Source organism: Vombatus ursinus, unplaced genomic scaffold (assembly GCF_900497805.2).
Source record: "Vombatus ursinus unplaced genomic scaffold, bare-nosed wombat genome assembly UNPS02000582.1, whole genome shotgun sequence".
In the NCBI taxonomy this organism is placed as follows: Eukaryota; Metazoa; Chordata; class Mammalia; order Diprotodontia; family Vombatidae; genus Vombatus; species Vombatus ursinus.
In genome coordinates, this window is record NW_020940360.1 from 9129520 (window position 1) to 9273698 (window position 144179).

The following is a 144179-nucleotide window of genomic DNA, read 5'->3' on the forward strand; positions in this document are numbered from 1 at the left end:
AGTTGGCAACTATGCTACATTATTTGATGAGGTATTTGAATCCTTGGAGGGTGCTTGTAATCTGTCTTCCCCACTTGCAGATGCTCTATTTTAGGGACAAATTGGTGGTTTGAGTACCAACTATCATCTATCACCAGATATACATTTCTTCCTATATATGTTGCTTTGCAATGAACATCACTGAAATGCTATTGGATGTATCAGCTGGGTGATCATGGGCAGGTAAATTCAGTTCTCTGGGTCTCTGCTTCTTCATCTGTAAAATGAAGGAGTTGGACAAGATGACTGTCAAAGTAATTTTTAATTTTAAAATCCTATGATACTTGTAACATTTACTAGTCCCACGTCCATTCTCCCGGGTAGATGATCCTTATAGCAGCTAATTTATCAGCTAATTTGATTATCAGTACTAAGTGTTTTTAATGTATTCCCCCTAGGTACATTCATAGGACCTCAGAATTAGAAAGGATATATTACCTAATTCACCGATTTTTTTCTCTATAATCTCTGGGAGAAAGCAAACCAACTTTAAGGCAATGTATTGTAGTAGATATGGTAATGTGTTTAAAACTAGAAGACCTGTGTTTGAACCTGAGCTCTATATCATTTACTACATGTATAACCTTGGAAAATTACTTAATCTCTAGTTTCTTCATCTAAAAAAAGGGGACTAAATTCTATCTATTCTATGGTTCCTTCCTGTTTTGAATCTTATGATTCGAACACTTCCAGTGATGGGAAACTCACTACTACATGAAGTAGTATTCTATTTCTGAATAGCTCTTAATTTTAGGAAGTATTTTCTAATTAGTATCAAAATCTGCACCTCCATAGCTCCCTCAACTTCCTTTCCTTCCTCTACCCCACAGTGCATTTCTCTTGCCCTCTCTTTTATTTCTTTTCTTAAGGCCATCAAGACATAACAGAACAACTTCCAGGCTTCTACTCCTTCTGTCTGACCCTTGAGGATGATAAGGTTCAGAGGGGGCTCATGTATCATTTCCCAATATTTGGATATTTTGAATATAGATTTATCCTTGTTCAGTTCCTTATCATTGTTCATTCATGTTTATCTTTTTATGTTTTTCTTCACTCCTGTTTTGAACTTCAAAGTCTCTACTCAGCTCTAGTCTTTTCATCATGAATGCTTAGAAATCCTGCATTTCATTAAAGGTCCATTTCCCCCTCTATTGCTTCATACTTATTTTTTCTGGGTTAGTTATTCTTGGCTGTAAGCTCATATCCATTACCTTTTAGAATATTGTATTCCAAGTTCTCTAGTCCTTTATGGTGGTGGCTGCCCAATCATGTGATCTGACTATAGCTCTTAAGAACTAGAATTATTTCTTTCTGGCTGATTGGAATATTTTTTTCTTTGACCTAGATATTCCTGGGAATTTCATTTTGGGGTTCCTTTCTGTAGATGACTGGTGAATTTTTTTTCTACTTTCCCTTCTGGTTCTTAGAGTTCTGGACAATTTTCTTTTAAAATTTCTTTAAATGGGATGTCAACACTCTTTTTTTCTGGTTGTGACATTCAGATAATCCAGTGATTTTTAATTATTTTCTCCCCATAGGGATTAACCTATACTGTTACTGCAAGCTTCTGAACTTCCTCCTTTCTCAATACACTACTCAGAGCCTCCCTCCCTGGGAAAATCACTTCCCACTCCCAACCTATATTCAGGTCTCCTTCTCATTTCACCCTAGATCTGTGATCTAGAACTGGGTAGTGGGTAACATTGCTACAAGTTTGCATATGTCCCTATCATGATGCTTTGGTGTAGGTCTAGTGGTCTCCTGGTATGGGTCTGAAACCTATTACCCTGGTGCATATCCTCTTCCTGGGCATGAGTGCTCCACATAGGGAGTATATTACTGGCCCAACCTTGCTGTCTCCCTCTTCAGAACTAGGCTGGACAAATGACTCATTGTGACTTTTTTTTTTCATTTCTCCATCAAGATTTGGTCTGGCATATTTTCCAAATATGTTTGGAGGAGTTTTGTGGAGGGGAGCTTGCTCTACTGCCTTCTACCACTCTGCCATCTTGACTCTGTTTCACAACATAGTATTTAATTTCATTCATATGTCAATATACCACAATTTCTACATCCATTCCCCAAATGACTGATATTCTCTTCATTTCCAATTTTGTTCCACCACAAAAAAGTGTTTATGTGAATATAACTTAACTTCTTTGGAAGATATATATCCAGTTGTTATAAGCAGATTTGAGAACCATAACCAAGAGAGGCAGCATAACATAGTGAATAGAGAGCCAGCAGGAAAACAAAAAAAAAATGGGTTCAAATTCTGCCTCTGACATATACTATCTATGAAACCCTGGGCAAGTTACTTAACCTGTCAGTTTTCTAGGCAACTTTCTAAGACTTTCAGTTGCAGAGAAGGTGCTGATCTTAGTTATTAAATGATGTTTCCTCACATGGTAGTTACATGTATTGTATCCCTTACCCCTTGGTCCCCTCCCTTCCTCTAGAGAGGGTGGAGGGTGGACATCAGAGAGCTCCTCCCAGATCCTCTATTTCAAGATGGGGTCCTGGGTGGAAGCCTCATCATTTCTCACCTGGTTGTGCTACTTCATCATGTTCTCATGCCAGGTACTTACCTCTTTCTCTATCCCATTCCACTTCTCAGCTTTTTAAAATGTGTTGTCAAGAAGAACAGTGACTGTCTTTTTCTTTTCATTGTATTCCCAGTGCTTAGTGCTCGGCACATAATATGAACTTAATAAATGTTTTTTGACTAACTGATATAACAATGAAATGAAAAGTCCAGTACCTATTAAAAATATTGGATAAAGGAAGTCTGGGTACAAGGTCCTGTAGTGTGCCACTAGAGGCTTTAATCCAGACTGACTTCAATGCTCAAAGGATCAATAATCTTGTGGATTCTCTGTCTACCAGTGCATAACATAACCTCTTTGTAAATTAGTAGATAGGTCTCTGAGAGTTGTAACCAAAAAAGAATTAATCACTCTATAGCCAGCCAGGTAATGAATATCGTTGAACTTAGCTGGCCTGTCCCTGTATAATAGACATTAAGTCCATCCTTGGGCCCATTCTCATTCAAAGAATAAGTATTTATTATGTTGCTCTAGGCACCATTGTAGGTTGGGGGTGTAAAGACAAAATCAAAACAGTGCATGACTTTAAGGAACTTATGAGTTTTCTAGTGAAAACAACATGTGTATTTGTAGGTCTGCACAAAATGGATTTAAGGCATTTTTTTTTCAGGGAGGGGCACTAGTAGTTGGATGATGAGGAAAGGATTCATTGTAGAGGGTGGTTCTTTAGCTCAACTTTGAAGGAAATTAGGGATTCCAAGATGCAGAGTTGAAGAGGGAACACATTATAAGGAGGCAAATAGTCAATACAGAGGAATAGAGATGAGAGATGAATATCATATATGAGGAACATTAAAAAAGGCCAGTTTGGGTACACTATAGTATCATGAAGGTGAATGTACAATAAGGTTGGAATGGTAGATTAGAGCTATGTTGAAAGACTTTAGATAACAAACATAGGAGTTTATATTTGATCCTTCAATGGTGAGCCAAGTTTATTGAGTAGAAGAGCAACATGGTCAGATGGCATTGGTATGGAAGATGGATTAGAGTAGGGAAAGACTTGAGGCAGGGAGACCAATTAGAAGGCTATTGAAATGGTCCAGATGATAAGGCTTTGAACTAGGGTTGTGATCATATGAATGGAAAGAAGGAAATAGAGGAAGAATTTCTGCAGATATAGAAATGATAAGAATTGGCATATGATTGGATATATGAATTAAGTGATACTGAGGAGTTGAGAATGACACCAATGTTAAAAACCCAGATGATTGGAAGAATGGTACTATCTTTTATAGGAAAATGAAACTTTGGAAGAAGAATGAGTGTTTGGAAAGAGACAGAGAATTTCAGTCTTAGGGACATTCAAAGAGAAGTCACAGAGACAGGAGATAGAGTGATGTGCAAAGAATAGTAAATGGGCCAATAGTAAATGGGCATTATAGAATATGTGGAAAGGAGTGAAGTGTAAGAAGAATAGAAAGGTAGGCAGGGGCCAGATTACAAAACACTTTAAAAGTCAAACAGAAGCTTGTATTTATTCTTGGAAGTAAAAGGGAGCCATTGGAAGTTATTGAAGAGAGGGTAACATAATCATTTAAGAATTTTTAAGGACACTTTTAGGAAAATCACTTTGGTAGCTAAATACCAGACTGATTGAAGAAGCGAGAGATCAGAAGCAAGGAGACAAATTAGAAGGCTATTGCAATACTCATGGTGAGAGGTGATGAGGACCTGAATTATAATGGTGGCTATCTGAGTACAGAGAAGACTATATATACAAAGATGTTTTCAAATAGAAATGACAAGATTTTGCAATGGATTGAGCATATGGAGTAAATTAGAGTGAGATGTTGAGGAATGGTTAGGTTGTTCACACTTTATGCCCTGAATTCTACTCTTGAAACTCTATCCTAAGGAGGTAATGTCTTCAAGAAAAGATCTGGATACACAAAAATATTAATAGTGACATAATTTGTGGTAATCCCAAACGCTAAATAATATAGGTGCTCAGTTATTGGGGAATGGCTAAGCCAATCCTGGTAGATAAGTATTACTGCACCACAAAGATTGATGAATACAAAGAATTCAGAGTCAAGAAAGTAGAGCCCAAAGAACAACATATATAATAACCAAAACAATGTAAATGAGGTAAACCCAAAAAGACAATAAAGCTCTTGTTAAATATAAAGTAGAATTTTAGTATCATATTATCAAATTTAAAAGACATATTTCTCCTTTCTGTTAGCAATTGATCATCTGTTTTCTCAAGGAACAGTATTTTGTAAATGAGTCTGGGAGTTTGCTGAGAAGCATATACTGTTTCAAAACAAGACATATCTAAAATTTTTTGAAAATAAACTTGTTATGTACTTTCTTACTATTTAATCTCCTATTCTGGATTTCAATTCCCTCATAAAAATTTTATTTTACCTTTCCCCACCTGGAGATTATTTTTGATGGAAAAAGGTAGAAACCATAAAAAGCTGAGCAATTGGGCTTTTTCTTAACCATCACCATTACACCATTTACCCCAAACAACAGGCCCATGCCTTTCTTTTTTTTTTTTCTTGCAAGGATAGTTGTAACCTTATTGTTCCAAGCATAATTAACAACCAAGGAAAATAAAAAAGTCCCACTCCACTTTTTTTCATCTGCATCAGACACTCTGGGTTTTTTGCCTTTTTGACACTATCATTAAAAGATTGTGTCATCTTTGTATTCATCCTAAATTATAATTTGCATGTGTCCTAAAATTCAAGTTTATTAGAGAATCCCTTGTGATGCCTGATTAGTCTTTGTCAAAGCCTTTCCATCTTCCACACTGGTATTTATTTGTATTTTTTAAAGCCTTCTAATTCTCTTGAGCCACTTTCCCTTTTACAGTTTTAGATAGTGGAATCTTTTCTCTGCATTTTTAAAACTCGTTTTTTTTTTTTAATCTGACTTGAATTCTCTTCATCAATGGTTAAAAATCCTAAGATAGTCTGGTCACTTTAAAGCAAAGGCACTAATATTTCTTTTTTGACGAGAATAGATCCTGAGTATCAGTACCTCTTGTTGCCGACTTAACCTTCAGGGAGATAAAATTGTCAGCAAGGCAATTGCAGGATTTATCATTTACCCCAATAAAACATATGTACATTTTAATGGTGTCCTTTGGGAGACAAAGAACTTCAAACCCAAATAGACACTTTAAAGGTGATCATGTCAGGTGTGAAGGACTTTGAATATTCCTGAAGTCACATACTGTAAATGACCACCTATTTTATTTGTGGATAAGGCTGGCTTTCATCCATAATGTGACTCATAGGCTACATGTGGCTACATATGATTGTTTTGTGTCTTATTTTAATATGAGGCAGGCCTTGCTAGGAGTATGTAAATTTACCATCACTTTGTGTGGATCATTCCTCCTCCCCACTTCAGTCCTCTATGCTCTACCTGGAATAGAAGGCAACTACTGGCTTTGTGAAAGTCTTCTAATTACTTTCTACACAAGTGGCTATAGTTTAAAAAAACCTATCCAGGCAACCATTGGTCTTTGTGTTAGATAATTTCATTATGTTGCGAGGAAATAATTTTTCTGTCATTCACCTAGGTTGCCTATTTTAAAAGACATGACAGAAGTACTTGTATACCCTGGTGGTTTCCTAGGATACAGCCAGACCGCTCTAATTAGAAGAGATGTGACTGGGAATTTTCCCTCATTTCCATCTTGGTTCTAGATCTACATTCCTTTAACTCATTAATACCTCATAGCTACTGCAACTTATAAAGAAAAGCAGAAGGTACATTGTTTGGGGACTCTGAGTGAAATAATGAAAGACTGCCAACCTAAAAATATCTTCTTCATTAGTCAATGACTAAAACTTCACTATTAGAGATTTACTACTTTAGATTTTGGAAACTTTTTGTCACTAAGCAACCCACATTAAAAAGCAAATATCCCTGGGAGGAGAATAACACAGATGGATAGAATCTTAGAGTTGGAAAAGATGTTTAAATTTACCTAGTCCAATTCCCTCATTGTGAAGATGAGGAAACCTAGGGTTAGAGAGGGCTAGGTGAATTGCTTAGTCAAGATCATTAAGAGAAGGAATAGAACCAGGACCCAGGGTCTCAACTCCCAGTCTAGTATTCTTTGAACTATACCTCACTGACTCAAGGCTTTATTTCAGCCAATCTCATAAAGTATTCAGATACGTTCCAAATCTGACCCTTAGCTAAGAGCTTGACCCTGAAGGGACCCTAAACAGATATCTAAGAGGTGCTTAGAGAGAAGTAGGAGGTGTTGAAAAGAAAGGTTGGGAGATAAAGTTCACTAACTTCACAGTTGTACTTGCTATCTGTTCTGGGTTTGTGCAGTGAATAAGCCTTTCAGGCCAAGGGCAAGTTTGTGAGGGGCTAAGGAATTATCTTCTAAGACTACATAGTCAGCCAGCCAGTCAATAAGCATTCATTAAATGCCCGCTGTGTACTAAGTGCTGGGGATACAAAGAAACGCAAAAGACAGTCCCTGCTCTGGAGGAGCTAACAATGTAATGGGGGAGATGACATGTAAATAACTATGTACAAGCAAGCTACATAAGGCACAAATGGGAAATAATTAACAAAAGGAAGGCATTAGAATTAAGAGGGAATGGACTTTTTGTAGAAGGTGAGATTTTAGTTAGGACTTGAAGGAAGTCAGGGAAACTAGGAGATAGAGATGAGAAGGGAGAGCATTCTAGGCATGGAGGACAGCCAAAGAAATGCCTAGAGCTGAGAGATGAAGTATTTTGTTTGGGAAATAACAAGGAGGTCAGTGTCACTTAAGATTATTTAGAGGTAGAGAATGTAAGGGGTAAAAAGACTGGAAAGGTGGGGAAGGATCTAGTTTATAAAGGACTTTGAATACCAAATAAAGAATTTTTATTTCATCATGGGAGTGATAGGGAACCACTGGAGTTTACTGAGTAAGGGGGTGACATAATTGGCTGGTGCTTTAGGAAAATCACTTTGGTGACTTAATGGAGAACGGATGGGAGTGGGGAAAGACTTATGGCAAACCGGCCAATCAGCAGACTGTTGTAATAGTCCAGGAATGAGGAGATGAAAGTCTGTACTAGGTTGTTGGTGGTATCAGAGGAAAAAAGGAGGTGTTGAATATCCCCTCAACCTAATTTCCTATTTCTTTAACTTACTCATTTCCCACCTACTATTCCCAATCTACTCTTCCACCTTCCCTCAGCTACACACAGAAGGCTATTCTCTTTGATCTTGCCATAAACTATATTTGTTCCACTTCCATGTTCATAAACGCTGAAATTTCTTTATCTTATCATACTCTTTTATCATTCCATTTCCCTTTGCCTTAGGGGGTTGTAACCCCCTAATCCTGTTCTTCATTCTCAGTGTTACTTCTAATTCCTTCACCTCGCAGTTCTTTCTCATGCCATTATCCATACACCGGTATGCTCTCTTCCCTTCTCTATTTTGACCCCTTAGCGAACCAATTCAACCTTATGTTATCTTTTTCTTTCAAATCTCTTGAACCCTTATTTTACCCTGTCAAGCCCCAACCATGTATTATTCCTACTATCTGTTGCCTTTGCTTTTTTTTTTCACAAGGTACTGAAAGAAGCTGGAGAAAATAATGAAATCATATCGACTAGGTCCACTATGAATTTATATTACATGATTACAAATGGACAATCCTTTTATTCTTCCCTAATTGATCCACTAACCCACTTACTATGTTAACTTTCCCAAATCTTTTCATTATCCCTTAAACTTGCTAAGGCTTCTCTCCTCTCTTCCCCACACTCTGCCATCATTTCATCTGAGAACCATGTCTCATTTCACTGAAAATATTGAGGCCATTTGTGAAAATGCCCTCTTCTCCCTTTCTCATCTTGTATCACTCAGATACCTTCCACCACTAACTCCTCCTTCACCCCTGTAATGCATGAAGAGGTGACTCTTTTCCTTGCCAAAGCAAATATTTCTACACGTACAAGTGTTCCTATCTCATCCTCTCTTCTCAAGCAGATTGTTCCTTCTATCATCCCCACTCTCTTGTTAACCTGTAATCTCTCTTGGTCTATTGGTTATTTTTCTGCTACCTACCAACACACTCATCTGTTTCCCTTTCTTTTCTTAAAAAAAAACAAACCCTCATTTGATCTATCACTGTTGTCCTACTATATCTCTCCTCCCTTTCGTGGTGAAACTTTAAGAAGGCCATTTACAACTGGTGCTTCCACTTCTTTTCTTTTCACCCTCTTCTTCTTAACTCTTTACAATCTGACTTCTGGCCTTTATTCAGTAGAGCGACTCTCTCCAAAGTTACCAATGATCTTGTTAGGATCCCTATGCCAAGACCACCCCTCTCTTTTCACTCCTCTCCTTTTGCTATTAGGAGACATCCTGTTTTCCAGAGCTAACGCCCAGCAAGCAAGATGTGCCCTGAGCTTGGCATAACAACAATCCTTTGTGCTCACCCTCTGGGTGAACTTTGCTGCAGCTAAATCACAAAATTGGCTCAAGACAGACCTAGGTGGTCCCTGAGCTTGGACAAGTACCTGCAGGAAACATGTTCTGGTCATGAACCCCTGCTATGAATAGACTTTTTTCCATTAGGCGAACTTGCCTATTGTTACTGTTACCCCTAACTGCCTGACTCTTTGTCTAGCCATGACTATATGTATCAAGGCTTAACCTCACTGCTTTGGATCTGCTTGGTCCTAGAGCAGACTCCAGCATGTGTGTATAGTTTTCCTTCTCCAGTAGAATGAAGAATGCTTTTTGCTTATAACCACTGTTAACTCTTTGGTTTTCTTTTATTTTCTTTTATTTCATTTTTCAGAGTTTAATAGTTGGTGTATAACCTCTGTGAACTCTTTGATATTTTCAGAGTTAACAGTTGTAGCATAACCTCTGTGGCTCTTTGCTTATTTATTTTCGAGGTTTGACAATTTCTTAAATGCCAAGTTGAATTCTCTCTTCAGCCTTTGACACTATCAATCACTCTCTTTTCTTTGATTCACTCTTTAGTCTAGGTTTTTATGACACTGTTCTCTTCTAGTCCCCTTTCTATCTGTCTGATTACTCCTTCTCAGACTCTTTGGATTGATTTTCATCTAGGCTCCATTTGATAAATAAGGGTATCTTCCAAGGCTCTATTCTGAGCTGCTTTTTCTTCTCTCTTTATACTATTTCATTTGATTATCTCATCAGCTTTCATGTATTCAGTTACCATCTCTAGGCAGATGATTCTCAGATCTATTTATCCAGCCCTAACCTGTCTCTTGACCTCAATCTCACACCTCCAGTTACCTAAGGATATATAGAATTGGATGCCTCATAGAAATCTTGAACTCAATATGTTCACAATTGAATATCTTTCCCCTCAAACCCTTCCTTCTTTCTAACTTCTTATTATTGCTGAGGGTGTTACCAATATCCCAGTCACCCCAGCTTACAACCTAGGTATCATCTTTGATTCTTCATTCTCATTCTACATACCCCATCAGTTGCCAAATACTTTTCTACTTTTGTGACATCTCTCATATATACCCTTTTCTTTCTTCTGACATTATCACCACCATGGTGCAGGCTCTCATCACTTCACTTCTAGATTATGGCAATAAACTTCTGGTTGTCCCCCTTGCTTCAAGTTTCTCTCCATTCTAGCTCATCTTCTACTCAGCTATCAAAGTGATTTTCCTAAAGTCTAAGTCGAAACATGTCACTGTCATATTCAATAAACTCTAAAGGCTCCCTGTCACCTTCAGGATCAAATATAAAATCTTCCATTTGAGATTCAAAACTTTTTATATTCTGCCCCTTCCTACTTGTCCAATCTTCTTGTGCCTTACTCCTATCCACACACTCTATGATTCAGTTACATAGGCTTTCTTCTTGTTCCTAGTACAAGAAACTCCATTTCTTAACTCTAGCATTTTCACTGACTCCTTTATTCATGGAATATTCTCTCTCTTCATCTATGCCTCCTGCTTTCTAACACCCTATTTTCTGCAGGAAACCTTTCCCTGTGCTTAATATTAGTGTCTTTCTTCTCATATTTTTTTCAGTTTATCCTATACACATCTTATTTGTAGAGAATTGTTGGTATGTTGTCCCCACCACCATTATATTGTTACTTCTTTGAGAGAGGGGACTAATTTTGCTTAGCACAGTGCTTGGCACATAGTAGATGTTTAATAAATGCTTTTTGATTTTAGTTGACCTAAATTTTTTTTGACTAGCAGAGGCTGGTTCATACCTAGAAATATGAAATTTACCACACTGCAAGTATGTTTAATATAAAGTACAAAAGTTCCTATGGTGTGTTTTTTTAAAAATTTATTTATTTTATTCTGATCTTAATAAATAAAGCAAGCATTTCCATAATAGTAGAACAGAAAAAAAGATGATTGTACATGAAACTGCAAATCTATTATGTTCAACTTGTTATTTCTTTTAAATATATAATAAAGTTGTCATGTAACTTTCTTTTTTTCCGCTTTTTTCTCACCCTGTCTTAGAAATGGCTACCATTAGACACAAATATGTGTATATATATATATATATATATATATATATACACATATATATATGTATACACACACATATAATATGTAAAGCCATTCTATCCATACTTCTATTTATCAATTCTTTTTCAGATGAATGTCTTTGACTAAGTTAAACAGTGATACAAATCTTGGGCAGGGCCTCTGTGTTCTAAAGTAGCATCTTAAAGCAGCTTACTGGCGTTGGGATAGCTTCTTCCCCTTGGTAGCAGCTGTGCTGGCTTCACAAATAAACAACATGGTATTAATTTTTTGGCAAAGGGATGGGGAGTCGGAAGTGAGTTGGTTTCATATTAGTGTTTTCAGATTCTAATCAGGTAGTATCCATGTTACCTGTTTTAGAAAGATCTAGAAAGGAAGGAGAAAGAAGGGATACATGGGAGTGAGAATCAGAAAAGTCTCAGAGGTAAAAGGAATAGAAGGCAATGGCTAATTCAGATGGTGTACCCACATAAAAATGATGGCATGCTTGTAAATGGAAGATAAATGCAGTTCTGGTCAATGAAACTCAATAAAGATATAGTCAAATGAGGAAAAAGTTCACAAGAGATCATTAAAGACATCAAATGGGTGAGAGTTACCTGCCCTATGAGAGTTACAATATAGTGGAAAGAATACTGGACATTGAGTCAGAAGACATGGGTTCAATCCCATTTTATGTCTTTTCATGGTCTTGGGAAAATCAATCCTTCCATTTCACCTCTGCATTTTAGGATATCTAATCTTCAAGATTCAGCTCAAGTGCCATCTTCCATATGAAGCATTTCCTGATTTCCCCACTCCTTTCATTATTCCAACTGCTAATTCTCTCTTCATGCCCCTAAACCACCTTGGATCTATTTCACACATGTTTGCAAAAACTTATCTATATATGTAGTTGTCTCCCCTGTTAGATTATACATTTCTTGAGGACAAAGACTGTTCACTTTTTTCTTTGCATCTCCATTGCATAGCCTAGGACTGGCACATAATTGTTGTAGTTTGTCCTTCATTTTTTTTAATATTATGGTAATTTTTATTTATTTTTTTGTTTTCAACATTTACTTCCACAAGATTTTGAGTTCCAAATTTTCACCCCATTTTGCCCCTCCCCCACCACAAGATGTCATGCATTCTGAATACCCCTTCCCCTAGTCTGCCTTCCCTTCTATCTCTCTCCCCCTTCTCTTATCCCCTTCCCCTTCAATTTTCCTGTAGGGCATGAGAGATTTCTGTACCCCATTTCTTGTATTTCTTATTTCGCAGTTGCATGTGAAAACATTTTTTTTAAATATGTGTTTTTAAAACTTTGGGTTCCAAATTTTCTCCCTTCCTCCCTCCCCACCCACCCTCATTGAAAAGGCAAGCAACTCAATATAAGCTATACTTGTGCAGTTATGCAAAACACTTCCATAGTAGACATGCTGTGAAAAACTAACTCTATTTCCCTTAATCCTATCCCCCCCATTTATTCTATTCTTTCTTTTGACCCTGACCCTACCCCTTTTCCCAATCTGCCCTCCTCTCTATCATCCCCCTACTCCTTCGTCCCCTCCCCCCCCATTTTCCTGTAGGGTAAGACAGGTTTCCGTACCCAATTGAGTGTGTATGTTATTTCGTCCTTAAGTCAAATTCTATGAGAATAAGATTCACTCATTCCCTCTCACCTTCCCCCGTTTCCCATCCACTGTAAGAGCCTTTTCTTTTTTGTTTTTTTTTGTGAGATAATTTACCCCGTTCTACCTCTCCCTTTCTCCTTCTCCTAGCATAATCCTCTCTCATCCCTTATTTTTATTCTCCAGATATGACCCCTTCATTTTCAACTCACCCTGTGCTCTCTATCTATCTGTCTATCTATCAATCTATCTATCTATCTATCTATCTATCTATCTATCTATCTATCTATCTACCTATCTATATCTATATATATGTACATATAATTTTTCCCCTCCACCTACCCTAATACTGACAAAGGTCTCATGAGTTACAAATATCATCTTTCCATGGAGGAATGTAAACAGTTCAACCATAATAAGTCTCTTATGATTTTCTTTCCTGTTTACCTCTTCATGTTCCACTTAAGTCTTGTATTTGAAAACCAAATTTTCTATTCAGCTCTGGTCTTTTCATCAAGAATGCTTGAAAGTCCTCTATTTCACTGAATGACCATTTTTTCCCCCACAGGATTATACTCAGTTTTGCTGGGTAGGTGATTCTTGGTTGTAATCCTATCTCCTTTGCCCTCTGGAATATTATATTCCATGCCCTGTGGTCCCTTAATGTAGAAGCAACTAAATCTTGTGTTATCCTGATTGTGTTTCCACAATACTTGAATTGTTTTTTTTTTTTGGCTGCTTGTAATATTTTCTCCTTGACCTGGGAACTCTGGAATTTGGCTACAATATTCCTAGGAGTTTTCCTTTGGGGATCTCTTTCAGGCGGTGATCGATGGATTCTTTCAATTTCTATTTTGCCCTCAAATATCAGGGCAGTTTTCCTGGATGATTTCTTGAAAGATGATGTCTAGGCTATTTTTTTTGATCATGGCTTTCAGATAGTCCAATAATTTTTAAGTTCTCTCTCCTGGATCTATTTTCCAGGTCAGTTGTTTTTCCAACGAGATATTTCACATTGTTTTCTAATTTTTCATTCTTTTGGATTTGTTTTATAGTGTCTTGATTTCTCATAAAGTCACTAGCTTCCAATTGCTCTACCCTAATTTTTAAGGAAGTATTTTCTTCAGTAATCTTTTGGACTTCCTTTTCCATTTGGCCAATTTTGCTTTTTAGGGCATTCTTCCCCTCATTGGCTTTTTGGACCTCTTTTGCCATTTGGGTTAGGCTATTTTTTAAGGTGTTATTTTCTTCAGTATTTTTTGGGGTCTCCTTTAGCAAGCTGTTGACTTGTTTTTCATGATTTTCTTGCATCACTCTCAGTTTTTCCTCTACTTATTTTACTTACTTCTCAAAATCCCTTTTGAGCTCTTTCAAGGCCTGGGACTGATTCATGTTCTGCTTGGAGGCTTTGGATGTAGGAGCTTTGGCTTTGTTGTCTTCTTCTGGTTGTATGTTTTGATCTTCTTTGTCACCAAAGTAAGATAATATAGTCTGACTCTTTGTGCTGCTTACTCATGATCCTTGCCAATTACTTGAGTTTTAAACTCTTTGTTAAGGTAAAAGTCTGCTTCCAATGTGGAGAATGTATTGTCCCAAGCTTTGGGGGTTTGTACAGCTGTTTTCAGAGATACTTCTAGGGACCTGAAAATTTTCAGTTCTTCCAAGGTGGTATGATAAGGGGTGAAGTGCTTCCTCTCCACCTCCACAACAAGCTTCATCACGCCAGCATTCCTCCTCACCCCAGGACCGTCCCTCAGAACTGTGACCCAGATCCAAGCACCAGTAAAGCAAGAGATTCCTGTCTCAGCACTGGCAAAGAGATCCATGCAATCCCCCTCTGATCAGCCACTTGATTCCCCCTCAGTCTGTGGGCCAGAAGCTCAGGAATCAGCTATGGCCCTGGGGGTGACTGAGACCTAGCTCCTTCTCTTACCACAGCGACAGATTTTCCCACTGACCTTCTAAGTTGTCTTTGGTGTTCGTGGGTTGAGAAGTCTGGAAACTACCACAGCTGCCTGCGATTCAGCCCTCTGAGGCCTGCTCCAGGGTTGCTGCGGCCTGCGTGCCCACAAACTGAACTCCTCTTCCCACCTGGTCAACCATCCAGGTTGACTCTTGGGCTGGAAATTTGTTTCACTCTGTCTTTTTGTGGGTTCTGTTGTTTTAGAATTTGTTTAGAGCCATTTTTATAGGTATTTGGAAGGGTTTGGGGGGAGAGCTCAAACAAGTTACTGCTTTCTCCTGTCCTTCATTTTTGAAGAGGACCAATGACATCACCAGTGATGACTTGTGGGTGAATTGGATTTAAATGACAAAGTTGTCAGCCTCACTCTCTCTTCCAGAGTCATCATTGAAATCCAGTGACAGGATAAAAGTCAAGATGACTGATGATGACCCAGGATGCAGTGGATCACTTTGGCATCTTTGATGTCTGACCAAGCTCCAAGAGTTCCATAGTGCCTGCTTCAGATACCTTCAAGGAAGTTGGGACAAATTGTTCTCATCTGCCCATTCCACTGGGGGATGCTTGGGGTAGACATCTCCCTAACTTTCAGATGGATTTGAGGCCTGTCAGTTACTTTCAACCTGGTGTAGTCCATCTGCCAAGACAGTTTACCATCGTGTGGCCACTGTGCATGCTACAACTTCTTAGAATCACAGGTGAGAGTTGGGTGAAAAGTAGACACCAAAGGTAGATAAGCAGCCTTGAAAAGGGCTTAGCAAACCCTCATACCAGAAGTACTAGTGCTCCTGGAGCACCCCATACACTTAGTAGGTGCTCAATAAATGTTTATTAATTGGATGATCTTTATGAGACTTATTTTCTTGCTCTGTCTACCTTCCAGGGCTGATGTGAGGATCAGTCAGTAAATAAACATTTATTAAGTACCTACTATGTGCCAGGCACTGTGCTAAGCACTAGGAGTACAAAAAAAAAGACAAAAGATGATCCTTGTAATCTAATGGGAGAAGATATCACATAAAAGGAAGCTAAAAACTTCTAGCTAAAGAGCTATTAGCCATTGAGCTAATAGCCAAAGAGCAATTTGCCATTTCTTTTTCTAGCTCATTTTACAGATAAGGAAACTGAGGCAAATAGGATTAAGTGATCTGCTCAGGGTCACACAGCTAGTAAGTGTCTGAGGCCATTTTGAACTTAGGAAGAGGAGCCTTCCTAACTCCAGGCTCAGTGTTCTATCCACTGTGCCACCTAGCTACCCTCTGTTAATGTGCACTTGTATTTTATATTAACATGTTTTTGTATATGTGGGGAAAAAAATCCCTCATTTGATCCATATTTGTACAGTGAGTACTTTTTTTAAAAAATCCCCCCTCCCTTTTAGGGAGGTCCAAGGTATGAAGCATAAGTAAAGTAAAAACTTCTGGTATATGGTGGAGGCGAGGAAGTGAATCAGTCAGAGTGTGAAAATAGGGGATTTAAATCTTCTCTTAGAGGCAGGTTCTCCCAGGACTGAACCTGTTTCAAACCTTATGCCTGAGTAAAGAAGATGAAATAGACACAATGCCCCTAGCCCCTGTGGTGACTCAGTAGTATCTCCTCAAGATTAGAAATGGACTCAGGAATTAGAGTTTATATGCTTTTATAAGCATGTACCCAGTCTTGGGATCAGCCCCTTAAAATAAATTCATGAACTCCATTTAATTCAATTTGAGAAACATTTATTGAGTGCCTCCTATGTGTCAGACACTCTGCTAAGTGCTGGGGATACAACTAGTAATAATCAAAAAAAGACAGTTCCTGCCCTCGAAGAGTTTACAATCTAATGGGGGAAGACAATACACAAAAGGAAGCTGTAAAGTTGGTGGGGGGGGGCAGAACTGGGGAGGGAGCAGACCCTAGGGGATATCTTGTTCCATGGAGTTCAGACTAAGCAGAGGTGAAGATGGAAAATAGAGTGAGCTGGAAAATTCAGGTGCTGCCCTCTATAAATGCAAGCTTTTGGTGGAATTTTGTGCTCCACCCTCTCCTTGCCATGGCTTAAAGCTCGCTGCACAGGTGGCTTCCTGGAGATGTCCATGGTTACACCTTTTTCCTACACTTTCCCACTCTTATTTTGGAAACTTCATTCCCAGGTTCACTGTGAAAGGTTTAATTAGTTGACCAATTACCCTTCCCTTGGTGTGCCTGCCTCCTGTTCCCTGGACTGTCTCTACTAAAACCCCCACCATTGTCTAATTCTTCTGCAAAGTCTTTTTAGAACTGAGCAACAAACCACTACACTTTCCTCTGAGTCTTCTGGAGAGCATCTAGCCAATGTTCTTGGGATCATTTTGACATCTTTTTGACAATCAGCAGGTAAATAAGATGTACAAAAATCCAAATGCTTCCTGGTATAATCTAAGTACTCACTAAATTTGATCCTAATTCTGACATTTCTTTTTTAGTTCTCACTTTCACTTGCCTCTCTTTTTAGATCATACATTTTTATTTGTTTTTACTCATTCATTCTTTTATGTCAATCACTAATCAGACTTCCTATTCCTGGTTTTAAAATACCTCAGCATCAAGGAAGTGTTTATTCACATCCTTACTGACTACTTTTAGGAGTACCAACATGTTATTTCTTATGGAAAAGGTAGACATAAACAAAGTCTGTTACACATAATTTGCATGTTGTAATTCATGGGATTTTAAAGTCAGGAGGGACCTGAAGTATCATATAGAATTCCTCCTTAAAAGTCATTATTTGTTCTTAATTTAAATATTTTCAGTAATTAAGAGGTTACTATCTACCAAGGTAGCCCATTCTGTGATGGTGAGCAAGTCATTTAACCTCTATTTGCTTCAGTTTCCTCAACTGTAAAATGGGAATAATAATAGTACCTACTTCTCTTGGTGGTTGTGAAGATCAAATAATGTATTTGTAAAGCACTTAACACAGTGGTTGGAATATAATAGGAACTTAATAAATCCTTCCTTCCTTCCTTCTGTTCCTTCCTTCTGTTCCTTCCTTCTTTTCCTTCCTTCTGTTCCCTTATTCTTTTCCCTCCTTCTGTTCCTTCCTTCCTTCATTCCTTCATCCTTTCTCCTTCCTTCCTCCCCCACTATATTTCATTTTTTCAACTGATTTTCATATAACATGATTTCTTGTTCTCATGCCATCTTTATTAAACATTTGAGTAAATAACCCTATAGCTTATCAATATTTCCCTTAAAATGTGGTTTCAAGAACTGTGAACAATACTCTAGATATGTTCTAGTTTATTCAGAGTGCCATGAAAATTTCCCCTCTCTTATTCTGACCATCTTTTGTAAATATTTTAGAGGAATTCCTGCATTAAATGGGAGCTTGGATTAGAAGACCTTGAGAGAAACAATTATTAATAACCAATGATTTAGGGAGATCCAGAGTTCCCTCCCCACCCTTTTTAAAGTCCTGATTTCAAAAGTTCAGTCTCTGGAAGGATGTTACTGATAATGAGATTGGATTCAGACCACACCCAGGTGGGAAGCCATTGTGCTCTATTCAGGTTTTCTTGGAGATAAATTCTTTGAATAGATTGCCCAAGGCTGAGGGGTAACTTAGAAGTAAATGACATAATTAAAGTTCATTTGAATAGGTTCAGCCCCTCACTGTAATATTCATTCTCTCATTAATTGTTAAGCAATTAGAGTTGATTGCCACCTACCCCAGACACTCCTCTTCTAATGGGCATATAAATTGTAAGCCCGCTGTCATGATTATCTTTGATCTAAGAGAGAGATGGCTAAATGACCATCCTTTTATTAATAAAAATGCTGGCATTATTACTAAAATGTTTAGCTTACCCAGAAATGATGTCTCTTGAATTTTTTAAATGTCACCTTCAAGGTCCCTTCTAGTCTTATGACTTAAATATCTTTTCTTTTTTAACTCTTTCACCACTTTCTGCATATATTCTAGCCATTGTCCTCAGCTCCCAAGTGTACAGGATACACAAGGCCAAGATACCTCCATTCTGTGAGAACTGATTATTAATAACTAATAACTTGGGGGGGAGATTCAGAGCTCTCCTTTTCTTCTAAAGTCTTTTAAAAGTTCCCTCTGAAGGACATTATTGATAATGAGATTTCATTGACTTTCCCTTGGGATCTTGGTCAGATCCCACCCAATCTTGCAAGGAAGCCCATTGTGTTCTATTCAAGCTTGGGTGGAGACAGATCCTTTTATCCTGAGTATAGAGATATTTTCAACTTGATGTCTCTCTTAGCTCCTGATTAAAGGCTTAAGCATATATAAACTGTGAGCCTCACCAAGATGATTGTCTTTGGTCTAAAAGAGATGAACAAATGACCATTCTTTTATTAATAACTTGCTGGCTTTATTAATAAAATGATTAAATTGCCCAGAAACTATATCTCTCAAACCTTTTGAAACATCACAATTCATGACTTTTCAAACACTTTCTGTTATTCTTACTGTTTGTAGCAAAACTCAACTTGTTCTAGACTTATGTCTCCCAGATAATATTCTTACAGGAACAAATTCCTTTTAATTGGTTCTCAGTCCTCGTCTTCATTTTCATCTCTTATACACTTCTCTTCAGCTAATGTCAGGTTGGAAGGCACAGAAAATCTGCCATGAAAGGATGAGATACAGGTTAGGTCAATGGCAGAGAGGAATATGCCAATAGAAAGGATTTTGGCAAATCCATGTTGCTGGTGATAGGGATGGTTTAGACCTACAGGGAGAACAAGGCCTGAATGAAGTAGAATGGGCACCTCAAATGGAGGTGTACTGAAATGGGAATGGGTGCTAAAATTGAGAGGGTCTCCAAAGATGAAATGGGTAACACCAGTAAACCATCTACTCTCCAACAGTGCTTATGGCCTGAGAATGAAGGTTTCCTTTAGCTGGCACTATCATCTTATAGTAGTTTGGTGGATACTGATGTTGTGAATGGGGAGTGTACATGTACCAGATGTTCTGTACTAAAAATTCTTGCAATTAGGCTTAAAAGGAGAAAATTAGCCTTTATTCATCTCTGAGTTAATCATTGCTGTTACATATTTGAAAAACTACCTGGTATTTGCAGTATAATTAATGATGTTATGACTCCTGTTTAGCACTTTAAAATAACATTCAGTGTGTGAACCTCAAATGTTTAAGTTAAGCAAGTGAGACAGTCCTATTTATTACCAGAAAGGACATTTTATTTGCATGCTTTCTGCAATCCAATGACAAACTGGGCTTATATATGAAAAGATTCCCTCTACCAAATGAACTTTGTTAATGTATTTCTGTTCTTTCCCCTTAATGCAATTGTCTTATCTAGCCCTAGCACAGTTCTGAGTACATAAATCTCTACAAATATTTGTTGAATTCTCAATTTTTATTTACTTGAAATAAAATACTATAAGTACAAATTCTTAAAATAATGGAAAATTATATTCCAGCAAAAGCCCATGTGAGTCAAAATAATGTAAATTAAATGTTTTCTTCATCAAAACAACATTAAAATAAAAGCTATGTACTGCATTGATACCTAAAATTTTATAAAAGAAATGACAACAAACACAATATTTTAACTACAAATGATATGCATGCATGCAATATTGAATGGCCTGGAGCTTTCTAATGTGCATGCAAATCAATTAAGGATGGCAATTTAATTACCATTGATGCTGATTTGTATTTTCTGCTGTCTCACATAATAATAAAATCTTAGAATAGGAAGGGGGTCACTTAGTTCACCTGAATAGAAATTTCTGTAACATTTTTAAAGAACTGAGCATTTAGCATTTCCTTGATGGATGCCCCATTATGGCTCCAGGCAGCCCATTCTAACTCTTCCACAGCTATAGTTATTGTGGATTTTCCTTACATTGAGCCTAAATTTTCTTCCCTGCAACTTCAGTCAATGAATCAATTAATATTAATTTATTAAACCTACTATGGTATCATGTGTTGTGCTAAGCAGTGAAGATAGAAAGATAAAAATGAAACAACCCCTACCTCAAGGAGCTTATATTCAAAACGAAGGAGCAATACATATAAAAGTGCATTTAGAATATATCCAGAATTAATATGAAACAGTTAGAGAAGGCAGGCACAAATATCTAAAAAGATCAAAAAGTCTTCCTAAAGAAGATGACACAAGTTTTGAAGGAAACCATGAATTTCAATAGATGAAGATTAGGAGGGCATAGAAGAAAGTCTACAAAGTTATGGAGATGAGAGATTAGGTGTCATGTGTGAGAGACAGCAAGGCTGGACTGGAGAGTATATGGAGGGGAATAATATAGAAGAAAACTGTAAATGTAAGAAGGGGACAGGTTTTCTTGTACTATTGGACTATTGTGATAGAATACTACTGTGCTATAAGAAATGGTGAGCTCAGTGATCTTGGAAAAACACGCGTAGACTTGCATGAAATAATGAAGAGCAAAAAGAGTAGAACCAAGAGAATATTGTATACAGTAATAGCAATATTGTTTTAAGAACTGAGTGAATAAATCATCTTGACTATTATAAATACCCAAATTCACTGTGAAGGAAGCATGAAGAGGCATCTGGATCAAGAAAAAAGAACTGATAATTAGAAGTAGGTATAGAATGATTTTACATATACATACATATTTGTTTCGAATGGTAGCCATTTTTAGCGGGGGTTAGGGAGAGAAGGAAAAGAAAGGAAGAAAAAATTTGCATGATGACTTCATTATATATTTAAAAAGGATAGTAAGTTGTACATAATAAATTTGCAGTTTCACGCGCAATCATCTTTTTTAAAAATTATACTCTGTTACGGAAATGTTTGTTTTATTCCACAAATTAAACTAAATAAAAATAAAAAAATTAAATGTTAGAAAACTAGTTTACCCTAGAGGTAGGAAGCTGTTGGAGTTTATTAAAGAAGGGGATGTGGGGAAAATAGGAACCGCAATCATCTCATGACATCTTGATGGACAAATAATGTAGAAATATCTGAACCACTGGTTGCATAATATTAGAAAGTCTCCAACCTTATGTAAGGACACAGCAAAACAGCTCCACTGTTGTAACAATTACTACTATCCTTGGATAAGAGATTTTGTAGTTTGGTCTAAAAGGATTGTTTTTACAATTGTTACAGTATTTGGTCTTTTCCCCTTTTCTTCTGCCCTTGAACAAGGAACACTTTCTTATTGTGATGATAAATTCTGCCACTCGAATTCCAGTTATTTCCCATTTCTCCCTTAACTGATCCCTCTCTTTCTCTACCTGTCCTCTTGTGAAATGCTTCATTTTTTTTCTTTTTAGCCTAAGTTGCCACAGAATGCTGCTGATTGATTGTGTACACTATGCAGACCCGAAAGGATATAAAACTATGTCTCTACCCCAGGAATCTGAATTTGTTATCTGAACAATCTGAAATTGTTATCAAGAGCAGATTCTTTGTCGTGCTCATAAATCATTTCACTTTCAGTTTGGCTTCCTGTCTTTGACCAGAGTCACTGAACCCCTCCAGATGGGTATGACTCTCCCAAGAGGCTGAGAGAATTCCCTTACAGAGGTGACATGGTCACATCTTGTTTTAAGAAATTCACTTTGGCGCCTGTATAGAGGACAGACTAGAGTAGGAAGAGACTCAAAATAGGGAGACCACATAGGAGGTTACTATAACAGGCCAGATGAGAGGTGATGAGACCCAATGAGTGGAGAAAGGGTATGCATGGGAGAGATAACATGGAGTTAAACAATATTTGGCAACCGATTATATTATGTGGGGTAAGAGTACTCGAGGATGGAAGAAATAGAAAGATGCTTAATAAATAGAAAAGTGCTCAATAAATACTTTTCCTTTGATTAAGGAACAGTTTAACAGGAATCAGTGGGCTCGTATCATAGTGGATACAGATCCATCAACCTCAAGTGATCAATTCTCTGTCTGAATTCAGGTAGGAAGAAGATAAAAGTCAATAAATCTTATTTCCCATATTATCGTTTCAATGGGAGGGTGAGTAGGTTATTAAGATCTCTGTGCCTATGGGCAGCTTGGTGGTGCAATGGATAGAGCATGGGCCCTGAAGTCAGGAGGCCCTGAGTTCAAATCCAGCCTCAGACCAAACACTTGACACTTACTAGCTGTGTGAGCCTGGGCAAGTCACTTAACCCCAATTGCCTTAAAAAAAAAAAGATCTCTATGTCTAATTTTTAGATCAGCTAGGTGGTGCAGTGGATAGAGTGAGGGGCGTAGAGTCAGAAAGATTCATCTTCCTGGGTTCAAATCTGGTCTCAGACACTTACTAGCTCTGTGATCCTGGGCAAGTCATTTAACCCTGTTTGCTTTAGTTACCTCATATATTAAAGCAAGCTGGAGAAGGAAAGGGCAAACTACTCCAGTATCTTTGCCAAGAAAATCCCAAATGGGGTCACAAAGAGTAGAGAACAACAACAACACCCAATTTTTAGAACATTCAAAGTCCCATCAATCTCTGCAGAATCAAAGGTAGGCATGACATACATCAATGCATTTGTTATAGAATTCTTTTATAATCTGTTAAAAATTTATGGGTTATAGGACTTCTTTACCTGATCAAGGTAATAAAGGTTCCTGCAGGAAGAGATTGTGTGCTAAAACCAAGTTACTAGCATTGAACCCATCACAATATATGAAATAATGCACATATAGGTGAAAAGTACTCAAATGATGGCTTCATGACAAGTTCAAGCAAGGGAACCCCAAACATGGAACCATTTGGGTATTCCCTAAGAGCAGGAGGGTAGAGGTGATGCTTCCAGGATTCAGTAATACTACACTCCCTCCCCATCAGAACCATGATCAAATTGACTTTGTCATTCTTTGCTCCTGTCAATCTACACCTCTTTGGCTCCATTAACCATCTCAGTTACTCTTCAAACCAAAATACCCCTCCCAGACACCATTCCTCTATATAAACGTTGCCTCCTCTTAGTAGAATGTAGGATATTTAAAGGGATTTAATTACTTTTGTATTTGTATTACCAATGCTTATTAACACAATGCTTGACATATAGTTAAGTACTTAACTAATGATTTCTAATTAATTAATTCAACTTCAAAGTGTATAGCTGTGAACAAGTGGCAAATCAGAACAGTAAATAGACTAGCTTATTGCCTAGAGATGCATTGGCTCTTTTTTTTTCTTTTTTCTTTTTTTAATTTGTTTTAATATCCCCCCCCATTTTATTTATTTGTTTTTAGTTTCCAACATTCACTTTCACAAGATTTTGAGTTCCAAATTTTCTCCCTATCCCTCCACTTCCTCCACCCCATGACAGCCTACATTCTGATTCCCTTTTCACCCAATCTGTTTTCACTTCTATTCCCCGCCCCGCCCCCCTTATCCCCTTTCTCTTCTGCTTTCCTATAGGGTAAGAGAGATTTCTATACCCCTTTGCCTGTGTATCTTATTTCCCAGTTGCATGCAGAAACAATTTCTAACATTCATTTCTAAAACTTTGAGTTCCAAATTCTCTCCCCTTTTCCCTCCCCACCCACCCTCATTGAGAAGGCAAGCAATTTGACATAGGCTATACATGTATAGCCATGCAAAACACTTTCATAATAGTCATGCTGTGAAAGACTAACTATATTTCCCTCCCTCCTGTCCCAGTCTCTCATTTATTCTATTCTCTCTGTTGACTCTGTCCCCCCTCAAAAGTGTTTACTTCTGATTACCCCTCCCCCAATCTGCCCTCTCTTCTATCACCCCTCCCTCTCTTATCCCCTTCCCCCCTACTTTCCTGTAAGGTAAGATAGATTTCCATACTCAATTGGGTGTGTATGCTATTCTCTCTTTAAGCCAAATCTGATGAGAGCACAGTTCACTCATTCCTTCTCACCTCCTCCTCTTCCCTTTCACTATAGTAGCTTTTTATTGCCTCTTTTATGTGAGATAATTTACTCCATTTTACCTCTTCCTTTCTCTTTCTCCCAGTACATTCCTCTCTCACCCCTAAATTTTCTTTTTTAGATATTACCCCTTCATATTCAACTCACTCTGTGCCCTCTTTCTATATATATTCCCTTCAACTACCCTAATACTGAGAACGGTCTCATGAGTTACAAGTATCATTTTTCCATATAGGAATGTAAACAGTTCAACTTTAATAAGTCCTTTATGATTTCTCTTTCCTGCTTACCTTTTCATGCTTCTCTTGAGTCTTGTATTTGAAAGTCAATTTTTCTATTTAGCTCTGGCTTCTCAAGAATTCATTAAATACCTCTACATCACTGAATGTTAATTTTTCCCCCTCATTGATTACATTCAGTTTTGCTGGGTAGATGATTCTTGGTTTTAATCCTAGCTCCTTTGAACTCTGGAATATCATATTCCAAGCCCTCTGATCCCTTAAAGTAGAAGCTGCTAAATCTTGTGTTATCCTGATTGTGCTTCCACAATACTTGAATTGTTTCTTTCTGGCTGCTTGCAATATTTTCTCCTTGACTTGGGAACCCTGGAATTTGGCTATAATATTCCTGGGAGTTTTCCTTTGGGGATCTCTTTCAGGAGGTGATTGGTGGATTCTTTCAATTTCTATTTTACCCTCTGGTTCTAGAATATCAGGGCAGTTTTCCTTGATAATTTCTTGAAAGATGATTTCTAGGCTCTTTTTTTGATCATGACTTTCAGGTAGTCCAATAATTTAAAAATTATATGTCCTGAATCTATTTTCCAGGTCAGTTGTTTTTCCAATGAGATATTTCATGTTGTCTTTTATTTTTTCATTCTTTTGGTTTTGTTTTATAATTTCTTGATTTCTCATAGAGTCATTAGCTTCCATTTGCTCCATTTTAATTTTTAAACAATTATTTTCCTCAGTGAGCTTTTGGACCTCCTTTTCCATTTGGCCAATTCTGCTTTTTAAGGCATTCTTCTCCTCCTTGGCTTTTTTGGCCTCTTTTGCCATTTGGTCTAGTCTATTTTTTAAGGCATTATTTTCTTCAGCATTTTTTTTTTTTTTGGATCTCCTTTAGCAAGCTGTTGACTGATTTTTCATGATTCTCCTGTATCACTCTCAATTATCCTCCCAATTTTTCCTCTACTTCTCTTATTTGCTTTTCAAAATCACTTTTGAGCTTTTCTATGGCCTGAGACCAATTCACATTTTTCTTGGGGGCTCTGGATGTAGGAGCTTTGACTTTGTTGTCTTCTTCTGGTTGTATGTTTTGATCTTCTTTGTCACCAAAGTTAGATTCTATAGTCTGACTTTTTTCCTCTGTTTGCTCATCTTCCCAGCCAGTTCCTTGACTTTTTAACTCTTTGTTAAGGTAGGCTCTGCTTCCAGTGTGGAGAGTGTACTGTCCCAAGCTTCAGGGGTTTTGTGCAGCTGTTTTCAGAGATACTTCCAGGGACCTGTAAGTTTTCAGTTCTTCCAAGGTGGTATGATATAACTATGGAGAAGTGTTTACTCCTTTCCTAGCCTGTGCCCTGGTCTGTGAGTGACCACAAGCACTCTTTTCTGCCCTGGATATGAAAGGAGTGTTCTCTCTCCACTGCTGCCACAAGCTCTGCCACACCAGCACTGCTCCTTGTCCCAGGACTTCCTCCTAGGACTGGACCCAGATCCAAGCACAGGCAAAGCAAGAGAATCCTTCCTCAGAGTCAGCAAACAGATCCCTTCAATCCCCCTCTGATCAGCCACTCGATCCCCCCACCATCTGTGGGCTGAAAGCTCTGGAAGCAACCGCAACTGTGGCCACTGCCCTGGGACTGCGCTAGGGCTATGACTGGACTGTGTTCCTCTTTCACCCAGGTCCAACAGACCTTTCCCACTGACCTTCTAAATTGTCTTTGGCATTTGTGGGTTGAGAAGTCTGGAAACTGCCACAACTCCGCTTGATTTAGTCCCCTGAGACCTGCTCCAGGTTCACTGAGGCCCAGTCTTTGCCTGTGTGTCCCACACTGAACTGTGCTCCTCTCCTAGCCTGGCCCAACAGACCTTTCCCATCAACCATCCAGATTATCTTGGGCTGGAAATTTGATTCTTTCTGTCTTTTTATGGGTTCTGCTGCACTAGAATTTGTTTAGAGTCATTTTTTACAAGTATTTGGAGGGGTTTGGGGGACAGCTGAAGTGAGTCCTTGCTTTTACTCCTCCATCTTGCCTCTGCCATATTGGCTCTTTTTTAAGATGTCTAAAATTAGTACCAACAGCTCCTATGTTTGGGGAGGGGGTGCTGTTCAATTTTTTAAAATAGTAAAGCAGGTTTTGTTCCTCAGCTCCTTCACACCTCATACCTACAAGCCTAGACAATTCTGTCTTCCTTAGAGCTGCCCAACTCTCATTTCCCACATATCTCTTACTAGTCCTTTCTTACCACTTTTAGTGGCATTAAGTCTTATAGACAAGCTCATGAGATTGCAACCTTTCTTTAGAAAGAAAGTCCTTTAGGAATTAGCTCTAGATATGCCTTTATTCTCTTGGATGAGTTTAAACCAGGGTTGGCAGAGGGTAAACAGATTCCATAAAAGACTTCTGAGAAACTAAATGAATTTTCTAGTAATCTAAAAGAAGTACACTTAAAAAACACACCTATTACCTTGACTCCATTTTCATTAGTGCTTTTTTATGTTGCTCAGGCAATGTCTTTTGTTCAGATCATTTTGATATCTTACATTATGTTCAATTGTAATCCATAGTCAGAAATGCTCTAGATGGAGCTTTTAGAACCAAATGGAACCTCAGCACTCTCTGGAACATTCAGTCCAAATCCACTTTCCAGGCTTTGTATTCACTGAGAAAATGGTACAGAAAAGTAAAGTTAATTCATCAGCCTATGTCTATTTGACTCTGGACAAGAGAAAGTCTTTGTTCAACTAAACTTAAAATGGTAGTGGCCAAGATTTAAATGAGAGAAATTGCTTGAGAATGAATGTTATTAAACACTGGCAGGGTTGGGGAAGGGTACAAAAGGACTCCTCCTCCCCTTCATAGATCTTTAAAATTATAAGAGGAATATTTCCTATATTTTATTAAAGTTGTGAACTGACAGCCTTGCTGGATAAGCAACCAGTTCTGGAAACTGGTGTGACTAGAAAGCAAAGAGACAGACCTTAGTTTGACTTTATAAAGTAACCTTACTATCTTTTAGTTGCAATGTGGACACCCCCTCATCAACTGAACAAATATAATGCCTATTATTTGCAGAATTCTGGAGAAAATATAGAGATAAAGAAATAAGACCCTTGCCTTCATGGAACTTCACAATCTAGCCAGAGGGGCACAAAGAAGACACAAATAGTTTTGGTGTAGGAAAACAGCAGTAAATTTGGAATCATCTTTAAGCATAGGCTGGGTAATCATTTGTTGAATACATTATAGAAATGATTCTTATTTGGTTATGGGTTGGACTAGATGGTCTCTGAGATCATTTCCAATTATGAGATTCACTAAGATAGTGAAAACCAGTTTGACTCTATAGTCCCAGCCCGGAAGGATGCATATATGCTAATACTCAATAAACCTGGAGATGATGCATCTCCCCTCCCCAACCCCTTCCCACTTACCTGCGTGGTGTAGTTAAGAGTTAAGCATCCTGGGTCCTCATTACCCTCATATCAGTGGTCCATGTTATCCCTGCTATTTCCCCGTATGGATGATGAGGTAGTCTCCTATTAGTGCCACGTTGGCTCTTAGTAAAAATTCTATGTAAGTTTGAACTCTGAGGGACTGGCCTAAATTCAGAGGTTGGATACCACTGCATGTCTGAAGCCACTCCACTGTGTGCTGTCTGAGGCTACATACCAGTGTTATTTCCTGTTGACATCCGTTTTTTTCCTACCCTTGTTAGTAGCAATAAAGTTTTGTTAGCTGCTATCCCTGTGTGGCACTGCTGCTCATCCAAACCACTCCCTCTCCTTTTGCACTGTGCTGCCTTTCGGATGTCTCCCACTGGAAGACTTATAAGCATTTCCAGCTCAACATATTCAAAAGAAGACTCAATATTCTTTTTCCAAAATCCAAGCCTCATCTAAAACTTACTTATTTCTGTTATGGGCATCACTATCCTCAGTCACAGGACTAACAACCTCAGTGGTATCCATGGCTCCTCACTCTCACTCACCCCACACACTTAATCCATTGTCAAATGGCATTGCTTCTACCTTCATAATACCTTTCATATTCATCCCTTTTCCCCTATTCACAGAGATACCATTCTATCACTCTCTCACTTCTCACCTGAACTATTGCACCAGCTTTCTATTTGGTCTCTCTGCCTCAAGGCTCTCCCTACTCCAATTCATTTTCCACTCAGCTGCCAAAATGATTTTCCTAAAGTATCACCTTCCTATTCAATGAATCTCAGTGACTTCCCATTTTCTCTAGAGTAAGATATAAAGTCCTCTGTTTGGCATTTATAGTTCTTTATGACTTAGCCCCTCCTTTCCATTGCCATGTTCTTATGAATTACTCCTCTCCACATGGTCTATGATTCAGCTATATTCATCTACTTTAAACTCCTTGTACGTGGCGTTCTACCTCCTATCTCTTTACCATTTCACTTACTGGAGTGCACTTTGTCTTGAATGCTTTTCCTTCCTGACATCTACATTGTAGTGTCTCTGCCTTTCTCAAAGATGCAGCTCTAATTCTATTTCTTATAGGAGAATTTCTCATTCCCTTCCCTACCTCAACTGCTTCTGCTAGTGCCTTCTCCTCCAAGATTATCTTCCAATGATTATTTACACATCATGTATGAGCCTAGTTATTTTCATGTTGTTTTTCCCATTATAATGAAGTATCCTTGAGGGTAGAGACTATTTTTGTCTCTCTTTATATCCCTAGTGCTTAGCAGAGTGCCTGAAACATAGTAAATTTTTAATAAATGTTTTTTGACTGAATAATTAATGCTTTCTAATAGTCACAGGCCAAGAAGAGGCAACTGATAAAATATCAATAATTACTAACCCCCATGAACTCATATTCAAAAGGGAGAGACAATATGTGTGAAAGGGTTTGTCTTGAGTTTGGAAAGACACCAAAGATCCCAAGAGTTGAAGAGTTAGCGCTCCAGCATAGGAAAAAGTCAGTGAAAAGGCATGAAGATGAGATATTGAGTGTCCTGTGTGAGGAACTTAAAAAAGGGCCAGTATGGTTTGAATGGAGAATGCTTAAGAGCATTTATGTGTAATGAGGTGAGTAAGATAGGAAGGGAACAGGCTGTGAAGAGCTTTAAATTCTAGACAGAGCAGTTTACATTTGATCGTAGAGGTAATAGGGGGCCATGGGGTTTATTGAGTATTAGTAAATAATATCCAAGCTTGAAAATATCAGTTCAAGGTGTAACCAGGTAGACAACCAATGAGATAATATTTGTAAATTATTAAAGCACTCAGCACAGTACCTAGCACTTAGTAGGAGCCATATAATTGCTTATTCCCTTCCTCTACCCTTCCTTTCCCTTCTAGGGAGTAATGGCAACACATGTTGGGTATCTGGCTCCCTGAAGACTTGGAACACAGACAGAAAACCCTGTCAATGGAGTTCTGTGGTACAAGGCAGGACACTTGTGAAGACTGGTGTTTCTTTCCTTTTCTATGGTTACTCCTAATGAACAACAGTGTTTCTGAGAGTGTTAGATCTCAGACAAGAACTTAAGGATAGACTAGCCTGAAAACCAATTTTCATTCCAGGTCAATGACCTCCATTAGAATGTAAGATCCATAAGGACAGGAAACATTTACTTTTTTTTTCTTTGTATTTTAGGCATTTACCCTAGAGCCTGAAACATAGGGGCACTTAGGAAATGCCTGTTTATTGTAGCTCCTTGTCCACTGATTTATCTGAGACTGTGCCAGCCCAGGATCAGGTCACAAAGTCCTCCATCCTAATAGCACACACAAATCAGAAAGGTCCTACAGGGTAACCTTATTCTTTAGATGAGACAACTGTAGTGATTATAGATAGTTGCTCCTGATTTGGGCCAGGACACACACAGCTCATAGTTCCAGGGAAAAAAGGTTTAGCCCATCAATCACTGCATTGGGAGGGGAAGTGTTCCTTGGTGGACTCGAGGCTGCAAATATAAGATCTTTGCCAATGTGTTAAGCACTCAACCTTCTAGAGAACCTTCCTCAGTCCATTCAGGGTGAGAGTGGTTACTGTAAATACATAAATTAAAAATAAAATATATATGAAGAAAGATGCTATCTGCATCTGGAGAAAACTGATAAATAGAAGTATGTATAGAATAATTTTACATGCACACATACACACTTATTTGTGTCTAATGGTAGCCATTTCTGGGTGGGGGGAGGGAAGAAAAAGAAGAAAAAAAATTACATGAAAACTTTGTATATTTGGAATGAATAGCAAGTTGTACATGGTAGATTTGCAATTTCAAGTGCAATCATCTTTTTTTTAAATTGTACTGTGTAATGGAAATGCTTGTTTTGCTCCATGTATTGGAAATAAAATAAAATTTTAAAACAGAAAAATAAATATGACCCTTACTGTTGGTCACCTTGTTCCACTGCCAGGGCAAGAGGGATCACTGCTCATATATAAACAATGCTTATTGGGCAAACTCCAGTTTGCCTTTTTATTATATCCAGATATCTGAATTCCTCATGAACTCTCTGAACCAGTATCCTGGCCTACAGTTGTGGTCAGAACCACAATGAATGCTGTGGTTGTTGGTAAAACCTAATAGGAAAGGGGTGGATTGGGGAGCTCATAAGGTAATAAAGATGCTAGGGACTATTTGTCATATTTCCCTGTTTAGGGCAAGAGTTGATCCTAGGGTATGGAGTAATCCTGTTCCTATAGATGGTGCTTAAGTAGCCTAAGCAACAAGGTTTGAGAAATATGTGGGCTTTTAAAAATTTCATTTAATTTTTAATTTATGGAATAAAACATTTTAATTTATGGAATAAAACAAGCTTCCATAACAAAGTATAGTCAGATAGACTGTGACACTATCCCAGCATCCTGCCTCATTCATTTACTACCCTGTAGGACCTTGGGCAAATCACTTAACCTCTCTAACCCTCAGTTTTCTCATCTCTAAAATGAGGGAGATGAACTTGATAGCTTCTAAGATCCTTTCCAGCCCTAAGTCTATGATCCTATTTTGGGAAGCTAATATCAGCTGATGCAATGCAATCAACTGTCCAAGGTTGTTCAGTGATAGGGCAGAGGTAACAGGCAGTACTATATGTCATTTAGCAATCAGAACAGTCACTTCTAGTGCAATGATTAGGTACTCTCATCCAGGGCTGCCAGAATCATGGGTTCCTTTCATTTCTCACAGTGACACAGTAGGTGTCATTGTTAGATGATAGACCAATGGTTTCTAGAAAACAAACACACATACCTTCACAACCATATTTTTTTTTCTTTTTCCTATTTGAGAAAAAGGAGATGAAACAAAATTTAAAATCCATTTCCCTAAGTTGGCTGTGATAGATGTACAAATGTGATCCCTGCTGTGAAACCTGATTTCACCAAATTCCAGGGTATAGAGAGCAAGGTTAAAGGAAGGAGAGAATATATAGCAAGAGCTCCTTGTTGGCTGTGTCTATGTGTTCAGTAGCAGAAGCAGCATATTTCTGACTGTAATTTTTGACCTATCAGAGGTTTCTTGACATCAGCCACTCTTATCATTGATCTAGAAAAACTAAGCACTGATCATCTTCTCCTGGTGACAGAAGAGGGCTGATGCAGTTGAAAGTCATTGTCAGAATGTACTGGAATATTCTGCCATTGGTGGTGCAAAGTTTTTCTTCTAAATTAATTCAGTTCCCATCTTTCTTGGCTCTCTCAAGCTCTGCTTTCCTGTGGTGTTATTTGGCTGCTTATAGAGAAAAAAAATGCTTTCTATTTTTTTTTTGACTTTTTTTTTTTTTTGGAGCAGGAAATGGGGTTAAGTGACCTGCCTAGAGTCATACAGCTAGTAAGTGTCAAGTGTCTGAGGCTGCATTTGAACTTAGATCCTCCTGACTCCAGGGCTGGCACTCTATCCACTGTGCCACCTAGCTGCCCCTCTATTTTTTTAAGGCTATTTTAAAAGGTAATTCTAAATTCACATATTATTCCATGATTTTTCCATGGCCTCTTTAAGTGAGAGGGAGCACAGTTCTTTCTGTGTAAGATAATGAGGTGTCGGTTTCACATCTCCAACTCTTCCTTCATTCATCTCAAACCGAGAAAGTCAGGGTGAAAATTTTATAGAAGGGAGGGGCAAAAGACCTGTGTAACCTTTGGAAATGCATTTAACCTTTCTTGATCTCAATTTCCTCTTCTCTAAAAAGTAAAAGTTGGATTTAATGGCTTTTAAGGTCCCTTCCAGCTCTAAAACTATGATCCTATATTTGTAAGCTAATATCAGCTCCCTGTTAGGAAGGATCAGTAGAAGGCCATGACTGCATAGCCTCAAACAAATAACCTTGCCTAAGTGTATTAACTAAAATTAACTAGAAGCCTTGAAGTAAGTTGCTTTCCTTAGGTTTTAAGGATCAGGCATATTCCTAGATTCTGAATGACCTGCTAAGTAGTATAGAGCTTGAGAATTCATAAATAGGTAAGGAATAAAAGAAAAGGCTGAAATCTTCAAGAGATATCAGAAATGGAAGAGATGTGTTAACAGGATTTTAAATATAATCTGGATAGGACCAGTCTCTAACCTGTGAATACCCACAAAGCAGGACATAGTTACCATATAACAGGGGAAAAAACTACAGTTTTGTTTTGATTCCAGACATGATACATATCTGACAGACAATTATGTAGTTACAGAGTGTTAAAAACAAGGCTCAGGGTTAACCAGGTGAAAATTTTGCTCTTCCAGAAAGGAAATAACACAATGGAGAAATAGAGTCAGGAAGATCTTACTTAGGCCATATCCTGGGTTGTCCTTACAACCTTTCCCAGGCACAGATATCCACCTTAGCTGTTGTCAGAATGCTGCGCATGCCATTTTCTATTATTGGCTTTGTGACAATTCAGACAACCATCCTGGTAACCAAAATTCAAAACAAAATACAGTCCCAGGAATTTTTATCTTAAATAGCAAAATTTCACTAATCACAATTTAGGGAGGTAAGTACAACGTAAAAGTGAAAGAGAAAAAATGCTACTTCCATGAACATTGAGATTGAGAGGACAGTAGCAAGAAGAAAGAAAAGGTTTAGTTTATAGGAGGAATTGCAAACCTCAGCCTATATCCCATTTCTTGGGTTGGTGGTCTACATCTGCTGTCATCTGCTTCTAAGCCTAGGGGCTTGGGGAACAGCTGTCCATCTCTGATGATGGCTGCTTCAGACTTCTTTTAATTTTTAGAGTGAGGTCACCAGTAGGTTACACAATCCAGGTGGGCAGTACTGCCCTTTTGAGATGTGACAGGTGGATCCAGGACTCCACTCCCTGGAGTGGAGGAGGGGTGACTGCAGTGGGGGTGGTAAGCAAGATTTTAAAGGGACCTTTCCACTGTGGCTGGTGGATGGTGTTTCCAGTAGACTTAGTCATGGGGCTGGATCAGGGGCTAAGTCTCAGTCAAATTTCTAAAGAATGGGACTGTGAGACAAGTTGGTAAGCCTATGATATTTTCTTTCTTTTTTTTTATAATTATTTCTTTTTAGTTTTCAACATTCACTTCCATAAGATTTTGAATTTTAAATTTTCTTCCCTTCCCTCTCCTTGCCTCTTCCCCAAACAGTGTGCAATTTGACATAGGCTCTACTTATACATTCATATTAAGCATATTTTCACATTAGCCATGATGTACAGAAGAATTAGAAGTATGGGAGGAACCATGAGAAAGAAGACATATAATAAATAAAACAAAACAACAAAAGAACAAGAGAGCAAAATAGTATGCTTTCATCTGCATTCAGACTCCATAGTTCTTTCTCTGGATGTGGATAGCATTTTCCATTATGAGTCTTTTGGAGTTGTCTTAGATCCTTACATTGTTGAGAAGAGCTAAGTCTATCAGTCAGTCATCACATAATGTGGTTGCTACTGTGTACAATGTTCTCCTGGTTCTGCTCATTTCACTCAGCATCAGTTCATATAAGTCTTTCCAGGTTTTTCTGAAGTCATCATGCTCATCGTTTCTTATAGCACAATAGTATTCCATTACATTCATCTACCACAACTTATTCAGTCATTCCCCAATTGATGGGCATCCCCTCAATTTCCAATTCTTTGCCCACTACAGAAAGAGCTGCTATAAATATTTTTGTACATGCGGGTCCTTTCCTAATTTTTATGATCTCTTTGGGGTATAGACCTAGAAGTGGTATTGCTAGGTCAAAGGGTATGCACAATTTTACAGCCCTTTGGGCATAGTTTCAAATTGCTCTCCAGAATGATTGGATCAGTTCATAACTCCACTAACAATACATTAGTGTTCCAATTTTCCCACATCTTCTCCAACATTTATCATTTTCCTGTTTTGTCATGTTAGCCAATCTGATAGGTGTGATGTGAAGTCTCTGATATTTTCTGAACTAAACTAATACAGTATCGTAGGAGGGAGCCTTTGGCTGCTATGTTTCCCACCCACAGTGGCATTGGGTGTTCTGTTACTATCTCATCGAGACTGAGCTTATGGGAACCAAATGATCTAGATCTAAGGCTAAATGAAGGGATTTGGGCCAGGGGATATCTAGTTCCTCAGAGAATCTAGCAAGGGAGCTTTTAAGTATCTCATTAACTCTTTCAACCATTCCTAATGACTTGGGGTGATAGGCACAATGGAGGTTCTGAGTAATTAGCCAGAATGAAAGCTGCTTAGTTAATGAAGCTCCTGTGACATGGGCACCTCTATCACTGTATTTTCTTAGGAACCCCCCATGGTGGAATGATTTTTTTTCTAATAGGATTTTTGCTATCCCAGAGGCTATGGCAGTATGACAGGGGAACACTTCCACCCACTTTGAAAGTTTTCACCATGTTTCTGTATTAGTACAGCAACTGCATTCCCTCTTTTCTCAGAGATGAATTGTGGTTTATCCTTCATTCTCAAAGAGGACCATGACATCAAGAAGATGATGTCATGACTTGCAAGTGAATCAGATTACAGTGAGGGAGGACTGTGTAGTCACCAGCCTCGCTTTCTTCTCCAGAGCCATATGGGTGTAGTGGCCAGATATAGATCAGGACAACTGGAGATTGCCCAGGATGCAGTGGGAGATGGAGAGACCTTGGCCTTTTTAAGCTAAGGTCTTTGGGAGTTCTCACTTTGACTGAGGCAATGCCCATTCAGTGATTAGGGCTGTTTAAGAAATGAGTCAAGGGATGGCCCCTTTAATAAAAAAAAAAATCAAACTGGAAGGGGGAGACCCTCAGGGTTGTTTTTGGCCAAACGAGAAACAATTACATTCACTTTGAGCTTTTAGGGCCCAAAAAAATAACCATTAAGTGTGATCGAGCAGGGACCTAGTTGGCCTATCAATGAGAGGTAGAGTGAATTGGGTTGGAGGCCTGGTCTTTAAAAAAAGAAATCTAGCCAGCAAACCCCACAATATCAAAGTAGATTTCAGCCATCAAAATTCCTTTGGGCGAAGTACCCTCAGGTAAGGGCATGACACCCCATGTAGGGAGAGGAGAGGAGAGGAAGAGCTGAGCTGCCCAACCGGACCTGGCCAGTTTGGTCTCCATTGGGTGGCTTGGACTACTCATGGGTTGTGGTTTGTCCTTTGTTCTCGAAGAGGACCACAGCATCAGGAAGATGATGCTATGATTTGCAAGTGAATTGGATATATCCCTCCCAGTTTGATTTTTTTTTTTTATTAAAGGGGCCATCCTTTGGCTCATTTCATAAATAGCCCTAATCACTGAATGGGCATTGCCTCAGTCAAAGTGAGAAATGAAAGACCTCAGCTTAAAAAGGCCAAGGTCTCCCACTGTATCCTGGGCCATCTCCAGTTGTCCTGATCTATATGTGGCCACTGGACCCAGATGGTTCTGGAGAAGAAAGTGAGGCTGGTGACTGCACAGCCCTCCCTCACTATAATCCAATTGACTTACAAGTTATGGCATCATCTTCCTGATGTCACGGTCCTCTTCAAGAACAAAGGACAAACCACAAACTTTTAGTAGTTTGAGCTGTTCAGAGATGAATAAATCAAATGGGAAAGAATAGTTGGGGAAGTCTAAAGTTATTGAGTGTTGGAGGGCTGACTTCAAAGAATCAAAAGACTTTTGAGCTTCTGGGGGAAAGAGTCAAAACTCAGGTACAGAATCCTTAAGGAGGTCATAAAGGGGTAGACAATCCCTGAAAAGTCAGGGATCCAGAGATAGCAATAGCTTGCTAGACCAAGGAAAGCATGGAGCTGATGCTTGGTGTGGGGTACAGGGAACTGAATGAAAGCTTAAAGATAGGATGAGTCTAGACAAAGACAGAATGCAGACAGATGGTATCTTAGGAACTTTGCATTCCTAGTTTACAAACTGGAGTTTATTCCTAGATATGTTATGGCCTCTTGCTGTGAAACTACTAACGAGGTATACAGAATCCTGAAGAGAAACATCTTTGGAAGGGGAACAAAGGAGGAGGTCATTAACATGAAGAGAAGGGCCAGCTCTTCTTTCAGTATTGGAACACCTGAGGAGAAAGTGGGGATGATGTTGAGATGATGTATAGTATGAAGTTGCCATACATGGCAACTGTTTGGTTAGGTTCATTGCTGAGAGCGATAGGGGAGGATGGTGTAACTGTCTTGGGGAAAGGTGTGGAACAAACAATGAGGGGAATGAGGCAGAAAATCAGTCAGTAAGAGGGATGGTGTGCTGTAGTGAGATAATATAACAGAGATATGTAATGGACTCAGTCTGCATGGTTTGACTTCATCTATGTTCAGCAGCATTTTTTAGGAGTGGAGAAGGCAGAAATGTTAGAGGTTTCAAAAAAATAAGCAAGACAAAAAGAAAAACAGAAAAAAGGGTAAGGGACTCAGGGGTAGAAGGCAGTACAAAGCTAAACTGATTAAACATCAGGGTGAGATTTCGGTAGGGCAGTAAGGAGGACAGAACAGGAGAGAAAGCAGGCCTGGGAAAGCAGGCAAGATTGGAAGGCCTGGATATTGCAGTGAAGATGAAAAATGGATTTCTGGTAAGTGATACAGGGAGAGATGGAAATATAGTAGATTATGATCATATAAAGGAAGGTCATACTTATAGCTAGTAGAGGGGAAACACTTATAGATGATGGTGAGATCAAGGGAATAATTATTCCTATATGTGACAGTGGACTGAAGGTGCTAAAGAACTGAGGAGGTTGATGAACTTGGAATCAAGGTAATTTGAGTGGACATAAGTATATCATCATTTGGTTGCTTTCCTATAGGTGGACCCTCATTTTACTAAGCTGAAAACTAAGATCAAAGAATATTAAATGACATCCAAAGTCATACAACTAAAAAGTAGAAAAACTGAGACTAAAACTCACACCTGCCACCTTTCTATTACAACAAAGTGAAAACAACTTTGGAGGTGCTCCTACTTTGGTACAGAGGAGCTGAAATACTCCAAAGAATAAAATATGTAAGGCTTCAAGTAAGAGACTGTTTTCCTATTGAGAAAACATTGAAAAAAGAAATTCATTAAACTACTGTTTAATTCTGAACTCTTACAGTTCAGAAAACAAAGATTTTTTTCTATTTCACTGATTTATAAGTGGTGTCATGTCATGATAATTTTTCCTCTGGCAGTCCAAGCAACCCCAAGCTATTATCATCACAAATCAGAAAACTGCAAATAGCTGCCATACCGTTGAATAGGGGCAATAGCAGTCATTAAGCTGCAGAATTAGTCACCTTCAAATGTAGTATGTATGAGAGCCATGCTACTCAGTTAATTTTTTTCATGTTAGTTACACATCTGTGTGGATGTATAAAGAAAGCACATCTAATTATGTAAAAAAATATCTGTGATGTGGCCTATGATGTAGGATAATATGAAACCAATTCATAAGAAAAAAGTTTCTTAAAGGTTTATATAAGTTTCTTCATAATAAATCTTTGAGAAAAATAGTACATTCTCCTCATTTTACAGATGAGAAAAGTAGGGTTTAGAGATTTTAGGTGACTAGTTTATATATAATAATATGTACTATGTTACTATATAATATAATCTCTATTATTAGAGATAATGCTGTGCTAGCATCATAGAATCATAAATTTAAAAGAGAAGGGGATCTTATAAGCCATATAATCCAACCCACTCATTTCACAATCGAAGTAGTGGAGATCCAGAGTGGTTAAGGGATTTTCCCAAGGTGACACAGAAATGTAGCAGAGATTTAAACCCAGGTATTCTGGCTACAAATCAAGTGCTCTTCCCATTGTATTTCATTGCAATCTCTTGATTCCATACTCCAGAATATCATCCACCCACCATTCTTCCTCTTGTATAGGTGCAGGTTTCTAAAAATCTTCAGCAATATCATTGTATATACCTTTGACTGTGGCCACTGGGTCAGGGCAACCCTCCTATTTAGTTTGGAAAGAAGACAACTGAATGGTAGCACAGACATATACAAGGAGTCAGTTACTGCAGTTAGGGAGAAATAGGAAACAACTATCAATGGGGAGAAAGACAAAAAAATGAGTTTGAAGGATTAATTGAGGAAGAATTCAAGAAACAGTTCACATACCTAGTAAGAGGATTGATATAATAGTGATAGTTGTCAATTATTCAGATGCTTGCTAGGACTCTATCTTTGCCAAAAGAAGAGCATCTAAAATTGTTATTGAATTATAATAATGATAATTTCATTCTTTGAAAAGTAGAGAAACCAGTGAAAGAGACTACTATTCTGGACCCAATTCTCATTAATAAGAGGAGACTGGTTAGTAAAGCAGATTTTAAGTACTTTAAAGAAAGTATAGGTGGGATTTCACTAAGATTCTACAGGTTAAATAATGCTGGGGTGTGTGGAAAATTCTCCAGAAGGAGATTCACAATAGGGAAAAAGAAATAATTCCAATGAGGAGGAAAATGTATGTATTTATATCTTAGTTTATTTTATATTTAACTGAGTGGATGTCATATTCTAATTCCTATGCTAAAGTCTCACTGTGGTGAAGATCCTGGATTTTAAAAGGTCATGCCAGCAAGACATGAATGCAGGAAGACCAAATAAAGTTAGAAAAGTGTGATGTTTGGCTCTAGAGACAGAATATATGTTTGTTCTTTGAGAATCAGCTTTGCTAAGTGTGGAGAACCACTGAAGTAGAAGGTTGGCCATCATACCTCATCAAACTGTTGAAACCTGCTCTGGCACATGCCCAGACCACCTATATGGAGGCACCCATGTAGAAGATGGCCAGCACCTGCTTATGGCAGACCATATGCATTCTCCTACCACATGGGTGCAAGTAGCCCCACTCAATTGACTACATGGCTAGAAAAGGCTGAGCCTTTTAAACTACCAGATTGAGACAGTCTTGTTCTCTCTTTTCTGATGGTATCTAGGGATGAAGATCTTCTTTACCTGCAGAGTGAGTTTCATGAACCAAGCTAGGTAGGAGGAAGGACCATCTTTCCTTTCCTCTTTAGGCCCCATGGTCCCAAGAAAAGGGACTGGAACTGAAGCCATATTTGAACTTGGGTCCTCCTGACTCCAAGGCTGGAGCTCTATCCACTGAGCCACCTAACTGCCCCAAGTGGAGGGATTCTTAACCTTTCTTTTGGCAGTCTGGTGAAGCCTATAAATCTCCAGAATAATGGTTTTAAATGTATAATATAAAATATTGATAAAATATTGATCACTAGGGAAACTAATTATTTTGAAATACCATTGCTATTTTTTAAGCCAAGGATTCTTGCTTTAGAACTCCTTGATACATTTTCCCCCTATATTTTTAGGGATCTTTACAGATTTAAAACCAGTTTGGAATAGAAAGCATCTAAGTGGGAGAGAGAACAGAAGAAATCAAGAAAACATGAAAAGGCAGACTGAAACAGAATCTTTAAGCAGAATCTTTAATCCACACAAAGAGCTGCGTGTTCCTGACAATGGCTGGAGATCAACTGGAGTCAAAATGCTCAGCGGTTTAATGAAACAATTCCATTAGTAAGAAAATTCAGTTGTAATAGAGGCCAAACTAACAGAGAAGTTTTCAGCAACCACAGCTGTTCCTGTCTCTTGTGGGAAACTGAAGTGGATCTGAAAACCAAGAGTCCACAAGTACCACCAACATATCAATGTCATAACTGAGCAAATTGTAATAAAAATGTAATGTAATCTAAAATTCACTCCACTAGAAATAGTTTTCAATATCTGAGAAAGAACTCATTGTTTTAATCCAACTAGTTGTATAAAATTGCACAAATAATATGATACATAATTTTTGACATGTACTTTCCACATTTCAAACTTACAGCCTATTATTAGTATGACTCTAATTATGTTGTCATTTAAATGACTCTATATCCATTTCAGAATGAATCATTTGTATGGCTGGTAAATGCTTTCTGTCATTGTTTTCTTTACTTCACTGTCCTTGTTCAGAAAAAAGAGACTAATTTCTCTTGGCAATAACAATTATAGGAAATATGATTTCATGAAGCAATAGAAATCTTCAGAAAAAATATTCTAGTGGGAAGAAAAAGACTTTTTCTGCCATCTTGTCTATGTGTGTGTGTGTGTGTGTGTGTGTGTGTGTGTGTGTGTGCAAGAGCGCTCAAAGTCAATCTTTCTTGGACAGTTTAATTATGGGTATAACTTTGTCCAACTTTTATTAAAGTTAGTACAGAGCAAAAATACTGAACACTTGCTGGTGTCCTTTTGATTCTGGCCCCAGTACATGGATGGAATATGTGTCTTTATAGCTGGTCAGAACTATTAGGCAGAAGATATCTGTAAATTCAAAGACAATATGCAGTTGAATATGGAAATTCTAGAAGGAATGTATTTGCCATATTGAACCACACTTCAAGTAATGTAAATTAGAAGCATTCTTACCATTAACAAGATTATCCACTTTCATATAGGGCATTAAGATGACTGTATCTATCAATAAACATGGCAAAATGGGAAATGCCCACGACTGGAAGTCAGAGAAGCTAGATTCAAGTCCAAATTCTACCTTTAACTAGTTGGGTCATTTGAGGCAAATCATTGACCTTTTCTGGATCTCACTTTCCCAAACTGTGATTGTCTTAACTGTCCTGAAATTAAGTACTTTTAATTACAATGCAAAGCTAATAATTCACAAGGTAGGAGTCATCACTGTTACGAAATAAAGATGTATTTTGGAGTATACTTCAATTTTACTCTGTAAGCACTTGAGAAATAGGAAGAAATCACCATAAGCAGTTGTAAGTAAAGGCATAGGTTGAAAAACACAGGAGTAGTATGTGAAAGGACACTTTTTAATATTACTTCGTACAAATGCATACGTTTAGTGGCTAAAAATGTTTGCCATAATGTAAAAAAATTAGTGTGGTAAATTTTCTCATTACAGTGAAAACTCAATGAGTGGATCTTTGGGTTTATCAAATATTTGGTTATTATGGTTATTTACTTCTATATATTATATACCTAATTTAGTCTGTTGATTAACCACTCTATTTCTTTTTCTTTTTTTTAAATAAATTTATTAATTTTTAGTTTTCAACATTTACTTCCACAAGATTTTGAGTTCCAAATTTTCATCCCATCTCACCCCTCCCCACACCCCAAGATGGCATGCATTCTGACTACCCCTTCCTCTAGTCTGCCTTCCCTTCTATCTCTCCCCCCTTCTCTTCTCCCCTTCCCCTTCTATTTTCCTGTGGGGCAGGATAGATTTCTGTATCCCATTTCCTGTATTTCTTATTTCCCAGTTGCATGTGAAAACATTGTTTTTAAACATGTGTTTTTAAAACTTTGGGTTCCAAATTTTCTCAATTCCTCTCTCCCCCCCTTCATTGAAAAGGCAAGTAACTCAATATAGGTTATACATGTGCAGTTATGCAAAACACTTCCATAGTAGACATGCTGTGAAAAACTAACACTATTTCCCTTAATCCTATCCTGCCCCTTCCCATTTATTCTATTCTTTCTTTTGATCCTGTCCCTCCTCATATTTGTTTCTGATTACCCACTTTCCCAGTCTTCTCTCCTCTCTATCATACCCCTACTCTCTTGTCCCCTTCCCCCGCTATTTTCCTTTAGGTTAAGACAGATTTCCATACCCAATTGAGTGTGTATGTTATTCCCTCCTTAAGTCAAATCTTATGAGAATAAGATTCACTCATTCCCTCTCACCTTCCCCTGTTTCCCCACTATTGTAAGAGCTTTTTCTTTTCTGTTTTTTTTTGTGAGATAATTTACCCCATTCTACCTCTCCCTTCCTCCTCCTAGTATAATCCTCTCTCACCCTTTAATTTTATTCTCCAGATCAACTCACCCTGTGCTCTCTCTCTCTCTCTCTCTCTCTCTCTCTCTCTCTCTATCTATACATATAATTTTTTCCCTCCAACTACCCTAACACTGACAAAGGTCTCATGAGTTACAAATATCATCTTTCCATGCAGGAATGTAAACAGTTCAACCTTAATAAGTCTCTTATGATTTCTCTTTCTTGTTTACTTCTTCATGTTCCACTTAAGTCTTGTATTTGAAAGTCAAATTTTCTATTTAGCTCTGGTCTTTTCATCAAGAATGTTTGAAAGTCATCTATTTCACTGAATGACCATTTTTTCCCCTGAAGGATTATACTCAGTTTTGTTGGGTAGATGATTTTTGGTTGTAATCCTATCTCCTTTGCCCTCCGGAATATTATAGTCCATGTCCTGCAGTCCCTTAATGTAGAAGCTTCTAAATCTTGTATTATCCTGATTGTGTTTCCACAATACTTGAATTGTTTCTTTCTGGCTGCTTGTAATACTTTCTCCTTGACCTGGGAACTCTGGAATTTGGCTACAATATTCCTAGGAGTTTTCCTTTGGGGATCTCTTTCAGGAGGAGATCAGTGGATTCTGTCAGTTTCTATTTTGCCCTTTGGTTCTAAAATATCAGGGCAGTTTTCCTGGATAATTTCTTGAAAGATGATGTCTAGGCTATTTTTTTGATCATGGCTTTCAGATAGTCCAATAATTTTTAAATTCTCTCTCCTGGATCTATTTTCCAGGTCAGTTGTTTTTCCAATGAGATATTTCACATTGTTTTCTAATTTTTCATTCTTTTGGATTTGTTTTATAGTGTCTTGATTTCTCATAAAGTCAATAGCTTTCAATTGCTCTATTCTAATTTTTAAGGAAGTATTTTCTTCAGTAATCTTTTGAACTTCCTTTTACATTTGTCCAATTTTGCTTTTTAGGGCATTCTTCTCCTCATTGGCTTTTTGGACTTCTTTTGCCATTTGGGTTAGGCTATTTTTTTAAGGTGTTATTTTCTTCAGTATTTTTTTTAGGTCTCCTTTAGCAACCTATTGACTTGTTTTTCATGATTTTCTTGCATCACTCTCAGTTTTTCCTCTACTTCTCTTACTTGCTTCTCAAAATCCGTTTTGAGCTCTTCTAATGCCTGGGACTGGTTCATATTTTTCTTGGAGGCTTTGGATGTAGGAGCTTTGACTTTGTTGTCTTCTTCTGGTTGTATGTTTTGACCTTCTTTGTCACCAAAGTAAGATAATATAGTCTGACTCTTTTTGCGCTGCTTGCTCATGATCCCAACCAATTACTTGAGTTTTAAACTCTTTGTTAAGGTAAGAGTCTGTTTCCAATGTGAAGAGTGTACTGTCCCAAGCTTCAGGGGTTTGTACAGCTGTTTTCAGAGGTACTTCTAGGGACCTGAAAATTTTCAGTTCTTCCAAGGTGGTATGATAAGGGGTGAGGTGTTTTCTCTCCACCATCACAACAAGCTCCACCACGCCAGCATTCCTTCTCACCCCAGGACTATCCCTCAGAACTGTGACTGAGATCCAAGCACCAGTAAAGCAAGAGATTCCTGCCTCAGCCCTGGCAATCCCCCTCTGATCAGCCACTCCATTCTCCCTCAGTCTGTGGGCCAGAAGCTCAGGAGGGCTACTGCTGCCCTGGGGGCAGCTGAGACCTACCTCCTTCTCTCACTGCAGTCACAGACTTTTCCCACTGACCTTCTAAGTTGTCTTTGGTATTCAGGGGTTGAGAAGTCTGGAAACTGCCACAGCTGCCCATGATTCAGCCCTCTGAGGCTTGCTCCAGGGTCTCTGTGGCCTGTGAACCGCAAACTGAACTTCTGTCCCCTCCTGGTCAACCATCCAGGCTGTGTTTGGCTGGAAATTTGTTTCACTCTGTCTTTTTGTGGGTTCTGCTGCTTTAGAATTTGTTTAGAGCCATTTTTTATAGGTATTTGGAGGGTTTTGGGGGAAGAGCTGAAACAAGTCACTGCTTCTTCCAAGGTGTTATGATAAGGGGCAAGGTGTTTCCTTTCCACCACCACAACAAGCTCCACCGTGCCAGCTCTCCTCCTTGCCCCAGGACCGCCCCTTAGAACTGTGACCCAGATCCACACACGGGCAGAGCAAGAGATTCTTGCCTCAGCACTGGCAAAGAGATCCCTGCAATCCCCCTCTGATCAGCCACTAGATTACCCCTCAGTCTGTGGTCCAGAAGCTCAGGAGACAGCCACTGCCCCGAGGGGCGGCTGAGATTTATCTTCTACCTCTCACCGCAGTCACAGACTTTTCCCACTGACCTTCTAAGTTGTCTTTGGCTTTCACTGGTTGAGAAGTCTGGCAACCAACACAGCTGCCTGCAATTCAGTCCTCTGAGGCCTGCTCCAGGGTCACTGCGGCCTGCCTGCCCATGCCACACTGCGCTCCTCTCCCCACCTGTCACAATATACCTTCCCGATTGACCATCCAGGTTGACTCTTGAAATTTGTTTCACTCTGTCTTTTTGTGGGTTCTGATGCTTTAGAATTTGTTTAGAGCCATATTTTTTTTTACAGGCATGTGGAGGGGTTTGGGGGAGAGCTCAAGCAAGTCACTGCTTTCACTCTGCCATCTTGGCTCTCAACCACTCTATTTCTTATCCTAGATTGTTTTGATAATTACCACTTTGTAGCATAATTGGAGATCTGGCACTGTTAGGCCAACTTCCTTTGCTTTCTTTTTTATTGATTCCTTTGATATTCTTTACCTTTTATTCCTCCTTATTATTTTGTAATCATTTTTTCTAACTCCACAAAATAATTCTTCAGCACTTTAATTGATATGTCACTGAATGAGTAAATTAATTTAGGTAGTATTGTTATTTTTATTATATTGACTTGGCCTACCCACAAACAATTGATATTTCTCCAATTGTTTAGATCCGTATTTATGCGAAAAGGTTTTTGTAATTGTGTTCATATAGTTTTTGTGTGTGACTTGGCAGGTAGACTTCCAAGTATTTTATACCATTTGCAGTTATTTTGAATGGAATTTCTCTTTCAGTCTCTTCCTGCTGAGTTTTGTGGGCAATATATAGAAATGCTAATGACTTATTTGGATTTTTTATATATCCTGAAACTTTGCTAAAGTTGTTAATTATTTTCACTAGTTTTTAGTTGACTCTTTAGGGTTCTCTAAGTATACCATCATGTCATTTGTAAAAAAAAGATGATAGTTTTGTTTCATTGTTGCCTATCCTTATTTCTTCAATTTCTTTTTCTTATCTCATTGGTCTAGTTAGCATTTCTAGTACAATACTAAATAGTATTGGTGATAATGGACATCTTTGATTCAACTCTGATCTTACTGGAAAAGTTTCTCATTTATCCCACTATAGATAATACTTGCTCTTGATTTTAGACAGACAATACTTATAATTGTAAGAAAAGATCCACTTTTTCCTATGCTTTCTAGTGTTATTAACAAGAATGGGTGTTTCCAAAAAACTTTTGTCAAAAAGTCTTTCCTGAATCTCTTGATATAATGATATGATTTTTACTATTTTTGTTATGGATATGGTCAAATATGCTCATGATATCCCTAATATTACCCAAATCCTGCATTCCTAGGAATAGATCCTACCTGGTGATAGTGTATGATCTTTGTGATATATTTCTGTAGTCTCCCTGCTAGTATTTATTTAAAGTTTTTTCATCAATATTCATTAGGGAAATTGGCTCATAGTGTTCTTTTTCTGTTTTTTTTTCACCCCCTAATTTAGGTCTTTTCATCGGGAATATTTGAAAGTCTTCAATTTCATTAAATGTTCACCCTTCCTTATATTCATTTTTGCTGGGTAGATTATTCTTGTATTACTCTAGTAATCCTAGCTCCTTTACCTTCTGAAATTTCATATTTCAAGCCTCTGTTCCTTCAATATGCTAGCTGCTAAATCTTGTGTTCATGGTATTTCAATTATTTCTTTCTGGCTGCTTGCCATGTTTCCTCTAAATCTCTTGAGAGCTCCAGAATTTGGCTATGATATTCCTGGGAATTTTGATTTTTGGATCTCTTACAGAGGGTGATCTGTAGATTCTTTCTATTTTGACTTTGCCTTATGTTTCTTTTATATCAGGTCAGTTTTCCTTTATAATTTCTTGAAATCTGATGTCTAAGGTAGGTCAACAATTCTTAACTCTATGCTCTGTTTTTCAGGTCTATCATTTTCCTGAAGAGATGTTTCACATGTCCTTCTATTTTTCAGTCTTTTGACTTTTCTTTATTGATTCTTGATGTTTCACAGAGTCATTAGCTTCTACCTGACCAATTCTAATTTTTAAAGAGTTTTTTTTCCAGTGAGGTTTTGTACCTCTTCTACCAAACTATTATTTCTCTTTTCATAGTTTTCTTGCATTACTTTTATTCCTTTCCCCATTTTAACTCTAGAACTCTTATTTGATTTTTATAATTTTTTTTTGCACTTTAAAAACCTCTTTGTTTAGCTTTTTTAGGAATTCTTAGTGGGCTTGTGTCTAATTTGCATTTTTCTTTAAGGCTCTGTTTGTAGAGATTTTCAAGTCATTATTTTTTTCTGAGTTTGTCATCTTCCTTGTCACCATTAAAGTTTTTTTGTGATTAGGTTCTTTTGTTGTTGCTGTTTGCTCATTTTGTCAGCCCATTTCTTGACTTTGGACTTTATGTTAGAGTTGGTCTTTGCTTGCCTTTGAGAGGATGGCTAGCCTGAGCTTCTGTGGCTGGATCTAGGGGCCTGTAGGTTTTCAGTTCTCCCAAGGTGGTATGATCCAGAGAGAGTTCTGGTTACTATCTTCTTGTTCTGTGCACTGATCCTTGCCCAGGTAGGGCTTCTGCTCCCTCATGGCTGCAAATCATAACCACTCCTCTCTACCCTGGAGTTATGACCTGTAACTGATTAATGTGTGGAGGAGCTACCAAATGATAGCCAGTCCTATAACCACAATGCTACTACAGGCATCTTTTGTAATATCTTTCTGACCAAGTATTTAGTTGTTTTACTGTTCCCAGGTGTAAGAGATTCTGATGCCACCACTGCTGCTGCTACTGCCACCACCTCTAGGCCTCACAGCCAGTGCTTCCAAGGCTCTCTCCTTACAACATTGTCACACATCAAGATGCTGTTAGTGAAGGAGTCAAACCAAGAAAAAGTAGCTGAAAAGAATGGTAGAGGATGATTAGATTTTTTTTTTTTGTAGATATTCCTCAGTTCCAGCTACACAGTCAATTGAAAAAGGCTTCTATCCATGTCTTTGGCATACCAGTTATGGAATGTCCATACATACTACACAGTCTTTCCTTTCTTTCTTTCTTTTTTTCTTTCTTTTTTTTTTTTGGCTAGGCAATGGGGCTAAGTGACTTGCCCAGGGTCACACAGCTAGTAAGTGTTACGTGTCTGAGGCTGGATTTAAACTCAGGTTCTCCTGACTCCAAGGCCAGAGCTCTATCCACTGCACCACCTAGCTGCCCCCTACACAGTCTTTCCAAAGCCCTTCCATTCACATCATTACTACTATCCTGGATGCGGGTTTCCTAGCCTTTTCACACTGGTATATACTGTCAGAGCCACTGTACTGTGTGCCAGTCCCTGTTGCATTCTACCATCATCTGAAAAATTGCTCTCCTCAGAAAACTGGCTGTAATGCATTTTGAACAAATTGTCCATTTCCTTAATAAAGAATAATCATCTGGGGTCCCTGGAAACATAAGCATTGTCCTTTTACTTGCTGCCTCTGGTGCTATATAAGAAAGAATGTCAAAGCACTGAATGTGATATAATAATATACAGTCCCACAAGCACCAGGAAAAATCATAATTGTCCATAAATACCAAATTATGCATATTTAGCAAAATATAAATTCTCAATGTTTACTGAGGATTACAGCTTAGTTAATAAATCAACAAATGCCAGTCTAGTGCTTCAAAATGTCTACTCACCCAAAAGGCAATAAAGAAATGAAAAAGACAAAAAAATTGACTTCCTGTCTCAGAAGGGAATCTTACTCTTGGAGAGTTTCATAGACCATCTGGAGCTTCCCCAAAGAAATTTAAGATTGGCAGTTATCATTTCATTCTCAGGAAAGAAACCAACCATCGTGGGTGAAAATTCTTCCATGATTCCTTCACCATATGAGGTCATCCAATAGCATGTGGACAAAATTTTCTAAGTGTCCTTTTCTACACAGAGCACACCAAAATTTCTCTCTGAGGATTCATGTGCAATAAATAATATTCTTAGAGATCCAGGCAAGTTTCCTTTGACTTCTTTCTTCAGAAGACATTATAAATTTTCTCCAATGTATCCCTGCCACTGCAAGGGTAGTCCTATTGGAATTCCAAACACATGTAATCACAGGACAAGTAGGTCCAGTCAGAGAAAAGAGCAAACAATAGTAAATAAAGTTCAAAGATATTCAAGGCTCCCCCAAAGGAGGATGAGGATTGATTACTTGGGGTTTCTAGGTGGCTAGGTAAACCTTAATATGTGAGCTTATGGGGCAGAAGTATCTCACAACAAAGCAAGCAGTCTATGTCTATTTAAATGCAAAAAGAAAATATAAATAGTTCTCAATTAGGCATGAGGACTTTGGTGATAAAAGTTCCAAACTTTTTATATTAGTCTCAATATCAATATTTGTATAGAATTCAGTGATGTAGGAGGTATAAATACTTAAATATTTAATGACGCAGCAAATGTAAAAGTGTATGGATGACACATCAAATGGTATTCTTTTCTAAGGGAAACAAGCACTATAAAAATTACTGTTCACTTATAGCCTAAAACAGAGAGAAAATTTGGAGGACAAATTTCTTTGAGATCTTACAAATTAAGGCATTCGAAAATAAGTGTTCAAGGTAGAGAATTTCTTCTGGCATCCCCACAAATATGGAGGGCCAAATTTTATCCAGGACAAGATCTTACATATAGCAATTATGTTTTGGTCTACTCTTTCAAAACCAGACCAATTAATCTGCTCCTTAGGCTTTTAGCGCTTAACTTCAGGGATGGGAGAATCTCTTCTCTAATGCCATTGACTCAAGCCTTACTGTTAGTCAGCAGTTAGTAGTGCCTCATTTCAATTTAACTACTTTAAAAAAAGGATAGTTGCTTTGTAAATGTAACAAACATTTCACCCCTTCATTTCAGGGCCACATTTTATTCTACTCTACCTCAGTCTCTGGGAAGAGTAGACTAATGCTTAGCATTCATTCCTCAGAACATTGGTCCCACCAAGTTCACATCCAATGTAATTTGGCCATGGGATAAGTCCTTGTCTGAGCTACTTACTTGGTTGGGCCCCAAAGGTCACCCCTTGCTCAATGGAGCATCAATGCTTGACTGGCTAAAAAACTCAGATACTAGGCTGCCTGGAGGCTCATTCTTCTGACCTTTTGAAACTTACATGGTTGGAGTCTTCAATTCCTTCAACTGAAATGGAAAAGTACAAATGTGGGGCAAAGGTTCAATACCCATTTCACTAGATTATATGTTGGCTTCAGAAGGTAGAAGATCCTAGGCCTCTCAGTTTAAAGCATTATCTCTCACAAGACCCTGTCAGTGAAGCAATCAGACTGAGTGAATATGCAAAGAAAGGGGTGTTCCTTCCTTATTCAAATGTCTTTTAAAAAAGCTTATGCTCTCAACTTTGCTTTATTGTTGTCCTTTGAATGTTCAGAAGATAAACCCTAAACTAAGGAATACACAGATTTTATAAACTACAGGGGGTCAATCCCCAAGAAAATATGCTGCATTTTATCAAGATGTTGTCTTAACAAACAAGAAATCAAGAAATCATATGAAGATGATGGAATGGGAGGTAACCTAGGGCAACATTCAACCCCCATCCCCCCAAGACAAGAAAAATGATCCATATCAAGTGAAAACAGACATGAAAGCAAGAGAAAAATCTACAGAAGATAGCATAAGGTAATTATCCCAGAAAATATTGACTGACAAATCAGTAGTCTATAGTTCCTGATGTTTACCTCCCTGGTATGTTCTATGTACAAGAGCCATGATGATGTATAGAGGTCTCCTGACCCTCAGGGTGACTGTAATTTAGGGTTCAATTTAGAGTTAATCTCTAGCAATATTTTAAGGAGTATCTTAGTTGGAAGGGAGAATTAAGGTTTACATATCAGATCTACCATTAGGCTTGAGATCAAGATAGTATCATAAGTATGAAGGAGTAAGAAGCCTGGATAAGACATAGAGGGAAAGAACCAGAAGTATGGTCCTGGTTACAAATATTAAATACTGCACAGGTGGAAACAGGTAGCCAGTAGAAGGAGTGAGAGGAAGGCATAGAATAGACTTAATTGCAATAGTTTTTTGGTGTATCTCTTTAAGCAGTGTTCTTGGGAACTTTCCTCTTTCATGATCAGCAGTTTGGGTCAAGTCAAGGGAGTGAAGAAAATCAGACACAGAGAGAAGAGTGGAGAGCAAAAAAAAAAGTAGAACTGCTAAAGGTGGAGGACTGGACCAAGAATAATAACCTCTCAGAGTATCCTTGCATTCTTTTCTCAGTTGGTCACCATTATCTCTCGAGAACCACAGGTCTGTCCATCTCAAAGAGGGCAGGCAGCAAGAACTATGACAAGAACAGAAGAAAAACCACTGGGCCTATTGAATGGGGAAAGTGGTAGTCTGAAACACTTTTTACAACCAGAACATGATAGAAAAATTATCAGATAAAGACAGACAAAGTTGATTGAGGAGAAAAAAAATGAACAAACATTCTAAGAAAAAGCTGTCTCAATGGACAAATACTTCTAATATAATAAAGAGAGAAATGGAAAATATTTAAACAACTCCTTCATGGTCCTCTGAAATGACAATAGAGTGACCATAAGACCATTCATAATCATTCAGAAGAGCTATCAAAGAGGAATAAAAAGAAAAAATAGAACTCTTTAAAAATTTTATTTATTTTTAATTTTCAACATCTACTTTTATAAGAGTAAGTTCTAAATTTTTCTTCCTCCCTCCCCTACTCCTCCCTAACATGGCACGTAATCTGATATAGGCTATACATATACAATCATAATTAACATATATCCACATTACTCATGTTGTAAAGAAGAATCAGAACCAAAGGGGAAAACCACAAGAAAGAAAAAAACAAACAGACAAAAAAGAGAAAATAATATGCTTCAATCTGCTTTCAGACTCCATAGTTCTTTCTCTGGATGGGGATAGCATTGCTCATCATGAGTTTTTTGGAGCTGTTTTAGATCATTGCATTGCTGAGAAGAGCATTGCTGAAAAGTTTATCAAAGTTGGTCATCGCATAATGTTGCTGTTACTGTGTAGAAATTTCTCCTGGTCTGCTCACTTCACTCCACATCATTTCATGTAAGTCTTTCCAGGTTTTTCTGAAATCTGTCTGATCATCATTTCTTATGGAATAATAATTTTTCATTACATTCATATACCACAACTTGTTCAGCCATACCCCAATTGAAGTGTATCCCCTCAATTTCAATTCTTTGCTACCACAAAAAGAGTTCCTACAAATATTTTTGTACATGTGGGTCTTTTTCTCATTTTTATGATCTTTTTGGGACCTAGAAGTGGTATTCCTGGATCAAATGGTATCCACAGTTTTATAGCCCCTTGGGCATAGTTTCAAATTGTTCACCAGAATGGTTGGGTCAGTTCACAACAGGACCAACAATACATTAGTGTTCCAATTTTGCCTCATCTTCTCCAACATTTATTATTTTCCTGCTTTGTCATGTTAGTCAATCTGATAGGTGTAATGTGGTACTTCATTTGTTTTAATTTGCATCTCTAATCAATAGTGATTTAGAGCATTTTTATATGACTATAGATAGATTTAATTTCATCACCTGAAAACTGCCTGTTCCTATCCTTTGACCATTTGTCAATTGGGGAATGACTTGTGTACTTATAAATTTGACTCAGTTCTCTACATATTTTAGAAATGAGGCCTTTATCAGAGACATTGGTTGTAAAAATTGTTTCCTAGCTTTCTGCTTCCCTTCTAATCTTGGTTGCATTGGTTTTGTTTGTGCAAAACCTTTTTAATTTACTGGAATCAAAATGATCCATTTTGCATTTCATAATATTCTCTATCTTTTGTTTGGTCATAAATTCTTCCATTCTCCACAGATCTGGCAGGTAAAATTTGTTCTCCCAATTTACTTATAGTACCACCCTTTATTCTAAATCGTATACTCATTTTGACCTTATCTCGATATATATGGTGTAAAATGTTGTCTATGTTTAGTTTCTGCTATACTATTTTCTAGTTTTCCCAGAAGATGGAGTCTTTGGGTTTATCAAACAGTAGATCACTGTAATCATTGACTACTGTGTCTTGTGTACCTAACCTATCCCACCACTCTCTTTCTTAGCCAGTACCAAGTAGTTTTGGTGATTGTTGCTTTATAATACAGTTTTAGATCTGGTAGGCCATCTTCCTTTGCATTTCTCTTCATTAATTCCCTTGATATTCTGGTTCTTTTGTTGTTTTTCCAGATAAATTTTGTTATTATTTGTCTAGCTCTATAAAATAATTTTTTTGGTAGTTTGATTGGTATGGCACTGAAAAAGTAAATTAATTTAGGCAGAATTGTCATATTCATTATATTAGCTCAGCCTACCCATGAGTGACTGATATTTTCCCAATTATTTAGATCTGACTTTATTTGTGTTAAAAATGTTTTGTAATTGTGTTTATATAATTCCTGGATTTGTCTTGGCAGGTAGGCTTTCAATATTTTATATTGTTTATAGTTACTTTAAATGGAATTTCTTTTTCTATCTTGTGCTATTGGGCTTTGTTAGTAATATATAGAAATACTGATGATTTATGTAGGTTTATTTTATATTTTGCAACTTTGCTAAAGTTGTTAATTATTTCAAGTAGTTTTTAGTTGATTCTCTAGGATTCTGTAAGTATACCATTATATCATATGCACAGAGTGATAGCTTTGTTTCTTCTTTGCCTATTCTAAAAATTAGAACTCAAGGAATAAATTGATAAGTCTAACATGAGTGGATAACTTAGAACAAAATAAAGAGATGTTTTTCAAAATGGTGGATTTTCTGAAAAAGAGAATAACAGAAATAAAACCCCAAAGTACAAAGGCAGAAAGGAAATTAATTGAACAAAATAAAAAGACAAGAGTATTTAAATGATACACAAGACCTCTACAAACAAGAATATAGAACTTGAAATTAAAATGTGAAGAGATAATCTAAGGGTTGTAGATAATCCAGAAAAACATCACAAAAAAGAAAATCTTAATCTCATAGTCATAGAGCACCAAAGGAAAAGAACCTTGACTTTAACTCATGAAGAATTATTGTCAAACTTAAGAATCATAGAATCAAACACATTTTGTGGACATTAAAAATTATTTTTAAAGGAAGATTAATCAAAATTGCATAAAATTCCTTCTTGTTTATGAGATATCAGGGGAAAATGTGGAATGTAATATTTTGAAAAGCATAGAAAATTGACTAGTATTAAAATAACATCCTGCAAAGTTGAACTTAAGTTACAAAGAAAATAATTGGATATTCTGTAAAAGGTATACATTAGAGCTTTTCTTTCAAAAGAACCCAAAGATGAACAAGGTGATTAACATGAAACTGACCAATTACAATAAAGCTAGAGACTATGAGATAGCAATGAAATACCAAGAAATGAAATGTTTATGCTCATAACCTTAGAGCAAAAACAGGCCAGGAATACATGCCCTTCTTTTGTTTGTTTGCTGTTTGATTTCCTTTACAAAAGAAAAAAAAACTCCCACATTTCCCAAGATATTGAGAAAAGAGGGAGTATCAATTCACTAGTTAATCAATGAGTCAAAAGATATAATTTTAAAAAACCAGGAGAGTAAAGGGAAGAAAAGAATCAATATTTTAAGAAAAATTCTTACTCAATGTTAAATGAATTTTAGATGTGTAATAACATATAGGAAATCCTCTTGGGTAGGGAGAAGTTACAGTGGGACAGGGGATCTAAGAACAATACTGGTCAAGATGTGAGATGAGAGGTGGATGAGAGACTTTCAATTTCTTCCCATCTTTAGGGTAGTGGAAGGATGGGAACATATTATAGATGGAAGAGTGAGAATTGGGTCTCCACAGAAATGAAATGCTCTAGAAGCATTATGAAGTAATCTTACAGAAATGGGCTGTCAGGAATCTTCCAAAAATGTTATTTGGTAACAGGATCATGTATCTTTTTCACTAACTCTCACAAGGGGTGGTAGGAAGTGGTTGGGACCTGTAGGAACACTGCTCACAGAGGGTTGAACATAGTCAAAGTATTAAAGGAAGAATGGTCAGTCATCAAAAGGGGCAAATAATGAAAGAAAAAGCAAAGAAGAGGTTTGGGCCCTCAAGATTTTGGTTATAGGCACTTCCTATAACACCCCATTGCCAATACTAAAAATGAATATTCAAAGGAATAGATTCTAGAATATCCTAGAAGGAGAAAGTAGAGAAATAAAAACAATATTTCTTAAAAAGTGTACTGCAAATTAAAGAAATAGAAGGGATGAAATGGGTGGGGGCAAGAAGAATTAGGGTTATTTTAAAGAAATGATTTAGTTTTTTTTAGTGAGACAATAGGGGTTAAGTGACTTGCCCAAGGTCACACAGCTAGTACATGTCAAGTGTTTGGTCTGAGGCTGGATTTGAACTCAGGTCCTCCTGACTTCAGGGCCGGTGCTCTACCCACTGTGCCACCTAGCTGCCCCAGGAAATGATTTTGTAAAACTTAAGGTAGCATGAATTTTTATGAGTTATTAGCTAATGTTACATTTTATATTTTTGAAGCTGTATTCATTAGGGAGATTAGTGTATAATTTTCTTTTCCAGTGTTATATTTGCCATTTTTTTAAACAATCATAAAAGGTATTGGGTAACATTCTGTCATTCACTATATTTACAGAATATTCTTTAAATTGCCATCAATTTAACTGCTACAGGAAATTATTATTTTCTGGGTCTATGTCTTTTCTTCATTTTCCACTTTCATTACCAATAACTTGTTTAGTAGGTCAGGATTAAGTTGTTCCAATCACATGCCACATGCTTTTTATCATTTTTTCCTTCTTCTAAGTTTCCAGTAATCATGATCTTTGCACTTATAAGTTGGATAGGTGATTCAGGAATGATTTAAAATCATTAATGAGTTGTTTCCTCTGTTAAGATGGAATTAATTTTATTTTTGTGAGTTATTCAGTTCTCATATCCAGTGTTATTAGTTGCTCAAAGGAAAAAAATCATGAAATATAGGTGAGTGTTGGCTTCTGTGTAGTCTGAAAAATCTTTGGCATCTCTCATTCCTTATTAGTGATCCATGTTTTCCGATGTATCTCTTCACATCCTATTCTAGTCCTGTATTTTCAGTGACATCATGAAATGTCAAAATACATGCTGATTAAAATTGTTTTTAATTTTTAAAACTATTCCAGTAACAAGCATTTTTTATTAACCTGTTCCTCACACTACCAGTGGGATATTGAACAAATTAAAATGAAATAAAAAAATACTTCAATATATATTTACATAATCCAGCAAAAATAAATTCTTACATTCGTCACATCAGAAAATGTATATCTCCTCTTCATTTTAAGTTTGTTACTTTTCTATTAGGAGGTGAGTTGTGTTTGTAGCTTCATTATTTTAGACTTATGGTTTATCATTGCATTGATCAGAATTCTATTTTGTATTTGTATTTGTTTTTGTGTTTGTTTTTCCTTTGTTAATATTATTTTCATTGATAAATTAGTCTCCTAGTTCTGCCCAATTTCATCTTCATCAGTTCATGAAGACTTTCCAGGTTCCTCTGAAATTGTCTGTCACCATTTCTTGGGAAATAATAATATTCACTTATACTCATAAATCACAATTTGTTTAACCCCAATAGAAGAAAACCCCCTTAGTTTTTAATTATTGTCTATCAAAAAAAATGAACTGCTATGAATATTTTTGTACATGTAAATCCTTTTATTTCTTTGGGAATGTAGCCCTAATAGTAGTATAGTTGGTTCAAAGTATATGTATGGTTTGGCAACTTTCTAGGCATAGTTCCAAATTTCCTTTTAGTATGGTTGGACCAACTCCACCAATTCCTTTATTTTCCTCTTCCAGAAGAACTTGTAACCATTCTTTCATTTTGTTTCAGTTTCCTTCTTTCTTTTGGTTTCATTTGTAGCATGGATGCCATAATTGAAACAATTCAGGTTTTCCAGTTGTTACTTAATGGTTATAGGACATATTTAGAGTGCAAACAATTGAGTTAAAGTTTACAAATAGTCTAAAAAAACATGATTCTTAGGTTTTTCTCCCCAACTTTTTTTTATTACTTGGCCAACTGCAGAAACAGAAAGAGGTTACATAGAACCAAGACCATTTTGTATCACTCTTTGTTTCATGGATTGTTATGGCTAAAGAATTCACCAGCAAGTGGCCAGTTTCCTGGCAATAAGATTCTCCCTAATTAAATCAGTTGTTTTTCCAAAGGCAGAGTTGATCTGTTGCCTTAACTGTAACTGAAATCTTTTCACCATGGTAGAACATGCTACCACTCGTGTTCTGTTGGCAATCTTTTTTTTTTTTTTGGTTAGGTAATGGGGTTAAGTGACTTACCCAGGGTCACACAGCTAGTAAGTGTTATATGTATTCTGTTGGCAATCTTATATGACTCCAGTGAGCTTAAGCTATAATGAGACATTTTGTATGTTTATCATATATACATTTAACTATCTATTAACCATAACACTAATTTTTAAACCCATTCCCTAATTTGATTGTTTTTGTTTCACTTAGAAATGCTTATTATATACCTTATTTTGGGATCTTAACTAGTAACTGTCTTAAAGTATACTTTTATTTTTGATAAGAATTTATAATGTTACTAATCAGGAGTAACCATACCCCCTTTAGTTGTCTTCTGCTTGTAGGATATTTTAAATGGGGTGAAGTTTTTTAAAATAGGTCATGCATATGTATACATATGTATATATATATATTATATATATATATAATATGGCTATATGTAAATAAAAAAGACAATTTTCAGGGGCAGCTAACTGGTGCAGTGGATAGAGCTCAGGTCTTGGAGTCAAATCTGGCCTCAGACACTTGAGACTCACTACATATGTGACCCTGGGCAAGTCACTTAACCCCCGATTGCCTCATCAAAAAGCTTAAAAAAAAAAGACAATTTTCTGATTTATCAGGGGGCAGAAAGGCCTTTACCCAGTAGGTAAGTGTCTTTTCCTTTCAGATGCGTTATAGAGAAGAGTATTAAGTGCTATTTTCATTTAGAACATGATGAACTAGCTTTTTTTTTTTTTGCTTTTTGGCTAGGCAATGGGGTTAAGTGACTTGCCCAGGGTCACACAGCTAGGAAGGGTCAAGTGTCTGAGGTCAGATTTGAACTCAGGTCCTCCTGACTCCAAGGCTGGAGCTCTATCCACTGTGCCATCTAGCTGCCCCTGAACTAGCTATTAAAAAAAAAAAGCAACAAAAATACTAAAGTACCTGAAGGGGATTTTATTGCCTCTTGTGTCATAATTCTCTCTCTCTCTCTCTCTCTCACACACACACACCCACACATGTATGAATATATACCTATAAATGTAAATATTTTACTAAGTGCCTACTATGTACTGTCCCAAGCTTCAGGCATTTTGTACAATTGTTTTCAGAGATACTTCTAGGGACCTGTAAATTTTCAGTTCTTCCAAGGTGGTACGATCAAGTGTGAGGTATTTACTCCTTTCTTGGCCTGTGCTCTGGCCTATGAGTGACCACAAGCACTCTTTTCTGTCTTGGAACTGTGAGGAGGATTCCCTCTCCACCACCACTACAAGCTCTACCACACCAGCACTCCTCCTCCCCCCAGGACTGCCACCCAGAACTGTGACCCAGATCCAAGCAAGGGCAAAGCAAGAGATTCTTGCCTTGGCACCAGCAAAGTGATCCCTGCAGTCCCCCTCTGACCCCTCCATCTGTGGGCCAAAAGCTCCAGAAGCAGCTGCCACCCAGAGCTACGCTGGGACTGGGGCTGGACTGTGCTCTCTCTCACTGAGGTCCAACAGACCTTTCCTACTGACCTTCTAAATTGTCTTTGACATTTGTGGGTTGAGAAGTCTGGAAACTGCCACAGCTGCCCATGTTTCAGTCCCCTGAGGACTGCTCCAGGTTCATGGAGGCCTGGCCTTTGCCTGTGCAGCCCATGCTGAACTGTGCTCCTCTTCCCAGCCCAGCATAATAGACCTTTCCAATCAACCAACAAAGTTGTCTTGGGCTGAAAATTTGTTTTACTCTGTCTTTTTGTGGGTTCTGCTGCTTTAGAATTTGTTTAGAGCCATTTTTACAGGTATTTGGAGGGGTTTGGGGGACAGCTCAAGCAAGTCACTGCTTTTACTTTGCTATCTTGGCTCCACCTCCCTCTAAGTGCCTACTACACGTCAGTCACTGTGCTAAGAGCTAGGGATAAAACAAGGGTAAAAAAAATAGTCCTTGCCCTAAAGGAGCTTACAATCTTATGGGAAAGACAACATTCAAACAAATATATGCCAAGCAAACTATATTACAGAATAAAAAAGGAAATAATTAACAGAGTAAAGGCACTAGAATTAAGACAGGCTGGCAAAGGTTTCCTGTAAAACATAGGATTTTAGATGGGACTTAAAGGAAGCCAGGGAAGTAAGTAGGTTGAATTCTGGAGGGAGAGCATTCCAAGCATGAGGGACATATATATACATATGTACTACTTTGTTATAAGCTTCAACTATTCTTATTCACAATAATCATTGATTATTAAATCCCTCTATTAGCTACTTTGCCTGAGATCTCTATAATGATATAAAAAGCAGAAACAAATTCAAGGCACCTTAATATGGTGAACACAAGCTTGGATTTGGAGTCAGAGGACATGGATTTGAATTCATGTCTCCTACAACCCGCATGATATTTGACAGGTAACTAAATTTCTCTGACTCTCATTTTCCTTATCTGTAAAACAAAAGCCTTGATTCCTTAGAGGGACCTTTAAAGTCCCTTGCAATTGCAAATATCTGATCCTTCAAAAGATGGAGGACATTTGTCACAATAACCTTTTATGCTCTCCTCCTCTTATTTCCAAGACTTGTTGAAACTGATTCTCCTAAACTTTTCATTGAATAAATTTTTGTTATTATTGTTCAAAGTGAGTTGTTAAATATGAAATTGAATCCCAGTGCTAAGTATTGATAAAAATGTCACTTATTTTTATATCTCTTTCTCATAGACTTCTCAAAATCTTCCTTCCAAAAAAAATCCAGATTTCTTTAAAGGTGTTGAGAAGAGCTTGGCTTGGTTTTGGAAAACAGCCATATGGCTAAAGAGGGAAAGGGTGGTATGACCTAAATGTCTGTAGTGACAGTGGAAACAGAACATGAGAACCAGTAGCTATGATTCTATTATATGCAAATTTTCTATAGCATGGTACCTAAGTTGTGATTTATTTGTCCCTCTTGCTTTACTCCCTCTGCATTTGACTATTCCACCATTAAACAAAACTCAAATTAGGAAATTGTTTGGAAAAAGTTCTGTTGAGAGTTTTGGCAGGGAAAGTTACTGGAATCCAAGGCAAAATTAAGGATTGTGTATAACCTTTAAATTCTTTATTACCCTGGCTGGTTCAGGTTGTATTAATAGTTCAAGTAAATCCCAGGGAACTCAAACCTATGGGCTTACTTGCTGTTAAATCACTCAAGAGGGATAATGGAAGCACTCCTTCCCCTTTTAATTTGTTTAATTTGTGCTTGACTGGTGAGGGAGTACTCTCTTCCTTAGACCCCATTGTGGGGTGCCTAGAAAGCCAGAGTTACCTAGAGGTACCCAGCAGAATCCTGTCCTCCCAAGACCTGACCTTAACTTTCCTGCCAATGTTCTCTTACATTTTCCCCTTCCTGGCAAGGTATTGATCTCCATCCCTACTTTTATCAGAGGGAATCCTAAGTCTCCTCTTCACTCTGACCCTGCACTTTGACTTTCATTACTAAAGGTAGTGCTCCTGTGGAGCAGACATGCCAGAGCATCCTAAGGATTTCTAGATCTTGCTTCCTTGTAGTTGAATCCTTAGGACCATTCACCCTCGGATGAAATCACTTACACATACTGTTTTTCTTAATTAGAGTGTGAGCTCCTACTAAGAAAAGATTGTCTTTTTTTAAAAATTGTGTCCTAGGCATTGAACAATGCTTTGCATATCTTAAATGCTCAATGAATGCTCTTTCCATTCCATCTTTTTTCATTTCACTATTGCACCAATCACCCACTTCCTACTTGGTTGATATAGATCTGGATGACCTTGTGTGTATTGGATCCAGTGTTAAACTGTGAAATAGCCTGGTACTGAGATCCAAAATCTTTTATCTACCATCTTCTGAGTGACTAGAAGTCATAGGAAAACTAAAAAGTACCTTAGATGACTTCATTTTGCTAAGTATTTGAAATTGTGCAAATTTTGGGGTAAGCAATGGATAGATGAATGACTTTGGAATCAAGAAGACTTGCGTTCAAGTTTTGCCTTTGACACACACTAGCTTTGTGACTGAGGACAAGTCACAATCTTTCAGTGTGTCAGACAACTCTCTGCACAGGTTGAAGGACACCAGGAATTCCCCTACACCAATGAAGTCACAGATCAATTGTTTAATAACTACCTCAACATAAAGTCTTTGTCAAGTAATATATAGCATGGCATAGTATGTAGAGAGTGACCCTGGGTAAGTTATTTAACTTCTCAGTGCCTCAGGCAATTCTCTAAATCTATAAATTGCAGAATGGTTGCTGTATAATCCAGCCTCTTCCTATCTTTCAAGTCTTCTTACATTTTGCTCATCCCCACTCATGCTACATTTTAATGACACTGGTCTATTTGCTATTCCTTGTACAAGACACTTCATCTCTCATCTCCATTTCTTTGCACAGACTATCCCTCATGCTTGAAATGCTATTCCTCTCTACCTGTGTAATGCTATTTGGACAGTCTATGAACATCATTTATTCTACTTATTATATTAAGAGAAAGACCCTCAGAACATTGGGTAGACTGTGGTGAAATTATGGGAAGAAATGCACAAGACCTGTACAGGATGGGCAGATGTGGATGGGTTGTGACCAGCACTGCTGGGGTGAACACTGATTAGATCATAGATCTATTTTAATATTCTCATTAAAAATAAGGTGGTTTGTTTAGATGAATGACATACTATAGTTCCTGGGAAAAGGAATAACGAATCTTTATACTCACAAGGCTTTTAGGAAAGAGGTGAATAAATGTAGGTTTAATATCTAGAAGAGTGCTAGTGTCTAGTCTGTTTAATTTGAAGATACAGAAAAGATGAAAAGGTGGGAGAAAGAGAACACAAGTTGATGGGCACTAGAAATTAGATATAAAGAATGCAAAAGAAGATAAGAGTATCAAGGAGAAGGAGGTGAATGGTAGTGAAAAAATACATGCAGAGGAAGAGGGAAGAGAGAGCACTGAAGTAGAAGAGAAATTTTAAAGGAGCAATACAACACCAGTCTGATTTTGGAAAATTGAAATGTAAACTCCTGAGACTTAGCTCCTTACCTGAGACATTGCTGTATTTAAATAAAGTATTTGTTTTGGAACAGTTTGCTGCCTCCCCAGGATAACTGAGACCGAGTTTCCTTGAAATTTCTATTAAAATGCAAAGCCTCTGCTCCTACAACCAAGACTATTGATCTATATTATGCAGCCAAAAGCCTTTTCATATCAGATTCTAATCCAGTCAGAATTTATTCAACTGCTTACCATGTCCCAAGGAAATTCTATTCAAGTAAATATGAATAGGAGTCACTCCTAAGTCTGAACTGAATACCAAATGTGTATCCAGACTGCGAATATAACATTATCTTAGTATTCTATGTAGAATTTAAGAAATGGGTATTATGATATTTAGATAAATAATAACCCAATTGCTTCACACTGTGGATCTTTTACATCTGGCAATCTCTATTTTGCAAATGGAGAAAGAGATAAAGAGATATCATTTAAGGCCACTAAAGTTAGTAGGGAAGTGGTCTAATGGTGGAATCTAGGAAACAGATATGCATCCTTTAGACACTAGGGAGCTCTTTCTGTTCCTTATATTCTAATATAATATGTAGCAAATGTGCATTGAATCTAACAGTGGAACAGGGCCTATTTAACAAAAATGAGACAGAAACCTTGAGTCTGAATCTTGTTTGTCATTCTGTGAGTATTTATGTATATATATATATATATGTATATAGTATAGTATGTAATCTGTGAGTCATTGAGATTTTCACTGTTTACCTCTATTTCTCTTTTCTTTGAAAGGGCCTAATACAGCTTGGTGCAGTAGAAGGAATGCTGCATTTGTAGTCAGTCAGGCACTGGGTTAAAATTCTGGCTCTACTACATGTTACCTTTGTGGTATTGGGACAATCATTTAACTTTTTGTGAGTTTCATTTTTATTATCTATAAAATGAGAGGGTTAACTAGAAGACTTCTAAAATCCATTCTACTCTAGATTCTATGAACCCTAGATTAATTATGTGAGGATGTTGGAGCTCCTTTCTTTGGAAGTACTTTTCTTATAAGATGATTGCTGAGTGCTAAATAATTTTATATATATATATATATAGAGAGAGAGAGAGAGAGAGAGAGAGATAGATAGATATAGATATAGATATAGATATAGTGCACCAAACTTAGAAGTACTTCTAGTCTCTCCTCTCTGGCTCCTACTGTCTGTGATATTTAACTAACTTTGTTCATGATGGTGAGAAACTGTCTCATTCTGACTGTGAAATAATTCAATAAATGTGCGTTAAATACATACGTATCCAACAGCATAAGAATGTTAGTCCTTCTTAGAATAGACATCATGTAAGTTTTTATATTCAAGGTATTTGTTCATCTACCATAGATCCTATAATTTCATTGTTACGAATAGCCTCTATAGATAGCCTCCCCTACCACCTGGCCTTTGTCATTTGTTCAACTGCTACCATGGACAGTTCCTCATAAATCCACTTAACTATTGCAGCTTTGACCTTTTCTGTTCCACATGATATGCTCTTCTGTGATTATTGGGACTAAGAATGAGATGGACAATCATACTGAGAAATGTTTATATAGAGGGCAAAAGAGCTGTACTTCTCCAGGCTCTCTTTGGTTTTACAGTGTATCCAATAAAGTGATGCAGTGGAATAAGACCTAGAATGGGAGCCAGTAGACCCAAATTCCAATTTTGAAAATATCTGTATGATTTTTTTTTTGGTGAATCAATGGGGTGAAGTGACTTGCCCAGGGTCACACAGCTAGTAAGTGCCAAGTGTCTGAGGCCAGATTTGAACCTCAGGGTTGGTGTTTTATGCACTGTACCATCTAGATGCCCCTATCTGTAGGATCTTTGGCAAATGACTTCACCTCTCTAGATGTCAGTTTCTCTGAGACGCTACACTAACTTAGATCTTCTAAACTTCATTCTTTCTTTTTTGTTATTTCATAGCTTTATTCCATGTAAGCTTTCTGGTGGTACAGAAAATTTCTCCTACAATCACTAAATATTTTTCTTCTCCAGGAAAAATGGCCATCTACCTCTATATCATCCTTCAGCTTTATCTTGACCTTAATTTTTTTAATATAGGAGCAATTTGGTGAATCAGTCATCTGGGTGTCCAATCTGTGTCCCTCACCTCTTTATTAAAACATAAAGAGAATATGTTATAATGAAAATGTTTGGTAATTTTCATTTCACCTATAATTGACTACAAAAGTATTATTCTGCAAGCATTTAGGTAAGAACAAAGGTAAACAATAAAACCCACAATTTTTCTTTAAAAAAATCCAAGCTTATAATAAGAGCATTCATCACTCAGTGAGCAGTAAGCAAACAAGGATTCACAATGGCCACTTGCTTTTTCTTCTAATCCACAACTGCTTTTTAAAACCAGTAGCACAGGTAAATATGGAGCAAGTGGGATAAAAAAAACCCTCAGGTTCTTACAGTGAGCTCTTTTGATGTTATAACTAATTACTGAAGTGTTATGACACACAAAATTCTAACCATTGAATGCACTTCACCTTAATAGGTTATTTTCTGTCTCTACTATTTGTGAAGAATTGAGATATTGTCACTATCCAAATCCTCTAGTGTATTAAAAAGTGGCAATAGTTACTGTCAATCAATTTTGTCTCCATTTAAGGGCTTTTTACAGTAGATTCTTAGGTAAAATTCTCAATAATGGAAACATAGCAATGACAGACATCTAAATACAAAATGCTTAAATTTTTTTGTCTGCTTTAAAAATATGGCCAACATACCATTTATTTGTTATTAGTACAACAGTAATTTTGTACTGAGAATTACAAACCATAGACTCTAGGTGTTTTACTTCACAAAGAGAGTCTAACGCTAGTTGAAAAAATTAATACATTTATTTTAAAAAAATCACAATTTATTATTAAGTTGAAACTGCTACAAAAGAAACAACAAATGATGACAAAAATGCACTAATTTTTTAAAAAAATTAACCAACAGTAGTAAGAATTTCAGTTTACTAATGTTTACACTTTTATGTCATATATTATGAAGCCACCATGTACAAGAAATCAAAAAATAAATCACCTTGAAACCTAACTAAACTGCATATTCCAGGAATATGAGCTTTATAATAAAAAAGTTTGTGCACAGTAGTTAGTTGAGAAAAGCTGTTCATTCATCTCTTGGCTTGTAAAATTTTTTTTCCCCCAGAATTAACTCTAAATGAATAACAAAACCTTTAACTATTGCATGTAGCAGGTACTTTGCTTTCCCCTTCTATTTCTTCCACCACTGTTTGGGTCACATGGTCAGCAATGTTTGCCTCCAGATCAACAACGTGACTGCTCATATCATCAATTCAGCCAATTATCTAGTCTGACATGGTCTGAAACTTATCTTGCATGTGCTGGAGAAGTGTCTGAACAGTTTTGGGGTCTGTCTCTGCCACAGCACCAGCTCCTAATTGCACTCAGCTTCCTAATTCATCTCTAAGGCTGGTATGTGCCTGCCCATTATTTGATGCTTGCCTTTTCAGTGAAGGTGGGTGGGGAGGGAGGAAGAGAGAAAATTTGTAACCCAAAGTTTTAAAAACACATGTTAAAAAAAACATAAAAACCATTTGTGGGTTCAGGGATCCCTAGGAATTTAATAGCTGCTCACATTTCTTTGGCACTTTAAGACATACAAAGTAAATTCCTTATAATGATCGTGGAAAAGAGATAAAACAAGTTTATTATATCCATTTTATGACTGATGAAACCAAGGTTCATAAAGATTAAATAACTTTTCTTTGGTATTACATTTAGGTATAGAGGTGAGATTTGAACTTGAGACTTCTCTTGGATCCAAGTCTAGAGTTCTTTCCATCACTCAGTCCTGAGGTGAAAGTTCATGATAGGAAGTTAGGAAGTCTGGTATTCCAGTTCCTTAAACTCAAAATTATACTCTATATGCACCTAACTCTCTTTGTTCCTTTTGTAATCTCCATCTACCAACCTTAAAATAACTGGAGATGAGATTGTATAAAATTATAGCAATCCACTGACTGCATTGATAATAACGATTTTGATTGTGCTTTGAACATTACAAAACACTTAACTATTATGATGTTATTCCATATTGATAAAAATTCTATATTATTTTTATTTTAGGTCTCAATCTGAGGCACAGAGAGGTTGAATAGCTTATATAGGATTGTAGGATTGTGATAGCAACAAGACTAGAACTCAGACCTCCTAATGATCAGTTGCAGGCACTTCCTATTATGCTGTGTTTTCACTCACTGCCAATATAATCACCTGGTGAAGGATTGCACCAGAGGCAAGCCTTTCTGCCAAATCAGGGACACTACAGGGAGGAGTATTAGCCATGCTCTTTCCTTTCAGCCTGATACTCACTATTAAAGTTAGTGGCAGAGATGCTAAAACCAGAGTGGTATCAGTTAGTCAAAACTCCCATATTTAGTATGTTATGTGATGGATGCTAAAGAAACAAAGACATAAATCAAATATCTTCCCCATCAAGAAACTTACATTCCATCAGGGAAAATTATGTACACAAATAAATACATGCAAAGCATGTAGAAAGTTAATACATGGGAATTGGGAAGCATTAACAACAACTGTGGAGGCAGGGATCAGGAAAGGCTCCCTGCAGTAAGTGCCACTTGAGCTAATTATTGAAGGTTTAGAGGTGGAGATTAGAAGAGATGGCATTCTTGGCATGGGGGATAGCTTGTTGTATAGTAATAGGAGATAAAATTTCATGTGTAAAGATCAATAAGTAATCCTGTTTGCCTGAAACACAGTGTGTAGCATTGGAATGGATTTCTACATTACCTAATTCAGCAATTCTTTACCTATTACAAATATTTTTTTAAAAAATTGTATCAAATACATGGGATTACAAAGGAAACTGTTTCCTTTGTAATCCCATGTATTTGATACATCTAAAAGCATTAATCTGAGTAGTGGTCCACAGGTTTCACCAGATTACCAAAGAGGTCCATGACATCAAAAAGGTTAAGAAACCTGCTCTAATCCAATCCTGTCATGTTACAGATGAATAAATTAAGGTCTATAGAGGTAAAATGAATTGTTCAAGATCATACAGATTACTAGAAAGTTGAAGTGCCTGGATTTGATACCAGGTCCTCTGGTTTCAAATCAAGTATGTTTTTTCAGTGATTCATGTTACATCTTAAAATGTTTACATTGACTACCACCCAAAAACCTTCCTTTGTAACAATGTTTATGCAAAAATTCAGTGCTTTAGCTATGTCTGCCAATGTATATCTTATTCCACACTTGTAGTCCATCACCTCTCTATTGCGACATGGGAGGTATGCTGCACCAAATGAGGCATAATGGACAGACTTGGAGTTAGGAATATCTGAGTTCACACCCTGCCTCAGATACTTACTAGCTTCCCTAGGCAAGTGGCTAAACATTTCATCAGTTTCTTCATTTGTAAAATGGAGTTAATAATAGCACCTATGTGAGAATTGTTGTGTGGATAAAATAAGGCAATATATGTAAAGTACTTTGTAAATTTGAAGGAGCCATATAAATATTAACTGTAACCATCAGTCCTCAGAAGTCATAATTAGTCAATTAGTCAGTCAGCATTTATTTGGCTACTACTATGTGTCAAGCACTGTGCTAAGCACTGGGGATACAAAAAAAAGGCAAAAAAAAAGTATCTGTTCTCCAGGACCTCAGTCTAATAGGGGAGACAATGTGCAAACAATGATGCACAAACAAGCCTTTCAATGTTGTATTCCTTTATATGTTGTAGTCATCATATAAATTGTTCTCTTGGTTCTGCTTACTTCTTTTGATATCCCTTCACGTAGGTGTTTTTCAAAATTTTCAGACTTCTTTGTATTTGCAATTCCTATGGCATGATAATGTTCTATGATATTTGTATGTCACAATTTAGCTGTTCTCTGATGATTATCTGCTTTCTTCCCAAGGTCTTTGCTACCACAAAAGTTAAGCTATAAATCTTATTGTATATAAGATCTTTTCCTCTGCCTGAAAATACCTCTTTGATGTATTTAATTTGATATTTAGATAGGATGCCGTTCTCCTCATTTTTCAGAAGAGGAAAATGAGAATCAGAGAGATCAAAAACTTCAGAATTATGTATGTGCCACATCTCTCTGACTAGGCTGCAAGTTCTTACTCATTTTTTAAAAATTTCCCCGGTTTCTAACTTGTCCTCTGTGCTTGTCACAGAGGAGGTGTTAAATAAGCATTTGCTGAATTGAATCAATTAATCAATCAATAAACATTTATTGATGGCCTTTTATGTGCCACTCACTATGCTAAGGTATTCAACTGAATTGAAATAAGTGATTTGCCCAAGGCTTAAAGGGGAAGCAGAAGCAGGACTCAAATGCAAATCTTCAGGTTTCAAATTCTATGTGAATTAAACAAAATAACAATAGATATTTTATTCTGCCTTTTATTTTTTTTTAACACATTCACTTCTGAACACATCCTCTCTGCTCCCCTACCTATTGAGCTATCTTGTAATTGTTTTTTTTTGCCAAAATCAGCAAAATGAATTCACCACATTGATCACATCTGATGGTATTTGTAGCATTCCGAAGCCATAGTCTATCATCTCTCCAGAGCCATCCTTGAACAGTATAATTATATAGCATGTAGTTTAATTTTATTTTTCTTTCTGTTTATGTTATTATAGTCATTGTTTAGTAGCTTTCCTGATTTTACTGCATTAATTCATCCTTCATTAACTCATATAAGTATTTTCATATTTTTTCCAAATTCCTCATGTTTGTCATTTTTTGGTGTAATATCTCATTATATTCAGATTATACAATTTATTCATCTGTATCCCAATTGATTTTGTTTATATCTCTTTGCGACCACAAAAAGTGTTCTTATGAGTATTTTGCCATATAAGAAATCTTTTCTCCCTATCTTTGAAATTCTTGTAGTCCACTCAGTTGTGGTCTAATATTCTTTCCACAAAATCACATTACCTCAAACTATATTAACTCATAGGTAGCAAGGGGCAGGGGACTCTTTATAGAAGAGAATTATGTCTCAAAGATTTTCTTTGAAACTAAAAAATTATGTAGACATTGGAGTTAGCCAGCCTGGTCATGATATCCAATATTAAAAGCAGACTAAGGAAGTTTCTCTGTACTCCAAGAAAAGTCACAGGAGTAATAAGCATAAGGAAAATGAATCTTATTGCTTCAGGCAAGGCTCACATATTTTTATTTATTTTTAAATTCAATTTTCTTTTATTTTTTATTCCAAATTCTCTTCCTCCTTACTCCCCTTCCCCCACCCATTGAGAATACAAGAAAAATAAAACCCATTTCAAATATGTATATACTTGCAAAGTAAATCTCTGTATTAGAAAAGTTTCAAGAAAAAAAGAAAGAAAAAGAAATTTAAAAATTGGCCCATACATTTTTAAACCAAAGTCATTTTTTGAAATGAACTCCCCCCCACCCAGTTCTCTCATTTAACCTGCTTTGTGACTATGGACTTCTCATGCGCTAGGGCTTATGGCCAGATTCAGGTTCTGTTTGTGTTCCAGGAACCTGTAAGCTCAGAGAAAAAAAAAAACTATTCCCTTTTCTCATCCTTCTTAGTAGCAGCGTAAGGTGTTTTTTACAGTACTGTATCAAGGTTGATCTGTTTATAACGTCTGAGTTCTGCTTCCAAAGATTCAAATAAGGTGTTTAAAAACATGTTATTCCTAGTGAGTTGAAGGGGGTTTTAAACTGAGGGAATGGAACATGAACATGTTGAAAGGCTTAGTTCATCAGAAATCTCCTGTGTCACCAACCTGACAACTCTGAAATATAGACAGCATCTTTGTGTCCTATGATACAGTATGCTCACCCTGGTGAAAGGAGCCAGTTTTGACTTCATCTTCACTAAAGGCATCTTAACTGACACTGGCATACAGCAGTTTCTGTTTGCCCGTTGTTCATTTCATCATGAACTCTTACTATAAACGGAGAGCAATGATAGCACTTATCAGTCTAATTCAGTGCCCTGCAGTGTTGGGACCATGGACCATTACCATTCTTACATACTGTCTGATCTGACATTCATTTGTTAGGATTAAAAAAAGGGGAACTGGCTCAGTCTTCCAAATGGTTTCAATTTCATATCAGTCCTTTAGTATTCCTGATTAGCACTGTAGAGTCCTAATTAGGGGAAGGACATAAGTTAATATGAAAATACCAACAAGAAAGCAAATGAGATGTCAAAATTAACAGCCAAATGTCATGTGGTTCTATGTGTTGTGCCCTCTGTAGCATACAGAGCTGGTACTAGGAAGTAGGCAAGGTAGGAATCTGTCTGGGTTGGAATATATAGGGAGGATGTAAAGAAAGGCACATTGAATCATCATTTTAAAAATTAAGTTACATTATTAATGCCAGCAAATTTTGTTTTTCATGGCACAGAGTATTTATTTCTGTGATAAGAATTCATATATGTTACAGTGAAGGCTCAAAACCTTTGGTGGAGACTAGCATATAGTGGGGACAGTTTTTGAAACCAGGAGTGCAACTCAAATCTTGTTGAGGGCGCATGAATGTCTCATTTCTTGTCTGCTATTATGCATATAAGGACCACATTGCAGTAATAGCACATCTTTTTTTCTATTAATGATATCATTGGTGTAGGGAGTTCTCTGTGAAGAACTTCATTTACCAGTGCATATTGGCCCTGCAAATTGCTTTCTTACAGATTTAACTTGGTCTTGGAGAAGTTAAGTGACTTGTCTAGAGTCACACAGCCAATATTGATTATTGGCAGAACTTCTTGACTCTGAGCCCTACTCTTTGCTCATTACATCATAATATTTCCTCGGCATTTTGTTATGGCATGCTATCATATTAATTTTAAAAACAGAATTTCATTTACGTAAAAGTTTTATCATCAGGAAATATCTTCCATGAATTATGTAGTCTGACCACAAAAGTCCTGTTCTGTAAGGGTATCATTCTTAGCTAACAGATGCAGAAACTGAAACTTAGATAAGTTGAACTACTTGTCCAAGGTTATGGACTTAGCAAGTGACAGGGCTGGGATGAATTCTTGATTTTCTCACTCAAAAGGCAGTGTTTTATTAAGTATAATATATTGATTACTAACAATGACATTTTGATGTTTAGCAGTTTAAAGATACGTAATATTATTAGGGTAGACTCTCCACTTCCCAAGCTATTCCATCTCCACACACACAGATGCAGACCTCAACTCCTCTTCCACTTAGTAGATGGACTTTGAGATATGTTGTGGCTGAAAAATAGTAGTTTGCTATCAACCTGGTGGTGTATCACTCTGTACTTGACTGAACTTGTCTTCGGCTGACTGACGTTCATTTGGTCATGGGGCCCATGAAGCCTTTCTAGAGTGGGAAGACTTGCCAGAGATGGGCATCCACTGGTATAGCTTTCAGTAACTCTGCTATGATGGGGTATCAGACAATGATTTTGGTGGATACTCTTTGTGATCACTAAGTGTCTTCAGATGGCATTCAAAGTTGATTGGAATTAGAAATAAATTTTGCTTATACACTAAAATATTTATGGCAGTAATTTTTGTGATAGAAAAGACCTGGAAATGCAGCAGATGTTCATTGATCAGGAAATGGCTAAACAAGTAGTGGTACCTGAATGTAATGGAATGTTACTTTCAATGTATTTGTTGTTTTGCCAGTCTTTTTTCCCTTTTTCTTTATTCTTATAAGGCCTTCCTTACTCTCTTGAAGTGAAAGGAGGAATACATTGGGAAATGTAGATTAAGCAAAACCAAAATATAGCAGTAAAATTTACTTTAAAAATGCATTTTGTTTTATAGCTACAATTTGATGCTCAAGAGTCCTAGACTGGGAATCAGGACACTTGGGTTTTGGTTCTACTTTTGCTTGTAGTTTGGTCCAGTCTCTCCCAATCTCCAAGTTTCATTTGTCTCATCTATAAAATTATGAACTTAAATTATATGATTTTAAAGGTCCATCTCACATTTCAGTCCTATGACCTCTAAAGTCCTTTCCAACTTTAATAGTCTCTGAAATCAATGAAATGTACCAAAGAGAACTTCCAAAGATATTCTGAAGGAACTAAGAAACATTTATTTTGAGGGATATATATATATATATATATATATTTATGTTATATATATCAGCTAATTTGGAAATGTCTGCTGTTATTATTCACTAACATAAAGATTGACTATATTCCTCTTGGTACCTGCTAGCAGTGTTGTCCATCAGGGCTATCTTCTTGCACTAGTGAAAAAGGAAAATTATAATCATATAAGCTTTCACATGACTTCATGTTGTGGTCAAAGCCTTACAGATGGACACTGTGTATCATCATATTTTTGCTTTGAAAAAGGACTAAAGGGGCCTTACAAGAAAGCAATAGAAAAATTTTGGAGGAAGTGGTTCAGTTGATAGAGCACTGGGCCTGGAATCAGGAATAACTGAGTTAAAAAATTACCTCAGACACTTACTAGCTATGTGACTGTGGGGAAATCGCTTAATTTTTGTTTGCCTCAGTTTCCCTAACTGTAAAATCTAGATAATAATAGCATCTATTTCATGGGGTTGTTGTGAAGATCACATGAGACAATATTTGTAAAGCACTTCGCACAGTGCTTAGCACATAGTATGTGTTTACATAAATCCCTTCCTTCCTTCCTTCCTTCCTTCCTTGCTTCCTTGCTTCCTTGCTTCCTTCCTTGCTTGCTTCCTTCCTTCCTTTTTTCTTTCTACCTTCCATTTCAGAATTTTAATTCCCTTGAGTATCTAATGCAAGTAACTATATCTTCCCTGTTACTGATTTGTTTCCTGTAACAAATTAGATCCTGGATTTAAAACTCTCTGTAAGCCTTAAAGCTGTATGACTCTGAGGAAGTCATCTCACTGCTCAGTGCCCCAGGCAATTCGAACAGAAGTTACAGAACAGTTGAAGATGTGCATTGGAAGAGGTAGTTTCTCAACAAATTCCTATTCCAATGAAATCACAGTTCTGGACAAAATAAAACCTTTAAAGCACCGCATGAGTTATTATTACTTTAGAAAGACAATGTGGTATAGGGGAAAGAATACTGAACTTGGCATAGAAAAATTTAGAGTTGAGCTCTGGATCCTCCAAGTAGTAGCTGTGTGACCTAGTTAGTAATTTTATTTGACCCAGTATCAGTTTTCTTATTTGTAAAATATAAAATAGAGATAATATTTGCACTACCTCATGAGTGCTTATATAGGTGATATAAGATAAATGAATATTAAAAGGTGCTTTATAAGCAGAGGTGTGCTGGTAAATATTCAGCAACTGGGCTCCTGGAAGAAAAATGTAATCTGCATTATTGGCACTTAAGTCTAGACAATGAACAAACAATAAATCAAGCCTTGATTTGTAGCATTAATTTCTGAGGTGTAAGCACTCACATTGAAAATGTCACAATCAGCTCTTGTAAGCCAGTTAGAGTTGACTCCAGCACACACTTGTAAATAAACCACAAAATTCTATACCAACATAGACTATCATCATTATTACTGAGTTCACCTTAGTAGGGGAAACTCCTTCAGAACACAGTAATGTATATGTGTATGTGTATGTGTATGTGTATATATAATTAAACCAACTGACTAAACTCTTTTGTGAATCGAGAGAATTCTTGATTCTTCTTTTTCCATCAGCAGCTCTGCTTGGTTTCCATACCATCATGCCTACACCAGAATACACTGATCACTAGTGTCTACTTCATACTTCAAAATTAAAGAAAATAATAATAATAATAACAACCATGGTGCAGATACTTCTATTAATGGGTCTATGATCTCACTGGTGTAGGTTCTCCCTCCACTGGTACTGATCTCATTCCATTCATACTTACTTATGACTTGTGATTCACATATATATCTTCTTCTTCTTTTTGGGAGGAGGCAAGGCAATCGAGATTAAGTGATTTGCCCAAGATCACACAGTTATTGTCAAGTGTCTCAGGTCAGAATTCAACTTGGGTCTTCCTGATTCCAGGGCCGGTGCTTTGTCTACTGTACTCACCTCTATAGCTTCTTATAATGCATTGTAGTCAACTGGAGATCTTCCTTTAGGGTTTTGTTTTGTTTCTAACATATTTTTGGTATGGGCCAACCTCTCAGATTCTCCATCTATTATCCCTTATGTTTACTGCATGATCAGCCCACACCTTTTTCAGATCATACATTTACTGGGTAAATTTACTCTTGCTCAATTTCCCACACATAAACCAATTTTTTTTAAATATGCTTCGGGTGATATTCACGCCCACTACACATTTTTCCTTTGCCCTTTGGCCTACCTATAATTTTGATTCTTCATTTTTTTTTTCATGTTGTTTAATTAAGAGGCATACAGAATCTCTGGGAGAAGACTGGTAGTTGATGGTTAAAAGATTGGTTTTTATGTCAGGGAATAGTTTTCATTCTGTTAAATCACTGCAAAATTTTCCAAATACTATCCAGCCCACTCTCTTCCTCCTATTTAGTTCTGGAGCCAATTCATTTAATTTCAACGAACACTTATTTTTTTTTCCTTTTTTTGTGAGGCAATTGGGGTTAAATGGCTTTCCCAGAGTAACACAGCTAGTAAGTGTTATATGTCTGAGGTCGGATTTGAACTCAGGTCCTCCTGACTCCAGGGCTAGTACTCTACCCACTGCGCTACCCAACTGTTCCTAACCCTTATTTTTTCTGATTTCAACTTCAAAAACCTGCTCATTGTCCATCTGCAGTATGTGTTCTGGATAAATGTACAGAGTAACTAGTTTAATGAATTACCTAGCCAACTACAGCATACTTAGTCTCCTGGGAAATGAGGACTTAAAAATCCATTTGGGTATTTTTGTGTGGATTGTTATGCTATTCCTTTTTGAATGTTCATGGATCTCACCATGGAAGTCCTTAAGTATTCTTAGGGTTGATAGAAGTAGCATAATGGCAAGAAAAAACAGGAAAAACTGGAGAACTTTCTACCAATAGATTCTCTCTTCTATTTAGACTCCATGCCAGACATCCTCCATTATAATGATAACCACTGGTAAGATCACATTTATTTTTACTTTATACTTCACTTGAAATAGACTCAAAGAATCAAGTTATCTCTGTGATTGAGTCTGTCAAAGAATCTAACATAATCCAACCTAATTTAACCCAATAAAAATGTATTAAGCACTACTTATGAGTCATATAAAGACAAATGAGAAACAGTTCTGGGCACAAGAACTTTACATTCTATATACGATTAAGATTTTGTATAATCTTAATATATGCATGACAGACACTTCATAAGAGGGGAGTATTTAAGACCAAACTTTCCTCTGTTGATTCTATTTTTTTTCCATGAGCAAAATATAAGCAGAGTAAAACATGGCATTTTCTGTTCGCTTAATCAAGTGTGTGGTTGTGAAGCTGTGACCTGCTATGGAAAACCATCTGCAACAGTCTAGCTGTTTCCTCACATTTTCATCGAGGATGCTCTCAATATGTCTGTATAATATCTTAATAGAGATTTTATAAAGATGAGAAAGTTACTGAAAGGGTCACTAGTTCTCAAAGTCTTTCTGTGACCTTTTTTGTACTAATATGTTTGATTTTAATAATGATTTTATATCTTCTTCAGTTTGAGATATCTTGTAAATAGTCCCTCAAAACTTTCAAAACTGCATTTTTCTCCAGTATAGATGTCTTCCTTGTATACTTAGTTTGGTCCAGATGTTATTCCCAACTTCATACTTTTTTAGTGCTGTTTATTTTTCCTCATGTTAGGTACAGAGTATTAAAATTAAAATATGGTGGTTCCACTGTTAGCAATCAGGACATTAGATTATTTTGGAAACAATTACCATCTGTTCCTTTTTCCATTTGTTAATCTCCTCTCAAGTTCATCCATCAATGCTGTTGGGACAATCATACTTATGTGGGTCACACATGGTTTCCCTCCGCTGCTTTTTATTGTTTTGTGGGTTAATGTAGCTTATTATTTCCACCATTTTGCCACATAATACTCTACAAAGGACTTTGTATTCTTGACTAGGCTTTCTCTTGGCTCCCATGTTTGTCATTTGATAAGCAGGCTGAGTATAAATGACTAAGAATCCCACTAAATCTTTTCTCATTGATTTTTTTTTTAGTTTTTGCCCACAAACTCCTGGCTAAACTGTGTCATATTTCCACTTAAGTTCACCTTCTTTATATCTTTTAGTGTCATTTTGATCCCCTAATGTTGCAGATTATAACTTTTCCGTGCCTTATTTTCCTGTTTAAGCATTATCCATATCCTCCAAAAAAATCTGCCATAATGATCCTTTTGACATTCTAAGGACCTTCATCTATCCATGTCTTTTAACTATGTGTGGCTACCCATGCAACATAAAGGCCATCCATCTAATATTCTTTGCTCTTGCTGTCTGAGTAGACTATGAAAAAAGAATGATAAAACTCTAATTTATATACAAGTTTATATTTTGCAAAGGACTTTGCAAATAGCAATTCAGTGAAGAAGATTACAGAAGTAATATTCTTACCATTTTCTTTTCTTTTCTTTTTTTTTTTTAGTGAGACAATTGGGGTTAAGTGACTTGCCCAAGGTCACACAGCTAGTACATGTCAAGTGTTTGGTCTGAGGTAGCATTTGAACTCAGGTCCTCCTGACTTCAGGGCCTGTGCTCTATCCACTGCGCCACCTAGCTGCCCCCTTACCATTTTCTAGATGAGAAAATCAAGGGTTAGGAAAATTAAAAGATTTGCCCATGGTCACATGGCATGTGAATAGTAGAAGCAGGGCTAAAATCTAAGCCTTCAGATTCCAATTCCAATGCTCTCTTCATGACATTAATGAGCAGATGCTTTTTAAAAAAAGGCTGGGCACATAAAAAGGCCTAAGTTTCATTGGTAGGACATAATTCACACCATTTTGTATTCTTCGGTTTTTAATTTTGGGGTTAGAAATTCTAAAATTTAAATTAAGCCACATAGTTTCCCTGAATTGTCCTTATGTGACCAGTTTTGTTGGCCTATAACTTTCTACAGGCAAAAAATCCTCTTTTGCCTTTTTATCTTTGGACAAAAGTTTTAGAACCTTATATGTATTCAATGAATTATACCTATTCAATCCTTTATTCAAGTTTTTGTGCTACCTCTTTTATGAACCTTTAAGTTTGCTCAAATATAGTAATAGCAGTTTAAATAAAACTGGCAAAAATTACTTCCCTGGCAAAGGATTGCAAACTTAATCTTTGTGACATTTGAGATCCATTTCTTTAACAAGATTCACAGTTCTGGGTTTCTCACCATGGGAATTAATCGGTGTTAAATATGATTCAAAAGGAATACCTGTGTGTTCCCTGCTGGAAACAGAAAGATATTAAGAACAACAAAACTAAACATAATTAAAATGTAATGCAGGGGCTGAGTAGGTGAGGTTCAGGTAGTTCTAGGCTGTTTCTGAGATCCCAGGGCAAAAAAAAAAAAGTCAATGAAAACTTAGGTTTTGTTTCTTAAGAGAAAATTTGGTTTTAATGACTACAAGTCACAAAATGCCACTGTTTCTGAAGAAATAAATGTGAAAGCCATGTAGAGAGAACAGAGAAGTAAATGGCATGCATAAATAGGGTGTACTATATTGTTGAGTTGTTTCAGTCGTGTCTGACTCTCGGTGACCCTTTGTGGGGTTTTCTTGGCAAAGATACTGGCGTGGCTTGCTGTTTCCTTCTCCAGCTCATTTTATAGATAAGGAAACTGAGGCAAAGAGGGTTAAGTGACTTGCTCAGGGTCACACAGCTAGTAAGTGTCTGAGGTCATATTTGAACTCAGGAAGATGAGTCTTCTTGATTTCAGGCCCAGTGCTTTATTCACTGTGCCACTTAGCTTCCAAATTACCAAATGGAAAATTACATAAAATATCTGCAAACGATGTCATCAATCAATTAATAAACATTTATTGAGTACCTGCTTCATGGCAGGTACTGAGCTAAAAGCAAGGGATACAAAAAGAGGAAAAAGATAGTTCCTGACCTCATGATACTCACAAGTGAATGGAAGAGACAATAAGCAAACACATACACACAAACAAGTTATGTACAGGATATAAAATAGAGGTAACTAAAAGAGAGAAGAATTAATAGGCGTTGGAAAAAGCTTCCTATTGCAGATGGGATTTTGGTTGGGACTTGAAGGAAACCAGATGAGGAAAATTAATGTTGAACTATATTATTTATTACCAATATGTCTATGTCAACCTCTGGAGGTTAGGAAGTTTCTGAAGAGTATAACTGAGTAAGAAAATTACTCCCAGTCCCCAAGGCCTCTGCTTGGTCAGGGACCCTTGCTGTACAGATCCACAGGTCACCCCAAACTTTGATCAGGAGAGGCAAGTACACAAGAGCCCTTCCCTGAGGAAGGTGTTAGCTCAAGTTGGTTTCTGTTTATGGAGTAAAGAAAAGCAAGGATCCCTTGACTGAAGAGGAAGTGGGAAGATTGTGAGGTGAAGGCAAAGGATAAGTGATATCTCACCAATTTGCTCCACTGGTATATAGCAAGGCCTTCATAGAGAAGGCATAAAGCCCAGATGAAGGATTGATAGAACCTATATCAGAAATACATAGAATGAGAGGGCATGGTTGGATTACAATTTGGCTCTAAATCCAACACTCTTTCCTCCATGCTCTGTTGACCATCCTATATATAGTAACATACACTTAGAGTCTAGAAGTCATTGAAGACATTCTTTTCATTTTACAGATGTGAAAACTGAAGCCCAAAGGAGTTAAATAACTCATCCAGGTGCATATAGGTAGTAAACAACTGAGGGGAGATTAGAATCCACATCTCCCTGAGCATACCAAACTGTGTCTATATTATGATATTAAACTAATAAAATTTAAACTTCTTGAAGGAAAGGAATTGTTTCACCTTTGTCTTTTCTCCCCAGCAGCTAGCATAATTCCTTATATATAGTAGCTAATTAATGAATATTTGTTGAATTAGAATTGAATTGCATATAGAAGACATGTTAGCTTGGAGGATAGATAATTGGTTTTGTTATTACAGCTTGTTATTACAGCTATTCTGTTCTTGTTGAAGTTAGATCAGATTTAGTTGATTTCAAAGGGAACCACAGAAGTTTATTGGGAAAGGCAGCAACATAGTCAGACTTCTAGTTTAGGCAACTGATAAACTTCGCAGCAATTTGGAGAATGGATTGGAGTGGAGAGAGACTTAAGGCAGGGAGACCAATTAGGAGGCCATTTCAATAATATAAATATAAAATGTCAAGAGCCTGAATAAAGGTGCTGGATGTGTGAGTGGTTGGAAGAGGACATATCTAGGAGATGCTGGGGAGATAGAATTGACAACATGTGGCAACTGATTGGATATATGGGGTGAGAGCTAGAGTGAGGAATTGAGAATAAAACCAAGACTGTAAATCTGTGTGGCATGCTCAGCAAAAAAAGGAGAGTTCAGAAGAACAGTGGATTTTATGGAAGTATATTATCATTTCAGACATGGCTTTCACTTTTAGTATTAAAATGAATTCATTGCTTGGCATATGTACAAGTCAGTCAAGTTGGAACTATGTTTCATTGCAGAGTCATTAGGTGTAAGCCCTCCCTTTATAAACAATTCAATTTGAGGAAACTCATAGCCAATATCTCTTTGTACAATATAGAATATTCTAGAAACAAAAAATACCTAAATGTTCTGTAGGGGAGGCTTGTTTCTATAGAGAAAGCACATAAAATATATTTCTTTTTATAGACTTTAAACTTCAGTGTTGGCATCTGGATATGGATGCTGCGATGAAATGTGGCCTGGGCAATGAAGTTTCTTCATTTTTGTTCAGCTGCACAATCACACATTGGGAGATGAGTTGTAGATATCCTAGCCTCTCATTGCCTAGTCACATGGATAGCCTCAACAAAAACTTATCAATGATGATGAGTGGTAGGTGACACTTTGAACTCCAAACTCTCTAACCTTGTCTCTTTTCCAGAACATAGGGAATTCTGAAGTTGTCAGTATTCTTTCTCAGAGAAAGCATATCCTTGTTGATGTTCACAGAGGTCACAGTTTGGGGTCTTTTTCCTTTTCTCAAAATTGCTGATGAGTCTAGCATTTGGCAGGTGATAATATTGTTTCATATTAGAACATGGATAGAAGTCTTATTTTCACAATTTAATCTCCAATTAACCCTGGAGTTATAGACTGAGAGAAAATGTGTGTGTATGTGTGTAAGTGTGTGTGTGTGTGTGTGTGTGAGAGAGAGAGAGTTTGTGTGTATAAATGTGAATATATGAGTTCATACACTGAGAATAAAACATCGGTTGTACAGAATGTTAGTAAACAGAGATTGCTACTGAACAATAGCAAAAAAAATTTAACTCATATGCATAGCATGCCAGTTCAGGCATTTCTCCTGTTTTTACTTCTCCTCTCCCCTTCTTTTTCTTTTCTTTTTTTTTTTTTAGGCAATTGGGGTTAAGTGACTTGCCCAGGGTTACATAGCTAGTGTCAAGTGTTTGGTCTGAGATCAGATTTGAACTCAGGTCCTCCAGACTTTAGGGCCAGTGCTCTATCCACTGTGCCACCTAGCTGCCCCTCCCCTTCTTTTTCAAAGAAAATATAGACCCCTCTGGCTAATCTTTTGTTTAAAGTACAATATTCTGCTTTGCTTAAAGTTGTTGGTACCCATGAGTAACTGAAAATGTGTTTGAATTACATGTTTAATTTTCCATCAGGTTGCCTGGATCAACCAAATCTTTTTTTTTTATATCAGCACTAGCAATCAACAAATCACTTACAAATACTTACCCTTCATAACAAAAAGTGTGACTACAATGAACTTGCTAATTACTTTTTTTTTTTAGCTGTGGATGTTATTCTATAGCCTGTGCATGTAACAGGTGTATTTATTACCTTTATGGTTTCCATTTGAAGAAGATAACTACTGAGTAAACAATATGAACTCTCCATATAACCTGTGACAGTTTTTAGTGAAGGAATGTTTATTTAAGCACGTAGAAGGGCATTTTGTGGAAGGGAAAGGTCACTTCTTGTTAATGACTGTTCAAAAATTTAAGGATGTTATCTGCTACCCACTTCAATATTCCTCACTTCTCTTAATTCATTCATTATAGGGCTACCATTGAGGAATTTAAAGTTTAATAAATACTTCTTGTTGAACTGACTTTATCATGAAGAAGCTAAAAATAGCCAGTCTTGAGGGTTTGTACAGAAGAAAGTAGGCAACAAAGTGGAAGGGAGGCAGTTTAAAAGAAAAGAGTGAATTGAGAGATAAATCAGTAGGAATTTAAGAAAAAGATGACATAAAAGCAAGTTTAAGAATAAAAGCCTGGAATATACCTACCAACTGGCAGACAAATAAACAGAAAGATATCCTGTTTTTCAAATCTAACTTTTTTACTGTCTTTTTCAATCTATATTTTCTTTTTGTTTATCTTTATGTTAAATTCATCCAGCTCTCAGAGAAACATTAGCAACCCTTGTAATTATAGCTGTTATCTATATTTCTTCAAAATTTAGTCACCTTTTCCTTTATAAATTTAGATAACATGCCATTTGGTACATAGACATTTAATAATAGTATTATGCCATTGATTATGATCACTTTAGGTGTAATGTCATTTTTCTAATTATACATCTTGATGTTAAATTTTATTTTTGCTTTGTTTCATAGTATATTTGCAATTCTCACTTTTTGGAACCACCTAAAACATAACCAATTTTGTCATTGCCTTTCATTTTCATTCTGTATATTTCTTTTTTTTTTAGGCATATGTCTTGTATGCAATAAATTGTCTGACAGATAAATAAAGCATTTATTAAGCACTTACTATTTACCAGGTACTGTGCTAAGCACTACCTTTAACATTCTCTTTCATTTTATTTGATTGGTTATTTCTTTTTTGCCCATTTTTATTCTTTTTCTTTTTCAAGTCAGTACTTTGTACTTGTAGCATTTTTGCTTGTACAAATTTAATGGTATTCTATACCTATAGTTCTCCCACCCATCCTCAACTCCACTCTTACTTACTTGCCCTATTCCATGGTCCTGAATTTTCTTTAAATTATTGATTCACCTTACCATTTGCTTGTTTATTTAACTATCCTCTACTTTTTGACCTGTTCTTTTCCCTGTCTAGGTAAGCATATGCTCAAAATCTATTCCCTACCAACCCCAACTTCTTAAGTCATAATATTTCCTGGCACCTTTTAGCAAGAAGTTTTTATTTGCTCTATTTTTAAAAAATTCTATCACATTATTCTAATCTCCTATTCATAAGTTCTACTTTTACATATTGCTACTTTAGTGTCTATGTCACTCACAAATGCTAAGGTTTCTGGAGTGCCAAATTTAAACTAGTTCCTTCATCTCACTTATATATTAGTACATTTGTAGATTTGTAATATCCTCCCTTCCCTATATGTGTTCATTTATTGATTTATTGGCGTATGCCTTCACTCCAACAAATCTTACTTCATTAAGGCAACATTGACATGTATTGAAATTCAAGGTGAATTCTGAGCCATGAAGACTGACTGTCCCATCCCTTTATGATAATTCCTCATCATTTCTATGGTTACTATGATCTATATCTAGATATATGTTCCCACCACCAGAACAACCACCAGGGATGTTTGCTGCTCATGGGAACTCATACATTAATTTCTTGGGAGGAGATTCAGTCTCAGGAAGCACCACCCTTGCTCAGAAAAGGTGAACTCCTGTCTTTTATTGTTGATCAGTCATTCAGTCATGCCTAACTCTTCAAAACCCCATTTGGTGCTTTCTTGGCAAAGATACTAGAGTTGTTTGTCATTTTATTCTTCAACTCATTTTAAAGACGAGGGAACTGAGGTAAATAAGGTTAAGTGCATTGTCCAGAGTCACAAAGCTAGTAAATGTCTGAGGCCAGATTTGAACAAATTGTTTTCTAGTATAGTTCCCCCAATCACAAAATGTGCTTGTCTTCCCACAGTTCCATCCAACATTTGTTATTTTCCTTTTTTTATCATCTATGCCAATCTTCTGGGTGTGGTGTTTTAATTTATATTTCTGTAATTATTAGTGATTTGAATTATTGTTTCATATGTTTGTTCTTAGTTCGATTTTCATAATTTGAGACCTAACTTTGACATATCCTTTGATCATTTATCAAATGGGGAATAGCTCTTGCTATAAATTTGAATCAGTTCTTTATATATCTTGGATATGATATCTTTACTAGAGAAACTTACTGCAAAGATTTTTCAGCTAACTATTTCCATTCTAACAATTACATTGGTTTTATTTGTATAAAATCTTTTTACTTTTTTGAAATAAAAATTTATCTTTTGTATTCCTTCCTATCTGTTTTCTGTTCATCAACATTTCTCCTTTTAATAGTTGTAAAAGGTAATTTCTTTCCTATTCCTCTAATTTGATTACATCACTTTTTGTATCTGTCATGTACACATTTGGATCTTCTGTTGGTACATAATATGAGCTGTCCACCTATAAGTAATTTCTACTATACTCTTTTCCAGTTTTCTCAACAGTTTTGTCAAATGGTGAGTCCTTACATTAGGGGGTGGAGTCTCTGAATTTATCAGTCACTGGACTGTTTACTTCAACATTCTACTGCACCATTAGCTGTGTAATACACCAAATATCTGACAGTATTAAGAATTTCTATTTTTAAAAGCACAGCAATTCTGATGATTACTGCTTTGCAAAATAATTTGAAAAGGCCTCTGTCTTTCTTACTTTTAAAAATTATTTCACTTGAAATTTTTGACCTTGTGTCTTCCAAGTAAATTTCATCATTATTATTTTTCTAGTTCTACAAAATAATCCTTTGGTAGTTCAATTGTTAGGGAATTGAATAAGTAGAGTAAGTTAGGCAGCATTGTCATTTTCATTATATTTTATTATGGCCTACCTATCCATGTGCAATTAATATTTCTCCAATTAGGTCAGTTTCTATTTCTATACAATATTTTGTAGTTGTATTCGGATAGTTTCTCTGTTTGCCTTTGCAGATCAATTTCCAAATATTTCATGTATTTTGTACTTTTTTGAATGGAATTTCTCTTTCTATCTTTTTCTGCTGGCTATTGTAGTACACCAAAATAATGATTTATGTGGATTTATTTTACATATGGCAACTTTGCTGATTCTAATTAGTTAATTAAATTGTTCCTATTATTTTTAATTGTTCCTATTATTTTTAATTGATTCTTTTGAGTTTGCTTGATAGAAATTATTATTTGTTTAAAAAGGGGGGATTTAGTTTTGTTTCTTCTTTTCCTATGCTTATTCCTTTGATTTCTTTTTCTTGTATTACTGTGCTAGCATCTCTAAAAGTATATCAAATAATAGTATGATAATGGACATTCTTGTATTATCTCCAATCTTATTAGAAAAGACCCTAGTCTTTATCAATTACATACAATGTTGGTTCTTGATTTTTAGATTTATAGTATACTATATACCATGTTAAGGATAGTTCCTTTTATTTATATGCCTTTTAGTGTTTTTTTAATAGATGTTTTTGCATTTTTCAGAATTTATTGATATAATCACAGGATTTTAAATACTGTTGCTATTAATATTATTATGTTTATAGGCTTAGTTACATTGACGCTAACATGCATTCTGGTATAAATTCAACCTGATAATGTATAAACTTCATAATACGCTGCTGTTGTAGTTAATGATATTTATAGTTTGTTTTTCTGCTTTATGTCACCAGGATTTAGGTAACAAGACCACATTTGCATCATAGAAATAGTTGGAGAGAATTCTTTTCCCATTTTTGTCAATAATTTATGGAGTGTTGAAATTCATTGTTCTTTGAATGTTTCGTAGGATACTTTTATAACTACATGTGGTGCTAGAATGAGTTTTTTATGGCTTGTTCAATTTATTTTTCCAGTGTTGAGTATTTAAATAATCCATTTTGTTAATATGGTATTTTGTATTTGTGTAAATGTTCATCTACTTTGTATATCACTAGTTTTATTATTATAGAGTTGACCAAAATAATTTCTAATACTAACCTCTATTTGTATTGTGAATTCTCCTTTTATTTTTTGATACAATTTGGTTTTCCACTCTCTTTTAATCAGAGCAGCAGTTTTTATATTTTATTAATTTTTTTCTGAAACACCAGCTTTTACTCTTATTTTTTGATTCTGCACTATGTTTCTTTCAATTTTGTTAATACTTTCTTCAATTTTCATGATTTTTATTTTGCTTCTGGTTGTGTTTTTTTGATGTGTTGCTTTTCTAGTTTTTTTAAAATTATATTCTCAATTCATCAATTTGTTCTTTTTCTCTTTTTTGTGGAATATATATCAACATATTTTAAAAAGGAGAAAAATGTAAGTGGCCTTAAGAATCATTTGATCTAATCTTTCACCCTAAGAAATAATCCAATCCATAACATTTCTGAGAGGTATTTATCCAATCTCCACTTGAACACATTTATTACTTCCCAGGAAAATTAATTCCACTATAAGAGATTTCTAATTGTTACTTCCTCTTCCCTTTATGTTGAGTCAAAATTTGCTTCTTTAGCACTTCTACCCACTTGTCCTACTTCTGTTCTCTATAGTCACCAGAAATAAATACAATAATTCTCTTTCAAATCAGAGCCCTTCAAATATTTGAAAAAATCACAATGGTGACATTGATTCTTCAGTTCTCTAGGGCTAAATATCCCTTCAAACATTTGACATGTAATATGGTTTATATAATATGGTTTATGTCCTCGTCACTTTCCTCAGAACGTTCTTGCCTAATAAATACTCCACTTAAATTATAGTACCAAAGTTGAACATGTTACTTTCAAAATATTCAGACTAGAATAGAATAGAGTGAAACAGTTACATTTCCTCCAGATGTCTACTATAATTTCATGAATGTAGTCTATAATTGAATCAGGTATTTTGGTAGCTATATCATATTGTTGAATCATATTGAGATTGCAGTCAAACCAAAGCCCAAAGGTATTTTACATAAGGCCTGTCATCAAACCACTTCTTTTCCATACCCCATTTGCTCAATTAATCTTTTACACCTAGATGCAGGACTTCAAATTTATCCTTATCAAATTCCATTGTTTTGTTTTAGTCCATCATTTCATATTATTAATATAATTTTAATTCTTCTATTTCCCAGATTAAATCCTGACTAGATTTATATCACTGACAAATTCGATAAGCATAATTGTTATTATGCTTTCATTCAAATTGGTGATAAAATTCTTGAAAAGGAAAGTGTCAAAGAAAGGACTTTGGAACATTACACCAAAGACTTACCTATGTATTGACATTCATCTATTACTTGTCCTGTTTTTCATATAGTTTTTCAACAAGCTACAAATCCACCTAATTATATTTTTATCTAGTCTCTTCCTCTGGTCCAAAGGATATCATAAAAGATTTTGTCAAATTCTTTGCTTAATCCCAGATATAACATGTACATGACATTTCTCTGATCCATCTGTCTAGCAACTCTATTGCAAAAGAAAATGAGGTTAATTGGGAAAGACTTGCTTTTATGCTCTTAACCTCCCTGGTCTTCACTTTCCTTATATACAAATTGTAAAAATGGACTAAAATCACCTCTAAGTTTCCTTCAGGTCTTTATATTCCTTGAGTTTATTCACAACAATAGGAACCAATTGTCATTTAGAAACAATGAAAAGTTTGGCTAGATTGTTTTCTACTTTAATCTGTTCATTTGGCATCATATATAGGTAGCTTGAGTATTGCCATCATATTTTTTTTCCCTAACTGCATATGTGAGACATTTGTAGATTTGCCTTCTATTCTTTCTGGTAACAGGAACTTCTTTTCAGATCAAGCCCTCACAGCTAAGGTGTAGCCCATCAGGGCTTTCATTATGCCAAGGTCACATTTAGATATTTGGTGAATCCAGCTAGTTAATGTAAAAACACAATGTTATATTTGTGTTCACTTGACTTGCATTTTAAAATGTTCTCTTCTTAAATACTACAAATGTGGTTAATGTGCATATCCCATATAATGTCACAATCAATGCAATTTCATAATAATGGTATCAATACATTATAATAAAGTTCTGCTAAATGTCATAAATGGTAGCTGACTTACCTACAGATTCCTTGAGAAACTTCATCTCTTTGAATGTGTCTGGCCAAATAGAAATTTTCCTTAAAGATAGTCCCAGAGAAGGTGCCTTCTTCTTCTATATAAAAGGAGAGAGGAGAATTCCCATTCTGGAATTCTCATTCTCATTCTCTTATATGTTTATCTCTCCCTTCTCTTTTCTCAATTCATAATCATCCCCTCTCATTTATTATCTATTATCTTTTCCTTTCTCTTCTACTCTTATTTAAAGATATTATATTCTGAACTTTGACTTTGGGAACCTATTTTCCCTCCTGCATCATTATTTAGATCAACTTTGTGTTTCTATGGAACCAATGAATAGCTTAGATGTGATATGTCTATATACTCATTAATGGATCCATGCCAGGCCATGATATCAATGATAAGTTCTGTTGCACCCCAAAGGGAAAGGAAGGACAAAGTTGATCTCAGAGAGGACACTCAGTATTAAGCCTCTCTTCTTGCTACTTCTGCTGACATATATTCTGTTTGGAATGCTTACTTTCAAACTAGGACCATTATAAGAACTTCCTTTTGTTTATTCTCCCTTCTTTTAAGATTGTGGAAACATTCCCTAAAAGCAATTTCCTCATCTACTGTTCCTGATCCATTATTACAATGACTGGTTCAAGAGAGTTCTTGTGTGTTAAGTGAATATGCTAGAGAGTGCAATAATAGAATCATGGACTTATCAGTTAATCATCAAGTTTTTATTAAGTGCATACTATGTGCAGACACTGGGATGGTTTCTATATCTGTATTTACATACATGCATATATATATATATATAAATATATAAAACATACATGTAAGGTAAATAAAAATATCTTCAAAGTAGTTCAATACAAGATAGTTGGTAGGGAGGACATTTTTTGTTGTGAGGGATAGAAAAAGCTTCATGCAAAAGGTGCTGCTTGAGCTGCATCTTAAAGAAGAGAGAGAATCAGTGAGGCAGAGATAAGGAAGTAGCAAAAGCCCAGATATAGAAGATGAATGTCATTGTGAGTGAGAAACAGAATAGAGTACTGATTGACTGATTGACTGTATCACAGAGTATATGAAAGGGACTAATATCCAAAGAAGTTAGAAAGATATGTTGGGGCCAGATTGGAAAGGGCCCTAAAAGCTTTGCAGAGGCATTTGTATTTTGTCCAAAAAGCTATAGGAAGCCACTGGTGTTGATTGATAGAGAAGTTGAATGGTCAGATCTGCATTAAGGGAAATTACTTTGACACTTGTGTGGAGCATGGACTAGAATGGGCAAGACATGAGGTGAGAAGACCAATTAGGAGACTGTTGCAATAATCTAGGTAAGAAGTACCACAGATGTCAGCTGCTTCAGCCCTTACCCAAAACTTGAAGTTTTTCTTCTTCTTCTTCTTCTTCTTCTTCTTCTTCTTCTTCTCCTTCTCCTTCTTCTTCTCCTTCTTCTTCTCTTTCTTTTTCTTCTACAATGTAAATTATCTTTATTTTGACTGCATAGTTATATTTCACTAAGTTTGTTTGCTTTATTTGTTTCCAATTAAAGTTTCATAGCTTGCCATGTAAACAGTGCATTCACTATTAAACTGCTGCACAAGAACATTATGGAATAAAGGATCAGAATAGAAAGAATCCACTTTACAATATTTCAGACAATTGCTAGTGGGTTCATTAGTGAAACACTCAGTCCCAATTCTAATGAAGGATGGTACAAAAATGGCACAAATGAGAAAGAGGAAAACCATTAAACAAGGGCAGAAGAGATAGAACCTTAAGGTCCTGTCTCAGGCTGACATTGACAGCAAATGCACTTGAGGCCAGGAGCAAGCAACCATAATTTCCTCCCTACCATGAGAGAACCAAGAGAAATCTATCAGAATCCCAAGCTACATGCTCAGAAGGAAGGAATAAAAGATTCAGAAGTTTTTTCTCTTTTTAACCTACTGAAGAGGCAGCTCTACTCAGTACCAAATCTTCCTTGATGAAGCTCATTTACCTCATAAGGTGGCAGGGGTGGGTTGGGATTCTGGTGGCTCATGAGGACTAACCAGTAGCTTCTGTTGGCATATACCCTTTATCAAGATGTTGAAGCACTTCTCTCTCCAGAAGTCGTCAAGGATTGGACTCAGAAAATTAGCTAGCCTGCTAGTTAATGATGGCAATTGTGATCCATGAACATAGTCACTCCACAGCCAGATATGAGAGAAGGCAAGTAAGAACTCACCAAAAAACTTGGGTTGCTGTTTTCAGTGTAGTCAGTCAAACAATGAGTTGAACTCTCTGGAATCCAAAAATTATCAGCTATAACATTTTCATAATTTTTTCTCCAAATGCACAGTAAACATTTACAAAGATTATGTACTTTTCGAAATAGAGAAGAACTAAATACAGCCTACATAATCACCACCACCCTTCACTGTAGAAGTATTTACCAGGCCTGCTATAACAAATGCTTAATAAATACACATCAGAATTATGAGACAAATTAAGAACATGTCTATGTATTGTTTTTATGGGTAAATACAGGTATCAGAAGAATGAATTATCCAAGAAAGAGTATGTTAGCATCTTATATCTTGAACTAAGCACCACAGAGATCTGTTAACCAATTTTTTATGTTGCTTGGCAATATTTTCTCCACTAGCCCCAACTGAAATAAAAATCTGATATTTTCCTTGAGCCAATAGAAAGTTAGGTACAAGTATGTACAGCAATAGAGATGTACACATAACACAAGAGTTTTTAATAACAAAAATTAACAGTCAACAACTTAAATATTGGGCTGATAGTAAATTTGAATATGGACAAAAATCCAGTAGCTGCTAAACTGAAGGATATGACAACAGCAGAAAAAATTTAGAAACATTTCTATATTAGAAAATATTGTTTTTAAAACAAAAGAAACTTCTCAAATAAAAATGACAAAGTATGGAAACCATCTTTTACTCAACAATTATGCAATGATAAAAACTACAATTAGAGGAATATTCATACATATATACATACATATATAATTTAGATGATATAATGCAACATTTCCCTCCTTTTAATTTTTTTTCCAAAGATCCCCAAATGATGACTCCAGGAATCACCAAATCAATAAAACAACAACAATAAAAATTATGATGCACAGAGTTTTTTGAGATTTGCACTGATAATCTGCAGCCCTTGATAGCTGCTGGTTTGCCTGCTGGATATGTACCTTAGTTTTTTCTACATTGGCTCCTATGCTATCTATCACATTTCCTTTTTCATGCATCTCATTCCTAAATCCTTAAATATTTCATTTATATCCATAATATCAGCTTCAAGTTGCCTAATGGAAAATTTTCTCCTTAAATAAGACAGAGATCATCTTCTGCAATATCTTCATTCTGCACCTGAGCTTGGGGTTGGGTTTGTCTTTTCCAAGAGACAAGATTCCCATCTTTAGAACTATCTTCAAGAAAACCACCTGAGACCCTGTAAGTGGCTCTTACTCTGGCAACAAAATCTTTCTCTTTTTCAGCAGTTTGTCTTTGGAACTTCTGGAAGTTTATTAGTAAAGCTGTGAATTCAGCAAATAGGTGATCTTTCTGTATTTTCCTTTGGTGCTGTTCACTTGGGGTTGTGGGCAGAGATCCAAACTCTTTTGTGTACTTATCTGTTTCTTTGTTACATCATTTTGCACACTTACTTCTGTTAGAGTTGTTGCCTCAATTCAGGTGAGTCTTGAGGTGTTCCAAATTAATCAAAGACCTTTGTATTTCCCTAGAATATTGTATGATCTTCTGGATATTAGAGAGATATGTTGAGACAATTGACCTGGGTTGCCCTCAATTCCTGGAGTATAAGACATAGCCGAATCTGTTCATTGACCAATCTCATCAGATGGGAGGGGAAAGATGTGAAGTTTTCTCTAAATGGTCTCTAAATGGAGGTCACCAAGACCTCCATCTTTTCTTCCTCCTCCTCCTCCTCCTCCTTCTCCTCCTCTACCTCATCCAGTGGTTACCTTTAAGTGTCCCAGAAAGCACCTGGATGAATTTCTCTGCTGATGGGTGGTACATCACAGCAACCACATCCCTGCTGTGCTTACCCTGCTGCAGAGCCCAGGATACTGGAAGACTTCTAATAAGGCATAATTGGCTAGCATCTAATTCTACTCATGTTCAGTTCTAACTATTAGGAAACTTCCGCTTAGATTAAGCCTAAATATACCTCTATTTAACTGGGTAGAGTTAGAGAAACAATTTTCCTTTTCTTTTCCTATTAAATAAAATAGTCCCTCAAATTTCTTTCCTATATTATCATAGCTAGAACATAGATTGACATCTCTAAAAGTCCTTAAAGGTCACCTAGTCAAACATCTCATTTTACAAATGGGGAAACTGAATCCCATAGAAAGAAAACAACTTTCTGAAGACTACACAGCTAGTGATATGGAATCAACTTCTGAGGTCTTGATATAAAGTATGGACTTCTAGAAGCTAGGCAGTCAGGAATGGGACCCCAAACCCCTCATATCTACCATCTTATCAAATGTAATGACTGACCTGATTCTTCATTTCCATATCCTTCCAGTTGGTCTGGTAGAAAGTTGCCCTGATTCAGGCCTGACTGAGATACATTGATGAAGATACATTTTTTGAATTGTAGTTATAGTTTCAACAAATCAAAATGGAGATGACACAAGGTCAAGATAATAAAAATGAATCATATTGATGGACTGATAGCATACCTACTAGAAAAAATCTAAGTCAACTAGAAGGGAACTTAGATATAATCTAATACAATGCTCAGTCCATCAATGCTCCCCAGGAAACTGAGGCTCAGAAAATTTAGGTGAATTGCCTCAGGTACATAGCTAGAGATAATAGCTGGAATTTGAGCTCCTGTTCTATTATTTTAAAACCAAATGGTTAAAAAACATTACACTGTTATCAATGCAAATTGGTTATGAGTATAGTTCACAAATAATTTAAATTCAACAAATATGAGTAAGTAATTACTATAATTTAGCCAGGGGTGGGGAACCTGCAGCCTTGAGATCACATGTGGCCCTCTAGGTCCTCAAGTGCTGCCCTTTGACTGAATCCAAATTTCACAGAACAAATCCTTTTATTAAAGGATTATAAAATTATACGTATACATATATATGTATATAAATTAGTCCCTTCCAGTTCTGAAATGTGAATTTGTATTGAAACATTCTACACAGCACTGATAGTTCCCAGTGGGAAATATGTGAAAGTCCTCTATTTCATCAAAGATCCATTTTAATGCTAATATGATGCTCAGTTTCACATGATAGGTTATCATTGGTTGTAAGTTTTCCCCCTCCCCAAAGGTGTTTGGAATATCATATTCTAAAATTCCTCTCATTTGAAGTAGTTGTAGCATAGTCTTGCATAATCTTGTCTGTGGTTCCTTGGTACCTAATTTTTTTTTCCTTCTGGCTGTTTGCTATATTATTTCTTTGACCTAGGAAATTTGGATTTGGTTATGCCATTTTTGAGTCATTTCATTTTAGGTTTCCTTTCGAAAAACAACTGATAAAGTCTTTTTAATAGAAATGGGGAGATTTTCTGTAATGATTTAATTGAAATATGATAGCTAAGTTTCTGTTTTGTCATGACTTTAAGAGAGTTTAATAACTCTTAAGTTATCTCTCCTTGACCTGTTTTCCTGTTTTTAAAATATTTGACTTTGTTCTAATTTTTTTTCTCTATTTCTATTGGATCATTGAGTTTATTTTGCTCCATTCTATTCTTCAGGTGGTAAACTGCTTGGATAAAGTTTTCTACCTTCTGTTCTAAGCTACTTGTTCTCTTTCCTTTTTCCCCCTCAAGTGCTCTAATTTCATTTTATCCTTAACTTTATTCCTTTTGTTCACTCTTAGAGTTCTAGTGTTTCAGCCATTCATTTTTTTTCCAGAGGTTCTACTTGTACTTATTGTGGTGTTATTATGGTCTATCTCTTAGATTTCTCTTAATCTATAGTATTTCTTCATTGTATTTGTAGAGGATGAGGGTCCATTGATTACCCTGCTCTAATTAAAAGCAATTACTAGTAAGGTAAGGACATTTCTTGATGTGTACCAATCAATTAGAATTAGTTGTGAACAAACTGAACATCTCTTTGAATCAATCAAGACAGTTCAACTAAATTTGATGCAAAATCTGCATTGATTAGGTGAAGGACTTTGTGATACCCTGTGGGTCTTATGTAAATCTAATGAGCTACCTCGAAACCTGAGAGACTGGTGTTAGAGTAAAGAAAGTCTCCCCTGAGAATTAAGTGCCCAAAAAGGAGAAAAATGCCTCAGTTTCAATCTAAACAGAGGATGATTTTGAAATCTTTAAAGGGTCCAGAGCACTTTGGATTTCCAATTTTTTTTGGCATGTCCTAGCAAGATCTTTGGAGTAGCTTGGAAGTCTTGCATCAGTAGCCAAGAATAGACTGGACACAGATTCAAGGCTCCACAAAGAGCCCAGCAGAAAAGCTATGCCATACTTAAAGGGAACTCCTTTAGGACTATAGCAAAAGGATTTCCAGCATGCCTTTCCCATCAGAGTGCTAAGGTTTGAAAACACTTTCCACTGGTCTTAGTATATACTAAGGAGAGAGTATTTCACAGATTTTTGGGAAAAATATTTTGTACCAACTGTTTTTATTACACCAACTTAGTAAATATCTGTTTGTAAAAACCAGTTAATTCTGGCTGACTGATATAATTGATAATCTAGTCATGGAGGGAAACATACCAGTGGAGGTTAATGAACTATTGCTCTATAGAGAGAAGACCCCTACTCCATATCCCCTTTGGGTTACTCCCAGAGTCCTGAGGGTATGCAGCCACCAGAGGTCTGGGTATCCAATTTATCAGTGTGAGTGGGGTTGGGATAGTGCAAAGCCTACATAAGCTACATGTTCACAGTTACATTTTGTTCATTCATATTTTCAGTCTTGGTTCTTGGATTGGAACATTACATCAGGACCAGGCTTTGTACTCTCCCTCACTCCTGGATAGGATGGGCAATCCCTGTCCTTTCCTCCCCTGTACCATCTGCAGTTTTGATGCTGTTGCTACTGCTCTGTTACAATTCTGGTGGGGTGACTGGGACCAGATGCCACATTCTGTCACAATTTCTGGCTTCTGACTATGTCCTGGTGGTGCAGCATGAGTTCTGGCTTTACCTCTACCTCTATTTCCATCTTCTTGTTTTATAAGCAATTGGATGTTGGCATGTTCTTGCTGCAGACCTGATGAGCTCCAACCTAATATAGGAGATCATATTGGTTTCATCCCTCTGGAGGACTCCCCGGTGCATATTTCCCAGGCACTGTGCAGACTCCCATTCTAAAAAGGCAGCCACTGTGAGCTGGCGGTCTCACATTGTGGCTCCAAAAGGAAAGCTGGCATCAGGCCTTCCAAGTCCTAAGATGTGACTGTACCACTTGGTTCCTTCTTCCTGGGTAGCAACCTGTTATTACTCCATCCTCTCTGTGTCTCTGGCAAGTGTAGGGCCAAGAACTTGGCTTCAGGACTGATTTATTAGAACTTATATTCCCTTTCGGCTCTTTTAGTGTGTCCTTATTCAGAGACCATACAAGCTTCTTGCTGTCTTCTTGTATAGTCTTAAACTGAATGGAGGTGCTTAGTTGTATTTGCCTACAGTTTTTTGATTGTTGGCTCCTCTCCTGCCCCTTGAAGTATTTTGTGGGATGTTTTTCATGATATTTTTAGAGATGAAGTCTTGCATATTGCTGTATTAAGTAGAAGCCCATAGTATAATGATAATGTAGCACCACTCTAATCTGTCTGTTCCTCCTTTTCTGTGTGAAGTTATGAAGCTCTTCCCTTCTGTGGGGAGAGACATTGGAAGAGTGTAAGAAAGTGACAAGATGCAGCAGATAGGAAAGAGGTCCCATAGTTAAGGTGAATGGATTTAAAGGAACAGAAGATATATGACTTTCCCTCAGCCACAGGAATGAGACATGCAGGGTTTACAGTTAGAGATATGATGAGGTTAGAATATTGGTAATAGAATTCTTCTTGCTAGGTCCTGCTTTTGAGTCCATAGCTCCTGGTCCATGATCAATGAGTTAGTCATAATGAGAAACAGGCAAAGGTCCATTCCAATATCTGGACACATAAAAGAAATGCAACAGATCCAATGTTCATGCTCTGTGCCATGGAAGAGTCAAGATCTTATGTCTTGAATTCTTGATCCTTTATCTAAAGACTGACTTTATTGTATTCATGAGTTTGAACATGAGTTACACACTGTAGTATGTTGTCTATATTCCTTTGCCTGCTTACAAGAAGGGGTGCTGTGGGAGATACCTGAATCAATTTGTGCATTTCTTAGAACTTCTAGGTTTAGGGTGACCTAATATCAATAAACAATCAATTAATCAACAAACATGTTTAAGTGCCAACTCTGTACCAAACATTACTAGGTCCTAAAGACATTCTGTTATGTAATTATTGGAAACTACTGAAGTTAGTGGCCTTAAACTTTTTTGATTGGACACCCCAGCAGCATTTTTCCCTATTAGATATGTTGGGAGGGGGTATACAGTCAGGAAGAGAGATTCTCCTGATGACATTTGGACCACTGTTGTTCTGGGGACCTATTTGTTAGGTTATAATACAAATCTCCTGATTGATTCATGTCCAGCTCAAAAGGGGGCAAGTTCAAGAACTTGTACAATGACTGGGGAGAGTACAGTAGGGCAGCTTTGAGTTATAATAAATTAGGTGAAGGTACGAATGTATTGGAGACAAGCCCTGTGATTGCTAACTCAGGGAAGGTGGAATGTGACTCATTTTCCCATGGTGTGACTGGTTGACCACACATGATTTGGAGTCATGCTATAACCCCATTTGACATGCCTTTAATTGTGGGGGTAAAGTCTAGGTGTAGGAGAGACTATGTGGGCAACCAAATAATAGATATTTTATTGGGCATTATTAATTTATTTCATTGATTCTATACCAAGAAAAAAGTACTGCAATATAGCTAATATTTTATCTGTTCCTGTGGGGAGGTGATTCCATTGTGCTAAGATCATGTTACTAGATATTATTGCAATGTAGCAAGTCAGGGTGAGTATAAGATTCCCATTCATAGTCTGACTTGAAATGGGTAAATGGGTACTTTCTTCACCTCCCTATCTCTGCACCCCCTCCAAGTAGAGACTATATACCCTACTAGTAAGGGAAGAAGGAGAAGTCTGAGCCAGGGCCATGGGCCAATACATGAAGTTACAAGTTGCATAATGACATAATGGCTAGAGTACTGGACTTGAAATGAGGAAGGCTTGTGTTCACATCTTTACTAAATACCTTTAATAGCTGTGTCACTCTGGCCAACTTGGATTATCTTTCTCACCCTTAGATTTTCCTTTTATAAGTCAGGTATAAATAAAACTTATACTGCCTACCCTTATAGAGCTATTGTAAGTGAAATTATGTAAATAAGTTACATTTTAACCTTAAAGTGCTGTACAAGTGCAGTTATTTTGATTAAATAAAGTATGTGTTTGGGGGTGGGTGGGTATGTGAGAAATCTTGAATGGTATTCTCTGAACTTTCAGTTGAGCAATTAGAAGGATAAGGGTTGAGTATTGGGAGAATGATGAAGGTACAGGAAAAAGAAGAAAGAGATTTCAGAAATATAATACTGCCATGAACTCCAGCCTTGGACCAAGCTGGCAGACCAATCTGGAGCAAACTTGTGCCCCCCAGCTATTCTTTGGCTCACATGGCTTGCTGCTGCTCTCCATTCTATCTCTCTCTTTATAGTGGCCTTGACAAAATATTACTGGAGGAGTCATTCTGGAACATAGACTAGAAATTGATGGTTGAAACCTAGGACAAGAGATCTAGATTCCAGCTAAGGAGATTTGTAAAATATACAATTAACTTTTTTTTTGCGTCACTGTCTTTTTACTAGATCCTCTCAGACACTATGACTAGGACTTGAATGGACTGATCTTTCCTGTTGAGTTTGCAGTGCACACCACATGCTCATGTATAGAAGGGCATCTAATAACCTCTCTTGCACTTAGTGATGTGGTTTCTATTAAAATTGCACTCCCAAAAGCCAAAGCAATAGCTTCTCAACCTCAATGAATTACAAAATGAGACACTGCATGCTGCTCTAATGGTCTCACTATAGCCAAGAGCTCTTAGAACAAGTAAGATCTGAGAATTTGAGTGTCCCTTCATTTAGCCTTGCCAGCACCAAAATGTGCTGCTTGGAAGCTCAGGTACGCTAAGAGGAGAGCAAAAAAGGTAGCAGTCTTAGATGACAGAAAGGGCTGTTTGCTTAGTAATGTGCACTTTCATAACCTGGGGAGTAGAATCCACTACCTTGTTAAGGTATTGACTAGCTCCAATCAATCAGCAAGAATTTATTATGTGCTTACTATGTGCTAGGAACTGTGCTAAACACTGGGGACACAAATAAATGTGAAACAGTCCCTTCCCTCAAGGAGATTATATTCTAGTAGATTCAGGACTCCCAGTTCTTAATGACTCAGGAACTGTCTGAGGTTCTCTAGTTCCATCCCATTGTTGGACTACCAAACTCAGAAATTTTGCATCATGTTAAGTTCCCAAACCTGCATTTCCTCTGCTCAGACTCAAACCATGATGAATGAGAAAGTATTTCTTAGGTTATGGTTATAGGTAGTGAGCTAACTGGGGAGAGTGATATGGTTTTAAGCAGTGAGATTTGGACACCTGGAGGGAAGGAAAGAGAAAGCCACTGAAGGAGAGTCTCAGAAATGATCATTAGGTGTTTAAATTTGATACTGGAATTTTAGGAGTTCAGGTGAGGAGTTTCGGTGGGAGAAAGGGAGAGATAAGTCTTCAATCACAAAATGGAAACCTTGGTGTCCTACTCTCTTATGTGCCTACATTATACCTTGACTCTGTAGATCATGACTACTTTGCTAGGCACATAAGTAAGTGTTAGGTTTATATACTCTTGCTGTTTCTCCAAATCCAGCAAACAGATTTTTAGCCTTTTATCTTATTGACCAGGAAAAAAAGTTTTTGCCCTAAAGGGAATAGGAAACTATGGATACTGTTGGATTTAGAACTAGATGGGATCATGAGAAATGTACAGTAGGAAGAGCACTTCCCTGCAGTCAGAGGACCTGGATTCAAATTCTACCTCCGATATTTCCACCTGTGTGACCTTAGGTAAGTCACTTAACATACTTGGGCCTCAGCTGCCCCATCTGTAAAATGAGGGGGTTGGATCAGATGACCTCTAAAACTCCCTGTAGCTCAAAATCAAAGACCCTGTGTTGTCTAACTTCTTTATGTTATGTGAGGAAACTCAGTCTCAGAAAGGTTAAATAAGCTGTACAAAGTCATCAAGTAGAAGAACTGAATTTGGAATCAGTTCTTATTCCAAATGCAATGCTCCATCCACAGTCTCTCATAATTAAGGTTGAATCTGAGTAAAAGCTAGAGAGAAAAGAGGACTTTTAATGATTAAGTCAGAATAACCAAAAGTTGAAGTGGAACGCAACCAAAAAGAGGATGGGCTCCCTAAGGTATAGAGATAAAAAATCAGTCTTCAAAATATATTTACAAGTCTCAGTCACTGTATCTCTGTAGGAATGCAAAGAGAATTGTATAAATGAAAGAATTCTCTTCTCAAATTCTTACTCCTTTGACAAAATAGATTTAGCCTGCAGAACTCAGCTTCCTTCGGTATTTGCTTTTTTTTTTTCCTTCTTCTGTCTCCTAGTTATCATAGCAGACAGCTCACTGTGGCAAGTTATACCTCTAATTGTTTACTTGAAATAGGAAGGTTTCCTTTTAATTCAACAATATCTATTAAGCACCTTTTTGACTGGTGAAAACTGGTTTAATTTTAACCCCTTTAACTGGTACAGCTCTAACCCATACATTGAAGCTGCTTGCAAGAATAAATTTCCCAATTCCCTGTTCTTCATTCCTACTTCCCTGCTACTCATTTCTCACCCCATATTAGGTAGTTTAGAAAATACCTTCATTTTAATGATCCTTCAGCTAACAGGGCAGTGTCCCATTGGTATCATACTGGCTCTTTATCTCAACTGATATATGGGGTTGAGCCCTGAGGGTGTCAAGGCCTTTGATTGAATTGTAGATACTCACCTCCTCTTCATTGTCCTGCCCACTGTTGGCATGAAGGCAGCAAGCACACTGGGGCTGTCTCTGCTAGCAATTATTTTACTCCTTCCCTCTTGAATTTGTTGTTGCCATTCAGTTGTTTTCAGTTGGTCATGTCTGACTCTTCTTGACCCCATTTGGGGTTTTCTTGGCTTTTGCCAATACTGGAGTGGTTTGCCATTTCTTCTTCAGCTCATTTTATAGATGAAAAAAAGGAAGCAAACAGGGTTAAGTGACTTGCCCAGAGTCACACAGCTAGTGTCTGAGGCCAGATTTGAACTCAGGAATTTGAGTCTTTCTGACTTCAGGGCCAGCACTCTCTCCACAGCACCAACTAGTTGCCCTCCCTCTTGAGTAGCAATAAAGTTTGTTAAAGCTATCTCTTTGTGGGATGAAGCTTTTTAGCTGTACTTAACTGTACTATAAACCTACTATTTGCCAGGCATTGTACTAATTCTCAAGGTTACAAATTCTCCTGCTCTCAGGGAATTTATAATCCAATAAGAGGAAAAAATATGTATACAAATAAATATACTATTAAGAAGAGTGTGTTCAATTGAGGAAAGCTTATTAGAGAACTGATATTGGAGAAAAAAACCTTTTGATATATTAAAGCAGGTTATATTAAAGTAGATGTCATTTGATTAGGGAATTGCTAAGCAAATTATAATACAGGGACATAATAGAATATTCCATGGTGCAAAAAATAATGCAGAGAATTAAAAGGAACATGGAAAGATGTGAAAAAGAAGAAATAAGAAAAAAATTTTCATAAAAGATACAGCAACACAAACAGAAACAACAACAAAAAAATACTAATTTCTGTGTAATTCTAATGACCAGTTTGACCCCAAGAGAATTAAAGAATGTACCTCCCTCCCCTAGCAGGGGAGAGGGACTACATTGCATGACTCTCTGGTCATCTTCATGCCATATTTCTCTGCTCCATCTTCACATTTTCTGTCCTAGGACCAGGAAATACAAGTCAATAGGTTGTTCTATGGCTCTACAATATCTATGACTTTTCAAAACAAATCACGCCTCCCTGGCCACCATTCTCCATATGTATTGTCTTCACATATTGGAATGAAAGCTCTTTGAGGACAGGTACAATCTTGCTTTTTGTGTTTTTACCACCAATGTTTAACACAGTGCCTGGCAAGTAATGAGTGTTTAGTAAATTATTTTACATTCATTCATTGCATATATTATAAAACTTGCTATATGTGGTGATGGACTAGAAGTACAGAGTGAGACATCCTTTTTCAGTAATAGCATTGTGTAATTTGTTTTGCTTAAAGTATACTTACTTGTTATAAGGAAGGTTTTTATTGACAGGGATAGGTGTAAGAGGGATTGGGTGAGTTTTGATGCAACAAAAAAAGAATAAAAGAACAAAATCAGAAAAGAGCAAAAGTGGACACAGATATGCATAGCAGTGGTAGTACTATCTACTTAAATTAAATGCATACTTTAAAAAAACTGTGCATGATAAAGATTCATGGTTTCATATATGATCTACTTTCTGTTTTTTGCATATTGAAATGTCAGTGTTTGTTGTTGATATTAAGTTCATGATAAAAAAATTAAATTCCTAAATGATTTTTTAAAAAGACAAAAAAAATAATGTGTTCAGTATAAAGGGTAGATCAAGGCAAAGTGAGTCAGAAATTAGAAACTCAATTTTGGGTTGGGGGTCAGGGAAGACATCAGTGAAGAGGTGAAACAAATTTGTCCTTCAAATAAGTGAAGATTGTAAAAGGCAGAGATAGGAGATTTGGGAAATCCATTCTGGTCATGAGATATGGCATGAGCAAAGGAATAGAAATTCAAAAGAAGTGGTCAAGAACAAAAAATTGAGCCTTGAAAAAATTTGTTTTTTTCTTGTTTTCCTCCCTATGTGACTAAATGAATGGAAGTACTATTTGTTACTGGAAAGATAGATGGGAGCCAATTTGGGGAAGCTTTGAATGCCAGAGCAGAGGTTTATACTTTATTTGCTAGGTATTAGGGAACAACAGAAAATACTTTGAGTAGAGTAGGGATGTAGTACAGAATGGGAGATTACTCAGGTGGCTGTGGGAAGGACATAGGCTGGAAGCAGGAAGACAAATTGGCAAATTATTCTGATAGTCTAGGCAATAAGGTAAGTGCTTGGATTATAGTAGGAGTATAAAGGAATAATAGGCATGAGATATTAGTGAGATGGATAGCATAGGACATGGCACATACTAGGATTTGGTGGGTGAGGACTGGAAAAAAATAAAAAAAAAACTATCTCAAATTATAGGGTTAAGTGAAAGAATGCCATTAACAGAAATATAGATGTTAGGGATCAAGTTCTGGGGTAAAGGTAATTTCACTTCTGAATATAATGAATTTCAGGTGCCAATGGAACATATAGGTTGGGAGATCCAGCAGACAGTTGGAAAAATAGAGAATTGGGAATCTAGGAAGAGACTGAGCATAGAGAATTAGATCTGAGACTCATTTTCACAGGCAATAAATGAAACTATAGAAACAAAGGAGAGCCTAATAGCTGAGAGCTTTGCCTCAAACTTTCACTGAAAAACTGAAAACATTCACTGAGAACTCCTGGTTCTCACATCACTCAGATACCACTGTCTCCTCCTTCACCTTGTCTTAGGTTTCCTCCTTTTTCTCCCTGTCTACTGGCTGCTTCTCTATTGCTTACTAACATCCATCTCCTCCACATCTCACATCATCCAGATGCCACTATCTCCTCCTTTACCTTGTCTTAGATGGAGAGATGGTCCTTCTTCCCCTCTAGATGTACAAATAATCCCATTCCATCTTCTCCAGTAGAGTGCTCCCTCTGTCATTGTAACTTTCTCACTTGTCTTTATTTTCTTCCTGTCTAAGTAGTGGTTTTGCTACTGTCTATAAACATGCTCATGTCTCCCCCATCCTCCTTCCATTCTTTTCCTAGTCTTCCTTAATGCTAGTCCTCCCCTCTTTTGATGATTTCAAATTTATCCTGTATTTATCTTGTTTGTACATAGTTGTTTCCATATCTTCCTTATTAGACTTATACTAGAGAGCAGAGACTGTCTTTTGGTCTTGTTTGTTTCTCCAAAACTCAACACAGTACCTGGCACACAGTAGGGGCTTAGTCAATACTAACTGACTGATCAACTGATAAACCATGGAGAGAGAATGAAAAGTGAATAAAAAGCTAATCAAAGATAAAACCTAATGGAGAAGATGAGAGTAGGATGAGGAAAAAGCAAAGGAGTTAGAGCAGTTAGCGTAAGAAGAAGCATGAGAATTCTATGTCCTGGAAGCCATGGGAATCTTAATATAAGGGAACTTTTCTAACAAATATATTTGGAAATGTAAACTGATTGCCTTTGGGTGTAGCACATTCTCTTTCATTTAGAGAGAACTTTAATGAGAAGTTGCATAGTCATTTGTCAGAGATTTTGTAGAAGGAAATAATTCTTCTGGTATAGGTTTGATAAGATGGTCTCTGAGGTCCTCTCCAACTCTGAGACTCTGATTCTAAATTTCTATGTTACTTTTGGGAAGACTATTAATCATCCCCCTCCCCAGTCACACACATATCTGAATGCTATTTGTTAGCAGAAAGGGGCAGTGGAGAAGGTTAATCTTCCATATCCAAACTAAAATGAAAAAAATTAGAGGTTTTGGAAATTTTAAACCTGACTCTGCCTTCATCTGAATCGGAGTTAAGAGCACATTCATTCTTATTGCTGCAAATTTGGTAATGTGACTTTTGCAGGATTTCACCTAAGTCACGCAAAACATGATATTGATCAATCCTATCAATCAATTATTAAAAAAAGTACCAGACCTGTGATTTTAATGGAGTAAGTATTCTGTAAGGAACCTCCCACTACCAAAAGATAATAGTGCCTCCTCTGAATTTTTGAGGAGGAACAAGAGAGTTATGTGCCCTGGACTCTATAATAATCTCATTATAAGGAAAACTATCTAACAAACCTGTTTGGAAAGGCAATTGATTGCCTTAGAGGGTAGTGAATTCTCTTTCATTTGGAGAGAACTTGAACCAAAGGTTGGATAGTCTCTTGTCAGGGTTTTTGTAGAAGGAATTTTTTTTTATATTAACTTCACTGTCTTTTTAAAAAAAATATTTTCAGTTCCAAATTTTCCCTCTAAAGCCCCTTACCACCCATTGAGAAGGCAAGCAATATGATAACCACTAAATGAAACATATATATGCAAAACATACACATGTGCAAAACATTATATGTGCATATAATAGGCAAAACATTTCCATATTAGCTATATTGCAAAAAAAAAGCAAGATAAATAAAGTGAAAAAATTGTGCTTCAGTCTGCACTCAGAGTTCATTAGTTCTCTCCATGGAGGCAGACAGTATTTTTTTTTTTTGAAAGTGTGCCCTTTGGAATTATTGTGGATCATTGTATTGATCAGCGTTACTAAGTCTTTCACAGTTGATTGTCATTACAACATTGCTGTCATTGTGTACAATGTTCTCTTGGTTCTGCTCACTTCCCTTTGCATCAGTTCATATAAGTCTTCTTAGCTTTTTCTGAAACCATCCCCTTTGTAATTTCTTATAACACAATTGTATTCCACCCCAATCATATATCATAATATGTTCAGTCATTCTCTAATTGATCCTATCAATTTCCAATTCTTTGCTCCTACACAAAGAGCTGCTATAAATATTTTTGTACACATGGGTCTTTTTCATTTTTCCTTGATCCCCACATAGTAGGAGTTTAATAAATACTTGTTGAATCTGACTCTTTATGACTTTTTGGCATTTTCTTGGAAAAGATACTGAAGTGGTTTGCCATTTCCTTCTACAGCTCATTTTCAGATGAGGAAACTGAGGCAAACAGGATTAAGTGACTTGCTCAGGGTCACACAGTTAATTTCTGAGGCCAGATTTGAACTCAAATCTTCATGATTCCAGGCCAGGCATGCTATCCACTGTACCACCTAGCTGTTTTTCTTAGCATCAATAAGTTCTGAACATTTACTAGCAGGATCATTAGCAAGCTTCATCATTAAGCAAATTGAGATTGAGACAGGAGCCTTATTTTTACTGTATCAGTTATGTAATGGGTATCTCTTAGGGGTGGGACCTATGTTACTATCTTCATGTGACTTGATTTCAAAAAAGATGATTCCACATGTTATCATCAGATTTTTTGTTGCCTGGAGTTAACTTGAAAATGTCTTGAATTCAGTTCCTGGTCTCTACAATGAAGTACGGCAATATTGGGTGAGGAAGTCCTGCCCCCATTCAGGAAAGTGTTGAGACTAGAGGGAGGATATCATGAAATATTAGGCAGCTCATAGTATGATAGACTTGAAAGGGAGGGATCTGAGAAATCATGTAGTCTAAATTCCTTCCTTGTATAGATCAGGAAACCGATGCCCAGAAGAACACAGAGAGCAAGTGATTGGCTTGAGATTATGCAATGAGTTAATCTGAACAAGTACTAAAACAAAGATGTCCTAACTCTCAGTCCCATTCTCCTTCCTTTACTCCAAATTGTCTCTAGAAAAACAAGAAAGCACACATTTGTTTGAGTAATGTCATGTGAATGAATTGATTTTTTAGGTTTAAGAGAAATTGCCCCTCCCCCTCATCTCACCTTACCTATCCTGATAGCTGAACCCTAGTCTCCCATCTATATCTCTGACTGCCAGTTCTAAATAGTAGCTCACTGAAGAGTAATTCAACTGCCAGCAGTGCAGGGGAGCTCTCCACAGTACTAAACTAACAGACAGGATTTTTGATGTATGTAAACAAAAGCTACCATTACTTCTCTAGAGGAACTTAATTTGGAAGCAACTTAGATTGACACTGATAATATATTGTAGCAGGAGTTCCCTACTTTTTTCTGGGTATAATTTGAATTAGACCCCTCCCTCCACAAGGCTTTAGAGAGGTTATGTTTTGTTTTAGAGTAGCAGCTCTAGTAATTTGGGGTCCAAATGTGCCTCTGTAGGAATTGGCTTAATGAGGAGTCCTGTTTTCACAATGGCTGATATTGTCTCCTGTGTCCCTGGTATTTTGAGTTTTTTTTGACTTGTTCTTGATTGGATTTGTTGGTATTCATGTGGAATAAATTAATCCTGCTGTCCATGTGCTCAGGATGAAGGGGCTTCCTTTGCATGGTTCTGCTGCTCCACATGTGTTACTGTGAGTTAAGAAGGAATTGGGGTATACTCCTATGGTCATTAAGATCTTGGAAGGCTGATGATCCATGATGTTGTTCTTATGTTAGTCTTTCCATAGATTCCTACCTGAGATTCTACCTTTATCCATTAGAAGACACAGCAAACCCCTAAAAGTATGTTCTATCTATGTGAAAGAGTGGTTAACACACAGCACATTATTTCAATGTTTATTCATTTTGGAACTCATTGTCCTTTTGTAAACAGAGCTGATTCCTACTGAAACCATTAGGCAATGAAAATTTTTCTTTTTAATTTTCTTATTTTTAGGCAATTGAGGTTAAGTGACTCACCCAGGGTTACACAGCTAGTAAGTGTCAAGTGTTTGATCTGAGGCCGGATTTGAACTCAGTTCTTCTTCACTTCAGGGCTGGTGCTCTATCCACTGTGCCACCTAGCTGCACCAATGAAAATCATTTTAAAGGAGCTATTTGTGACATTTTCATCATTAAATTCCTGAAAATGGTAGATTTAAAGCAATTGTATTGAGTTTCTAACTGATTTTTTAAATCAGACTACAATAGTACAACTGGTATCCCTATGCCAAGGCAAATAGCTGGAGACAGTTTGTTTTTGTCATTTCAGTAGACATGAAAACAATTTTGAAAGAACCTACCAAAGACTCTGAAATCTGTTCTAGTTTCAGCAAAGTTGTGTTGAGTGCTATTATATACCTGTACAGTATTGAGCTACAGTGATCTTGTTGTCACAATCCTTCAAATTCTAATGAGTTTACTAGAACTTTCATTCATCAGTATTGACTCATAGATCTATTTTAATTTTGAATAACTCCAAAGTTTATTCTTAACATTTATTTTCCTGTGGAATTCTGAACCCGTGTATTTAAAGCAATGAGCTTATACTTTTAGATTTTTAGAACCTGAAGAAGTCTTTGATTTTTATGGTCCAATATATACACATTATTCCCCTCATAGACATATCTTTATTCCTGCCAAACTGTTTTCCTTGCTGTTCCCCACCTACGACATTCCATAACTTTCCTCCATGCTTCTGTTGAGACATTATTTGCTAGACCTCGAGCATTTTCTTTCCTTGCCAACACTTCTTGGCATTCAGAGTAGCCTTCAGGCCCAGATCAGTACTATCTCTTACAAAAGCCTTTTCCTGATCTCCCCAGTTGGTTACTGATCTCTGAAATTACTCAGTATTTAATTTGAATATACCTAGTACTTACTTACCTGTGTATATGTTACATTCCCTCCAAACAACATAAGTTCCTTGAGGGCAGAGACTGTTTTATTTGTGTCTTTATTTCCTTGAAACAGCATAATGCCTGACACATAGTAGGGGTTTAATAAATACTTGCTGAATTGAATTCAATTAAATTTGAGAGGCCCTGCTAATATTAAAAACCTGTCAATTTGATTTAATTTTGTTCTTTAGGACAAAATACTGAGTAGAGCTGATTTAATTAATGTAGGTATATTTTAAAATACCTTACTATTGGGCAAAATAAACAAAAATGAGGTAAAATTTTCGAGTCATTTTAGTACAATACCCTGAACTTCCATAAACTCCTTTTGGGATTATGATTCATTTTATTGCTGGAAGCCCTTTTCCTCCCTAATAAAATTTTATACCTTAAGTTGAACCCATGGGCATTATTGAGTGAGCAGAGAACTGCTGCAGTTGCAGAATGGGGTGGGGCCAAAAGGCTATTTATTTCCAGTCTGTCCCCTGTGTCTTTTACTTAGTGACTTTTCATGGTGATTTATTCAGTCTACTTTCTGAAAGTAGTTTTCCAAATCCATAGTTTTTCTGTTTGAAGAAAATAAGTAATAATGAAGATGAGGAGCAGACATATTCATAGAAAGCTGTTTAATATATGATGTTCATAACAAACAACCTTCCAAGGTTGTTAATGCTTGCATCACTATTCACATTTTCTATATGAACAAGCCTAGCCTGAGAAATGAATGATTTGCTTAAGGTTTCACAGCTAGTGAGTGGCAGATCAGGTAGCAGAACCACTAGACTTATGATTATATGCAGATTTTAAGTATGATTATAAACTCCTTGACTTGGAAGTGTCACATTTATTTTTATACCTCAGCATCTAACCTAATATCTTGCAAATAAAGATGCATGACAAATGCTTTCTGAGTACCATTCATTTGTAGTTCAAAGTCCTAAAGGACTAAAATCCTGCTGTGATCTTTCAAAGATGCATGCATGCAACCACAAGATCTTGAAGGTTATGCCACTGGTTTGTAATATCGCTTGGCTTTTACCATGCTTGAAAGATTTTAAGTGTAGCTGTGGTGATTTACTGACATGCTCACCTACTAGGAAAATGAAGAGGAGTAAAGAAAAAAAAATGTGAAAAGTCTTTGAATGATGAGGAGATATTTGCATATATTAGACTTCAGTGATGTGTGTAACTGGTAGCTGCCAATTAATTTTAACCATAATTGCTGTTAAAAATGGAATGAGCATTCAAAGGGTGAAATGAGTTCTCCATAACTAGAAATTTTTGGGTGGGGACTGAATGAAAATTTGTCAGGGATGCCATTGAGAGAGTTCCTCCTCAGTTAAGAGTTAGATGAGTGGATCTCAGAATGTCCTTCCAGCTCTGAAGCTGTTTGACTTTTGCCTCTACATCAAATGGGATCACCATGCACACTGGGAAATGAGTATGTCTTTAACTTGATTTGTAGGTAAATTGAGTCATGCTAGGGTCTCCTTCAAGTGCATCACTTATTTCCTGAACTTTCTAATCTGCTGTGATTCTGGAGCTTCATGACCCCAAAGAAGCAGATATAAATTGAAAATTTCAGTGTAAGACCTAGATATTTCTAAGGCTTTAGATTTTTGTTGTAATGTAATAGAATAAGCATCTAGATGCAATTTTAAAGTATTATTTTGTTCTTAACTGTGTTCACAAAAGTTGTATGTATCTGCAGACATATTCTACTGGGAATTAGACATCAAGATAAATTTATAAATGTTAAGGCTCATATGCAGAAACAATTTAATGATTTTTGAATTCTCCAAAAATATGTGTGCTGAGCACACATCTGTCTTGATTTTTTTGATCACTTTTAAAGCCCTGGATAAGGTCTTTTTCTGAAGTTAGGAATGTCCCATCTGCAAATATACAGTTGTGCCAGGTTTTTGTCTGAACCTCTTTATAATTACCAGAAAAGTACACAGACTGATAGTGAGGAAAAGCTTATAAAATACTCTCTAAACTAAAACTCATTTCTACTTTGAACAATGGTTATAATCATGCACAGGTGCCCCTTTTTATGGAGTCAATTTCAAGACTCGGAGAAGTGTTCAGATTCCCGCCCCCATTCCCAAACATTAAGCAGCAATTGTTCTCTAAATGAATAGTTACATGATAAGAATTACCTCTCCACCACTAAAAGGTGAAAGCAAAACCCAACAAATAACTCAATTATATTCTAGTGGGATTTATTGAAGTGTTTTACTTATAGTGAGCCAACTCTCAGATGAAAAGTATGTGTAGGGAAGAAAAATGCTACTAATGACCTTTCATGTACTTCTAGATGAAAGGCATATTCCCTAGGCCTGTAGAGTTTTTTTACTTCTGGTCTTTTCTACACCAATGCCACTATCTGTGTAAGGGTAGTAGGACGAGTCTTTGACAGTAATGCAATTTGAGGATGTTTTGCTTTTACAATGTAAATAGAAAAATCTCCATTTCTGACATCACTCCTTATCGTGAGGTCCCAACCCTTCAAATATTCTTGAAGATGAAAGAACACTTATTGGTCAGGGTATACATGGCTGAGCTTGTGAACAGTCTTTTCTGAATACTGACTGTCCTGGATTCATGTGCTTACCTTCTGGGCCATCTTTTCCACATACATAATTGATTTTGGGGCCAACTCAGGCTTGACTAATGGCAAAGAGTCATGTCCTACTCTCTGTGACCCATTTGGGATTTTGTTGGCCCCCATTGATATTGGTCTTCCAAAATACTGGAGTGGTTTGCCATCTCCTTCTCATTTTACATACATGGAAACTGAGGAAAATAGGAATAAGTGACTTGCCCAAGGTCACACAGCTAGTGTCTGAGGTTGGATTTGAACTTAGATCTTTCTGACTTCAAGGCCAGTACTTCATCCATTGTGCTACCTTGCTGCCCTATGATTAACTAGTCCCTTATAAATTATTAGTACCTAAGAAGAGCTTACTCTCCACTCTTCTAGGCCTATTAACTGTTCATCACAATAAGTGAGTTATTTATGTGCAACTACTCCTTATACAATAGGCCCAAAAGATGGCGGTTATCTCATAGCAGAGAGTAAGCTCATCTTAGGTACTAATAATTATCCTGAGAAAATTTTTGCTGAAAACACTAGCTCTATGATATTGGGCAAGTCACTTAATCTCTGTTTGCCTCGATTTACTAATCTGTAAAATGGAGATAATAATAGCACCTGTCTCTTAGGGTTGTTATGAGAATTAAATGTGATAATAATTTTCAAACTGACACATAGTAAGTGCTATATAAATGCTAGTTATTATTACTGTTATCTTAGGGTTAGGATACTTAGGTTACAAATTTTCAAACTTATAAGGATGGATAATCAAAAAACCCCAAACATGTAGAACTTTTGGCATGTAAATTTATGAGGCAACAAGTGACTATGCTTCAAAGAAAATTATCAAATCTAACTCAAGCAGAAAGGATTACATTGAGTAGTACTTCATTTAAGTTTCTTACATTGAGGAAAGGAATCTCCTAACTTGCCTGTCACTCTTGAAGTTAGAATTAGTAATACTGTCTTTTTAACTAATCAAAGACAAGACCTCAAGGATTAAATATTCACAAGTAGTTTATTAATATATCAAATCAACAAATAGTCATTGTAGTGGTAGCAGTAGTAAGAAGGAAGGAAGGTAATAAACATTTATTAAACACCTATTGTGTGCCAGGTACTAGGTTAAGGGCTTTATGAAAATCTCCTTTCATCCTCACAACAACTTTGGGAGGATTGTGCTGTTATTATTCCTATTTTACAGATAAAGAAACTGAAGTAAAAAGGGCTGGTGACTTGCCTATAGCTAGTAAATGTCTGAAATCAAATTTGAACTCAGATCTTCTAGACTCCAGGTTCAGCTGTTTATACACTGGGCCACTTTGCTGCCTCTAGACAGCAATAATAACAACAGTTAAACAGTAATACTGCCTTAATCTATCACTCAGCCTTACTTCTACAGTTAGAAATTCAAACATCAGAAGCACTTTGAACAATGAGATTGATGACAGCAGTGAGAAAAAGGTACGGATTAGTGAAAGATAATGCCACCCAGGATAGCAGATAAAATAGACTTATTGTTGTTGAGTCATTTCTGACTCTTTGTGACCCCAGCTGGGGTTTTCTTGGAAAAGATACTGGAGTGATTCACCATTTCTTTCTCCAGCTCATTGTAGTGAGGAAACTGAGGCAAACAGGTTAAATGACTTGCCCGGGGTCACCTAGCTAGTTAAGTGTCTGAGCCCAGATTTAATTTAGGAAGATGAATCTTTCTGACTCCAGTCCTGGCACTTTATCCACTGCACCACTTAGCTACCCATAGATTAAGTCACTGCATTTTAATTCATAGTCTATGTTTCATATGCAAAATTTGCCCATTTATGGATGAGAGTGGGGGCATGGTTGATAGGCCCATTTGCAAGTAAATATTCAGAATTACTCACAAACATACAATGTCAGATTTGGATGGGACCTAAGAGATCATCTGCTCCAAACCATATCTAAACAAAAGCGTACTTTACATATAACAAGTGATGATCAAGTTTCTCATTTGAAGACTTCTAGTGACAGGGAACTTAGGACCTCCTAAGACAGCTGATTTCACTGTGGGACAAATCTAATTTTTAGGCTGTCTAAGCCAATTAGAAATGTAGATTCTTCTTTCAGATAAGCAAGATTAAAAAAATACCAGAAAGATGATGTCAGAAGTAGAATTTCTGTCTTTCTAACTCATCAGATCCTACGCTTCAAAGTCTAGATGTCCACAAATACCTTATTAAGTTTGAAAAAAGGATAATTAATGCAAGTGACATTTGTTATGTCTTGCAAGTAGAACTCTTTCAAAGTGTGCCTACTTATCAATGGCTTTTGAATAGTCACATTTGTACAGGGTTGAACCGTCTATTTGCTGAATGGATGTGGTTGACACAAACTTTGCTTCCTTAAAACTTAAAAAGTTTTCTTATTTAATGTGTATGGCTCCTCCCTTCACCAGTGCAGTTTAAACCTGCCCCACCTTGGACTTTAGTCTATCTTTATGAGTCTCCATAGCCAATAGTAAATATCACTTGGTGACCCCCCCCTTTTTTGAACTTGACTAGGCTAGTTCTTGGATAAAAGACACACATTCATTGCTGGGCCCATATGTGAGCCCTCTTAGCGAGGCTCACCAAGGCTTGTGTTTTGCTGACATAGCTTTTGATAAGCTAAGGGAGGTCACCTGGGCATCATGAAGAGGCCAAAAAAAGAGAGTTTAATGACTTAGAAATCTGTACTGTAATCAAATGATGAACAAACAGATACTTTTCAAGTACTTTGTGCAAAACGCTGAGAGGTACACAGTGGCATACAAAATACTGTCCCACTGCACCAGGAGCTCACAATCTAATAAATCTAACAACATTTTTTAATAACACACATCTAATCTTATTATATCCTAGGTCTAATTCAGGTTTTCTGCTTATATCCTTTGTGGATATTGTTTGTCGGTCTGTTGCTGTTTCATGGTTCAGGTTTTGTCAAGGTCACTGATGTTCATTTCTCTCCCACCTTTGAACTCCTGCCACAATGCTGTTTACAAAGCCAGGGCTCAATTCTCTAGGCAGACCACATCTATGTTGTCCCTGCAACTGGTGTTGCAAATTCACTGGCAGTCTATTCCTTTTTGCTGACATTGCTCCTTTTCTTTGGAATTGTTCTTACCATCAGCAAATTTTATAAACAGACAGACTCACATTTTTGCTATGGAGCTCATTTTGCTCAAAATTAAACACTAACTTGGCTAACGTAGCCCTAGAATAAATTCTCCAATATTGTCTCAATTGGAGTCATAACATCATGGTCCCAGAAAGGAACTGAAGAGGTTTTTGAAGGTGTGTTGAAGTTGTGCTGACTTCAAACGGGATTGTATTATCTTCACTAAAGCCACACTATTACAAGATAGTCTTCTGAAGGAACACAATTATTTCAAGAGCAAGTTGTCCCCTGCTTCTCTACTTCTCCTTCTGGAAAGAGTAAAAAATGCAGATTCCTCCTAAATCTCCAAGCAAATACATGATTACTTCTTGGTAGATCTAACTTCCCTGGGATATATGTTTTTGGACATCTTGGTACTAAGGCAGATTTCCAAGTTTAAAAAAAAATAAATCTCCTCAGACATCTCCTCATTTTCCACCCAGCTCCACTCATTTTGGCCTTCTTGTACTTCTCTATCATTTCCTTCCCCCCACTGTTCAGTTTTCTTTCATGTGCTGTCTTCCTCCATTAAATTGTAAGCTCCTTTAGAGAAGGGACTCTTTCTTTTTTTTTTTAAATGTATATCCACTGTGCTTAGCATGGTGTCTGGCACATAGTTGGTGCTTAATAAATATTATTATCACTACCTATATACTTTCAAAATAAGGGATAAATGTGCCAGGTGGTAAAGTAGATAGCATGCTAGGCCTGATTCCTCACTTATTAGGTCTATGCCCCTGGGCAGGTCACTTAACCTCTGTTTGTCTCAGTTTCCTCAATTGTAAAATGGGGAAAATAGCAGCTCCTACCTCTCAGACTCATTGTAAGAATAAAATGAGATAATATTTGTAAAGTGTTTATCCCAGTGTCTGGCATTTAGTAGGTACTACATAAATGCTTATTCCTTTCCCTTATATTGATAGATTATTGGTTATCATTACACATAGGAACTGAACCTGTGATTTCATTAGCACAGGAAACTCCCTCTATCAATTTAGATCTGTAGCTAGATTCTCTGAGATTCAGTTCCCTGCCCTCTCCCCCTGCCCACCATAAAATGAAGATAATAAATACCTGTGGTACCTGATGCATTTAAGTTGGCCTGTAAACCTTAAAGAGCTATGTAAATGTTAGCTGTTATTATCAGCAATATTACATCTGTGTTAATGCATTTCTGAGTCCCATGATGCTCTTGAATGCTGTTAAGCTTCCAGCTAGTTAAAAGCTTAAGGTCTTTTTTTTTTTTTACATGAACTGATTCTTTATTTTTTACTATCTACTATGGAAATTCTACCTCCAGAAGAATACAAGCTTCCTGAGGACAGGGACTGCTTTGTTTTTGTCTTTCTATTATCAGTGTATTTCCTGGCATAAGATAGTGCTAAATAATTGCTTCTTGAATTTTTAAAACTGAGTTGAAATGTTACTAAGAGTCTACTTATAGATTCAATCAATAAAAAAATGATTGAATTTGATATGAAATGTAAATTGATAGTGATTTACTGAGAACTGACTTCTAGTCTCCCTGACTTCACTGTATATTTTTTATTAGGTCACTTCATTTTGGTTCTATTTTCTGAAATCAGGAATTAATGAAAATAGCTTTTCCCTTCCTGAGAATAAATAAGCAATCTTTATGGGCAAGCTCTATGTTGATAAAAGTACTATGGCATAATAGACATATGAAGAGCTGGGATTAAGCCCCACCTCTGAAACGTGATAGCTATATGACCATCAATATGTCACTTAAATTCTTATTACTCTAAGTCAATGGTATCAAAATTAAATTGAGGCAGATCCCTGAGGGTGCATATTGACTTAGAAAACTACAAATTAATATTATTTATGTTGAATTGTATTTTCATTTATTTTGTTAAACATTTTCCAATATATTTTAATCTGGTTCCCCCACTTCCTCCCCACATACACATGGGGATTTAAGGGCTGCCTGCAAGTTAGGCAACTCTCTAAGACTAAAAGGCACAGAACTAGTAAATATGAAATATGAGACTTGAACCCAAATCTTTCTGAATCCACGTCCATCATCCCATCAAATTCAAAATAGAGTCCCACTGTACTTTGTCTAGGTCAAAGCATAAATAGATTATTGTCTTAAGTTTGGGGCATTACAGCTTAATAAAGATATTGACAAGCTAAGCTATAAATACGGAATGGTCAGGAAGAAGGAATTCAAAACCACATTGTATGTGAAACATAAAAATAACTGGTAATGTTTAGCTTACAGAAGAAGACTAAAGGGGCATGATTGTCAAATTCAAATATTTGAAAGGCTATCATCTAGAAGACAGATTTGTTCTGTGCGGCACCAGATTACATAATTAGGACCAATGAGTAGAAGTTACAAGAATGCAGATTTAAGTTTAATAAATAGAAGGATTTTTGGTAATGAGAACTCTTTAAAAATAGAATGGACTTTCTCTAGAAGTAGTGATTTTTCCTTTCACTGGAGATATTCCAGTAGAAGCTAGGGATGTAGTAGAAGGAATATTGTACTAGGTTGTCATCTAATTGGGCCAGATGTATTGAACGTCCTTTTTTCAATGAGATTTCTTGATTCTATGCTATACCTCACTGTATAGTGCAAGCTGGAGCTGAAATTTCCAAGTAAATGTGGTACATTTCCTGTCACCTACATTCACTTGCCAATGACTCATCTCTATCCTCTCTCTCGACCTTCCTGATTGTCTTTCTCCTATTCTTTTGGCATACCCTCCTGAGTGGTGCCTTAAGCTCCAGATCTTTCTGCCATGCAAAATCACCTTCTTGGTAATGTCCCCTCCATGCCGCCTTCAAGGTCTTGCTCTTAGATAGGCTTAATCTGATGATTCTTTTGAGTTCAGTGTTAATGGTTGAAAAATCATCTAACCACTCCTCAGTGAGAGCTCCAGTTCCAATGTGAATTTTTTACTTTTCTTCAATAGCAAAACAAGGCATGGTACAAGTCTGTTAAAGCAAAATTAGTCAATCAAAGAATTAACCAATCAATAAGAATTTGTTAGCCATCAACTGTATGTGTCAGTCACTGTTTTAGGTACTTGAGTTGGGTAACAAGGACAAAAGCAAAATAGTCCCTGTCCTGAAGAAGCTTACTTCTATAAGGAAAGATAACATGCATACACTGAGTACCTATAAAATAAATAAATAATGTAACTTATATGGAGGGAGAACTCAAGCAGGATTAATTTTGTCTGTCAAAACCAGCATTATAAAAAGTTTCCAATATAGCAGCTTGAAAAACAGACAACTGCAATTTCTCTCTCAAAGAAACCTAATAGATTATTCAAGAATTATTTCCTCTTATTAAGATTATGTGTCCCTTCCTCCTAGAAGGCCACCGAGGTGTCCTTGTAGGTAGAGTGTATGGCTGCCCATGTGGTATGATATTAGGGGAATTGGGTAGGGCCCCCAAATATTTCCCTTAATGTGCTTGAAATCCTATTTCTAGGATATGACTCCAAGCATGAAGGAAAGGGCTAAGCCTGCTGTCCTGAATTTGGAGTGGAGGAGGAAACAAAAGAACTAAGTTAACAAACTTGGCATATTCACACTGATTAGTAGACAGAGGGCTTAGGTCTCTCTAAGCTGTGAAATACCATCCTCACAGATATATTTTGAGCCTCAGCTCAAAGCTCTTTTTCCCACCCTGAAATGATCACTTCCTTCTTTGAACTATGCAGTTTCTCTAGGTCAACTTAGCACTTGGATACCCAAGACCAACAGCCAGCATTTATATGGCACTTTATAGCATCTCATTAAGATCATTGGATCTTAACAAGCACCTTGTGAGTCAAGTACTCTAGATATTTCTACACATGTACTAAGGATCAGAGTGATTGACCATGGTCACATAGCTAGTGAAGTTCACAAACAGGATTTGAACCCAGGTGTCTCCTGACTCTAGGTCTAATACTAATCATATTATCCCATGACACACTGTACTGTCTTGTTTTGTGCATTGTAAAGCTCCTTGGAGCCTCACAAACCACTGGAGTTGGAAAGGACCCCAGAGGTCCCACTCTCTCATTTTACAAATGAAGAAACTGAGGCACACTGATTTTATGGTCTTATTTCCCAGAGAAGCTTCCCTGAGGAAAGGAACTTCTTGTAGACTACTGTTATCATGTGACATCATGAAAAAAAACCCATAAAATTCATTTTTGAAACACAGAAGCAATCTCACAAAAGACATATTTGTATTAAAGAGGTAGATAGCTTTTCCTGGCTTGATTACCATGGAATTCACAAGGTGTGAAGATGGAAGAGGAAGAAGGGAAAGAGGCCAAAAAGGCTTTTCCCCTATGGAAGACCTTGCATGCTGATTCTGTTTCTTATCTTAAGCAACCTACTACCATCTGGGAGAAAGCTAGGAGAAAGGGTGGCTACAAGCACTTCTTTTGGGTGGATGTCAAAAGCAAGGGATTACCCAAGTAGAAAAGAATGGCCACATTGGTGACTTTTGTTAACATCTTCCCGGACATCATAGTCAATCCACTTTTCTGGATATGCTAAGGACAAGTGACAATGCTGCTTTTGGGACTATCAATAACCATGAGGGTTGTCTGGCTTATTGAAATAGAAACCATAGGGAGATCTCAAGTGACTATCAAGTATCTAAATGACTTGGGTTCTGAGATCAAACCAAATCACATACTGGAGATCTTGGCAAATAGAAACACCTTTGAAATAAAAAGTTGTTGTTGTTGTTGTTGTTGTTGTTTTTAAAGCAAAGGGATAGTTAATTAAACCAGAATCTCACCTAGTATGAACCTGTTTTACTTGGAGACTACAGGCTGCTATGACAACAGCTGCAGCTGGATATATTTTAATAGGCTCTTATTTCCTTTCCTTGTCCACTCTCAGTACATAATTTTCTCATTTGATGGATATTTTCATTGCCTGGGAGGCAATTCACCAGCATCCCATTTGGTCCACTTCTCTTCTACCACTGTATCCTCTAGTGGGGCTCTGCAAAGGCAGCCATTACAGCAGATGCTGCCCGTTTGGTTTGAGGACTGCTGTTAGCCTGATTGTCATTAATTGAATGAGGCTGTAATTGTGCGAACCAAAAAAAGATTCTCAAAGGCCACTTTTCAAATTGCTCTGCCAAAGAGGCAGCCAGCCCAGCTGGCAGGGCTACTTTTTTGTAGACAAAAAAAGAGGGCTTTGTACAGGCAAGTTATGTAACTGTCTAAAGCACAAACTGATTCAGAACTGATCTCTAGATGTACATGCAAAAATCTGAAACTTTTCTAGAAAAGTAGATACTTAGGGTCATCTCCAAGGGGATGGGCAAATCATATGTCATGGACCTCCTTTCCAACATCTTGTAATAGACATCAGAAAACAGGAAAAGGAGAAATAAATCTTCAATGCATTTTTTCTTATTCCTGATATTCTTTGAATTAACTCAGCTTTAAGGATCATGGAATTATATAATGATGAGAATTCATAGGGAACAGAATGCTAATAGAGATTGCAAAAGTAATAAGACTGTTAATCTTATGCCATGGTGGTGACCTGTATTTCCTATCCCAGAAATTTTTAATATGAGTGAAGCCATTAATGTGAGCATCAGGGGCGAACATGAAAGGAAAAACACAGTTTTTAAAAAAGGATAGCTTGTGGGGTTCATGTGGAAAGGGACATGAACAGGTCTCCTTGCTTTTCTCTGATGCTGCCAGGAACAGGGAAGGGTGATGTAGTATGAGTTCTGTTTTGGATGTGTTGAGTTGGAGATGCTTATATAACATCCAATTAGAGATGTCCAAAAGGCAGGGGATTGTGCCATACTTCCCTGAATGTGCTTGATCTCCTCTTATTTTCAGTACAACTTGAATATTTCATATCTTACTTGTAACGTTTATCTAATTTTATTTTTCCCACATTGACTGTGTTTGTACCCAAGTTTAATATTTATGTAGCTGCTACTCTTTAATTAAACACACATTACAGCTTTAAAAAAAAACAGAACTCATTATAATATGAACCATTACCATATCGATTTTGTTCTACTGCTGGTCAAGCTGTATTTTTTAGAAGCAACATAAATCATAGGACAAAGCATTTATAACATGATTGGTCAATCAATGAACTAAACAACCTGTAAGCATTTATTAAGCACCATCTTTGGTGCATCCTGTACTAGATACTTAGATTGCAAAGATAAAAATGATAATGGTTCTTACCCTGGAGAAATGTACATTCTGTAGGGAGAGATAATGTATGAACACATAGGTACTTAAAAATGAATATAAGGCAACTTTTGGGAGAGTCAGGATTAGTTTTGCCTATAGACTCTAACACTATAGAGTATCCAATACAACTAGCATTAACATGCTAGTAGAGAAGTAAACTGTTGAGAGAAGTTAAATTACATGCCCAAGGTTACACAGCTAATAGGTGACTGAGGCAAGATTTGAAATCAGCTCTTAATTACTCCAAGTCCAGCATTCTATTATATCATCTAGCAGTAATGAGCTACCTCTCACTGCAAGTACTTGAGCACAAATAGATAACAGTTTGTCAGGGATATCATAGATGGACTTCATCCTTCAATATGAAACTGATCTAGACAACCTCTGAGATTTCTCCAATGTTCAATCCTTCCCCAGGTAGCTAAATTAATGTCAAAATCTGTGAGTGGTTTTGCCTGTGTATACCCTGCAGGACTGGCTACTGAAACTGTAGTCTCACAGAATAATAAAGCTTTAAAATTGTCTTTTACCAACCCTGCTTTTATGTTTTCTTCTTTCAGTGTTGTCTCCTATGATCATTGCAAACAGATCAATTTGAGGAGCGACTTTGGTGTATTTGAGTGGGCTACTTTGCCTATGGAATTTGGTGTTGACTCATGCCATTATCCTATTTCAGCAACAGCCACTGGGAAGAGTCAGTGACTCATCTTACTCATAATGTTTAGACACGTAGTATAGAAGGTAACAAGAGAGGGTGATGACAGTGCCTAGATAAAGTTAACAATGAATAACCTCTATGAATTGAATAATTGGCAAGCAGCTAGGTGGCACAGTGGAGAGAGTACTGGATTTGGAGTCAGGAAGATCTGAGTTCAAATCCTGTCTCAGACACTTAGCATCTGTTCAAATCACTTAACCTTTCTCAGTCTCCGTTTCCATATCTGTAAAATGGGAGTGATAATAGTGGATGTTGTGATGATTAACTGAGATAAGATGTGTAAAACCTTTTGCAAACCTTAAAGTGTTGAATAAATGTTAGTTATTGAGTGATAATTATCCTTAATGTGTTATATAAATGCTAATTATTATTAATTAAAGCTGAGGTAATGCAAATGGACAGTCTACAGTATAGAAGCATAGCTTTCCTGGTCTAGTGGGAAGCAAACAAGACTTAAAGTCAGAACACCTGGGTTTTAATTATGACCTACTGATAGCCGATGACTGCGGCAGTCATTTAAGGCTCCCAGAAACTCAGTTTTCTCATTTGAAAAACGAGGCTAGTAACATACTGCGTTTCTCACAGAGTTCTTAGTGAAGAGAATACTGTTTGGTCCAACAGATATTTATTAAGGATTTACTTACTGATTTTGAGGTGGAGGATGGCTAGAATTTAGAAAGCACTTTGCAATTTATGAAGTGTTTTACATGTACTATCTCATTTAATCCTCACAGCCACCCTGTGAGATTGCTATTATTATTATTATTATTATTATTATTTTTTTAGGCAATTGGGGTTAAGTGACTTGCCCAGGGTCACACAGCTAGCAAGTGTCAAGTGTTTGGTCTGAGGTTGGATTTGAACTCAGGTCCTCTTGAATTCAGGGCCAGTGGTCTATCCACTGTGCCACCTAGCTGCCCCAATTGCTGTTATTATTATCTACATTTTACAAATGAAAAAACTGAGGCTGAATGACTTTTACCAAGTAAGTGTCTGAGGTGTCTTAGGTAGGATCTGAACTTAAGTTGAAGAGCACTGTGGTCATTGCTGAGGTTAAGACACAGTCCCTATGATTATGGATGCTACAATGTAGCAAGGGATAGCTGTGGTCACATTTTAACACAGCCCTTGCCTTTCTTTGTGACTTTTGTGGGGAGATATGGAAATACTGACTCAGTGCTTCTTCCTTTCTTCACCTGTAAAGCCTTTGATCTTACCTTCTACCCTGAAGTGATATGAAGATAAATGAACGAATGAGATAAAGGCTTGGCATCAATCCCAAGTCATAAATATTACTTTTTTGTTTCAGATAGGTTGTCACATAAAAGTTGGGCAGCTAGGTAGAACAATGGATAGGGCACTGGTCCTAGAGTTAGGAAGACCTGAGTTACACTTACTAGCTGTAGGACTCTAAGCAAATCATTTAACTCTGTTTGCCTCAGTTACCTCATCTGTAAAATGAGCTGGAGAAGGAAATGGCAAACCACTTCAGTATCTTTGCCAAGAAAACCCTAAATGGGGTATTGAAGAGTTGGACACAACTGAAATGACTGACAACATACATAAAAGCTGTGAGGTTTGAATGAAGAAAGCAATACTATAGAAAAATGTAAATAGGCAAAAGACCTGGCTTCAGGTCTTGCCTCTAATTCACACTGTGTAACCTTTTTGTTGTTAAGTCATTCAGTCACGTCTGACTCTTCATAACCCTGTGGACCATCACATGCCAATATTGTCCATGGGGTTTTCACCTATGAGGCTACTCATAAACCTCCCAGTGCTCCAGTCAACTGTTCATATGGACTATTTGCATCCAACCTGTGCTAGAGCCTTCTGAGTTCATAATGGTCTGATCAGCTGCAGTCAGACACACAGTAACTTGACCTCAACATAGTGATGTCATTTTGGTCATCTTTAGGAATGAAGGACAAAAAACATATAATGATGATCGTATAATAATGTTAATAGTAGCTAGCATTTTAATATAGCACCTACTGTATGCTAGAAACTTTTAAATATTATCTCACTTGATCCTCACAAACCATGAGAGGTGGATGCTATTATTATGCTCATTTTATAGTTGAGGAAACTGAGGCACATAGAGGTAAATTGACTTGCTCAAGATCATACACCTAATAATTATCTGAAGACAGACATCAACTCAGGCCTTTCTGATTCCAGGACCATCACACTATCCAATGAACCACCTAACTGCCTAATAAAAGGTACAGAACAGTTAACTGACCAGTCAATAAGCATGTATTAAGCCCCTATGATGTGTTAGTCATGGTACTTGCTATAAAGGAAAGCAAAAAAAAAACAATCCAAAAAATTCAGTCTACTGGGGGAGACAACATGCAAAGGACCATGTACAAGCAAAATATATATATATATATATTGAAAAATTGGAGATAATCTCAAAGGGAAGAACTAATGCTGACCTGCATTGGTAGAGTGAGTTTCCTGACTAGAAGTACCCCATATCAATGAAATCACAGTTCTAGATAAAAAAAAAACTATATATATATATACACACACATACATATAAACACATACATATATGTATATATGTGTACATATGTATACATACATACATACATGCATACATACATACATACGTATTGCAAACTCTTGGAGGGCAGAAGCTGAATCTTTTCGTTAACTCTGGTCTCCAATTTTTCTGTTGATAAAGAAGATGTGCAAGATCTGTTCCTAAAGCCTTAAACTCCTGCAATCTCCTCTTTAACCAGTTGACTCACTAGTGCCTAATACCGCAAATCACTTTGATTTTCTTAACAACAATGTATTCAGTGACTCATGGAAACAAAGCAAATTAAATGATTCAGTACCATTTGCTGGGAAAAGTTTTTAAGCACAGTGAAAGGTTGGTGTTTAATATGTAAGTTGATTCTAGGATCATTGACTTAGGATTAGAAGGGGTTCAGAGGTTATCTAGTCTAACACTTTCATTGTATAGATGAAGAAACTGAGGCCTAAAGACATTAAGTTACTTGCTCAAGGTCACACAGGTCATAAGTATCAGAGATAGAATTTAAATCAAGGTCCTCTGACTCTAGATTAGGGATGCTTTCGATATTCTACACTGCCTCCTGGCTGTAGTTTATCATTTACAATCCTGTAATTTTCCAAATATCTCATGTAGTCAGGATCTCCACTGGACTCAATTAAAAATTTTAAAATATGAATCAGGCATTTATTACATACCGGATACTATGTTAGTTCCTCAGACAAAAAAAAAACAAAAGAAAGAAAGAAAGAAAGAAAGAAAAAAGACAGGTAATTTCAGACCAACTTCCTTGTTTTCACTTAAGAGTTAAATAGCCATTAACATTGTGAAATTTTATACATGAGGGTTACAGGGAGAAAAAACATGCTTAAAACTAAGGAAGACAAAGGAAATATATGTACCTAGACAGAGATGAGTCTTTGAAGAGTCCCAGTCTAATAGCTGAAGGTGGGAGCTGGGCTTTTACTCCAAGAGTAAAAGCCTTTTCAGAGAAAAAAAAAACAACATCCTTATTTTTTTCCTACTAGTTTGGCAGGTATATCTGGCTGTGAGCCTGAACATGGACAAAAACCTCATTAAAAGGGCTAAACATGTGCTCAGGTTTTCCTCCTGGGAATGCAGATGGGAAGCCAGACACTTTACTATCTACCCAATGACCAATTTCACTGTCTGGAGATATAGGCTGTTTTTCTGCACCTCTGCTTTACATTTGGGGGAAAAGAGGTCAACCCATTCAAAGAGATAAAAACACAACAGGAATCATCAAGATGGGTTCTGGAAACTAAAATAAACATGTTATCCTAACCTTGAACAAGGCTGTGGTTTGTCTGCTCACAATCTGGGTTTTAGTCTCTCAAGAAAGATATCATAGAATTGGAGGAAGAGCAATATGAGACAACCTAAGAGATCAAGATGAGAGGAGGGGAAGTCTGCTATATGAGAACCAGACTCTACTCTGGAAAGACAGGGGTTGAGGGGGGATGAGCAATTATCAAAATCTAGAAGGTCACCAGAAAAAACACAAAAATCCCGATGTGTATCAGAACTAAGGGATGACCCCTTGAAAGAAATGTAACCTCAGAAGAAATGAAAAGAAATATTGTTTCATAAATCATTCAACTAGCATTTATTTTATTTTTTACATTTAATTTTTATTTTATTTTTTCTCAGTTATATATAAACAAAAAATTTTTAACATTTGTTTTTTTCTTAAATTTTGAGTTCCAAATTCTCTCTCTACCTCACTTTCTTTCCTCATTGAGAAAGCAAGCAATTTCATAAAGATTATACATGTGCAGTCATACAAAACATTTTCATATTAGCCATGTTACAAAGGAAGATATAGACCAAAAAGGCCCCAAGAATAACAAATAAAGTAAAAAAAAAGGATGCTACAATTTGTATTCAGACTTCATCAGTTCTTTTTAAAAAGGTGGGTAGCATTTTTCATCATAAGTCCTTGAGAATTATCTTGGATCGTTGTATTGCTGAGAATAACTGTCGTTCACAGTTGATCATTCTCCAATATTTCTGTTACTGTGTACAATGTTCCCTTTATTCTGTTCATTTCACTTTGCATCAGTTCATGTAAGTCTTCCTAGAGTTTTCTGAAAGCATCCTACTCATCATTTCTTAGAGCACAATGGTCTCCTGTCACAATCATATACCATGCAACTTGGTCAGACATTCCCCAATTGATGGGCATCCTTTCAAATTCCAATTCTTTGCCACCACAGAAGCTACTCTAAATATTTTTGTACATATTGGTCCTTTTCCTTTTCCTTTGATCTCTTTGGAGTATAGACCTAGTGGTGGCATTGCTGGATCAAAGAGTTCAGGCAATTTTGTAACTCTCTGGGCATAATTCCAAACTGTTTTCCAGAATGGTTGGATCAGTTAACAACCCCAATAGTACATTAGTGTCCCTATTTTTCCACATCCCCTCCAACATTTGTCATTTTTCTTTTCTGCCATATTAGTTAATCTGATAGGTGTGAGGTAGTAATTCAAAACTGTTTTAATTTGCATTTCTCTAATCATTGCATTTTTTCATATGACTATAGATAGAGTTGATTTTTTTCTGAAAACTGCCTGTTCATATCCTTTGACCATTTATCAATTGGGGAATGGCTTGTATTCTTATAAATTTGACTCAGTTCTCTATATACTTGAGCAATGAAGCCTTTATCAGATATACTTGCTGTAAAAATCTACCCCTAGTTTCCTACTTTCCTTCTAATCATGGCTTTGTTGGTTTCATTTGTGTAAAAATTTTTGAATTTAATATAATAAAAATTATCCATTTTATATCCTGTAGTGCTTCTTAGCTCTTTTTTGGTCACAAATTCTCTCCTCGTCCAAAAATCTGACACGTAAAATATTCCATGCTCCTGTAATTTGCTTATACAACCATTTATGTCTAAATCATGTACCTATTTTGATGTTAACTTGGTATAGGATGTAAAATGTTGATCTATACCTTATTTCTGCCAAACTACTTTCCACTTTTCCCAGCAAATTTGTCAAATAATCATTCCTTTTCCCAAAATCTTGGATCTCTGAGTTTGTCAAACAATAAATTACTATGATCATTTACTACTGTGTATTGTCTACCTAATCTATTCCAGTGATTCACCACTCTGTTTCTTAGCCTGTACCAGATTGTGTCAATAATTACCACTTTGTAATACAGTTTGAGATCTGGTATAGTAGGCCACCTGCCTTTTTTTTTTTTCATTGATTGCCTTGATTTTCTTGAACTTTTGTTATTCCAAATAAATTTTATTAATTTTTTTAGTACTACAAAATAATTTTTGGTACTTTGATTGGTATGGCACTGAATAAGTAAAGTAATGAAGATAGAATGTCATTTTTATTATATTGTCTCAGCCTCCCATGAGCAATTAATATTTTTCCAGTTGTTTAGATCTGACTTTATTTGTGTGAAAAGTGTTTTGTATTTCTATTTATATAGTTCCTGGGTTTGTCTTGGCAGGTAATATTTTACGTTGTCCCAATTATTTTATGTTGCCTGCAGTTATTTTCAATGAAATTTCTCTGTCTCTTGCTGCTGGATTTTGTTGATAATATATAGAAATTGATGACCTATGTGAGTTTATTTTATATTCTGCAACTTTGCTGAAGTTGTTAAATATTTTTATTAGTTTTTTAGTTTAATCTATAGAATTCTCTAAGTATACCATTATATCATCCATAAAAAGTGATAGTTTTGTCTCCTCATTACCTATTCTAATTCCCTCAATTTCTTTTTCTTGTCTTATTGCTATATTTAGCATTTCTAGAACAATATTGAATAATAGAGGTGATAATGGACATCCTTCCTTTACCCTGATCTTACTGGAAAGGCTTCTAGCTTATCCCTTTGCTTACTGGGAAAAATATCTTCTAATAAGTATTTTAATTTCATCCTTATTGGTGGTAAATTTACCTTTTTCATTTTTGATACTTGTAATTTGTTTTTTTCTTTCTTTTTTTAAAAATAGAATTGACCAATGGTTTGTCTATTTTTTCATAAAACAGCTTCTAGTTTTATTTATTAGTTTAATGGTTTTCTTACTTTCAATTTTATTAATCTCTCATCTCAATTCATTGATTTGCTCTTTCTCTATTTCATTGATATAAACATTTAGAGATATAAAATTTCCCCAAAGTTCTGCTTTGACTGCATCCCATAAATTTTGGTATGTTGTTGCATTGTTGCGATTCTTTTTAAAGAAATTATTCATTGTTTCTATAATTTATTCTTTGACTCATCCTCTGGGATTAGATTATTTAGTTTACAATTAATTTTTAATCTATATTTTCACAGTCTTTTATTGAATGTAATTTTTATAGCATTATACTGAAAAGGATGAATTTAATATTTCTGCTTTTCTGCATTTGGTTGTGAGGTTTTTCTGTGTTAACACATGGTCATTTTTTGTGAAGGTGCTGTGTACAGATGAGAAAATGGTATACTCTTTTCTATTCCCATTTAGTTTTCTCCAGAGGACTAGTATATCTGACTTTTAAAAAATTCTATTCATCTGCTTAACTTCTTTCTTCTTTATTTTATGATTAGATTTATCTAGTTCTGAGAGGGGAAAGTTCAATTCCCTTCCAGTGTATTTTATCATCTATTTCCTCTTGTAACTCATTTAGCTTTTCCTTTAAGAATCTGGATGCTATGCTACTTGGTGCATATATGTTTAGTATTAACATTACTTCATTGTAAATGGTATCTTTTAGCAAAATGTAGTTTCTCTACTTATCTCTTTTAATTTGGACTATTTTTGTTTTTGCTTTGTCCAAGATCATGATTGTCACCCCTGTTGTTTTTTCCCCCCTCAGCTGAGGCATAATATATTCTACTCTACCTCCTTATTTTTACTTTGTGTGTGTCTCTCTATTTCAAGTGTTTTTCTTGTAAACAACATATTGTTGGATTCTAGTTTTTAATCCATTCTGCTATCCACTTCCATTTTATGGGTGAGTTCATCCCATTCATATTCACAGTTATGATTATTAGTTGTATATTTCCCTCCATCCTATTTTCCCTAGTTTATCCTTCTCTCTCTCTCTCTCTCTTTCTTCTCCCTCCTCAAAAGTGTTTTTGGTTTCTGAATACTACCTCTCTTAATCCACTCCCCCTTCTGTCACCCACACCCATATTTCTTTTATCCTCTTTCCCTCCTTCTTCCCTGTGGGGTAAGATTACACCCAATTGAGTGTGTATGTTATTCACTCTTTGGTACAATACTAATGAGATTAAGGTACAAAAGTTGTCTGCCATCTTCCCCTCCAGTATAAAAGCTCTTCCTTTCAAGTCTCTTTTATGTGAGATAACTTTCTCCATTTTTCCTTTCCCTTCCCATTTCTCCCAGTACATCTCTCTTTCTTAGCCTTCAATATTTTTTTTGGAATTCATCCCATCATAGTTAACTCATACCTATACCTTCACTTTATATACATAAAGTATATATGATAATATACTGCTTTCAACTGCCCTAATAATAACAAAGTTCTTAGGAGTTAAAATTATCATCCTTCCATATAGATAAGTAAACATCTTAACTTTATTGATTCCCTTTTGAATTCTCTTTCATGTTTACCTTTTTATGCTTCTTTTTAATCTTGTATTTGGAAGTCAGATTTTCTATTCAGCTCTGGCATATTTATCAGGAATGTTTGAAAGTCCTCTATTTCATTAAATATCCATCCCCTCACACCAATGGATTATACTCAGTTTTGCTGGATAAGTTATTCCTGGTTGTAATTCTAGATCCTTTGTCTTTTGGAGTATGATATTCCAAGTCCCTTGATCCTTCAATGTGGAAGCTGCTAAATCTTGTGTGATCTTAATTGTGGCTCCACAGTTTGAACTGTTTCTTTCTGTCTGCTTGCAATGTTTTCTCCTTGACCTGGCAGCTTTGGAATTTGACTATAATATTCTGGGGAGTTTTCATTTTGGAAACTCTTTCAGAAGGTGATCAGTAGAATCTTTCAATTTTTATTTTATCCTAGGATATCAAGGAAGTTTTCCTTGATAATTTATTGAAATATCATGTTTTGGATATTCTTTTTCTTTGATCATGGCTTTCAGGGAGTTCAATAATTATTACATTATCTCTCTTTGACCTATTTTCCAGTTCAGTAGTTTTTATCAATGAGATATTTCACATTTCTCCTAATTTTTTTTATTTTGCTCCATTGTTTCTTGGTGTTTCATGGAGTCATTAGCTTCCAGTTGTCCAATTTTAATTTTTAAGGAATTATTTTCTTTTTCTTTTTTCTTTTTTTTTTTTAGGCAATTGGTGTTAAGTGACTTGCCCAGGGTCATACAGCTAGTAAGTGTTAAGTGTTTGGTCTGAGGCCAGATTTGAACTCAGGTTCTCCTGACTTCAGGGCCAGTGTTCTATCCACTGTGCCACCTAGCTGCCCCAAGGACTTATTTTCTTCAATGAGCTTTCATAACTCTTTTTCCATTTGGTGAATTCTACTTCTTAAGGAGTTCTTTTCTTGAGTGAATTGTTATACCTTTTTTTTTTAACCGCTTGTACAATTCTGTTTTTTAAGCTGTTATTTTCTTCAGTATTTTTGTGTCTCTTTTACCAAGATGTTGACTCTCTTTTCATGATTTTCTTGTATCACTCTCATTTCTTTTCCCTATTTTCCCTCTAGCTCTTTTATTTTGTTTTAAAAATCCTCTTTGATCTCTTTCAGAAATTCTTTTTGGGCTTATATCTAATTCACATTAAAAAAAAAAAAACAGACCAAAACCAGATTTTGAGTGTAGTTGCTTTGATATATTGTCTTCTGGGTTTTTATCTTGATCTCTGCCACCATAATAATTTGTTATGGTCAAGTTCTTTTTTGTTGTCTGCTCATTTTTCTAGCCTATTTTCTTGACTTTTAAATTTATGTTGAAGTTGGGCTCTGTGCCATAGGTGGAGGGGACATTGTCCCAAGTTTCATGTTATTCTTACTACTGTTTTCAAAGCTAGTTTTGTAGATCTGTAAGTTCAATTCTTGAAATGTAGTATAACTTACAGAGAGATGTGATCACTGCTCTCCTGGCCTGAGCTCTAGTCTTTACCAAGGAAGGGACCTTCTTCCCCTGTAACCACCAGTGTTAGAAGTACTCCTGGCCCTGGGACTGTGACCAGGTTTCCCATTATCCTGCAGTTACAATTGCTAGTGCTCTCCTCTGTATTGGAATTGAGACCAGAGTCCCTACTCCCATGTAAATAGACACAAGCACTCCTCTCTACCCTGGAACTACAATCAGGGCACCTACTCTCTTAGAGCTACAAGTATTATCTTCTTTTGGCCGTGGGACTATGACCCAGAACTGAATGAGCAATACAACAGGGTCCTGAACCCAGTGTCAGCAAAGGGTCCCCTCCAATTTCCTTCTGACCAGTTCTCCAATCTTCAATAGGTTGACAGCTCCTGAAGCTGCTACCCCCACCAATGCAGTCATTTCTAAGGACAGCTGGCATCTGTTCTGTGCTCCTTCCCTTCAAGATGAGACATACCTTTCCTGCCAATCTCTTAAGTTGCTTTTGAGGTAGCAAATTGTTTAACCTAACCTTTTCTTGGTTCTGTCACTCCAGAATTTGATTTCAGACATTATTTTAGACTTCTTTGGAGGGAAATTTGGGAAAACTTGGCTGAGTGCCTCTTTACTCTCCCAACTTGACTCTGCCTCCCCCCCAATTAGCATTTATCAATCAATAATCTATTAATTGCTATATGTCAGTCACTGTGCTAAGTGGTGGGCATACAAATAAAAGCACAAACTATCTCTAATTGCTAATGATATGACGGTTTACTTAGAAAACCCTAGGGTTAGCTAAAACACTAATTGAAACAAATAGCAACTTCAGCAAAGTTCCACACAATTCATCAGCATTTCTATATATTACCAACTAAACAGCATGGAGAGATAAATTTCCATTTAAAATTACTACAAACAGAATAAACTATTTGAGAATCTACCTGCCAAGACAGAGAAGAATCATATAATCAAAATTATAAAGCACTGCTTGCACAAATAAAGATAGATCTAAGTAATTGAAGAAATAGTAATTGCTCATGGGTAGGCAAAACCAATATAATAGAAATGGCAATACTATACAATTAATTTAATTATTCAGTGCCATACCAATCAAATTACTGAAATAAAAACTTTATAGAGCTAGCAAAGTAATAACAAAATTCTTCTGGAAGAACAGTTGAGAGTACCAAAGAAATAAATGAAAAAAAAAATGAAAAGGAAGGGAATCTAGAAGTGCCAGATCTCAAACTATACTACAAAGCTGTAAATATCAAAATAATTTGGTACTTCATAAGAAAAAGTACAAAATTTGCTTCCTGTCTTCTAACCAATTTGTGTATTATTGTTTTTATAGATTTTGCCTTCTCACTCTCTTTTCTGTTGTTACTCACTTTTTGAAGTATCAGTTAATGAAGAAGGTAATGAGGTCCCATGGTAGAAATTTCCCTCTGTTTCAAATTATACAATTGAATTTTACCCCTTGCTCTTTAATGTCAGCCAGACTAACCAGCCTCTAACCTATAGGTAGCTGGAGCTGGACAGAGCAGGCTAGAGATAGGAGAGTCAGAAATCAAATAGAAGTTTAATTTCAAAGTGAAGGAATGGCTTGTAAGCAAGGATACATGTGTTGGAGCCCCACTCCTAGGTGGGGGGACTTGCTTTAGTGTGGCTAAACCTTGATACTACCAATGGCTACACAGTGAGTTGTAGCCCTGACAATGAGGGGTAACAGCAACAATGAGAGAAGTTTGATTTGTAGCAAGGCTTCATAACAAGAACTTGTCTGAGCTCAGAAAATATCTGGTGTTGGTTAAAGCAATACAATAATTATGTGATTTTGCCAGAGGATGAGTGTAAAGATTGTTGTTATGCCAATCTCTGGGCACAGCTAGCTTTCTGGGCCTTATCTCTAGAAAACAGAGTGTCTTCTAATATCTTGACACTTCATGATCATTCTCTTTCCTATTTTCCATGCAGTCTCCTCTTTGGGTCCATATTTTTCCTTCCTATTTCCTGGGTGCTTGTTGCCCTAGGAGCTACAATTTTTTTTCTCCTAATGCAAAATACTGTTCATAATACTATCTCATTACAAGGGATCTCCCTGTGTATCAACTTGAAAATTAAACCCATTTTAAGGTCCCCATCTTTCATTACCTCTGCCTCCATGGGAATGCTCTTCAATTGGACCTTTTCTCCCCATTGGACTGAGATCTTCCCCCCCTTCCTTTTCCTCCCAGTTTCAGTCCCTAACTTTGCTACCTCTATCATCCTCCTATAGTCTTCTTACTAAGAAACTATAGGACTAATCTTCCCTTCATTGTTCACCCATGAACTTGATTAGGGCACATTACACATAGTCTTCCTTCTTTCTTCTCCCCATTTTGCACTTTAATCCTCCATTAAGGGAAGTTTGAGATTTAGTTCATCATGTTTCAGGACTGCTCATACACCATCACTTCTCTTATTTCTTTAAATTCTTTCCTACTTATTCTTTGGTGTATTCTTTTTTTTCCCAAGGCAATTGAGGTTAAATAACTGGCCTAGGGTCACCCAGTTAGTGAATAGCATGTGTCTGAGGCCAGATTTGAACTCAGTCCTCCTGACTCCAAGGCTGGAGCTCTATCTACTGCACCACCTAGCTGCCCTTGCTGTATTCTTTAAAAGAAATCTCTTAATTGTCCCTCTCTTTTTTTTTTTAACACAATAGATGTCTTTCTTTCTTTTTCTTTCCTTTCAATAGTCTATAGGGATGGAACAACTTATTTCATTATTTATTCTCTCCTTGGTATTTGTATTTATTGGTCTCTTGGATGTTTTTACTGATCAGGGTGTTTGCAAGACAAATAGTTTGCTTATTTCTGTCTTTTTGGGGGGAGACAGAAATCCCTAAAAATGCTACTTTTATCGAATGCCCATGTTTTTGTTGGTGCCAAATAGCCTTGTGTTATTTGAATTCCTTTTCTGTTAGAGATTTTTAAGTTACATAAATTTTTAATAAGTAAAAATGTACCTTCTTTCCCCCTACTCCCTCAATTGAGAATGAAAAAAACCCCAACACATAACCCCTGTTATAAGCATGTATAGTCAAACAAAACAAATGTCCACATTGTCCATATTTTAAAAAAAAGTTTCATTCTGTACTCATCTATCAGGAGTTGGGTAACATGTTTTATAATTAGTCCTTTGGAAATTGTGTTGGTCATTACACTAATAATTCTTTCAAAGTTGTTTGCCTTTATCATATTGCTACTGTTATATCTCTCTGGTTCTGCTTACTTCACTCTGCATCAGTTGGTACAAATTTTCTTGGGTTTCTCTGAAACCATCTCCTTTATCATTTCTTGCAGCACAATAGTATTCCATTATGTTTATATACTTCAAGTTGTCCAGCTGTTTCACAATTTATGGACACTTCTCCAGATTCCTATTTTTTGTCACCTCAAAAAGAACTATAAATATTTGGGTTTTGCTTGGGACTGATCATTTTCTTTATCTACGTTCCCTCTAATTTACCTTCTTCCCCTTTCCCTCCTGTTTCCCTGTGGAGTGAAATATATCCCAGATCACTCTCTCTCTCTCTCTCTCTCTCTCTGTCTCTCTCTCTCTTCCCTACCCTCCTTTCACAAGTTCATGTGAGAGTAAAGTTAAAGTGTCAGCCATGTTTTCCACCTTTTCCTTATTTATGTAGATGTCTACTTGTGCACCCAGATTATGTGAGATAAATTTTGCTAATCTTCCTTTTCCTTCTCATTTCTTGGCCCTCTCTTCCCTCCTCCATTGTATTTACTTTCCCTCTTTTTCCATTTTTCTCTAAAAATGATTAAGAAATAATAGAATTGGAGCATTCTGGGAAGATGGTGGAGTAGTTTAGAAAACTTTTGGCTTTCCAAATTTCCTCCAGAAAAATAAGACAGAATGTGGCCTCAGAGTAGCAGAAACAAACATGGGGTAAAGCAGTTGTCCTACTAAGACCAACTGAGAAGACCCTAGAAAAGGCCTGACCTCCAGAGGCAGAGGTTCGACCTGAGTGAAGTGAAACACCTCCTGACTGACTTTGCATAATCAACAAGCAACAAGCCCAGGGGGCAGCTGGGTTGAGAGGCAGCATCAACCTTAGAAACTTTCATTTCACAGACAGTGTGGGTCTCTGATGGTTGAGCAGGAAAAGATTGAAGGACCTTTGCCTATTGAGGGATGTCAAGTACAGTTATGTTGACCAGACTATTCTAAGCTGTTTCTGTAAGGAAAAGGAGCTAGCACACAACTGGTGAGTGCAGTAGAGAAGGACTGCAGGGAGCTAGATCATTTGTGGGACAGTGTGGCTGGGGGCCCTAGCCATGGCTTAGGAGTAGAGACCCCAAGGTTGGGTCCCAAGACAGACCTCAGAAAATAACAGAAAGAAGGACCTGCAGCTTGGGCATCATTTCTCATACTGTAGGGCTACAACTATACTAATAGCTGTTCAAAACAAAATAAAACAAAAAATAAATAAATACAAATGGGTAAGCAAAGGAGAAAGAACCCAACCATAGATAGTTACTATGGGGACATAGAAGATGTGGGTTCACATTCAAAGGAAGATAATGGAGCTAAAAAAAGTCACTTCTTTTTCAATGAGAAATGGCAAATGGTCCTATGCACAAAAAAGTTCTTGGAAGAACTTAAAAAGGACTTTAAAATCAAATAAGATAGAAGAAAAATGAGAAAAAGTTAACAGCAATCCAGGAAAATCAAGAAAATTATGAAAAGAAAGTCAAACAACTGAAGTAGAAAATCAAAAACTTAACCTATCCAGCAAAGTTAAGTACAATCCTACACACACAAAAATGAATATTTAATGAACTCAAAGACTTTCAGGTTTTTGTGACAAAACCCCCAGAACAGAAGGGATAATTCAACATATAACATCCTGGAGAAATATAAGGTAAATCCAGGAGAAATATAAGATAAATATTAAAAACCAATTATAAAGGACTGAATAAGGTCAAATTGTTTACTTTCTATATGTGAAAATATTAGCAGTACCCTTATGAATGTCATCACTATTTGGGTAGTTTGAAAGAAAGGTGTGGGGTGAGCTGAGTATGATGGGGATGATGCTAAAAAAAAAACCTGTGCAGGGAGAGATAAAAGGTCTAATTATCTCATACAATTGAGGCATTAAAGGGAAAATTGATACAGAAGAACCTAGTAGGAGAAAGGGTGGGTAATGCCAGAACCTTATTCTCATCAGGAATGGGTTAAATAGGGAACAAGATATACATATACATATACATACATACATACATACATATATATATGTATATATATGTATGTATGTATATAAAAGTCTTCTAAATTCAGAAAGAAATAAGAGGGTAAAGGAATAGGGTGGAAAGAGAGGGTAAGGGAAGGAATCTTAGAGCGGTGGGTAGGTTAAGGAATAGAAGGGCAATGTAGGGGGTAGAAGTAAAGCAGAGGAGTAGGAGGGATAGAGTAAATAGGGTGAGAAGGATAGTGAGGAAAAATAGGAGGGAGGAAAATACATAACAAGCAATTGTAGCTTAGAATATGAATGGAAAGAATTTACCCATAAAATAGAAACAGAAGATTAAAAATTTGAATTCAACAATATGTTGCTTTTAGGAAATGTTACAAAAATGATAGATACACACAAAAATAAAATAAAAGACAAGAGTAGAATTTATTATGAAAAAAATCAGAGATAGTAAACATGATCTCAGATAAAGCTAAAGTTAAATTAGATTTAATCAAAAGTGAAAAATAGAAAAACTACACTATGTGCCAACAACATTATTCAATATTGTTCAATTATTTGCTCTATGGAATATAGTATTCCATGACCTATGGTCCTTCAGCATAGTAGCAGCTAGGTCTTGTGTAAACTTTATTGTATCTCCATGATATTAAAATTGTTTTTTCCTTGTTGTTTTCCTTATTTTCTCCTTAACCTGGAAGTTGAAACTTGGCCATGGTATTCATGTATACCTAGATAGTATAAAATACCTAAGTGTATGCCTGCCAAAAGAGACACAGGAAGTATATGAACACAAACATAAAACATTTTTATACAAATATACTCAGATATAAATAATTGAAGTAATATTTATTGTTCATAGGTAGGTAAGGCAAATATAATTTTAAAAATGACAATTTTATCTAACTAATCTATTTATTCAATGTCATCTCAATTAAAGTACTAAAAATGATTTTACTGAGTTAGAAAAAAATAATAAAGTTCACTTGGAAGAACAAAAGGTCAGCAACTTCAAATAAACCAGGAAAAAAAGATATAAAGGAAGTAGATTTAGCAGTATCAGACCTTAAACTATATTAAGATAATTTTGATTATTTTAAAATAAAATTTTCTCATACAAATAAAACTTATATAGCCAAGAACAGAAGGAATGCAGAAAATTGAAATAAAACTTTTATAGGTAATCTCTCAGATAGGATGTGAACATATTGGAATATATCTATGATGTAGGAACTGATGAGCTGGTTGATTTAGAAAAACATGGAAAGACTTGGACTTATGAAGGAAGATGTTATCCACCTTCAGAGAAACAGATGACAGGAGGATATAAACATAGTATGGTGTTACATATATATGAATGAGTGTATATACATGTGTATGTTTACAGATATCAAGGTATATGTATATATATCCATGCTTAATTGTAGCCTTCTTTATGATGAATAGAGGGAGGGAAGGGAAAAAATAAAACAAAAAGTGCACAGCAGAGAACAATAAAAACCCAACAAGGAAGCAAAGGAAAGCTGGGCAATTTTGAAAACAATGTATAGTATTTATTACATAAGTTTTCTTGAAATGGAAATTTATTATTTCATATGGAATCTTCTCTTATAGTCTGTTGTGTACATGGCAATTTTTTCCCCTTTTGTCATTTTGTATTAGTTTAAATTTAAAAAAAAGTATACAAAAAAGAAATACTAGAACCATTCCCAGACCTTATCTAATTAGGTTCCCTCTATGATTCTTGATGATGATAGCATTCAGAGGGGCACATATATCAACTTTCTGTATTTGAATATAAGCAGTTTATCCTTGTTTACTTCTTCATGATTGTTTGTATTTATTATATTTTTCTTAACTCTCATGTTTGAATTTTTAAAGTTTCTAATGTAGCTCTGGTGTTTTCACCACATTAAAGATCCATTTTTTTTAATCCTGTAGGATTGTATTCTGTTTTGCCAAGTTATTTTTTGGATATACGACCATATTCTTCACTTTGTAGAATATGATATTCCAAGCTTTCTACTCATTTGTGTTGGCTGCTGCTAAATCATGTATGATCCAACTGGAGCTTTCTGGTGTTTGAATTCTTTCCTTCTGGCTGCTTGCAGTACTTTTTCTTTGACCCAAACCACTCAGTTTTGGATATGATTTTCCTTGGAGTTTTCATTTAGGGTTTTCTTTCTTTCATATTGGTGGATCTTTTCTATTTCTACTTTGCCCTCTTATTCTAAGAGACATGGGTGATTCTCTTGTAAGATTTTTTGAAATATAATGTCTAGGTCTTTTTTGTTTTGGTCATCATGGACATGTAGGTCAAAGTTGCTTAAATTTTTTCTACTTGATCTATTTTCCAGTTCAGTTATTTATGCTATGAAATATTTTATATTTTCTTCTACTTTTTTCCCTAGTCTTTTGACATTATTTTAAGATTTCTTGTTACCTCATAGAGTCATTAGTTTCTATTTTGACAATTCCCATTTTCAGAAAGTTTATTACTTTCACAAGTACTTCTTGTGCCAAAACTAAAACTAAAAACTAAAACAAAACAAAAACTAAAAACTTACCTCTTGAGCCAAACTATTAATTCCCTTCCTAATTCTTTCTTCTGCAGCTTTCATTTCTTTTCCATATTTTTCTTCTAGCACCCTCATTTCACGGATAAAAAAGAACCCACCATGTTTAACTCTTAAAAAACAAAACAAAACTCGCTTCTTTCATCCTTTCTAAGAGTTCTAATTAAGTTGGTGTCCAAGCTATGGATTTTTTTGTTTGTTTGTTTGTTTTAGGCTTTGTTTGCAGATGCTTTGGAGTCATTCTTTTCTTCTGGGTTTCAGCCTTTTATGGTAGGATTCTTATTTGTTTGTTTGCTCATTTTTCAGGACTACTTTTTTTCACTTGATGTTAAAGCTGAGCTCTGTGCACTTCTGGAGGGAAGGTCTTGGCTGGTCATTCTGATGCTTTCTTGGGGAATTGAATGTTGTGTTATTTTAAGACATCAGGGTCAGACAGCTTAAGATGGGGACTTCAAGCTGAATATATTTCAAAAGTGATTTGATCTAGGGCAAAGTTAGATTGTTACCCCCTCCTGCTCTGAACTCTGTAAGCTTCTAACCAAGATTAGGATGTGAGCTACAACATATTCCTGCTAGACTCAGCCCTTATCAGCCAGCTGGGAAGCTTTTTTGGTTCAGAGGGACAGAATTGTAAACTTCCTTTTGGTCTAGAATTTGTGACCTAGTTATTCCTATGTATGCTTCAGCCTAGATTAGAAGCTGGAACTGAGATATTACGCTCCTCCTGGCATCTGAGTCATACCACTAGTTCTCATTTTTGAACTTGCTTCTTCTGAGTACATGACTTAGGGCCTTCTCCTACTCTCTACCTCAGAATGCTTCTCTTGAGTACCTGTCTCTTCCTTAGTGCACCCTGCATCTATGACCTAGAATTTGGTAGTTAGCTAAAAAGCTGCCAGTTGGCACTTGTCCTCATTTTGGTGCCCTAGTATGAGTATGGGGGTATCAAGGTATAGGTCTGGGTGTTCTGGTGCACAGCCTCTCCCTATGCACTGGAGTGCTCCATTTGTGATGTGCTTCTGGTCAGACCATCCTCAATGTCTGCAGACTTCTCTGTCTTTCTCCCTATGCTGACCTGGGCTGAAAAAAAAATGATGTAAATGATGACTTTTTATTGAATTTTTCACTTAGGGTTAGGTCTCATGAATTTTCTAGGTCTGTTTGGAGCAGAGGTTCCCAAAGTGGGTGATATTGCCTCCTGTGGGGCACTGGAATGATCCTGGGGGGGGAGGTAGTAACCTCAGGTGTGCTTGAGAGGGTGCTGAATAAAAATGAGAGGGCAGTGGAAGCATAAGGAAAGAACAGAAGAGAAGAAAATTTTGAAAAAACCATTTGTACATGTTCCATCTGTAGTACAACAGAGTTAAAGTTGTGGTGATAGCATTATTTTCCAAATGAACACACAAAATGCAAGTTATAACGGATCAATGGTCAAGTCTGCCAACAAGTCTTAACAAGTGAGTGTTGGCAGGTGAGCATGTTGCTGTTTTCTGGCTTTTCTATCACTAATTCATCTTATATAATACTGATGGTTTCTGTTGTAATCTTATACATTTCATGAATTAAAAACCATAATTCTGAGAAGGGATCCATTGGCTCCAACAGGATGCCAAATGGTGTGCAAGACATAAAAAGAGTTTAGAAGTCTCTCATCTCATCCAATTCCCTTATTTTACAAATGAAGAAACTTAGGCCCAGGGAGGATAAGCGATGGCCCCAAGTTCATGTACCCCCACATCATCATGTCTGTTATAAGTGGTAAATTCTACAGAGGCTTTCACCTACTTGTTATTGCTTCAAAGTCTCCCCCCCCATTCCTTAAGAAATGAAAATGAAATTATCTCCCTAGCTCCCACTTGTAAGAATCACAATAGACCAGAGAATCCCATTAGAAATGTACTTGAAAAAGAACTTGACCTTGTCACTGAAAGCAGTGGGCTGCTTGTTTAGACTGCATCCATTTTTTGCTTTTGGAGGCTCACAGATTTTTCCTCCAAGTGAATGCTTTCAGAGTATATTGTGCCAGTCTTTACTGGGACAAGGCAAGGCAATCTAACTTCCAATATAGTCTTGAGGCAGCTATTTTATCTTCTGAATTTGGAAGTGTCAAACTTGATAGTGCATGTCAATGTTTAAATTAAGCCTGTTTAGAACACTGAATGTCATCTCCATGTTACAGAAAGGGCAACTGATTCTGTACATCATCTTGGTAACATATTATAAATATAAATTTTTTTTTAAAATATATACTCATAAAACCCCCTTTTTTCTGTACAAAGCATTCATTGCTTAAACTAAAATCTAATTTTTCCTTAGTTTCCCAAGCTCAAATTAAAAGCTAACTTTATTAGTTATATAGAAATTTCCTTCTAGGAGACTTTCATTGCCCTTTTCTCCCTGGAGGGAGGTTGAGTGGGTGAGAAGACAGCTTGCCTTCAGAGGCTGCGGAAGAGAAAGGCTATTTCCTCCTTGCCCACGGAAATTCTCCATTCACACAGAGCTGTTTCAGGTTGCAGGAGGGAATCTTGTTTCTGGCTGCCTCTTGAATTTTCAAGAGCTATAGAAAAGCAGTGAAGCAAGGAAGTGGATATAGCAGTAGCTGCCTGCTTGAGGTTCCCCTTCCATGAGCTCACCCCCATACAGATGCAAGGACTCAGTGGTTCTGAGGAGTTTGGATGTCTATTCTCAGATCCAGAGTCGAGAGAACATATCCAAAATTTTGTAAAATACTAAAATGCTACATTTATTAAAAACAACAATAGCAACACAGACTCACTAGCCTCCTTGATCATAGAAAGATTGCTGTAAGGGAGGGAGGAATTTTAGGAAAGGGTTGCAGAAATGAGAATATTTCTCCACTATCCACCCTCTAACCTCCCACAGAATCTATAGAAATGACTTATTTTAATTGGTACATAAGAGGCTCAACCCCAGTGTCATATTTCAACATGAGAGTACCCTTCTGGGGAGATAAATCAGGAAGAAGATGTTATGTGAGAGATGGGACTTAAAAGGAGTCATGTTATCCTGGTTGGCTTTAGCTAAGGTCAATCACCCTGTTGCCAACCTGAGCAGAAACACAAAAAAAGAATTACTGATTTTGTCTTTAAAATAATCAGTACTTTTACTTGGAATCCCTCCCCTCTCTTTTCTACCTCTCAAAATTTTACTTCTTCAAATACAGTTCAAGCCTTTCATCTCCTCTAAAATCTGCCCTGACCACAAGGATTTTAGCGATCTCTTTTTCCTCTGATCTATTGTTCCACGCACTCCTACTCCTATAGTACCTTTCATATGCTGTTATCTATCTTTTTAGGGGGTACATGGAGAGGTGTGCTGGAGTCCAACTTAGCTGATTGTTAAATTTTGAACCTGAGCTTTTATACCCCAGAGATCAACAAATGCTACAAATCATTTGCTTTATTGTTTTGTTGCTTATCTAGACTTAATAAAGGGATAGAGAAAATGTTAATAAGGCAGATTAAATAAAATGTATCCTGTGCACATTATTTTTCCTTCTAAAGGGCATGTGCCCTCACATTTACCATCACAATACAAAACTGCATATGTTTTATAATGGAAAAAATGCTGGTCTTGATGTTCTGAGGATGTGGGTTTGCATTCAGCCTCTGACATTTATTGGATATATGAACATGCGGTAGGTCACTTAGGTTCTTTGAATCTTAGTTTCCTAAACTGTGAAATAGGGATAATATTAGCATCTACCTTACTGGATTATTAGATCAAATGAGAACCTATGTAAAATGTTTTGCAATCTTAGTTATTATTACTAGTTCCAAGGGAAGGGATCACATCCAATTCCTTATGTCCCCTAAACAATCTTTCACAGTTCCATGGATATGAAAAAATTCCAAAAAAACCCCAAAACAAACCCAAAACAAGTAAAAACACTTGTTGCTTGATCATTAAGCTTCTTGTTGTCATTCAGTCACATCCAACTCTTCATGACCCCATTTGGGGTTTTCTTGGCAAAGATAATTGAGTGCTTTTCCATTTTCTTCTCCAGCTCATTTAACTGATGAGGAAACTGAGGCAAAAAGCATTAAGTGACTTGCCCAGGATCACACAGCTAGTGTCTAAGGCTAGATTTGAACCCAGGTGTTCCTGACTCCAGGCCCAAAGCTCTATCCACTGTGCCACGTAGCTGTTCCATAATTGGGCTGTTTCATCATTACTATTTTATGTCAATATTACTTCTTCACTAAGCTTGCCTTATATTCTGACTCTTTTGTTTCTATACTACTGAATGAGAATTTCCAGCACAAGCAGTACCTTATAAATTTAGTTTTCTTCTTCCCACAGCCTATCAGAGTCCAAGTCACACTGCCCTAGTTATGGCTTTGCTTAAGATCACACAACTATTAAGTGAAAGAACCTAGGGTTGAACATTGGTTTTCCATTGCTTCTCTTCCTTCTCCTGGTTCCCTATGGCACAGTGAATTGACCTCAGTATGGAGCAGATGGACAAAGGGAGTTGACTGAGCATGTAGAACCCAGGTCATAACTAATGTATGATTACCTGAAACTAGGATCCTCTCCCTCACTTTTTTTTTCCTTTAACTTTCTTCCTCAAATGATTTCATGAACATCCTAAAGAACATTATAGAAAGGATAATAGATTTTGAATTTTATGTTTTCCATATGATTTTATTTACATTTTATCAACTTTTATTATGAATTTTATGTTGGCTGAATTTAGTTGTTGATTTGAAGTTCTGGTTGTTGGTTTGAATTTCATGTTGGTTGAATTCTATAGTCTTTGAATGCAAATTTAAAAAATTCATTATTTTTTCTTGTCCTGAGTAATCTCTGTAACAAATCAAAATGTGTACTTTCTGCAAATTTCTAGATGCCATTTTTATTATATCTCATTTTAGAATTTCAATTCCATTGAATTTACCAAACATTAAGCACCTACTATGTTCAAGACACCATGCTAAGTGTTGGTAATACAATATATAACTCAGACTCTGCTCTCAATATAATGAGAATGAGTCACGTGTACAGCTAACCTTGATAAAAGGGGGAGGGGGGACACACAGTAAGTACAAAGGAAAAGTGGTAGTTTTTTGAACTCTTTGTAGGATGTGCCTCATGGTGATGACCTGAATATAATTCCCACTGTAACTCTAGATTCAAGTTACTCAAATCATTAACAGATTATCTACAGTACCCTATATTCTCTATAATATGTGTATGCATGAGAAATTTCTTCGGAATATTGTTCAGTAATTTTCTTCCCTCTTCACTAAAGTCTTGCTTTGGTGCTTCCATGTGGACAATCTTGGTTTCTGAAAGGCTATGTTAACAGAACTCAAATTCTGGAAGCAGCACGAATATTTATTTAACACCATGCTAGAAAGGCTATGAGTATGGGTCTGTTGATGAATTGTACGTCAGTCATTCAAGGATCAACCTAACTCTATTTGGGGAGGATTAAAATCAGCTTGCCTAGAGGGGTGAGGAAGGGCAGGAATGGGAACAGAGAAGAGAGCACAGAAAGAGAAGATAGAGATGGTTTCTCTTCCTTTTGACTGAAAGAGAGCAGATTTATAGGTAGAGTCTTCATCATAGGCATTCTCATGTTTGTAGCTATAACTCTGGGGAGTTCAAATTTTGGCTTATATGTGTTTAAATGTAAAACATTGAAACTAATAGTCACTGATTCATGTTTCATTTTCAATACAACTCCTCTGATATGGTGAAATGCATGGTTTTAAGTGGAGATTTCAATATCTTAAGAGGTACCTTGCATATATTTTCCCAAGTCATCTAGGTAAGGATTGTGGGCCAAGAGAACTGGGGGATAAATAAAAAAGAGTACTTGGGTCCTTTATGTTAAGAGAAATAGACACTAGAAATCATGGACTAGATTGGATGTTTTATGAAGTAATCAGGACAGGATTAAGAAACAATCACAAAATCTATTCAAGCACCTTAGGAAATGAACTATCTAATCCTAGGGATACAAGGAAAAATGTAGAAATATATTATCTAGATGGGCATCAGCTAGGTGGCACCCTGGATAGAGCACTGGGTTTGGTAATAATGGGCATCCTTGTTTCACACTAATCTTACTGGGAAGGCCAGGAAGATTCATCTTGATGAATTCAAATCTGGCCTCGGACATTTGCTAGCTGTGTGACCGTGGGCAAGTCACTTAACCCCATTTGCCTCAGTTTCTCATCTATAAAATAAGCTGAAGAAGAAAGTGGCAAACCACTTTAGTATCTTTGCCCTGAAAACCTCAAATGAGGTCATGAAGAGTCAGATGTGACTGAATAACAAAATTACCTATATTCTCTGTCCCTTTCCATTTTTCTTAAATCACTATATGCCCAAAGGGGGTGGAGGAAGAGAAAAGAATAAGAAAAATCACTTGGAAATTCATGCATTATAAATAGTATGGAAGGCAGGGCAAGTCAAAGTTAATGACCTACGTACTATGGAGGAGAGAGGTGGTGGGGGAGGCAGAGAGAGCACGAGACTCTAACTGACCTCATGAAACCCTATCTCCAACTATCCATAGGATCCCTTAAGAAATCAATTTGTGGAAAGACATTTTAAACCTTTTAGTAGCAATGACAATAATAATTTCTTG

The 144179-nt window shown here is 36.6% G+C and overlaps 1 pseudogene; it reads right to left on the reverse strand.

Moving 5' to 3' along the window:
* Positions 1–19261: 19261 nt before the first annotated feature.
* Positions 19262–91670, reverse strand: LOC114037410 (annotated as a pseudogene).
* Between the last annotated feature and the right edge of the window lie 52509 nt (positions 91671–144179).